Consider the following 143,169-nt stretch of genomic DNA (forward strand, 5'->3'; position numbering starts at 1 on the left):
AATAGGGAGGGAGATTGAAGGACGGAGAAAGAGGAGGGGATAGTGGAGAGGGAGACGTGGAGAGAGACAGAGAAAGAACAACAAAATAATAACAGTGGAGAGATTATTAGAGAGATTAGAGTTTGTTTCATCCCAATACAAAAATAAGTGATTCAGAAGCAGGTCTGCTATTGGAACCTGTGAGAGGGTCTGCAGAGGGGCTCTCCCCCTGCTTCAGCAGTATGTAAGGAGTAGTATCAGAATAGTTGCCCCCCGGGGGAAGGCAACCACAACTGCTCAGGGTAACAAAAACTCTGACAAAGGCTGAGGATGAAATAAATAAACAAGGATATAGGGTGAAGGTTGTTTCTGGGGTCAACAACAATAGAGAGGGGATAAATTGAAAAGACAGCACAAACAGATTGGGACTCAGGTAGGTGGGGGATAGGCTAGAAGCCTGTTTACCCAATCCACCCCGTTGATCAGTACGAAGGCCATCTGGGGCTGCCCTCCCTCGTCTAGGGGGCCCGACGATGCAGCTCATCTTCTCCTCGCTGGTGCTGCTCCCCAGCCCTAGGCAAAGCATGTGCGGAAGAAATACAGATAGGAGAGAGGTAGTTAAGATATAAACAAAATAATGTTAGTTAAAGATTAGAAACCAACTGATGTGTGCACAGAACATTTAACATTATGTTGAACCAATAAATAGAATCCAGCTCAAATTGCCAGGGTTGAATTCCAAGCCCGCTATGGAATTCTATATATCATTTTGGGTGAATATAACTCCCTAATAAGGATTTAGTATTTATGAATGTATAATAACAGACTACACCTCTCAAAACATATTTTGTTAATATTGTAGTTATACTAATTAAATGTAATATATGAAGCAGTTTTGGAAATTATTATTAATTTGAGCCTTCATGCTCAGCTAGCTAGTTATCATGTTGTGTGATCATGGATGAGTCATTTGAACGTAGATAGATAGATAGATAGATAGCTAGCTAACGCCTCAACCTCACCGCATTGAACGCCAATGTCACATTTGCCGATAGTGTTGTTTTTGGCTCGGTCTGGGTCTGCGGTTTGGCTTTCACTTTCACCCTGATTTCTTCGCATTTTAGGGATCGAATCTTGATTTGAGGTACTCGTTCTCTTCTTTTATTCTGCATATTTCGGCCGCAGTTCCTCAATAGTTGTTTCGAAAAGTTTCGTTGTCTCAGTGACTGCAGTCTTCAATACACTCTCCATAACAGAGGCGAACTGGATTTGAAAACCGTCTTTCAACATGTTTGCGGCAGCCATCTTCAACCAACACTCATATACATGTGCATTCGATTATTATTTCGAATATAATGTACAAGATTGATCAGAACATGGCTTCTTCCTCTATGGACTCGGCACACGGTGCTTTGTGTGGTGGTGGTTTGGATAAATCGATTCAGTCTAGATTTCCGCAAATAATTTACACAATTTTATTAAAATAGCCAATTATATTTTTTAACCTTATTTACAGTAAACGTGAGAAAATGCAAAGTTTTTGTTCAAATAAATATATTTTCTCTCTAGAAAGGAGCGTTCCCATGATATTGTCCCACTATCAGATCCATGGGTTTGTTTTCGTGCTATTGTTTTGTGAAGACTTTAGCAAAAGATTTTTTATTACTAAACCAATATAGACCACAGGCTGTTGTTTCCAATGGGAACAAATGAGTCATGAAGTTGGCAGAACAAGCAGCAAGGAGGTGGGCAGAGCCAAACACGAGTTAGCGAGATCCTATTGGCGCGTTCTAACATTAATCTGCATATTTCCGATAGGCAACGCCTTCCTGAAGTCGCGTGTGCAATAACTTAATTCGCCTTGGCGTCCTTCTAAACAACGCGATTTTTTAATCTTTCGCAAAGGGTAAAGTCTACAAAACGTAGTCCACTCTGATCATAACAGATTTTCTTTTTTGGTTAGAGAAAACTTTATTGAGATCAAATGTTTCATCGATGAGAAAATGTGCAGAATGTCGGCCAAAATCCATCTCGTTCCATCTTCTCCCACTGCTGGCCAGTGGGCTTCCTCTCACTACCATATTTAGTAGTGCGTGAACTGCTAAGCGGATGCTTCACGTTTGTACATCCGGTGAAATATCTGTCTCATTGTACTATCTGTGACTTTAGTGTTGGCTCTGTAACTATCTAACTGCCATAAGCTTGCGTTCTCTCAATACCTATTGTATTATTCGAATAACCTCATACAGTAAATGCTACATATTATATCTTGAAATTATTACCGTCATTGAGAGCGACAACTTCCAACAGTAGCTAGCTTTGCTAGCCTGCTAACGTTAGCTAGCCCCTAGCCTTTTGCTGAACTGGATCGTAACACTGACCCACCTGAACAAAATAAGCTAAACGTTACGAACTCTTAACTTAGCTAGATACACATATATAGTTTGCCTTCATGTCTGAAGCCATCGTAACCTTCCAGTCTAAGCTCTCTGGAGTCATGGAGACGGTATTCAAGGCTGCCATGTACGAGATCACCAGGCTGGTGGAGGATAGCTTCCTGAAGGAGGTGTCCCGGAACCGGGAGCAGATCGAGTCACTGAAGAAGCGGTTGCAGTGGTCAGAGAACAGACGCAGAGAGGGAGGCCAGAGGGGAAATTGTGGGGACTATGGAAGAGCTGACGAGGAAGCCGAGGAGACAAGCTCTGGAACCTCACAGACAGGTGAGGAGAGAGACATCTAAACACATATCTACACTGAGTTTACAAAACATTAGGAACACCTGCTCTTTCCATGACAGACAAACCAGGTGAAAGCTATTACCCCTAATTAATGTCACTTGTTAAATCCACTTTAATCAGTGTAGATGAAGGGGGTGAGACAGGTTAAATAAGGATTTTAAAGCATTGAGACATGGATTGTGTATGTGTGCCATTCAGAGGGTGAATAGGGTATAGTAGTAGGGGTATAGTAGTAGGTGCCAGGCGCACCGGTTTGAGTGTGTCAAGAACTGCAACGCTGCTGGGTTTTTCATGCTCAACAGTGTCCCGTGTGTATCTGGAATACATTTCAATGAACAGGTGTGCCTTCTTAAAAGTTAAATTGTGGAATTTCTTTCCTTAATGCGTTTGAGCCAATCAGTTGTGTTGTGACAAGGTGGGTGGGGGTATACAGAAGATAGCCCTATTTGGTAAAAGACCAAGTCCATATTATGGCAAGAACAGCTCAAATAATCAAAGAGAAATGACAGTCCATCATTACTTTAAGACAGGGTTCTTCAATTCGTCACTGGAGGGCCGAAACACTTCTGTTTTTATTTCTACCTGGTAGTTAATTGCACTCACCTGGTGTCCCAGGTCTGAATTAGCCCTGATTAGAAGGGAGAGGATGAAAAACAGAGGTGTTTCGCCCTCCAGGACCGGAATTGAAGAACCCTGCTTTAAGACATGAAGGTCAGTTAATACTGAACATTAAAATAACTTTGAAAGTTTCTTAAAAGTGCAGTCGCAAAAAGTACTATGACGAAATTGGCTCTCTAGAGGACCGCCACATGAATTGAAGATCCTCTGCTGCAGAGGATAAGTTCATTAGAGTTACCAGCCTCAGAAATTGCAGCAAAATAAATGCTTCACAGAGTTCAAGTAACAGACACATCTCAACATCAACTGTTCAGAGGAGACGTGTGAATCAGGCCTTCATGGTCGAATTGCTGCAAAGAAACCACTAATAAAGGACACCATTAATAAGAAGAGACTTGCTTGGGCCAAGAAACACGAGCAATAGACATTAGACTGCTGGAAATGTGTCCTTTGGTCTGGAGTCGAAATTGGAGAGTTTTGGTTCCAACCGCTGTGTCTTTGTGAGATGCGGTGTGGGTGAACGGATGATCTCCGCATGTGTGTAGTTCCCACCGTAAAACATGGAGTAGGAGGTGTTATGGTGTGGGGGTGCTTTGCTGGTGACACTGTCTTTGATTTATTTAGAATTCAAGGCACACTTAACCAGCATGGCTACAACAGCATTCTGCAGTGATACGCCATCCCATCTGGTTTGGGCTTTGTGGGACTATGATTTGTTTTTCAACAGGACAATGACCCAACACACCTCCAGGCTGTGTAAGGGCTATTTGACCAAGAAGGAGAGTGATGGAGTGCTGCATTAGATGACCTGGCATTCACAATCCCCCGACCTCAAGCAAATTTAATTGGTTTGGGATGAGTCGACCGCAGAGTGAAGGAAAAGCAGCCAACAAGTACTCAGCTTATGTGGGAACTCCTTCAAGACTGTTGGAAAAGCATTCCAGGTGAAGCTGGTTGAGCTAATGCCAAGAGTGTGCAAAGCTGTCATCAAGGCAAAGGGTGGCTATTTGAAGAATCTCAAATATAAAATATATTTTGATTTCTTTAACACTTTTTTTGGTTACTACATGATTCCATGTGTTATTTCATAGTTTTGATGTCTTTACTATTATTCTACAATTTAGAAAATAAAGAAAAACTGTTGACTGAGTAGGTGTTAAGAGCTTTTGAACGGTAGTATATATATACTACCGTTCAAAAGTTTGGGGTCACTTAGAAATGTCCTTGATTTCGAAAGAAAATCAATTTTTTTATGTCCATAAAAATAACATCAAATTGATCAGAAATACAGTGTAGACATTGTTAATGTTGTAAATGGCTATTGTAGCTGGAAACGGCTGATTATTAATGGAATATCTACATAGGTGTACAAAGGCCCATTATCAACAACCATCAGTCCTGTGTTCCAATGGCACGTTGTGTTTTCTAATCCAAGTTTATCATTTGAAAAGTCTAATTGATCATTAGAAAACCCTTTTGCAATTATGTTAGCACAGCTGAAAACTGTTGTGCTGATTTAAAGAAGCAATAAAACTGGCCTTCTTGAGACTAGTTGAGTATCTGGAGCATCAGCAATTGTGGGTTTGATTACAGGCTCAAAATGGTCAGAAACAAATAACTTTCTTCTGAAACACATCAGTCTATTCTTGTTCTGAGAAATGAAGGCGAGAAATTGCCAAGAAACTGAAGATCTCGTACAACGCTGTGTACTACTCCCTTCACATAACAGCGCAAACTGGCTCTAACCAGAATAGAAAGAGGAGTGGGAGGCCCCGGTGCACAACTGAGCAAGAGGACAAATACATTAGTGTCTAGTTTGAGAAACAGACGCCTCACAGGTCCTCAACTGGCAGCTTCATTAAATAGTACCCGCAAAACACCAGTCTCAATGTCAACAGTGAAGAGGCCACTCCGGGATGCTGACCTTCTAGGCAGAGGTGCAAAGAAAAAGCTATATTTCTGACTGGCCAATAAAAATAAAATATTAAGATGGGCAAAAGAACACAGACACTGGACAGAGGAAGATTGGAAAAAAGTGTTATGGACAGACAAATCAAAGTTTGAGGTGTTCGGATCACAAAGAACATTTGTGAGACGCAGACCAAATGAAAAGATGCTGGAGGAGTGCTTGATGCCATCTGTCAAGCATGGTGGAGGCAATGTGATGGTCTGGGGGGTGCTTTGGTGGTGGTAAATTGGGAGATTTGTACAGGGTAAAAGGGATCTTGAAGAAGGAAGGCTATCACTCCATTTTGCAACGCCATGCCATACCCTGTGGGACGGCTCTTCATTGGAGCCAATTTCCTCCTACAACAGGACAATGACCCAAAGCACAGCTCCAAACTATGCAAGAACTATTTAGGGAAGAAGCAGTCAGCTGGTATTCTGTCTATAATGGAGTGGCCAGCACAGTCACCGGATCTCAACCCTATTGAGCTGTTGTGGGAGCAGCTTGACCGTATGGTACGTAAGAAGTGCCCATCAAGCCAATCCAACTTGTGGGAGGTGCTTCAGGAAGCATGGGGTGAAATCTCTTCAGATTACCTCAACAAATTGACAACTAGAATGCCAAAGGTCTGCAAGGCTGTAATTGCTGCAAATGGAGGATTCTTTGACGAAAGCAAAGTTTGAAGGACACAATTATTATTTCAATTAGAAATCATTATTTCTAACCTTGTCAATGACTACATTTCCTATTCATATTGCTATATTTCCTATTCAAACTCATTTCATGTATGTTTTCATGGAAAACAAGGACATTTCTAAGTGACCCCAAACTTTTGAACGGTAGTGTGTGTGTATATACACTGCTCAAAAAAAATAAAGGGAACACTTAAACAACACAATGTAACTCCAAGTCAATCACACTTCTGTGAAATCAAACTGTCCACTTAGGAAGCAACACTGATTGACAATACATTTCACATGCTGTTGTGCAAATGGAATAGACAACAGGTGGAAGTTATAGGCAATTAGCAAGACACCCCCAATAAAGGACTGGTTTTGCAGGTGGTGACCACAGACCACTTCTCAGTTCCTATGCTTCCTGGCTGATGTTTTGGTCACTTTTGAATGCTGGCGGTGCTTTCACTCTAGTGGTAGCATGAGACAGAGTCTACAACCCACACAAGTGGCTCAGGTAGTGCAGCTCATCCAGGATGGCACATCAATGCGAGCTGTGGCAAGACGGTTTGCTGTGTCTGTCAGCTTAGTGTCCAGAGCATGGAGGCGCTACCAGGAGACAGGCCAGTACATCAGGAGACGTGGAGGAGGCCGTAGGAGGGCAACAACCCAGCAGCAGGACTGCCACCCCGCCTTTGTGCAAGGAGGAGCAGGAGGAGCACTGCCAGTGCCCTGCAAAATGATCTCCAGCAGGCCACAAATGTGCATGTGTCTGCTCAAACGGTCAGAAACAGACTCCATGAGGGTGGTATGAGGGCCCGACGTCCACAGGTGGGGGTTGTGCTTACAGCCCAACACCGTGCAGGACGTTTGGCATTTGCCAGAGAACACCAAGATTGGCAAATTCGCCAATCGCGCTCTTCACAGATGAAAGCAGGTTCACACTGAGCACGTGACAGACGTGACAGAGTCTGGAGCTGCCTGCAACATCCTCCAGCATGACCGGTTTGGCGGTGGGTCAGTCATGGTGTGGGGTAGCATTTCTTTGGGGGGCCGCACAGCCCTCCATGTGCTCGCCAGAGGTAGCCTGACTGCCATTAGGTACCGAGATGAGATCCTCAGACCCCTTGTGAGACCATATGCTGGTGCGGTTGGCCCTGGGTTCCTCCTAATGCAAGACAATGCTAGACCTCATGTGGCTGGAGGTGTCAGCAGTTCCTGCAAGAGGAAGGCATTGATGCTATGGACTGGCCCGCACGTTCCCAGACCTGAATCCAATTGAGCACATCTGGGACATCATGTCTCACTCCATCCACCAACGTCACGTTGCACCACAGACTGTCCAGGAGTTGGCGGATGCTTTAGTCCAGGTCTGGGAGGAGATCCCTCAGGAGACCATCCGCCACCTTACCAGGAGCATGCCCAGGCGTTGTAGGGAGGTCATACAGGCACGTGGAGGCCACACACACTACTGAGCCTCATTTTGACTTGTTTTAAGGACATTACATCAAAGTTGGATCAGCCTGTAATGTGGTTTTCCACTATAATTTTGAGTGTGACTCCAAATCCAGACCTCCATGGGTTGATACATTTGATTTCCATTTATCATTTTTGTGTGATTTTGTTGTCAGCACATTCAACTATGTAAAGAAAAAAGTATTTAATAAGATTATTTCATTCATTCAGATCTAGGATGTGTTATTTTAGTGTTCCCTTTATTTTTTTGAGCAGTGTATATACATACAGTCGTGGTCAAAAGTTTTGAGAATGACACACGTTTTGGTCTTCACAAAGTTTGCTGCTTCAGTGTTTTTAGATATTTTTGTCAGATGTTACCATGGTATACTGAAGTATAATTACAAGCATTCCATAAGTGTCAAAGGCTTTTATTGACAATTACATTAAGTTTATGCAAAGAGTCAATATTTGCAGTGTTGACCCTTCTTTTTCAAGACCTCTGCAATCCGCCCTGGCATGCTGTCAATTAACTTCTGGGCCACATCCTGACTGATGGCAGCCCATTCTTGCATAATCAATGCTTGGAGTTTGTCAGAATTTGTGGGTTTTTGTTTGTCCACCCGCCTCTTGAGGATCGACCATAAATTCTCAATGGGATTAAGGTCTGGGGAGTTTCCTGGCCATGGACCCAAAATTTCGATGTTTTGTTCCCAGAGCCACTTAGTTATCACTTTCGCCTTATGGCAAGGTGCTCCATCATGCTGGAAAAGGCATTGTTTGTCACCAAAAGGTTCTTGGATGGTTGGGAGAAGTTGCTCTCGGAGAATGTGTTGGTACCATTCTTTATTCATGGCTGTGTTCTTAGGCAAAATTGTGAGTGAGCCCACTCCCTTGGCTGAGAAGCAACCCCACACATGAATGGTCTCAGGATGCTTTACTGTTGGCATGACACAGGACTGATGGTAGCGCTCACCTTGTCTTCTCCGGACAAGCTTTTTTCCGGATGCCCCAAACATTCGGAAAGGGGATTCATCAGAGAAAATGACTTTACCCCAGTCCACAGCAGTCCAATCCCTGTACCTGTTGCAGAATATCAGTCTGTCCCTGATGTTTTTCCTGGAGAGAAGTGGCTTCCTCGCTGCCCTTCTTGACACCAGGCCATCCTCCAAAAGTCTTCGCCTCACTGTGCGTGCAGATGCACTCACACCTGTCTGCTGCCATTCCTGAGCAAGCTCTGCACTGGTGGTGCCCCGATCCCGTAGCTGAATCAACTTTAGGAGACGGTCCTGGCACTTGCTGGACTTTCTTGGGCGCCCTGAAGCATTCTTCACAACAATTGAACCTCTCTCCTTGAAGTTCTTGATGATCCGATAAATGGTTGATTTAGGTGCAATCTTACTAGCAGCAATATCCTTGCCTGTGAAGCCCTTTTTGTGCAAAGCAATGATGACGGCACGTGTTTCCTTGCAGTTAACCATGCTTAACAGAGGAAGAACAATGATTTCAAGCACCACCCTCCTTTAAAAGCTTCCAGTCTGTTATTCTAACTCAATCAGCATGACAGTGATCTCCAGCCGTGTCCTCGTCAACACTCTCACCTGTTTTAACGAGAAAATCACTGACATGATGTCAGCTGGTCCTTTTGTGGCAGGGCTGAAATGCAGTGGAAATGTTTTTTGGGATTAAGTTCATTTTCATGGCAAAGAGGGACTTTGCAATGAATTGCAATTCATCTGATCACTCTTAATAACATTCTGGAGTAAATGCAAATTGCCATCATAAAAACTGAGGCAGCATACTTTGTGAAAATTAATATTTGTTTAATTCTCAAGACTTTGTGTGCTTGTATATATATGTATGTATATATATATATATATGGAATCACTCTGAAGTGGGAGTGCTGTAATGTATACCTTCCATACGTTGGTGATCAATGAGTATTGGTTTAAGAAAAGAGTTGAAGTCATGGGTGGTGTCATATTAATAAGATGCTTCCTTTCCTTCATCTGCACTGATGTGAGGATACTCCATCATCCACAATGTTACTTTAGCCTTTTATTTTACTCCAAATAAAATGTTATTATTAAAATGTTATTTTAGGTCCCGAGTGGCACAGTGGTCTAAGGCACTGCATTGCAGTGCTAGCTGTGCCACTAGAGATCCTGGTTCGAATCCAGGCTCTGTCGTAGCCGGCCGTGACCGGGAGACCCATGGGGCGGCGCACAATTGGCCCAGCGTCGTCCAGGGTAGGGGAGGGAATGGCCGGCAGGGATGTAGCTCAGTTGGTAGAGCATGGTGTTTGCAAAGCCAGGGTTGTGGGTTCGATTCCCACGGGGGGCCAGTATGAAAAATGTAATGTATGCACTCACTAACTGTAAGTCGCTATGGATAAGAGCGTCTGCTAAATGACTAAAATGTAAATGTAAATGTAAATGTAAATGTTTACCTGTGGCCAGGTGCGGAGAGGGGGTGTGGCCTGAAGCAGGAGAAGGTACCAGGGGAGGAGTGGACCAGCTGTGGGGGCGTGGCTGGGGAAACAGCCTTCCATGATCTGGAGGAGGCAGAGGCCACCAGTCCTAGGAGAACATCTGAGGTATCTAAGGGACTAAACACCTGTGGAGGGTGCAGTGTTACAGAACGTTCAGTTAGAAATATATTTTAAAGAACATATTAGAACAGATAGTCTGTCACTAAGAATAGGGCAGCCTCTTTCAAACCTCTCCTCATATTTGAACTGTTCCAGAACTAGCTCACCTGATTCAACTTGTCAACGAATCATCAAGCCCTTTACTACTTGAATCAGGTATTCTAGTTCAGGGCTATGACAAAGTTGTGAGATGTCTTAGGGTCCCTGAGGAGAGTTCTGAATAGAGAACCATCATGTCTGCTCTATTCAGTTACTGTAAGTTTATCCATCGTTTCGTCAGAATCGACTCATTAATTTGCTCTGGCAGTCCACAGAGGTCGGAGGTCAGAAGCTGGACAGCCTGCTGAAAGAGGAGCCTCTCCACAACAGTGAGCTACAGGAGAAATGGGAGTTCTGCCTGGATGGTGAGTTGAGGAGTTTACAACAAACATAACACAGACAATAGCCTACCTTTAATAGCCTACCTTTAGGTTTATGAGAATGATAAGAGTAACTTATAGTATGCTGTGTCATTCCAAATGTATTCATTATTACACATGGCAAGTCATCTGGAAACTGTAAGTACACGTTTAGCATTACAGTTACTCTACTAAAGTTTCTAGTAATTGTAATGTCTTAAATATGAATGCTTCTAATGCCTCATGTCCCCTGTGTTTTCAGGGGCCGATGGTTCGGACGTCTCGGGGCCCAGTAAGAGTTTCAGTGAGCAGGAGCTGCAGCAGTGCCAGGATGACTGGGCATCCGGTCTAGACCAGGGGCCTGAACCACCGGGCCCAGAGGGAGACCCAGGGGACCCCACTGACCCTCTCTACCGCCCTCGTTACAGCATGGAGGAACTGGGGGGCGGCTTTGAGAAGTCTGGTTACGGCAGTGATGGTGGTGGAGGCCGTCGTCTAGACTTGGAAGGGCTGGATAGTCTTCCTGGTTCTCCGTCTCGTCTGGGGGCGCTGAGCTATGGAGCAGTGGGTCACTACCAGGTGAACCTGGGGGGGTCTGAGGGGGGAGACCATCACCATCGCTCCCACATGACTGACCCCCATCGGAGCCGGAGGGAGCGGTTAGGGTTGCCAACGCGGTCCCCCCATCTGGAGGTGGGAGACCTGAACTGCCTGTTGATCAACGAGGAGGGGTACCTGCAGGACTCCAGTGTCTTGTACCCCGAACATGGTGTCCCAGAGGCGGGTAACAGAGCTGACCACAGGGGGATAACCTCCATCCACTCTGGAAGCTCAGCCCACAACGACGACTTTGGACACTCTCTAAACCTCAGAGATCGTTCACAAGAGCAGTTAACAGGAAGAGTGGGAGGAGGGGGGAGACGTCACGCCTGCAATCAGTGCACCATGACCTTCCCAGACTCTGGCTCCCTCAAGGCCCACAAGCAAACACACAAAACAGAGAGAGGGTCGAGTACAGGGTCTGGGTCTGGGCCTCCGTACTCTGCACCCAGTGTGGTAAAACCTTCACCCAGGCCTGCAACCTCAAGGTCCACCAGCGGGTCCACCAGGCCAAGGGACTCCACCTCTGCAGCCACTGTGGCAAGGGCTTCACCTCCTTCTCCGACCTGAAGAGGCACAAGTGCAGCCAGACGACAGACAAGCCCTACTGCTGCTCCATCTGTGGGAACAAGTTCAGTCGGCTCTGGAACCTGAAGGTGCATCAGCGTATTCACACGCAGGAGAAACCCCACCGCTGCACTATGTGTGACAAGAGATTCACGCGGCAGACATTTTGAAAGTGCACCTGCGCACCCACACTGGGGAGAGACCGTACTGCTGTGCTGTTTGTGGACTCAGCTTCAAAAGACTGGCCCATCTGAAGTCACACCAGCGCAAACACAGGCCGGAACTCCTGGACTGATTTTTTTATTGCTACATTTTTTTTGTCATATAGCAGACACTCTAAAAACAGAGTGACTTACAATTAGTGCATTCATCTTAGGATAGCTAGGTTTATTATTATTTTATTTGACATTGAGAACATTTCTTGTGATCAGTTGTTTATTAATAAGGACATGTTTGCTGTGATCTAGTGTACTATAAAAGAGACGTCTCTCCTATTCTTAACACTTTGCCCAGTCATATTCAATGTCAGAACTACTTTTCTAGGGGTTCTGATGCTTCTAGCCTTGATCTGTATTTTTATAACATATCTACAATATTTCACTTTTTAATGTGTATAGTATTTCCTACTATGTGTTGTCTAATGAATTCTGTAACCACTCCCTCTTCATATTGATTGGTTGATTGGAAAATGCTGTTCAAAAGAGGACATTGTATTATCATATCTTTGTACTCCCTGATGAAGGCCATGCAGCCGAAACGCGTCAGAGTTTGTAATCTTTGTTTCCATTGAACATGTCATACAAATAAATATATTTTAGTTAATTATATTCAGATTGCCTTTATCCTCCTTTCTTTATGATGAAAATATGAACGGTTGGAAATCTGTGTGTTGAATAAGAATTTACGCCATACATGGACGGTCTATGAATTGTCTTTCATAATGATCATGCCAACCTACCATGATTGTGTTCAAGTGCTTTTGAAGTCTGACCAATTCATCAACCAATAAGATTTTAGCTTGCTTGATTGCTAGTTAACATTGCTAATAATAAAATTAGCTTGTGACATGTTGATAGGATGGTTCAGCATAAACAACAAAATAATAATTAACCAATCAACAACAAGTGAATATAGTCCTGTCAGAGCCAACAGTCTCAGTTCAAAACCTTAATCCTACCAGAACCTTTGGTTGAGAGTGTGAGTCCTTAAATGGAAGTGCAAGTCCAAATAAATGTTTGTAAACAAAAGGAACCCCCCCCCCACCCCTAGATATTTTCACTAGGGCCAGGACAACACCAGTATCGTGATATTTTTCCATGCCAAAAATGAAAACACGAAGCAGACTTAACTCTTTGGTCCTTTAAAAAACCTGCTGTATGTAAAATACTGTGTGATATAGCCTGGAAGATAAATAAATGTGACTCTGGATGACAACATAATGATGTTTGTTTAGGAAGTTAACTTTGCTATAGTGTTTTGTTTCCTTATCACCACACTAGTGTTATTCCGGTTCTAATTTTCACCAAAGCAGTGGACTGTGATAGAAAAGAGGCCTAAAAATCCCTCTTAGCACACAGCAAACAATGCTTGCTCTCTCTCACAATGGGCTTGCAGTCAATTCGAGATGGCACCTGTGGGTTGGACATGCCTCCCGACCACACCCATATCTGCAACCTTAAAGGCCGACTGCATAATAGGCCTTTATAATCCCAACACAGTGTAATAACATGGCCAAGACTAAGTACATTCAGCAACACATTATTTTCATCATTTCATTTATTTTAGGGGCAACGTTTAATTTCATTTCACATTGTGCTTTCTTGGTAAAGCATGTTACAAGCTAGCTTGCTTAACATTGACAATATGGTCAAACTACCTATACTGAAAAAATATATAAACCCAACATGTAAAGTGTTGGTCCCATGTTTCATGAGCTGAAATGAAAGATCCCAGAAATGTTCCATATGCACAAAAAGCTGACTTTAACATTTGTTTACATCCTTGTTAGTGATCATTTCTCCTTTTCCAAGGTAATCCATCCACCTGTGAGGTGTGGCATATGAAGAAGCTGATTAAACGGCATGATCATTACACAGGTGCACCTTGTGCTGGGGACAATAAAGGGCCACTCTAAAATGTGCAGTTTTGTCACACAACACAATGCCACAGATGTCTCAAGTTTTGAGGGAGTGTGAAATTGGCATGCTGACTGCAGGAATGTCCACCAGAGCTGTTGCCTGAGAAGTTAATGTTCATTTTTCTACCATAAGCCACATCTAATGTGTTTTAGAGAATTTAGCAGAACATCCAACTGGCCTGACAGCCAAAGACCATGTGTATGGCATTGTGTGGGCTAGCAGTTTGCTGATGTCAACATTGTGAACAGAGTGCCCCATGGTGGCGGTGGGGTTATGGTATGGGCAGGCATAAGCTACAAACAACGAACACAATTGCATTTTATCGATGGCAATTTGAATGCACAAAAATACGGTGACAAGATCCTGAGGCCCATTGTGAGGCCCATAAAAAAATATATATATATATCTGTATTCCCAGTCATGTGACATCCATAGATTAGGGCCTAATGAAGTTATTTCAATTGACTGATTTCCTCATATGAACTGTAACTCAGTAAAATCTTTGAAATTGTTGCATGTTGTGTTTACATTTTTTTCCAAATTGATACATTTGTAATTGTCAAACATTTATTTGTTCTCATCTTTTGGTTGAAAGGGTGAAGGGTCAGTGGTGAAACATGCAACTCGGGTAACAACATTTTTTGTTTTTGGTTTCCCACTCTTAATTATGACTTAGAGGGTTATTCAAGTGAAAATTCCCAGTCTTTAAAGCAACTAGTTCAAACCTGCAGAACATAAAAACCATGACGTGAGACGTGAACTCAGTACACCTCAATTTGAACTTGTTTTTAGGCTTCTAACTTTCCTAATGAATAACAAATGATAAATAACCAGAATTTATGTTTTAAAAACAATTAATCAACTGTTAATTCAAGTCTCAATTCAAAATCAAAATTTTATTTCGTGGCATTTTTCTTTCAATCAACAAAATCTTTGATATGTGTTATCAATCAATACATAAAAACATAAAAGAACAAGTCCTTCCCAATCACTGTGAGAATAGATTGGGATCCCTGCGTCATTAAAACTAACACTGCTGGGTTTTGAATTCACAGCGAAGAGAGAGGGAGCACTAGTGGGCAGTAATATTTGATATGTGAATATACAGTATATTATATATACATCACATGCGACTCATAATGAGACTAAGCAGTTAGCCTATTAAAATGTTTATCTGACTCCATAAAGATAATTAAAATATACACACGACTATGGTTGAGTTACAGTAATAGGCAATGAAGAACGGTCTGAGAATGGAATTCTAAATGCAAGTGTATTTAATTAATGGATTCAGCATAAAGCTTAAGCTACAAGGCAATACTGACATAAAAAAAAACTGTAGTAAAAAAAAAAAACTGTTATTTTGGACGCAGTATTTGCCGCATACTGCAGTTATACTGCACCCTGACTGCAATCTTTTTTCGTTAGGGCACTGCTGCAACATGACCATAAACGTTGCACCTGAAACAGCGCGGTGGATTCTGCACAAAAGCTCTAACAGGATAACTGATATAACCTAACTTTCTGTCGCCAATTGGATATAAACCTAGTTTTGGACACGCTATTCCCTATCTAGTCCACGCCACTACCTTAGACCTGGGCCCGCATAAGGCTGAGTGTGTGGCGGGATAAATCGCTTCCGTGTAGATTTCCTGTAAATCGTTTACACAATAAATAGCCTACTACGGTAATTATCTGTATCTGAATGTTATTATAATAGCCGAATTATATTTCGAATCTTATTTACAGTAAACTTACAAAGGTTTTGTTCAAAGAAAGGTCGTCTTTTCTCTTCAGTACGATAAGGATCGTTCCAATTTAGAATGTCCCACTACCCGATCCGTAGGTTTGTTTCCGGAAGTCTTATGTTTTGGTGTTGGCTCTGTAACTAGCTAGCAAGCCAACTATCATCTCTCATTAACGCTGGTATTTATATATGTTTTTATATTTATTAGAATAGCCTCATATACAGTAACTGCTACATCTTATATCACGAAATGCTACAAAAAAATATATTACTAGGGCAGTCACTGAGTCAGACAACAACTTCCAATAGTAGCTAGCTTTGCTAGCCTGCTAACACAGACACAAGGTTTAGTTGGCAGTATCTTTGCTGCTAACGTTAGCTTACTATCATTTTACTAGACTCGATCGCAGGACTGATTCGCCTGTACAAAAGTAGCTACACGTTACGAACGCTTAACTGTAGCTAGTTACACATAGACAGTTTGCCATGATGTCCGAAGCCACCGTAACCTTCCAGTCTCAGCTCTCCGGAGTCATGGAGACGGTATTCAAGACTGCCATGTACGAGATCACAAGGCTGGTGGAGGATAGCTTCCTGAAGGAGGTGTCCCGGAGCCGGGAGCAGGTTGAGTCGCTGAAGAAGCGGCTGCAGTGGTCAGAGAACAGACGCAGGGAGAGGGACAGAGACGGAGGCCGGACAGCGAAGTGTGCGGACTGTGGAAGAGCTGCCGAGGAGAGAAACTCTGGAACCTCACAGACAGGTATACTGCCCTACCAAACAAAAGGCAGTAACTGCTCATAGCATGGAACTGAGAAAAATGGCTTTTATTTACCTTGGTTTCCACAGTAACCTTATGCAGTTACTGCTAACATGACCCCCATTTTCTCCAAAACACAATACAATAGAGGCAGGATACTTGTCCACATGATTAAGCATGTGTTTAATGTAGCAAAAATGACACTAACTCATTTTCGACCAAATGAGCAGGTACTGCCTTTTTGCTTAGTATAGAGAGATACATCTAATGACAGTCACTCTCTCTCAATTCACTTTCAATTTAAGGGGCTTTATTGGCATGGGAAACATGTATTTACATTGCCAAAGCAAGTGAAATTGATAATAAAAATGAACAGTAAACATTACTCACAAAAGTTCCAAAATAATAAAGACATTTCAAGTGCCATATGTCTATATACAGTATTGTAATGATGTGCAAATAGTTAAAGTACAAAAGGGGAAATAAATAAACATAAATATAGGTTGTATTTACAATGGGGTTTGTTATTCACTGGTTGCCCCTTTTCTTGTGGCAACAGGTCACAAATCTTGCTGCTGTGATTGCACACTGTGGTATTTCACCCAATACAGTGGGGGAGAACAAGTATTTGATACACTGCCGATTTTGCAGGTTTTCCTACTTACAAAGCATGTAGAGGTCTGTAATTTTTATCATAGGTACACTTCAACCATGAGAGACGGAATCTAAAACAAAAATCCAGAAAATCACATTGTATGATTTTTTAAGTAATTAATTTGCATTTTATTGCATGACATAAGTATTTGATCACCTACCAACCAGTAAGAATTCCGGCTCTCACAGACCTGTTAGTTTTTCTTTAAGAAGCCCTCCTGTTCTCCACTCATTACCTGTATTAACTGCACCTGTTTGAACTCGTTACCTGTATAAAAGACACCTGTCCACACACTCAATCAAACAGACTCCAACCTCTCCACAATGGCCAAGACCAGAGAGCTGTGTAAGGACATCAGGGATACAATTGTAGACCTGCACAAGGCTGGGATGGGCTACAGGACAATAGGCAAGCAGCTTGGTGAGAAGGCAACAACTGTTGGCGCAATTATTAGAAAATGGAAGAAGTTCAAGATGACGGTCAATCAGCCTCGGTCTGGGGCTCCATGCAAGATCTCACCTCGTGGGGCATCAATGATCATGAGGAAGGTGAGGGATCAGCCCAGACCTACACGGCAGGACCTGGTCAATGACCTGAAGAGAGCTGGGACCACAGTTTCAAAGAAAACCATTAGTAACACACTACGCCGTCATGGATTAAATTCCTGCAGCGCACGCAAGTTCCCCCTGCTCAAGCCAGCGCATGTCCAGGCCCGTCTGAAGTTTGCCAATGACCATCTGGATGATCCAGAGGAGGAATGGGAGAAGGTAATGTGGTCTGATGAGACAAAAATAGAGCTTTTTGGTCTAAACTCCACTCGCCGTGTTTGGAGGAAGAAGAAGGATGAGTACAACCCCAAGAACACCATTCCAACCGTGAAGCATGGAGGTGGAAACATCATTCTTTGGGGATGCTTTTCTGCAAAGGGGACAGGACGACTGCACCGTATTGAGGGGGAGGATGGATGGGGCCATGTATCGCAAGATCTTGGCCAACAACCTCCTTCCCCTCAGTAAGAGCATTGAAGATGGGTCGTGGCTGGGTCTTCCAGCATGACAACGACCCGAAACACACAGCCAGGGCAACTAAGGAGTGGCTCCGTAAGAAGCATCTCAAGGTCCTGGAGTGGCCTAGCCAGTGTCCAGACCTGAACCCAATAGAACATCTTTGGAGGGAGCTGAAAGTCCGTATTGCCCAGCGAGACAGCCCCGAAACCTGAAGGATCTGGAGAAGGTCTGTATGGAGGGTGGCCCAAAATCCCTGCTGCATGTGTGTGCAAACCTGGTCAAGACTTACAGGAAACATATGATCTCTGTAATTGCAAACAAAGGTTTCTGTACCAAATATTAAGTTCTGCTTTTCTGATGTATCAAATACTTATGTCATGCAATAAAAATGCAAATTAATTACTTAAAAAATCATACAATGTGATTTTCTGGATTTTTGTTTTAGATTCCGTCTCTCACAGTTGAAGTGTACCTATGATAAAAATTACAGACCTCTACATGCTTTGTAAGTAGGAAAACCTGCAAATTGGCAGTGTATCAAATACTTGTTCTCCCCACTGTAGATATGGGAGTTGATCAAAATTGGATTTGTTTTCGAATTCCTTTGTGGGTCTGTGTAATCTAAGGGAAATATGTGTCTCCAATATGGTCATACATTTGGCAGGAAGTTAGGAAGTGCAGCTCAGTTTCCACCTCATTCTGTGTGCAAGGCTATGCTCACTGAGTCTGTACATAGTCAAAGATTTCCTTCATTTTGGGTCAGTCACAGTGGTCAGGTATTCTGCCACGCTGTACTCTCTGTTTAGGGCCAAATACCTTTCTAGTTTGCTCAGTTTTTTTGTACATTCTTTCCAATATGTAGAGTAATTATCTTTTTTTTCTCTCATGGTTTGGTTGGGTCTAATTGTGTTGTTGTTGTCCTGGGGCTCTGTGGGGTCTGTGTTGGACTCTTCTCCAGGTTCATTTCTCTGTAGGCGATGGCTTTGTTAAGGAAGGTTTGGGAATCGCTTCCTTTTAGGTGGTTGTAGAATTTAACAGCTCTTTTCTGGATTTTGATAATTAGCGGGTATCGGCCTAATTCTGCTTTGCATGCATTATTTGGTGTTTTACGTTGTACACTGAGGATATTTTTGCAGAATTCTGCTTGCAGAGTCTCAATTTGGTGTTTGTCCCATTTTGTGAATTCTTCTCACAACCATAAAGGGCAATGGGTTCTATAACTGATTCAAATCTTTTTGCCAGATCTTTATTGGTATGTCTAATTTTATGTTCCTTTTGATGGCATAGAAGGCCCTTCTTGCCTTGTCTCTCAGATCGTTCACAGATTTGTGGAAGTTACCTGTGGCGCTGATGTTTAGGCCCGAGGTATGTATAGTTTTTTGTGTGCACTAGGGCAACGGTGTCTAGATGGAATTTGGATTTGTGGTCCTGGCAACTGGACCTTTTTTGGAACACCATTATTTTTGTCTTACTGAGATTTACTGTCAGGGCCCAGGTCTGACAGAATCTGTGCGGAAGATCTAGGTGCTGCTGTAGGCCCTCCTTGGTTGGGGACAGAAGCACCAGATCATCCACAAACAGTAGATATTTGACTTCAGATTCTAGTAGGCTGGGTGCTGCAGACTGTTCTAGTGCCCTCGCCAATTCGTTGATATATATATATGTTTAAGAGGGTGGGGCTTAAGCTGCATCCCTGTCTCACCCCCCGGGCCCTGTGGAAAGAAATGTGTGTTTTTTGCCAATTTTAACCGCACACTTGTTGTTTGTGTACATGGATTTTATAATGTCGTATGTTTTTCCCCCAACCCCACTTTCCATCAATTTGTATAGCAGACCCTCATGCCAAATTGAGTCAAGCTTTTTTTTAAATCAAGAAAGCATGAGAAGCCTTTGCCTTGGTTTTAGGTTGTTTGTTTGTTTGTCAATTAGGGTGTGCAGGGTGAATATGTGGTCGGTCGTACGGTAATTTGGTAAAAAGACAATTTGACATTTGCTCAGTACATTGTTTTCGCTGAGGAAATGTACGAGTCTGCTGTTAATGATAATGCAGAGGATTTTCCCAAGGTTGCTGTTGACGCATATCCCACGGTAGTTATTGGGGTCAAATTTGTCTCCACTTTTGTGGATTGGGGTGATCAGTCCTTGGTTCCAAATATTGGGGAATATGCCAGAGCAGAGGATGATGGTAAAGAGTTTAAGAATAGCCAATTGGAATTTGTGGTCTGTATATTTTACAGACCATCAACCCCACAGGCCTTTTTGGGTTGGAGGGTTTGTAATTTGTCCTGTAGTTCATTCAACGTAATTTGAGAATCCAGAGGGTTCTAGTAGTCTATAATAGTTGATTCTAATATTTTTATTTGATCATGTATATGTTTTTGCTGTTTGTTCTTTGTGATAGGGCCAAAAAGATTGGAGAAGTGGTTGATCCATACATCTCCGTTTTGGATAGATAACTCTTCGTGTTGTTGTTTGTTTAGTTTTCCAATTTTCCCAGAAGTGGTTAGATTCTATGGATTATTTTTTGCATAAATTGTTTATTTTTATTTTTATTATTATAATTTTTTATACTGGCCCCCCGTGGGAATCGAACCCACAACCTGGCATTGCAAACGCAATGCTCTACAACTGAGCTACGCCTGCCGCCATCCTCCCCTACCTGGACGAGCTGGGCCAATTGGCGGCCATGGGTCCGGTCGGGCCGCGACAGAGCCTGGATTGAACCAGGATCTCTAGTGGACAGCTATTCTTCTCGGGATCTTCAATACATTGAGCTGATTTCTGACTTGCTGTTCTTTCTTTTTCCGTAGTGCATTTCTGTATTGTTTTAGTGATTCACCATAGTGAAGGCATAGGCTCAGGTTTTCTGGGTCTCTATGTTTTTGGGTGGATAGCTTTCTCAATTTCTTTTAGGTTTTTGCGTTCTTCATCAAACCATTTGTCATTGTTGTAAATTTTCTAAGGTTGTCTGCTTGATATTTTTTGATTTGATAGGGAAGCTGAGAGGTCAAATATACTGTTTAGGTTTTCTACTGCCAAGTTTACACCTTCACTATTACAGTGAAACATTTTGTCCAGGAAATTGTCTAGAAGGGATTGTTTTTGATGTTGCCAAATAAAATAAAATAAAAATAAAATATAGTGTTTGGGTAGATTTCCACACTACTTTCCTTCCATCAATAGCATGTCTTATTCAGTTCCTTTGGCTTTGATGCCTCATGATTGAGCATAGCTCTGTTCAAGTAGAGTGTGATTTTGCTGTGATCTGATAGGGGTATCAGTGTATTGACTGTGAACGCTCTAAGAGACTCTGGTTTGAGGTCAGTGATAAAGTAGTCTACAGTACTACTGCCAAGACATGAGCTATATGTGTACCTACCGTAGGAGTCCCCTGGAAGCCTACCATTGACTATGTACATACCCAGCGTCCGACAGAGCTGCAGGAGTTGTGACCCGTTTTTGTTGGTTATGTTGTCGTAGTTGTGTCTAGGGGGGCATATGGGGGAGGGAATGCTGTCACCTCCAGTTAGGTGTTTGTCCCCCTGTGTGCCTAGGGTGTCAGGTTCTTGTCCAGTTTTGGCATACAGGTCACCACAGGCTAGTATTTGTATTTATTAGGGATCCCCATTAGCAGCAGCTACTCTTCCTGGGATCCAAACATATTAAAGCACTTACATTACATATAAAACCAAATATAAAAGTACATCATATGACATTATTACACCACTACCTATCTACAATACAAAATGTTTAATACCACCATACAACAATATCACAATGTGTGCGTATGCATGTGTCTCTTCACAGTCCCCGTTGTTCCATAATTTTTTTTATCTGATTCTACTGCTTGCATCAGTTACCTGATGTGGAATAGAGTTCCTTGTAGTCATGGCTCTATGTAGTACTCTGCGCCTCCCGTAGTCTGTTCTGGACTTGGGGACTGTGAAGAGACCTCTGGTGGCATGTCTTGTGGGGTATGCATGAGTTTCCGAGCTGTGTGATAGTAGTTTAAACAGACAGCTCGGTACATTCAGCTTGTCAACCTCTTACAAAAAACAAGCAGTGATGAAGTCAATCTCTCTTCCACTCTGAGCCAGGTGAGACTGACATGCATGTCATTAATGTTAGCTCTCAGTGCATTTTTTAAGGGCCAGCCGTGGCCTGTTCTGAGCCAACTGCAATTTTCTCAAGTCCCTCTTTGTGGCACCTGACCACACTACAGTAGTCTAGGTGCCACAAAAACTAGGGCCTGTAGGACCTGCCTTGTTGATAGTGCTGTTAAGAAGGCAGAGCAGCGCTTACAATTATGGACATACAGTGGGGAAAAAAAGTATTTAGTCAGCCACCAATTGTGCAAGTTCTCCCACGTAAAAAGATGAGAGAGGCCTGTAATTTTCATCATAGGTACACATCAACTATGACAGACAAAATGAGGAGAAAAAAATTCAGAAAATCACATTGTAGGATTTTCAATGAATTTATTTGCAAATTATGGTGGAAAATAAGTATTTGGTCAATAACAAAAAGTTTCTCAATACTTTGTTATATACCCTTTGTTGGCAATGACACAGGTCAAACGTTTTCTATAAGTCTTCACAAGGTTTTCACACACTGTTGCTGGTATTTTGGCCCATTCCTCCATGCAGATCTCCTCTAGAGCAGTGATGTTTTTGGGGCTGTCGCTGGGCAACACGGACTTTCAACTCCCCTCCAAAGATTTTCTATGGGGTTGAGATCTGGAGACTGGCTAGGCCACTCCAGGACCTTGAAATGCTTCTTACAAAGCCACTCCTTCGTTGCCCGGGCGGTGTGTTTGTGAACATTGTCATGCTGAAAGACACAGCCACATTTCATCTTCAATGCCCTTGCTGATGGAAGGAGGTTTTCACTCAAAATCTCATGATACACTGGCCCCATTCATTCTTTCCTCACCCTTACATGGATCAGTTGTCCTGGTCCTTTGCAGAAAAACAGCCCCAAAGCATGATGTTTCCACCCCCATGCTTCACAGTAGGTATGGTGTTCTTTGGATGCAACTCAGCATTCTTTGTCCTCCAAACACGACGAGTTGAGTTTTTACCAAAAAGTTATATTTTGGTTTCATCTGACCATATGACATTCTCCCAATCCTCTTCTGGATCATCCAAATGCACTCTAGCAAACTTCAGACGGGCCTGGACAGTACTGGCTTAAGCAGGGGGACACATCTGGCACTGCAGGATTTGAGTCCCCTGGCGGCGAGTAGTGTGTTACTGATGGTAGGCTTTGTTACTTTGGTCCCAGCTCTCTGAGGTCATTCACTAGGTCCCCCCGTGTGGTTCTGGGATTTTTGCTCACCGTTCTTGTGATCATTTTTGACCCACGGGGTAGATCTTGCGTGGAGCCCCAGATCAAGGGGAGATTATCAGTGGTCTTGTATGTCTTCCATTTCCTAATAATTGCTCCCACAGTTGATTTCTTCAAACCAAGCTGCTTACCTATTGCAGATTCAGTCTTCCCAGCCTGGTGCAGGTCTACAATTTTGTTTCTGGTGTCCTTTGACAGCTCTTTGGTCTTGGCCATAGTGGAGTTTGGAGTGTGACTGTTTGAGGTTGTGGACAGGTGTCTTTTATACTGATAACAAGTTCAAACAGGTGCCATTAATACAGGTAACGAGTAGAGGACAGAGGAGCCTCTTAAGAAGAAGTTCGCAGGTCTGTGAGAGGCAGAAATATTGCTTGTTTGTAGGTGACCAAATACTTATTTTCCACCATAATTTGCAATAAATTCATTAAAATATCCACAATGTGATTTTCTGGATTCTTTTCTCAATTTGTCTTTCATAGTTGACGTGTACCTATGATGAAAATTACAGGCCTCTCTCATCTTTTTAAGTGGGAGAACTTGCGCAATTGGTGGCTGACTAAATACTTTTTTTCCCCACTCGTACTTCTCCCCATCTTAGCTACAATATGCTTTGACCATGACAGTCTACAATCCAGGGTTACTCCAAGCAGTTTAGTCTCCTCAACTTGCTCAATTTCCACATTATTCATTACGAGATGTAGTTGAGGTTTAGGGTTTAGTGAATGATTTGACCCAAATACAATGCTTTTAGTTTGGAAATATTCAGGATTAATTTATTCCTTGCCACCCATTCTGAAACTAACTGCAACTCTTTGTTAAGTGTTGCAGTTATTTCAGTTGCTGTAGTAGCTGATGTGTACAGTGTTGAGTCATCCACATACATAGACACACTGGCTTTACTCAAAGCGTTAGTAAAGATGAAAAAGCAAGGGGCTTAGACAGCTGCCCTGGGGAATTCCTGATTCTACCTGGATTATGTTTGAGAGGCTTCCATTAAAGAACACCCTCTGTGTTCTGTTAGACAAGTAACTCTTTATCCACATTATAGCAGGGGTGTAAAGCCATAACACAAGTTTTTCCAGCAGCAGACTATGATTGGTAATGTCAAAAGCCGCACTGAAGTCTAACAAAACAGCCCCCACAATATTTGTATCATCAATTTCTCTCAGCCAATCATCAGTCATTTGTGTAAGTGCTGTGCTTGTTGAATGTCCTTCTCTATAAGCATGCTGAAAGTTTTTTGTCAATTTCTTTAAGGAATTCAAAATTACAATGCTTATCTTTCATAATTTGGTCAGATATACTTGGATGTGTAGTGTCAGCAATTGTTGCTGGCATGTCATGCCTAAGTTTGCTAATCTTGCCAATTAAACAATTATTAAAGTAGTTGGCAATATCAGTTGGTTTTGTGATGAATGAGACATCTGATTCAATAAATGATGGAGCTGAGTTTGCCTTCTTTCCCAAATGTTCATTTAAGATGCTCCAAAGCTTTTTACTATCATTCTTTGTCATTAATCCTTGTGTTGTTTCTTCTTTTTATTCAGTTTAATCACATGATTTCTCAATTTGCAATACGTTTGCCAATCGGTTGTGCAGCCAGACTTATTTGCCATTCCTTTTGCCTCATCCCTCTCAACCATACAATTTTTCAATTCCTCATCAATCCACGGGGATTTAACAGTTTTTACAGTCATTTTCTTAATGGGTGCATGCTTTTTAGTAACTGGAATAAGCAATTTCATAAATGTGTCAAGTGCAGTGTCTGTTTGCTCCTCATTACCCACCATGGACCAACAAATATTCTTTACATCAACAACCTAGGAATCACTGGGTCTGGAAATGGGCCTGGGCCTGAAATGGATCTCTGTCACCTCCAGGTAGGTGTTTATCCCCCTGTGTGGGTTCTTGTCCAGTTCAGGCATTTAGGTCACCACTATTACATGTCCCTGGGCCTGGAAATTGTTGGTCTCCCCCTTCTAGGATGGAGAAGCTGTCATTGTTAAAGTATGGGGATTCTATTGGGGGGATATAGGTAGCATACATGAGTACATTTTTCTCTGAAATAATTTCCTTATTCATTTCTAGCCAGATGTAAAATGTTCCTGTTTTGACTAATTTAATAGAGTGAGTTAGGTCTGCTCTATACCAAATTAGCATACCCCCTGAGTCTGTATTTCCAATTTCTTTGAGGAAGTCTGGGTTCCTGCTCTTTAGGCCAAAGGCAGATGACCTCAGACCTTGTACAGTTGAAGTCGGAAGTTTACATACACCTTAGCCAAATACATTTAAACTCAGTTTTTCACAATTCCTGACATTTAATCCTAGTAAAAAGTCCCCGTCTTAGGTCAGCTAGGATCACCACTTTATTTTAAGAATGTGAAATGTCAGAATAATAGTAGAGAGTGATTTATTTCAGCTTTTATTTCTTTCATCACATTCCCAGTGGGTCAGAAGTTTACATACACTCAATTAGTATTTGGTAGCATTGCCTATAAATTGTTTAACTTGGGTCAAACGTTTCGGGTAGCCTTCCACAAGCTTCCCACAATAAGTTGGGTGAATTTTGGCCCATTCCTCCTGACAGAGCTGGTGTAACTGAGTCAGGTTTGTAGGCCTCCTTGCTCGCACGCGCTTTTTCATTTCTGCCCACTAATGTTCTATAGGATTGAGGTCAGGGCTTTGTGATGGCCACTCCAATACCTTAACTTTGTTGTCCTTAAGCCATTTTGCCACAACTTTGGAAGTATACTTGGGGTCATTGTCCATTTGGAAGACCCATTTGCGACCAGGCTTTAACTTCCTGACTGATGTCTTGAGATGTTGCTTCAATATATCCACATAATTTTCCTTCCTCATGATGCCATCTATTTTGTGAAGTGCACCAGTCCCTCCTGCAGCAAAGCACCCCCACAGCATGATGCTGCCACCCCGTGCTTCACGGTTGGGATGGTGTTCTTCAGCTTGCAAGCATCCCCCCTTTTTCCTCCAAACATAACAATGGTCATTATGGCCAAACAGTTCTATTTTTGTTTCATCAGACCAGGGAACATTTCTCCAAAAAGAAAGATTTTGTCCCCATGCAGTTGCAAACCGTAGTCTGGCCTTTTTATGGCGGTTTTGGAGCAGTGTCTTCTTCCTAACTGAGCGGCCTTTCAGATTATGTCGATATAGGACTCGTTTTACTGTGGATATAGATACATATGTTTCCTCCAGCATCTTCACAAGGTCCTTTGCTGTTGGTATGGGTTAACTCTCTAGGAGACAGAACGTGTCTCCTCTGAAGCGGTATGACGGCTGTGGTCCCATGGTGTTTATACTTGCGTACTATTGTTTGTACAGATGAACGTAGTACCTTCAGGTGTTTGGAAATTGCTCCCAAGGATGAACCAGACTTGTGGAGGTATACAAATCTTTTCTGAGGTCTTGGCTGATTTATTTTCATGATGTCAAGCAGAGGCACTGAGTTTGAAGGTAGGCCTTGAAATACATCCACAGGTACACCTCCAATTGACTCAAATGATGTCAATTAGCCTATCAGAAGCTTCTAAAGCTATGACATCATTTTATGGAATTTTCCAAGCTGTTTAAAGGCACAGTCAACTTAGTGTATTGTAAACTTCTGACCCACTGGAATTGTGATACAGTGAATTATAAGTGAAATAATCTGTCTGTAAACATTTGTTGGAAAAATGACTTGTGTCATGCACAAACTAAATGTCCCAACCGACTTGCCAATAGTTTGTTAACAAGAAATTTGTTCAGTGGTTGAAAAACAGGTTTTAATGACTCCAACCTAAGTGTATGTAAACTTCCGACTTCAACTGTATATTCCAGGATGAGATGGTAAAGCTTTGTGTTCCATAGTGTCTAGTGTTGTTTTTGTGTGGTTTAGGCCCGGACCATCACAGTAGGTGTGAGCAGAGAATGTTGAGCATCTGATTCATACCTCTTAGGTCGCAGGATGGTGATTGGGTGGGTGTAATAGTGTTGGGCCTGTTGCTCTGCTCACGTTCTGTGTCTCTCGCTCTCTCTCTCTCATGTCCATTGCTCGTGTTTCTTGGCTCAAGCAGGTCTCTTCTTCTTATTGGTGTCCTTTAGTAGTGGTTTCTTTGCAGCAATTTGACCATGAAGGCCTGATTCACACAGTCCCCTCTGAACAGTTGATGCTGAGATGTGTCTGTTACTTGAACTCTGTGAAGCATTTATTTGGGCTGCAATTTCTGAGGCTGGTAACTCTAATGAACTTATCCTCTGCAGCAGAGGTAACTGTGGGTCTTCCATTCCTGTGGCGGTCCTCATGAGGGCCAATTTTTCATCATGGTCCTCTGTAGCTCAGCTGGTAGAGCACGGCGCTTGTAACGCCAAGTTAGTGGGTTCGATCCCCGGGACCACCCATACACAAAAAATAAATGTATGCACGCATGACTAAGTCGCTTTGGATAAAAGCGTCTGCTAAATGGCATATTATTTATTATTATCATAGCGCTTGATGGTTTTTGCGACTGCACTTGAAGAAACTTTCAAAGTTCTTGAAATGTTCAGCATTGACTGACCTTCATGTCTTAAAGTAATGATGAACTGTCGTTTCTCTTTGCTTATTTGAACTGTTCTTGACATAATATGGACTTGGTCATTTACCAAATAGGGCTATCTTCTGTACACCCCCCCTACCTTGTCACAACACAACTGATTGGCTCAAACGCATTAAGAAGGAAAGACATTCCACAAGAACAATTAACAGGCACACCTGTTAATTGAAATGCATTCCAGGTGACTACCTCATGAAGCTGGTTGAGAGAATGCCAAGAGTGTGCAAAGCTGTCATCAAGGCAAAGGGTGGCTATTTGAAGAATCTCAAATATAAAATATATATTGATTTGTTTAACACCTTTGGTTACTACATTATTCCATATGTGTTATTTCATAGTTTTGATGTCTTCACTATTATTCTACAATGTAGAAAATAGTTTTAAAAAATAAGAAAAACCCTTTTATGAGTAGGTGTGTCCACATTTTTGACTGGTAGTGTAAGTATTCAGACCCTTTGCTATGAGACTCTAAATTGAGCTCCGGTGCATCCTGTTTCCATTGATCATCCTTGATGTTTCTACAACTTGATTGGAGTCCACCTGTGGTAAATTAAATTAATTGGACATGATTTGGAAAGGCACACACCTGTCTATGTAAGGTCCCACAGTTGACAGTGCATGTCAGAGCAAAAACTAGCCATGAGGTTGAAGGAATTGTTTGTAGAGCTCCGAGACAGAATTGTGTCGAGGCACAGATCTGGGGAAGGGAACCAAAATATTTCTGCAGCATTGAAGGTCCCCATGAACACAGTGGCCTCCATCATTCTTAAATGGAAGAAGTTTGGAACCACCAAGACTCTTCCTGAGAGCTGGCCGCCTGGCCAAACTGAGCAATCGGGGGAGAAGGGCTTGGTCAGGAGGGACCAAGAACCCGATGGTCACTCTGACAGAGCTCCAGTTCCTCTGTGAAGATGGGAAAACCTTCAAGAAGGACAACCATCTCTGCAGCACTCCACCAATCAGGCCTTTATGGTAGTGGCCAGACAGAAGCCACTTCTCAGTAAAAGGCACATTACAGCCCGCTGGGTTTGCCAAAAGGCACCTAAAGGACTCTGACCATGAGAAACAAGATTCTCTGGTCTGATGAAACCAAGATTGAACTCTTTGGAGTGAATGCCATGCGTCACGTCTGGAGGAAACCTGGCACCATCCCTACGGTGAAGCATGGTGGTGGCAGTATCATGCTGTGGGGATGGTTTTCAGCGGCAGGGACTGGGAGACTAGTCAAGATTGGGGGAAAGATGAACGGAGCCAAGTACAGAGATCCTTGATGAAAACCTGTGATCAGGACCTCAGACTGGGGCGAAGGTTCACCTTCCAACAGAACAATGACCGTAGGCACACAGCCAAGACAACGCAGGAGTGGCTTCGGACAAGTCTCTGAATGTCCTTGAGTGGCCCAGCCAGAGCCCGGACTTGAACCCGATCTAACATCTCCGAAGAGACCTGAAAATAGCTGTGCATCGACGCTCCCCATCACACCTGACAGAGCTTGAGAGGATCTGCAGAGAAGAATGGGGGAAACTCCCCAAATACAGGTGTACCAAGCTTGTAGCATCATACCCAAGAAGACTCTAGGCTGAAATCGCTGCCAAAGGTGCTTCAACAAAGTACTTAGTACAGGGTCTGAATACTTATGTAAATGTGATATTTTAGTTTTTTATTTTCCAATAAATTTGCAAACATTTCTAAACCTGATGTTGCTTTGTCATTATGGGGTGTTGTGTGTAGATTTAATCTATTTTAGAATAAAGCTGTAACGTAGCAAAATGTGGAAAAAGTCAAGGGATCTGAATACTTTCCGAATGGAGGAATCACTCTGAAGTGCGGCTGCTGTAATGTGTACCTTCCAGATTTTGGTGAACACTGATCAGTTGAATTGGTGGTAAGATGCTTTATTTCCTTCATCTGCACTGATACGAGGAGACTACATTATTCACAATTCAGCTTTCACCTTTCCTTAAGATTAATTTTTCTCTTTGTTTACCTGTGGCCAGATGCAGAGAGGGAGCTTGGCCTGAAGCAGGAGAAGGTTCCAGGGGAGGAGTGGAGCAGCTGTGGGGGCCGTGGCAGAGGAAACAGCCTCAGCATGATCTGGAGGAGGCCGAGGCCACCAGCCCTAGGAGTATTACCTCTGAGGTAGCTAGGGGACTGACTAAACACCAGTGTTACAGAACCTTCAGATAAAAATGTATTGTGTAGAACAGATTAGAACTTATTGTCTGTCAGGAGGAATAGGGGACCGTCATGTCCACTCTATTCATTCACTGTCAGTTTATCCATCATTTAGTCTGAATCGACTCATTAATTTCCTCTGGCAGTCCACAGAGGTCAGAGGTCAGAAGCAGGACAGCCTGCTGAAGAGGAGGCTCTCCCCAACACTGAACTACGGGAGAGATGGGCCGGCTGCCTGGACGGTGAGTTGAGGAGTTTACAACAAACATAACAGACCATCTTTATGATGATGAGAATGAAAAGGAAAGTAGCTTCTAATATGTTGTCATTGGTATCATAACAAATCAACTTGAAACTTTAAGTTCACATTTAGCATTAGTTACTCTACTACAGTTTCTACTATTACCAATGCCTCTAATGCTAATGCTTCTAATACCTCATGGCTCCTGTGTTCTTCAGGGGCCGATGGTTTGGACGTCTCGGGGCCCAGTAAGAGTTTCAGTGAGCAGGAGCTGCAGCAGTGCCAGGATGACTGGGGATCCGGTCTAGACCAGGGGCCTGAACCACCGGGTCCCGAGGGAGACCCAGGGGACCCCACTGACCCTCTCTACCGCCCTCGTTACAGCATGGAGGAACTGGGGGGCGGCTTTGAGAAGTCTGGTTACGGCGGTGGTGGTGGTGGCGACCATATTCTAGACATGGAAGGGCTGGATAGGCTTCCTGGTTCCTCGTCTCGTCTGGGGGCGCTGAGCTACGGAGCTGCGGGTCACTACCAGGTGAACCTGGTGGGGTCTGAGGGGGGAGACCATCACCATTGCTCCCACATGACTGGCCCCCATCAGAGCATGAGGGAGCGGGTGGGGTCAACAACGCGGTCCCCCCATCTGGAGGTGGGAGACCTGAACTGCCTGTTGATCAACGAGGAGGGGTACCCTGAACACGGTGTTCCGGACATGGGTAGCAGAGCTGGCCAAAGGGGTCTAACCTCCATCCACTCTGGAAGCTCAGCCCACAACAACAAAACAGAGAGCCTGTATGGTGCCGCTGATGACTTTGGACACTCTCTAAACCTCAGAGATCGTTCACAAGAGCAGGTAACCGGAGGAGGGGGGGCGTCACGCCTGCAATCAATGCACAATGACCTTCCCAGACTCTGGTTCCCTCAAGGCCCACAAGGAGAAACACAAAACTGGGAGATGGTCGAGTTTAGGGCCAGGGCGTCTGTACTCCCGCACCCAGTGCGGTAAGACCTTCACCCAGGCCTGCAACCTCCAAGGTCCACCAGGCCGAGGACTCCACCTCTGCAGAGATTGCGGCAAGGGCTTCACCTCCTTCTCCGACCTGAAGAGGCACAAATGCAGCCAGACGACAGACAAGCCCTACTGCTGCTCCCTCTGCGGGAACAAGTTCAGTCGGCTCTGGAACCTCAAGCTGCATCAGCGCATTCACACGCAGGAGAAACCCCACCGCTGCACCATGTGTGACAAGAGCTTCACACGGGCAGACATTTTGAAGGTGCACAAGCGCACCCACACTGGGGAGAGACCGTACTGCTGTGCTGTGTGTGGACTCCGCTTCAAACAACTGAACCATCTGAAGTCACACCAGCACAAACACAGGCCAATCTCGTGGACTGAATGGTGGTCTAGAAAACAACTATTTTTGTTTAGTTTTAATTTGACATTGAGAACATTTATTTTTTTGGGTGATCAATTGTTTATTAATAAGGACATTGAAAATATGAACTGTTGGAAATCTAACCCTGTGTTGAATAAGAATGTATGCCTTAAATTATAGACTGTCTATGAATTGTCTGTCATAATGACCATGCCAACCTACCAAACATTTGAATATGGGGCATTCATGTGCTTGTGGGATATCGTAAGTCTGCCATGATTGTGTTCAAGTGCTTTTGAAGTCCGAACAAATCTTCAACCAATAAACATTTAGCTAGTTAACGTTGCTAATAAAGTTAGCTTGCTTAACATTGACAATATGTCAAACTAGCTACATTATCCTAATTGATAGACTTTTCTGTAAAGAATTTGATTTTTTTGTCATGTTTTGGTTGAAAAGGTGAAAGGTAAAACGTCACAACTTGGGTAACAATATTTTTTCAGCGTTTTTCTACTTCTAATTACGACCTGGAGGGTCATTCAAGTCCAGCGCAGATTTTTACATAAAAATAAAAACATTTTAATGCATCTATACCGAACAAAAATATAAACAACAATTTCATTGATTTTACTGAGTTACAGTTCATATGAAGATATCAGGTAAGTTATATAAATTCATTAAGCCCTAGTATATGGATTTCACAACTGGGAATACAGATATGCATCTGTTGGTCACAGATACCTTCAAAAAAAATGGGCCTCACAATGGTCCTCAGGATCTCGTCTTGGTATTTTTGTGCATTCAAATTTCCTTAGATAAAATGCAATTGTGTTCGTTGTCTGTAGCTTATGCCTGCCCATACCGTAACCCCACCATGGGGCACTCTGTTTGACAAAACTCCACATTTAATCAGCTTCTTGATATGCCACACCTGTCAGGTTGATGGATTATCTTGGCAAAGGAGAAATGTTCACTAACAGGGATGTAAACAAATTTGTTCACAATATGAGAAATGCGCTTTTTGTGCGTATGGAACATTTCTGGGTTATTTTATTTCAGCTCATGAAACATGGGACCAACACTATACATGTTGAGTTTATATTTTTGTTCAGTGTAGTTCAAAACCGCAGAACATAAAAACCATGACGTGAGACGTAAACACAGTACACCTACATTCAAACTTGTTTAGGCTTATAACTTTCCTAATGAATAACAAATGACGAATAACCAGAATTGATGTTTTAAATACAAATAACCAACTCAATTCAAGTCAACAACTTGTAAAAACATTTTTACACTTAGCGACGTCATTCTCTTGCAGCATGATTCTTCCACACAACAAAATCAGCCCCAAATGTTTAGACAACAAAAGCTTTGACTCTTGTAATCAATACATAAAATAACAAGTCCTTCCAAAGCACTGTGAGAATAGATTGGGATCCCTGCTTCGATAAAACTAACATGGCTGGGTTTTGAATTCACAGCAAATAGAAAGCCGATATGAGGGAATAGTTATTTCTATACACCCCTATTCCCTATACAGTGAGGGAAATAAGGATTTGATCCCCTGCTGATTTTGTACATTTGTCCACTGACAAAATGTTTTATCAGTCTATAATTTTAATGGTAGGTTTATTTGAACAGTGAGAGACAGAATAACAACAACAAAATCCAGAAAAAGCATGTCAAAAATGTTAAATTGATTTGCATTTTAATGAGGGAAATAAGTATTTGACCCCATCTCAATCAGAAAGATTTCTGGCTCCCAGGTGTCTTTTATACAGGTAACGAGCTGAGATTAGGAGCACACTCTTAAAGGGAGTGTTACTAATCTCAGCTTGTTACCTGTATAAAAGACACCTGTCCACAGAAGCAATCAATCAGATAGATTCCAAACTCTCCACCATGGCCAAGACCAAAGAGCTCTCCAAGGATGTCAGGGACAAGATTGTAGACCTACACAAGGCTGGAATGGGCTACAAGACCATCGCCAAGCAGCTTGGTGAGAAGGTGACAACAGTTGGTGAGATTATTCGCAAATGGAAGAAACACCAAATAACTGTCAATCTCCCTTGGCCTGGGGCTCCATGCAAGATCTCACCTCGTGGAGTTGCAATGATCATGAGAACGGTGAGGAATCAGCCCAGAACTACACGGGAGGATCTTGTCAATGATCTCAAGGCAGCTGGGACCATAGTCACCAAGAAAACAATTGGTAACACACTACGCCGTGAAGGACTGAAATCCTGCAGCGCCCGCAAGGTCCCCCTGCTCAAGAAAGCACATATACAGGCATGTCTGAAGTTTGCCAATGAACATCTGAATGATTCAGAGGAGAACTGGGTGAAAGTGTTGTGGTAGATGAGACCAAAATCGAGCTCTTTGGCATCAACTCAACTCGCCGTGTTTGGAGGAGGAGGAATGCTGCCTATGACCCCAAGAACACCATCCCCACCGTCAAACATGGAGGTGGAAACGTATGCTTTGGGGGTGTTTTTTCTGCTAAGGGGACAGGACAACTTCACCGCATCAAATGGACAATGGACGGGGCCATGTACCGTCAAATCTTGGGTGAGAACCTCCTTCCCTCAGCTAGGGCATTGAAAATGGGTTGTGGATGGGTATTCCAGCATGACAATGGCCCGAAACACACAGCAACAAAGGAGTGGCTCAAGAAGAAGCACATTAAGGTCCTGGAGTGGCCTGCCAGTCTCCAGACCTTAATCCCATAGAAAATCTGTGGAGGTAGCTGAAGGTTCGAGTTGCCCAAGCGTCAGGCTCGAAACCTTAATGACTTGGAGAAGATCTGCAAGAGGAGTGGGACAAAATCCCTCCTGAGATGTGTGCAAACCTGGTGGCCAACTACAAGAAACGTCTGACCTCTGTGATTGCCAACAAGGGTTTTGCCACTAAGTCGTGTTTTGCAGAGGGTCAAATACTTATTTCCCTCATTAAAATGCAAATCAATTTATAACATTTTTGACATGCGTTTTTCTGGATTTTTTTGTTGTTATTCTGTCTCTCACTGTTCAAATAAACCTACCATTAAAATTATAGACTGATCATGTCTTTGTCAGTGGGCAAATGTACAAAATCAGCAGGGGATCAAATACTTTTTTCCCTCACTGGATAGTGTACTACTTTACAAGGGCCTGACACTATCTGGTCCAAAGTAGTGCACTATATAGGGAATAGGGTGCCATTTAAGACTCGTCCCCTCCCTATCTGTGTTTGTGTATGGTCTTCAGGTGTTTCTTCAGATGGCCAGTCTGTTTGAAACACTTGCCACCTCAGAGCAGGTGTAGGGCTTCTCCCCCTGTGTGGACCAGTTTGTGGCTCTTCAGATTATTGTAATCCAGAAATCCCTTCCCGCAGTATGAGCACCAGTGTCTCTTCTCCCCGTTGTGCCACATCAGGTGAACATTCAGCTCCACACGCCTCTTGAACCGCTTCACACAGAGGGAACAGGCAAATGGTTTCTCTCCAGTGTGAACGCGGATATGCGTCTCCAGGTCCGCCGGGTGATCAAGCGTTTGTCACAGATCGGGCAGACCGAACGGCGACGCGCGCCGCGTGGACCACCTGCTCGTGCTTGGTCAGGCCGAGCGGTAGACGAAGGTCTTGTCACACTGCGGACACTGGTGGCCCCGCTGGTCGCCGTGGACGCGGGCGTGGCGGTTGAGGCCCTTGAGGTTGGGGAAGTCCTTGCCGCAGGCGGAGCAGGCGACAGGGCGCTTCCCGTGTGGAGGGAGGCGTGGCTCTCTAAAGCAGCGCCGCTGCTCAGGACACGACCGCCAGTCTGCACACTGGTTCTTGGCGAGGCGTTTCCGTGGAGACTGGGGAGACTGTTGGTGCTGGAACGGTCCGGCGGTGACCACATCGGTTGTGATTGGCGGTACCGGCGCCCCTGCTTTAACGTCAGCATGCACTGGGGGACTTCTTGAATCCGGAGCGAGGCTGACTTTGACAATGAAGGGGATAGGTTGAGGTTGGAGGGGACCGTTTCAAATTTAAAGCCGCCACGGCCCCTGAGCAGGTCTTCCGTGGCGAGAGGTGGTGGAAGTAACTTTGAACTGGTGAGGCTGTGAGTGAGGAGCGGTGGCAGGAGAAGGGTTTGTGTCCGCCCTTGTAGCCTGGCGAGGACTGGTGCGGCGTGGGCTGGAGGTGGCGGTAGCGTGAGGGCTGGGGCTGTATGACAGGCGGCGCTGTGGGTTGGAAGGCAGAAACTGTGTCACCCAGACCTCTTAGCTCTGACCTCAGACCTCTCTGGGGAGGTCTTGGTGACCTTTGACCTACTCCTCTTAGCCTGGGCTAGGGCCAATAGTCTCTGAGCCTGCACCCAGGTCATGTTTCTCTTCTTGGATTTGGACACGCCTCCTCCTCCACCAATAGGTGACTGTCTAGTCGGGGAGGTCACATCAGTGTTAGCTCCTCCCTCTTCCTCACTGATGACTTGGTTACTACTTCCTTGTCCAGTAGACTTGTCGTCAGCCGTCACACCGTTAGTGGTGTCCTCTACTACATCCTGGTCAACGTGTGATTCACTGGACTTTTCTCCTCCGTTCTGCATCACCTTTGAGTAGTCGTGGTCTAGAGGGGCGGTTCTATCTCCTCTGGGTTTCTTAGCAACCACGGGAGATGTCGCTGTCCTGGGGCGGGGCCTTAGCGGGGCGGAGACCAGAGAGGATCGCTTCGCGTGGACTTGACTTTGGCGGCCGCCTACCTGGACAACAATCTCCTCCTTAGTCTCTTTGGCGGGAGTCGTCTCCGTAGCGACAGACCTGGTTATCACAGCTTCCGTAGACATGGCAGGGAGGGGGGAAAGCCTCTCCCCCTCCTCATCTTCCTCCACCCTCGGCGGGTCGCGTACTAGGGGTACTACTGACAACTGAGCTAAAAACTGTGTCTTAGACATTTGACAGGGGCCAGAGGGTGAGGGTGTGGTTACAGCAGGGGCTGACGGCTGTACAGGGGCTTCATCAGACGTCTCTGGGACAGCAGGTGACTTCGGAGGTGGCACGGTGGAGGAGCGTTGCACATGCTCAGTGACCAATGACGCCTGCTTTTCAGGGGTGCCGGAAGGTTCTGTCAACTCAGTCGGAGACGGAGAGGACTGGACCGGTGGTGTTAACGATGTTGCCGTGCCAACACCCGACTGCTCCAAAACCGTGCGGGTTGCGGTTGTGTTGGTGGTGCGGCCGGTGGTCCATCGGGTACGGCTGTAGGCCCTAGCTGGTTGTGTTGAGGGCACTACTATTGGACGGCTACAGGTAGTACGTCTGTGTGAGACTGTGATGGTGGTGCTCGAGGAGGTCGGGGGTGGACGAGGGGGTACGAGGCTGGGCTGTGTATCCTGAAGAGGGGTACTGGGTAACCCGGAGAGGACAGGTGGCGGGCGCTCTGACGCTGCTGCTGTCGCCGTTACGGTAGACTGGACCGCTGTGGTCGTTTGGACAGTTTCTTTTGACAGAGTAGTTACCGTGGACTGGACCATTACAGTCGACAGGACAGTTGATGTAGACTGGATAGTGGCTGGTGATTGAGGAGATGCTGTCAGGTGTAATGTTGATGGAGACTCTGCTGCTGGTATTACCAGTGACTGCTGTTCTGCTCCAGGGGCCTGGTCCTGCCCTGCACTGCCCCTGGTAACCCTCCTGGGCTGGGATGGGCTGAGAGCCTGGGGGGCCTCCTGGGTGTCTGGATCTCCCTGGAGGAGGGCCGCTGCGGCTCCTGAGGTAGTCTGGGTGGTGGAAAAAGGCAACCACAACAACAGTTTGAGTATAAAGAAGTGGATGGACAGGTTAATAGGGTCAACAAAACGCTGACGAAGGCTGTTAGGCCGATGTACTTAAGTTTAAATAAATAAAAAGCATGCTAGCAACTGCAGTGTACAGGTTTTTCTTCTCTCTTGGGTCAACAACAATAGGTTGAGTATAGAGAGGTGGATGAATTGGCAAGACAGCACAAACAAATCGGTCCGTGCTATCCAGGTTCCTTAGGACGTCCCTACCCCATTGAAGTTGACATTTTAAATGGTTTGGTAGGGGTTTAGGGTAGGGACGTCCCAACGATCCGAGATTGCACTGACCCAAACAGATCGGGACTCAGGGTAGGTGGGCACGGTCTTACCCAGTCCACTTCCTGTTTCATCAGTGCTAAGGCCGTCTGTGCGTTTCCCTCCTCGTCGTGGGCCCCACGGTGCAGCTCCTTTCCCTGGTTCTCCTCGCGCTGTTGCTGCACCCCAGCCCAAGGCAACGCGTGCGCTGTCAGAACTGGGAATACCAGATCAGGGGAGAGAGTGGTTAGTATGGAAACCCAAAACACCATAGCTATAGACTACGCCTCTCAAAACCACATGTTCTTCTGTGTAATATTGTAGTCTATAGACCTTTGACGAAAATCCTAGAACTGTTAGCTAGAAATCTCAGCCCATAATCATAAGCCTAATGTGTCTACTACTACTAGGTGAAAGTGGCATGCATATCTGTCCAGTAGTTTAGAAATATACAGTACCAGTCAAAAGTTTGGACACCTACTCATTCAAGGGTTTTTCTGAATTTTTACTATTTTCAACATTGTAGAATAATAGTGAAGACATCAAAACTATGAAATAACACATATGGAATCATGTAGTAACCAAAAAAAAAGTGTTAAACTAATCAAAATATACTTTATATTTGGACTCTTCAAAAAAGCCACCCTTTGCCTTGATAACAGCTTTGCACACTTGGCATTCTCTCAACCAGCTTCACCTGGAATGCTTTTTCAACAGTCTTGAAGGAGTTCCCACATATGCTGAGCACTTGTTCGCTGCTTTTCCTTCACTCTGCGATCCAACTCATCCCAAACCATCTCAATTGGGTTGAGGTCGGGTAAAACTGCACATTTTAGAGTGGCCTTTTATTGTCCCCAGCACAAAGTGCACCTATGTAATGATCATGCTGTTTAATCAGTTTCTTGATATGCCACACCTGCCAGGTGGGTGGATTATCTTGGCAAAGGAGAAATGCTCACTAACAGAGATGTAAACAAATTTGTGCACAAAATGAGAGAAATACACTTTTTGTGCATATGGAACATTTATTCATATATGAAACATGGGCCTATCAAATTTCAGAAATTATAAAAGGATAAATAAAAATTAGGCTTAAGTATTTCTTCCTAACCAGAAACGTTGTTCGACTGTCTGCCTGTCATACATTCTTATTTCTTTATACCATGGCATTGTTGAATACTCGTTTCTGATTGGCTTGAAGGGCGTTCTAGAGCTTGTATTATTTCCCTATAATGCATGGTATATTGACATAGTAGAATTCAATGGCTATAGTTCATCGTTACATGTTTTGTTTGAGCTGCTGTTGAAAGCAAAAGTCAAGTGAAAACATTATTTGTATTTTTTATTCGATTTTCATAATAGCAAGCTAGGCCTGATAGTTATCAAAACGTCACGGCAGGGTGAAGCCTACACAAAACACAGCCTTTAGTTTAAGTTTTTATGGAATCTCCTATGGGAAAAATGAATGGTGGAAAATGGTTGGAACCATTTCCCTATTTGACCGCTAGGTTTTATGGGTACTATGACACCTCTATAGGATCTCACTAGCTGGTGATTGGCTCTGCACTCCTCCTCGCTTGTTCTGCCCACCATGATTAATTTGCTCCCATTGGAAATGACAGGCTCAGGTCTGTCTTGGGTTGAGTTATAAAAATCTTTGATAAAGCTAGCCAAGTCCAACAACACAAAAACGGACTATACAGCTAGAATTAGCGAATGGAGTTACACACGGACAGTACTAAACAAGTTAAATGTCTCACCTTTGATTAAATGTTTTCCACACACACATAGCTACGTTAAGCCTACTTGGCGAATAGGCTGACGCCACAGGGCTTTATCGCAAGCTCTATTTCCATATGTGGGAGCATTGAGAAAATGAAAGGGAATCAGAAGGGGGTACCCTAGTCTGTTGCGCAACAGAATGCTTTCAACCGAAATGTGTCTTCGGCATTTAACCCAACCCCATTGAATCAGAGAGCTGCAGTGGCAGGCTTAAATCGACATCCACGTCAACGGCGCCTTGCTCAATGGCAGAAAGGTAGATTTTTACCACTTTGCCGGTTCGGCGATTCGAACCAACGACCTTTCGGTTCCTGGCACAACGCTCTTAACCAATAGGCTACCTGCCGCCCCTTATCAATTGTATGGTCGGGATGTTTGACCTGGCTACATGTACATTGAAGAACACAGCAGTGGTCAATAGGAAATTAAGTTGGTTTCCCCCATCTATTTTTGGCCGTGGTTGAGGGCAATTCCTTATTATCGACTCGGAGTCACCTCCCCTGTTGCTTCTCGCCAAGTATCCAGGCCAAGTATTCCACATCCTCTGTAGTGTTTGGCTAGCTCCGCCTCCAATTTCTCCATACACTGACTAGGCTACATGTAAGCCCGCTTCTCCGTCTTTATAAATATAATTTTGTTTCCTTTTCTGCTTGTAACATATACTTGACATGTTGAGTTCTCCAGGGAAGCTAGTTCGCCTGATGTAGAGTGGGGCCGCGCATTCTGAATTAGTTTTACGTTCCAAATTAAATACAAATTCTATACAAATTAAAACGTATACATGAAGCAGTTTTGGAAAATATTCTCAGCTTTGAGCCTTCATACTCAGCTAAATAGCTAGGCTATCAGGATGTGTGATCATCTGAACGTATTTTAGCTAGCTAGTCCAGGAGTGTATTCATTCCGCCGATTCTGTTGCAAAATGTTTCGGAAGCAAACGGGGAGGGACCTACCTGAATTTGTCCAATAGAAACTCGTTTGTTGCAAAACCATCTGCAATTGTTTGGCGGAATGAATACACCCCTGTTTTCTACTCACCGCACTGAACGCCAATGTCACGTTTGCCGATAAGTGTGGTTCTTTGACTCGGTCTGGGCTCTGCGGTTTGGCTTTCCTTTCACTTTCACCAGTCGATCTCTTCGTTTTTTCGAGGGATAGAAGCCTCGATTTGAGGTACTCGTTCTCTTCTTTTATTCTGGATATTTCGGCTCGCAGTTCCTCAATAGTTGTTTCGAAAAGTTTCGTTGTCTCAGTGACTGCATTCTTCAATACACTCTCCATAACAAAGGCGAACTGGGTTTGAAAACAGTCTTTCGACATGTTGGCGGCAACCAGCTTCAACCCACACTTTCGATTATTATTTCCAATTTAATGTACAGGATTGATCAGAATTGGCGGCCTATGTCAGTGACATCATGGCTCCTCTTTCCGCTATGGAACGCTGCGGTATAATATTAACTGGAGACTGCGTCCAAAGATGTCTGACCGTTGTTTGAGGTAATCTACCCACGTTCGCATACGCCGATTCATTGACCGTTTATATCCGGGTTGGCGGGTTGCATCCGGTTTATACGGACCAACATCACATGCGCACTAGCACTCAGTGCGCCGAGGGAGCAGCGCGAGCATAAAAACGACTGCAGGCTGACTGATCTACATATCACCTTGCATCATAAATACAGACTAATTATTTGTAGATCATTCAGTCAATTTAGCCATGATAAATTGCTGTTTTGATCCTCTCGAACACTGCCAATAACTTCGTCTGTGAGTGATTGGGGGAAAAATCGTCCTCAGCAACGATTATTTGAATAATTCAATGGGTGTTTTGTGTACAAAGGCAATGGAACTCTGCGCACAGTGCTTTGTGTGACGCACTGAGTGTTGGCCGGGGTAAACTGCTTCCGTGTAGATTTCCTGTTCATTTACTGAAGGATCGATCTAGCTTCGTTACAGCACTACATTACAGTGATAGTGTAGAAATTAATACATTTTTCAAAGTGCGTGGACTATTGTCGCGTTCAAAACAACTGGGAACTCGGAAATAAACGAGCTCCGACTGGCCTCCTGTAGCTCAGTTGGTAGAGCATGGCGCTTGCAACGCCAGGATTGTGGGTTCGATTCCCACGGGGGGCCAGTATGAAAAATGTATGCACTCACTAACTGTAAAATCGCTCTGGATAGGAGCGTCTGCTAAATGACGAAAATATAAATGGGAAAAATCGATTTGAACGGTCATCCAACTCGGAATTCAACTCGGTCCTCTTTCTAGAGCTCCAACCTGAAGATCACTGACGTCATGATTTACCTCCCATTTTTCCAGTTCCCATTTCACATAATCCACATACATGCTTATGGGCATGTGGCAGCAGTGTGTAGGAGGGAGGTTCCTAGGTGTGAGAAGTGTGCAGAAGGGCATGAGACAAAGGAATGTGTAGCATTGGGGAAAGTGTGGAGCATATGTGTTAATTGTAGGGGTGCCCATGGGGCTGGGGATCCGAAATGTCCGGTGCGAGAGAGGCAGGTTGAGGTTTCCAGGGTTAGAGTAGTGCAGAAGTTGTCATATGCTGAGGCAGGGAATACAATAGAGGAAGATGGGTCAAGGGGGAGGGATCCTGAGAGGAATGGTGTGAGTAGTAGATCTGTACCAGTACAGAGGGATAAACCAACAAGTGATATACAGTTGAAGTCGGAAGTTTACATACACCTTAGCCAAATACATTTAAACTCAGTTGTTCACAATTCCTGACATTTAATCCTAGTAAACATTCCCTATCTTAGGTCAGTTAGGATCACCACTTTATTTTAAGATTGTGAAATGTCCGAATAATAGTAGAGAGAATGATTGATTTCAGCTTTTATTTATTTCATCACATTCCCAGTGGGTCAGAAGTTTACATACAGTCAATTAGTATTTGGTAGCATTACCTTTAAATTGTTTAACTTGGGTCAAACGTTTTGGGTAGCCTTCCACAAGCTTCCCACAATAAGTTGGGTGAATTTTGGCCCGTTCCTCCTGACAGAGCTGGTGTAACTGAGTCAGATTTGTAGGCCTCCTTGCTCGCACACGCTTTTTCAGTTCTGCCCACACATTTTCTATAGGGTTGAGGTCAGGGCTTTGTGATGGCCACTCCAATACCTTGACTTTGTTGTCCTTAAGCCATTTTGCCACAACTTTGGAAGTATGCTTGGGGTCATTGTCCATTTGGAAGACCCATTTGCGACCAAGCTATAACTTCCTGACTGATGTCTTGAGATGTTGCTTCAATATATCCACATAATTTTCCTTCCTCATGATGCCATGTATTTTGTGAAGTGCACCAGTCCCTCCTGCAGCAAAGCACCCCCACAGCATGATACTGCCACCACTGTGCTTCACAGTTGGGATGGTGTTCTTCAGCTTGCAAGCCACCCCCTTGGCCAAACAGTTCTATTTTTGTTTTATCAGACCAGGGACATTTCTCCAAAAAGTCTTTTTTATGGCAGTTTTGGAGTAGTGGCTTTTTTCCTTGCTGAGCAGCCTTTCAGGTTGTCGATATAGAGTCATTTTACTGTGGATATAGATCATTTTGTACCTGTTTACTCCAGCATCTTCACAAGGTCCTTTGCTGTTGTTCTGGGATTGATTTTGCACCAAAAGCGTTCATCTCTAGGAGACAGAACGTGTCTCCTTCCTGAGCGATATGACGGCTACTTGGTCCCATGGTGTTTATACTTGCGTACTATTGTTTGTACAGATGAACGTGGTAACTTCAGGCATTTGGAAATTGCTCCCAAGGATGAACCAGACTTGTGGAGGTCTACAATTATTTTTCTGAGGTCTTGGCTGATTTCTTTTGATTTTCCCATGATGTCAAGCAAAGAGGCACTGAGTTTGAAGGTAGGCCTTGAAATACATCCACAGGTACACCTCCAATTGACTCAAATGATGTCAATTAGCTTCTAAAGCCATGACATCATTTTCTGGAATTTTCCAAGCTGTTTAAAGGCACAGTCAACTTAGTGTATGTAAACTTCTGACCCACTGGAATTGTGATACAGTGAATTATAAGTGAAATAATCTGTCTGTAAACAATTGTTGGAACATTTACATGTGTCAAGTCGGTTAGACTTGCCAAAACTATAGTTTGTTAACAAGAAATATGTGGAGTGGTTGAAAAACAAGTTTTAATGACTCCAACCTAAGTGTATGTAAACTTCCGACTTCAACTGTATGTTTTAGTAAGATTGGATTTTTAGCATTCATAGCAATGGTTATCAACTGTACTGCAGGGATGGAACGTAAGTTGCAGAAAATAGAGGTTGTGGTGGCAGCTGCAGAGAGGTATTTGGGTGTGCGAGACTTGACATCAGAAGAGTTACAGGGTATGTTAAGTGGTGGTGTCCCATCCTTTCAGGCTGTTGGCCTGAAGTAGGAATAAATTATTTTAAATAGTGGAGTATTGTAGTTATTATTATATATATATAAAAAACAAATTGTGAGTGTAGTGTTAGATGGTAGGGTATTTGTTGTATTTTTTAAAAGCAAAGTATAAGGGAGTTATACTCCAGTCTAGTAGGTGGCGGTAATGCAACATTTATTGGATGCCAACCGCCGTTAAACCTCATCGAAGACTCCAGTGAGGAGCTTTCCAATGTAGATTGTCCCACTACCCGACCCGTTGGTTTGTTTACGGAAGTTTTTGTGGATTTTCTTTGTGTTGCCTGGCTAGCTAAGTAGCAAGCCAACTACCATAGCCTTAATTTCTCTCAATACCCCTGGTATTTATATTTGTTCGAATAGCCTCATATACAGTAAATGCTACAGCTTATATCTCAAAATGATTAAAAATTGCAATAGGACAGTTATTGATAGAGACAAAAGAGGTTTAGTTACTAGTATCTTTGCTGCTAACGTTAGCTAATTAGCTAGCTTTCTATCCTTTTGATAGACTGGATCGTAACACTGACCCACCTGAAAAAAAGTAGGTAAACTTTACGAACTCTTAACTGTAGCTAGCTACTCAGACAGTTTGCCATGATGTCCGAAGCCATCGTAACCTTCCAGGCCCAGCTCTCGGGAGTCATGGAGACGGTCCTAAAGTCAGCCTATATGAGATCACCAGGCTGGTAGAGGATAGTTTCCTGGAGGAGGTGTCCCGCAGCCGGGAGCAGGTCGAGTCGCTGAAGAAGCGTCTGCAGTGGTCGGAGAACAGACGCAGGAGAGGGACGGCAAGGGAGACCGGAGGGGGAAATGTGCGGACTGTGGGAGAGCTGGCGGGAAGCCGAGGAGAGAAGCTCTGGAACCTCACAGACAGGTGAGGAGAGAGAGAGACCTCTAAAGACAATATATCTACACTGAACAAAATATAAACGCAACATGTAACAATTTCAAAGATTTTACTGAGTTACAGTTCATATAAGGAAATCAGTCAATTTAAATAAATTCATTAGGCCCTAATCTATGTATTTCAAATGACCGGGAATACAGATATGCATCTTTTGGTCACAGATACCATTTAAAAAATGGTAGGGGCTTGGATCAGAAAACCAGTCAGTATCTGGTGTGACCACCTTTACCTCATGCAGTGCGACACCCACCTTCTCATAAAGTTGATCAGCTGTTGATTGTTGCCTGTGGAATGTTGTCCCACTCCTCTTCAATGGCTGTGCGAATTTGCTGGATATTGGCAGGAACAGGAACACTGTTGTACCACGTTGATCCAGAGCATCTCAAACATGCTCAATGGGTGACATGCATGGTGAGTATGCAGGCCATGGAAGAACTGGGACATTTTCAGCTTCCAGTAATTGTGTACAGATCCTTGCGACATGGGGCTGTTCATTATCATGCTGTAACATGAGGTGATGGCGGCAGATGAATGGCACAACAATGGGCCTCAGGATCTCGTCACAGTATCTCTGTGCATTCAAATTGCCATCGATAAAATGCAATTGTGTTCGTTATCCGTAGCTTATGCCTGCCCATACCATAACCCCACCGCGAGCACGCAGATGAGCTTCCCTGAGACAGTTTCTGACAGTTTGTGCAGAAATCCTTCGGTTGTGCAAACCCACAGTTTCATCAGCTGTCAGGGTGGCTGGTCTCAGATGATTCTGCAGGTGAAGAAGCCGGATGCGGAGGTCCTGGGCTGGCGTGGTGACACATGGTCTGCGGTTGTGAGGGCGGTTGAACTTACTGTCACATTCTCTAAAACAACATTGAAGGTGGCTTATGGTAGAGAAATGAACATAACATTATCTGGCAATAGCTCTGGTGGACTATTCCTGCAGTCAGAATTTCAATTGCACACTCCCTCAAAACTTGAGACATCTGTGGCATTGTGTTGTGTGACACAACTGCACATTTTAGAGTGGCCTTTTATTGTCCCCAACACAAGGTGCACCTGTGTAATGATCATACTGTTTAATCAGCTTCTTGATATGCCACACCTGTCAGTTGGATGGATTATCTTGGCAAAAAAGATATGCTCACTAACAGGGATGTAAACAAAGTTGTGCACACAATTTGAGAGAAATAAGCTTTTTGTGGGTATGGACAATTTCACCTGGTCATGGAAGGATCAGGTGTTCCTAATGTTTTGAAAACTCAGTGGGGGCTGCTGTAATGTGTACCTTCCATACTTTGGTGATCACTGATCAGACAGATGAATTGGTGGTGGCATTTGAATAAGATGATTTATTTCCTTCATCTGCACTGATGCGAGGAGACTGCATAATGAACAATGTTGCTTTCTGTTCCTTTTCTTCTTCTTCGTGTGTTTTTCCGGCAGACTAGATTACTGCCTTTCGCAGCACATTTTGATCACAAAACAAGGGACAAGAGGAAGGGGAATATCTTACGTTAAATCTAACCTATACACCATCTCCAGAAACCCACCACCAATCCCACTACTTTGGCCCTAAAAGATCCTACACCTTGAGCCCTGTAGCTCAGTTGGTGAGCATGGTGCTTCAAGCCGGGTTGTGGGTTCGTTTCCCCGGGGGGCGTTGAAAATGTATGCACTCACTAACTGTAAATCGCTCTGGATAAGAGCGTCTGCTAAATGACTAAAATGTACACGTCAGTTGATCATCATGGCTATAAATGCAAGAAATTCCACCGTACTAAAACTCATCCTCTCTGGATCTCTCTCTTCAAGCTTACTCACTCTCCCAGTCAGAATCACTAACCCTTGGGCTATCCTCTACTCTCTTCACTGCCTCAGTATAGGAAACATTCTGCCCCACTCGAACTCTGGAATCTCAACTGTTCTCTCTTACAGGGCACTTGGGATCCCCAGCGCAGCCCCCCCACCCCACCCCACACAGTTAACACAGTGCTTTCTCTGTCCTTTCTGTACTCTGGCTATACCCTCCTGCACACTTCCACATCGTAGCATCTCCCCTTCTACACACTGGGCTGCAACATGTCCAGATCCTTGACACTTAAAGACGTAGTGTGTTCGAACATAGGCCCTCACAGAATATAAAATATAACCTAACCTGACCTTATCAGGTAGAAACTCTGTTTCAAAGCTCAACAAGACAGACAGGGTATTATCAGTCTCGCCATTGCCACCGGGTCTACGACTCACCAAACGGCCGCGTCACAAACACTAGGAGTATTCCTTTTCATCTGATCCACCTCTACACTCAACGCGACCCCACTGATCACTCCTTTGAGTGCGGTGCCCTGCTCGGAGAGTAAAGTGTGACACAAGTTGAGCCCGAGAGTGTGATGCGAGTTTCGTCCCTGCCTTTGGGTGGAGGATGCACAAAAACTCAAAACAATTCAACTTCTCAAAACTTTCACAGATGTAACCGCTCCCAGTTTGTCCTTTACCCAACCTGAAACAACACGGTCGGCCAAAAGCAGGAATCCACTTTTTTGTAAAATCTCGCTCCTACTGGTCCAAAATCATCTCTAAAAAGGACTCCCATGGCAACCACTGGGTGTGTACCACACCTGTCGCCACAGGTACTCTGGTTTGGCCCAACTCAGAGCGGTACTTCACCCTGGTCTGGCTCACTTCAGAGCGGTACTTTCTCCCCCTGGTCTGGCTCAACTTCAGAGCGGTACTTCAACCCTGGTCTGGCTCAACTTCAGGCGGTGATTTCACCCTGGTCTGGCTCAACTTCAGGGAGCGGTACTTCCACCCTGGTCTGGCTCAACTCGAGCGGTACTTCTCCCCTGGTCTGGCTAACTCGAGCGGTACTTCACCCTGGTCTGGCTCAACTTCAGGGCGGTATTTCACCCTGGTCTGGCTCAACTTCAGAGCGGTACTTCACCCTGGTCTGGCTCAACTTCAGGGCGGTATTTCACCCTGGTCTGGCTCACTTCAGAGCGGTACTTCACCCTGGTCTGGCTCAACTTCAGAGCGCTCAATACTGCTAACCGGCTCAAGGTTCTCAAAAGAGCAATTACATTTATAGGTAATTTGAATGGGTTTGTATTCAGGAGACGTAGGTCTGTACCTGATGCCATTTTTCGACTGTGATCTGCTCAGTCTGTCGTTTCAATCTTGGCCCTTTTTCTTTTACTCCAAATAAAATCTTCTCTTTGTTTACCTGTGGCTAGATGCGGAGAGGGGGTGTGGCCTGAAGCAGGAGAAGGTACCAGGGGAGGAGTGGAGCAGCTGTGGGAGCGTGGCCGGGGAAACAGCCTTCCATGATGTGAAGGAGGCAGAGTCCACCAGTCCTAGGAGAACCTCTGAGGTAGGTAAGGGACTGACTAAACACCTGTGTTACAGAAAGTTAGTTTAGAACTATATTGTCCAGAACAGATTAGAACTGATTGTCTGTCAGGAGGAATAGGGGACCGTCATGTCCGCTCTATTCATTCACTGTCAGTTTATCCATCATTTAGTCAGAATCAACTCATTAATTTCCTCTTCCAGTCCACAGAGGTCGGAGATCAGAAGCTGGATAGCCTGCTGAAAGAGGAGGCTCTCCACAACACTGAGCTACGGGAGAGATGGGGTGTCTGCCTGGACGGTGAGTTCAGGAGTTTACAACAAACATAACAGACCATTTCTATGATGATGAGAACTATTGCCAATGCCGCTAATGCTTCTAACACCTCATGTCTCCTGTGTTCTTCAGGGGCCGACGGTTCGGACGTCTCGGGGCCCAGGAAGAGTTTCAGTGAGCAAAAGCTGCAGCAGTGCCAGGATGACTGGGGGTCTGTTCTAGACCAGGGGCCTAAACCTCCGGGCCCCGAGGGAGACCCAGGGGGACCCCACCAACCCTCTCTACCGCCCTTGTTACAGCATGAAGGAACTGAGGCGGCTTTGAGAAGTCTGGTTGCGACGGTGGTGGTGGTGGCGGCCATCTTCTAGACATAGAAGGGCTGGATAGGCTTCCTGGTTCTCCGACTCGTCTGGGGGGCGCTGAGCTATGGAGCTGTGGGTCACTACCAGGTGAACCTGGGGTCTGAGGGGAGACCATCACCATCACTCCCACATGACTGACCCACATCGGGGCCGGAGGGAGCAGGTGGGATCGCTAACGCCATCCTCCCACCCGGAGGTGGGAGACCTGAACTGCCTGTTGATCAACGAGGAGGGGTACCTGCAGGACTCCAGTGTCTTGTACCCCAAACACGGTATGCCAGAAGCGGGTAGCAGAGCCGGCCACAGGGTGCTAACCTCCATCCACTCTGGAAGCTCAGCCAACAACAACAACACAGAGTGCCTGTATGGCGCCGCTGATGACTTTGGACACTCTCTAAATCTCAGAGATCGTTCACAAGAGCAGGTAAAAGGAGGAGGAGGAGGGGGGAGGCGTCACGCCTGCAATCAATCCCACAAGCAGAAACACGAAACGGGAAGAGGGTTGAGTGCAGGGTCAGGGTCTGGGCATCCATACTCCCGCACCCAGTGCGGTAAGACCTTCACCCAGGCATGCAACCTCAAGGTCCACCAGGCCGAGGGACTCCACCTCTGCAGCCACTGTGGCAAGGGCTTCACCTCCTTCTCCGACCTGAAGAGGCACAAGTGCAGCCAGACGACAGACAAGCCTTACTGCTGCTCCATCTGTGGGAACAAGTTCAGTCGGCTCTGGAACCTCAAGCTGCATCAGCGCATTCACACGCAGGAGAAACCCCACCGCTGCACTATGTGTGACAAGAGCTTTGCTCGGGCGGACAATTTGAAGGTGCACCAGCGCATCCACACTGGGGAGAGACCGTACTGCTGTGCTGTCTGTGGACTCCGCTTCAAACAGTTGGACCATTTGAAGTCACACCAGCGCAAACACAGGCCGGATCTCGTGGACTGAATCTGTTAAAAATATATATATTCAGTGTATATATATCACATTTTATTAGAATATTTTTAATTTTGTTTTTTAATAAGGACATTGAAAATATGAACTGTTGGAAATCTAACCATGTGTTGAATGAGAATGTATTCCTTACATGATGGACTGTCTGAATTGTCCGTCATAATGATCATGCCAACCTAGCTGACGGCTCTATCAATCGCTCCAGAAGAAAGGTTAGTGGGCGTGTCTTTTGGCCGGAGTCATGTGGCTGGGTAGTCAGACTAAAGCCAACCTTTAGAATAAGTATAATATTTTCTGTTCATCCAGCTTGCCTTCTCCCCCAGTCACTCACCATACTGTAACCATACATGTTATTCCTGTATATAATATCTTATGTTACCTGAATGGAAAATGTTACCTGAATTGCCATAATTTTATGGTTGGTCTTTTTGTACAATAAATATTTTGCTCCCCACATATTCAGTTAATATATAATTCCTTAATTCCATTGGTAAAAAGGTTTTTAACAATTTTTATAGCTTACAACTATCTTTTTTACCTTAGATGAGGTGAAGTTAATAATTCTCTCTCCCACACTTCTGTAGGATTTGGCGCAAACAAAGGGTTTCACTTGTACTAGAACGCCAAGGTAACCTGTATAAATGACTATTGCCCCGTAGCACGCACATCTGTAGCCATGAACTGCTTTGAAAGGCCTGCCATGGCTCACATCAACACCATCATCCCAGACACCCTGGACCCACTCCAATTTGCATACCGCCCCAACAGATCCACAGATGACGCAATCTCTATTGCACTCCACACTGCCCTGTCCCACCTGGACAAGAGGAACACCTATGTGAGAATGCTGTTCATTGACTACAGTTCAGCGTTCAACACCATAGTGCCCTCCAAGGTCATCACTAAATTAAGGACCCTGGGACTGAAAACCTCCCTCTGAAACTGGATCCTGGAGTTCCTGGCGGGGCGCCCCCAGGTGGTGAGGATAGGCAACAACATCTACCACACTGACCTACAACAAGGGGGCTCCTCAGGGGTGCGTGCGTAGTCCCCTGTACTCCCTGTTCACCCACGACTGTGTGGCCGCACACGACTCTACGACGAGGAGGAGACAGCGTATAGGGAGGAGGTCAGAGACCTGGCAGTGTGGTCCCAATAAAACAACACCTCAGCAAGACAAAGGAGCTGATCGTGGACTACAGGAAATGGAGGGCCGAGCATGCCCCCATCCACATCGACGGGGCTGTAGTTGACCGTGTCGAGAGCTTCAAGTTCTTCGGTGTCCACATCACTAAGGATGTTTCATGGTCCACACACACCAACACAGTCGTGAAGAGCGCATGACAACATCTCTTCCCCCTCAGGACGTTCTACAGCTGCACCATTGAGAGCACCTTGACTGGCAGCATCGCCACTTGGTATGGCAACTGCTTGACATCCAACCACAAAGCGCTACAGCGGGTAGTGTGTACTTCCCAGTATGTCACTGGGGCCGAGTTCCCTGCCATCCAATACATCTATACCAGGCAGTGTCAGAGGAAGGCCCTAAACATTGTTAAAGGCTCCAGCCACCCAAGTCATTTAGACTGTACTTTCTGCTACAGCATGGCAAGTTGTACCGATGCATCAGCTTCTACCCCCCAAGCCATAAAAGTGTTAAATAGTTAAGTTAACCAAATAGCTACCCAGACTATCTGCATTGACCCTTTTTGCACTAACTTTGACTCATCACATACGCTGCTACTGTTTTATTTTCTGTCCTGTTAAATCACTTTATTCCTGTACATATCTACCTCAACTACTTCATATACCTGCACGTCGACTTGGTACTGGAATGGTACCCCGTGTATATAGCCAAGTTATCGTTACTCATTGTGTATCTATTATTACTTTTATTATTACGTGTTTTACTTTTCTATTATTTCTCTATTTTCTTTCTCTCTGTGTTGTTGGGAAGGGCCCGTAAGAATGCAAGTGACTGTAAGGCTACACCTGTTGTTTACGATGCATGTGAGGAATACAATTTGATTAGATTTTACAAAAAACATTTGATTTAACTAGCAACACCTTTCTGAAACATTTCCTCACCATGCACGTTGATCTCACAGGGCCACCAATCCATACAGCACAACCGTGACATACAGTGGCTTGCGAAGGTATTCACCCCCCTTGGCATTTTTTCTATTTTGTTGCCTTACAACCTGGAATTCAAATGGATTTGTTTGGGGGTTGTATCATTTGATTTACACAACATGCCTACCACTTTGAAGATGCTAAATAATTTTTTTTGAGAAACAAACAGGAAATAAGACAAAAAAACACAACTTGAGCGTGCATAACTATTCAACCCCCCAAAGTCAATACTTTGTAGAGTCACCTTTTGCAGCAATTACAGCTACAAGTTTCTTGGTATAATAATATAAATGCCATTTTAGCAGACGCTTTATCCAAAGCGACTACAGTCGTGGCTAGTATGGGTGGGGGATCGAAACTACTTGCGTTAAGCAGCTGAGCCAGAGGACTACAGAGGTATCTTTCTATAAGCTTGGCACATCTAGCCATGGGATTTTTGCACATTCTTCAAGGCAAACTGCTCCAGCTCCTTCAAGTTGGATGGGTTCCGCTGGTGTACAGCAATCTTTAAGTCATATCACAGATTCTCAATTGGATTGAGGTCTGGGCTTTGACTAGGCCATTCCAAGACATTGAAATGTTTCCCCATAAACCACTCGAGTGTTGCTTTAGCAGTATGCTTAGGGTCATCGTCCTGCTGGAAGGTGAACCTCCATCCCAGTCTCAAATCTCTGGAAGAATTTCCCTGTATTTAGCGCCATCCATCATTCCTTCAATTCTGACCCAATTCTTTCCCAGTCCCTGCCGATCAAAAACATCCCCACAGCATGATGCTGCCACCACCATGCTTCAGTATGGGGATGGTGTTCTCGGGGTGATGAGAGGTGTTGGGTTTGCGCCAGACATGGTGTTTTCCTTGATGGCCAAAAAGCTCAATTTTAGTCACATCTGACCAGAGTACCTTCTTCCATATGTTTGGGGAGTCTCCCACATGCCTTTTGGCGAACACTAAACATGTTTGCTTCTTTTTTACTTTAAGCGATGGCTTTTTTCTGGCCACTCTTCTGTAAAGCCCAGCTCTGTGGAGTGTACTGTTTAATGTGGTCCTATGGACAGATACTCCAATCTCCGCTGTGGAGCTTTGCAGCTCTTTCAGGGTTATCTTTGGTCTCTTTGTTGCCTCTCTGATTAATGCCCTCCATGCCTGGTCTGTAAGTTTTGGTGGGTGGCCCTCTCTTGGCAGGTTTGTTGTGATGCCATATTCTTTCCATTTTTTAATAATGGATTTAATGGTGCTCCGTGGGATGTTCAAAGTTTCTGATATTTTTTTTATAACCCAACCCTGATCTGTACTTCACCACAACTTTGTCCCTGACCTGTTTGGAGCGCTCCTTGGTCTTCATGGTGCCGCTTGCTTGGTGGTGCCCCTTGGTGTTGCAGACTCTGGGGCTTTTCAGAACAGGTGTATATATACTGAGATCATGTGACACTTAAATAAAGTCCACCTGTGTGCAATCTAACTAATTATGTGACTTCTGAAGGTAATTGGTTGTACCAGATCTTATTTAGGGGCTTCATAGCAAAGGGGGTGAATACATATGCATGCACCACTTTTCCGTTATTTATTTTTTAGAATTTTTTGAAACAAGTTATGTTTTTCATTTCACTTCACCAATATGGACTATTTTGTGTATGTCCATTACATGAAATCCAAATAAAAGTCCATTTAAATTACAGGTTGTAATGCAACAAAGTAGGAAAAACGCCAAGGGGGATGAATACTTTTGGTTGTCACTAGTTACCACAGCCACGAAGTCAGAAGGCCCGCCTACTCGACCAATCAGATGAGGGAGTGTGATGACACATGCGAACCGGCCTGTGTCATCACTATCGATCCATCAATGATTTTGTTATTTATTAGCTATAATAAAACCAACCTTTCTAAATGCAACGTGGTAATTGGATGTCTTATTCAAACTCAGCTTGCAAGCAAGCTCATAACGTTCGCCCTAACTCATAGTGGCGTGTTTTAACCCAAAATAGGGTTACTGCATTATCTGCATTGTTTTTAAAATGGCATGTAGACAAACAAATGGACACATCTTTTTTAGCCCACACGTAATCCACAAGTAAAACGTACACAGTTTCACAGAAATGCTCAGATAAATGTAAATGTTTGAAATTGGCAGATTTATGGCAGATTTAAGATGAACACTTTAACCCTGTGACTGTATTTGGCACATAGGCACTTACTATAGTAATTTCTTTATTTACGTATCACAGCCTTGCAGTCCACCTTTTTTTGACATTTTGTACCAGTTTACATCTTTTGAGAAAGGCATGGTCTTCAAGCTACCGAAGATGGCAAAACATTTAATTATAATAATAATTGATTGGGCTTACATAGCACTTTTCTAGACACACAAAGCTCTTTACAGTTTAAGGGGAAACTCACCATCCTAACCTACATACTTGTAATTTTATTTATTTTATTGGCCCATCCACCTCCCTCTTCGGAGGACAAAATTAACTGCTTTACATTAGTTTTTTATTTTAGTTTTTTACAGATATTTTGTTAAATATACATTATTCATACACTTTACATACATGGTCCTGATAGGAATAAAGTTTGATAAACACATTACACCTACAATGGTACTCATCATGACGTACCCTTGCAATAAGTGCCATTGGATCTTTAGCGACCACAGAGTTAGGACACCCGTTTAAAGTCCCATCTTCAATTTTATTGAGGAACATTCCATTGCTAGTTAGTAATTCAACATTATTAAAATGAAATGCATGTTGTAAAAGTGTATGGTATAAATTACAATGATCTGTCTTTGAACTTACTGCCATTTCAGCAGCATATTTCTCTTTGGCTTTAGTTTGTCTGTCTTTCACCTGGTGCCATTCAGACGTCTTTTGTGGCCACATCTTGAAACGGAACACCATTGAATGGGAGACTTTTATACTCCCAACTGAGTTTTTTTCCCCTGCCAAAGGCTGTGCATCTGTTGAAGGTCAAGAATATGATATTTTGCTATAAGAATGAAACTAACAACGTTGCTCTATCAAATAGAATAACTCCTCTGTGCATGGAATGGAATCCCTTATGCTAGCTAGCTAGCTCATTTTAGATGAGAGTAGCAAATGTTGCCGATTCTTGTTCCCGAATGTATTTAGTTATTATTTGGTCCTCAAACTTGAACTCGAGATTTTCTATTTCGAAAATGAGTCGTTTCCCGCGAACCAGAATACGCGTCATCAGTAGGCGGGCCTTCTGACTTTGTGGCTGTGGTAACTATAATATTATTTCGAATATAATGAACAGGATTGATCAAAATGGCTTCGGTTTTCACTAGTTAATTTATGGTTAGGGTTAGGCATAATATAAGCAGTGTGGTTGAGGTTAGGGTTAAGGTTAGGTTTAAAATAAAATGTTAATAAGATAAATAGTAGAAATAGGCGGGGTTTCTGAGTGTGGCTGTGGTAACTAGCTTCTTGTTGAGATGTGTGTGTTGAGTAAGGATGCATATGTGGGAGACCCGTTTGAGGTGTAAAAAATGGTGAAGTAGGCCTGTGCGCTGGGAAAAGTGGAGTCTGTCAGAGTGACCAGGAGTGGTCTTATTTTGATTAACTGTATTTATGAAGTACAGAAGACGATTGCAGTGGGCCTCAAATGAATCCGGACAACATACATTTTGTGCTTTAACCTTCGGAGTAGACCACACCCCAAAGGAGTCATCTCAGCGATGACGACAGATGTTCAGGCTGAATAGAATTCCTGGTGTGGTTGGTGTCCAGCATCTGACCTGCTGGGTGAATAGAGAAAAATTATAAAGTCTGTCGGTCCTGTTGTTTTTTGATAAAGAGCACCTACACCTACACATGTGAAGCTTGGTTATGTAAGATGCGCTGTAAGAGCTTTCGTGCCCAAACCACTGCAGTCTAAGAATTGTAAAGGATTTGGCCATGTTTCAACGGTGTGTAGAAGGACGACGGTGTTGCAATTGTGGTAAGGGTGAACGAGATTGAGGTGGCAAAAGTTAGAGCAATCAGTCGAATCTCCTATGCGAAGGCGATTAAAATAATTGAGAACAACTGATGCTAGTGGAGATATGGTAGTGGATGCCCCACAGCACATAGTAAATGTTTGCTGCCAGTCAAAAGATACTGTGTTAAAAAGGTTGATTTTGTGGCTTCATTGCCAGTTATAAACCGTACCCTAAAGTCTCAGAGAAGTCTAAGAAACTGGACATTATTGTGGCTGCTGCAGAAAAGTTTTTTTGGCTTAAGGATTTCACATCTTTATTATAATTTTTTATGTTTAGTAGTTTGTTACGCTTTTGGGGAATCCTGTTTCCATCCCGCACAGTAGGTGGCGGGATGCACAATAAATTGTGCGATCACTAATTTACCATAGAAGAAGAATACATTTTTATGTGTGTGTGAGAGTTGAAGATGGCCGCCGCTAACATGGCGAAAGACGGTTTTCAAACCCAGTTCGCCTCTGTTATGGAGAAGGTGCTGAAGACAGCAGTCATTGAGACAACGACACTTTTCGAAACAACTATTGAGGAACTGCGAGCTGAAATATCCAGAATAAAAGAAGAGAACGAGGACCTCAAATCGAGTCTTCGATCCCCTGAAAATGCGAAGAAATCGACTGGTGAAAGTGAAAGCCAAACCGCGGAGACTGGTTCTAGTCAAACAACCTCACATATCGGCAAACGTGACATTGGCGTTCAATGTGGTGAGTAGAAAACGGTTTTATTCGTTCCACCAGTTTTCGTTTTGAGTTTAAAATGAGTTTCTATTGTACAAATTCAGGTAGGTCCCTCCCGTTTCGTTTGCTCCCTTTTAAGAAACGTTTTGCAACAGAATCGGTGGAATGAATACACCCCTGGACAAGCTAGCTAAGCTACGTTAAAGTGATCACACATTCTGATAGCTAGCTATTTAGCTGAACATATGAAGACTCACAGTTTGTATAGACTACAATATTAAACAGAACATGTTTGAGAGGTGTAGCCTATATTATGCATTCAAATTACTGATAACCTTAATAATGCTAAGCACGTTGCAACACGGGATGTTGTTCTGTCATGTCATCAGCTGGTTTGTAATCTTAAACTCTAAATTTCTAGGTTGCCTTATCTCCTAACCACTGTCTCTGCTAATTTGGTATTTCCAGTTCTGACAGTGCAAGCTTTGCCGCGGGCTGGGGAGCAGCACCTGCGCTCAGAGGACCAGGGGACAGGGCTGCACCATGGGGCCTATGATGAGGAGGGCAACCCACAGATGGCCTTTGTACTGATCAAACAGGAGGTGGACTGGGTAAGACTGGGCTTCTAGCCTGAGTCCCAGATCTGTGTGTGCTGTCTTGCCAATTAACCTACCTCTATACTCAACCTGTTGTTGTCGACCCCAGAGAAAATAAAAACCTTCAACCCCAGAGAAAATAAAAACCTTCACACTGCGCTCCCTAGGATCACTTGTGTATTTAAGCATACATATTGACCTCACAGCCATCGTCTGAGTTTTTGTTGACCCTATTAAACTGTCCATCCACTTCTTTATACTCAAACTGTTGTTGTTGCCATTGTGCCCATCCCCCCAGGAGGCAGACTATTCTGATGACTACTCCCCTGGGTACATACTGCTGAAGCAGGAGGGGGGAGAGCCCCCGACACTGGTCCGCAGACAACCTCTCAGAGAGTTACCAGGCAGAGGTAGGAACTAGGGAGACCTGCTTCTGAATCACACGTTATTACAATGTATTAAAGAGTATTGGGAAGAGAAACAAACTCTAATATCTCTAATCTCTCCACTGTTATTCTCTCTGTCTTTTGTTCTTTCTCTGTCTCTCTCCACGTCTCCCTCTTTCCACTATCCCCTCCACCTTTCTCCGTCCTGTCAATCTCCCTCTCTCTGTAGCCCTGGTCCCTCCTGGAGCTGTCAGGGCCCTGGTCAACCGTTACACCCAGGAAAGGCCTCCCACCACCCAGCCTACCGCAGGAGCCGCAGCGGCCCTCCTCCAGGGAGATCCGGAGGCCCCCCAGGCTCTCAGCCCATCCCAGCCCAGGACCAGAGGGGTTACCAGGGGCAGTGCAGGGCAGGACCAAGCCCCTGGAACAGAACAGCAGTCACTGGTAATACCAGTGGCAGAGTCTCCATCAACATTACACCTGACAGCATCTCCTCAATTACCAGGCACTATCCAGTCTACATCAACTGTCCTGTCGACTGTAATGGTCCAGTCCACGGTAACTACTCTGTCAAAAGAAACTGTCCAAACGACCACAGCGGTCCAGTCTACCGTAACGGCGACAGCAGCAGCGTCAGAGCGCCCGCCACCTGTCCTCTCCGGGTTACCCAGTACCCCTTTTCAGGATACACAGCCCAGCCTCGTACCCCCTCGTCCACCCCGACCTCCTCGAGCACCACCATCACAGTCTCACACAGACGTACTACCTGTAGCTCGTCCAATAGTAGTGCCCTCAACACAACCAGCTAGGCCTACAGCCGTACCCGATGGACCACCGGCCGCACCACCAACACAACCGCAACCGCCTACAGTTTTGGAGCAGTCGGGTGTTGCCACGGCAACTCTGCCAACACCGGTCCAGTCCGCTCCGTTGCTGACTTTGTCTGAAGAACTTGCCGGCCCCCCTGAGAAGCAGGCGTCGTTGGTCACTGAGCATATGCAACGCTCCTCCACCGTGCCACCTCCGAAGTCACCTGCTGTCCCAGAGACATCTGATGAAGCCTCTGTACAGCCGTCAGCCCCTGCTGTAACCACACCCTCACCCTCTGGCCCCTGTCAAATGTCTAAGACACAGTTTATAGCTCAGTTGTCAGTAGTACCCCAAGTACGCACCCCGCCGAGGGTGGAGGAAGATGAGGAGGGGGAGAGGCTTTCCCCCCTCCCTGCCATGTCTACGGAAGCTGTGATAACCAGGTCTGTCGCTACGGAGACGACCCCCGCCGGCGAGAAAAAGGAGGAGATTGTTGTCCAGTTAGGCGCCGGCAGAAAGTCAAGTCGACGTGAAGCGATCCTCTCCGGTCTCCGCCGCCGCTTGAGGCCCCGCCCACAGGACAGCACGCCATCTCCCGTGGTTGCTAAGAAACCCAGAGGAGATAGAACCGCCCCTCTAGACCACGACTACTCAAAGGTGATGCAGAACGGAGGAGAAAAGTCCAGTGAATCACACCTTGACCAGGATGTAGTAGAGGACACCGCTAACGGTGTGACGGCCGACGACGAGTCTACTGGACAAGGAAGTAGTAACCAAGTCATCAGTGAGGAAGAGGGAGGAGCTAACACTGATGTGACCTCCCCGACTAGACAGTCACCTATTGGTGGAGGAGGAGGCGTGTCCAAATCCAAGAAGAGAAACATGACCTGGGTGCAGGCTCAGAGAGGTTTGGCCCTAGCCCAGGCTAAGAGGAGTAGGTCAAAGGTCACCAAGGCATCACAGCGAGGTCAGAGATCAGAGCTTAGAGGTCTGGTCACACAGACACCGTTTCTGCCTTCCACCGCACAGCGCCGCCGGTCGTACAGCCCCAGCCCTCATGCTGCGTCTACCTCCAGCCTCAGCCCACGCCGCACCAGCCCACGTTGCACCAGCCCTCACGGTTCCCCACACCAGGCTACGGGGGCGAACGTGAACCCTTCTCCTGCCACCCCTCCTCACCAGTTCAAGGTCACTTCCACCACCCCTCGTCGCGGAAGACCTCGTTCGGCGGCCGTGGCGGCTTTAAATTTGAAACTGTCTCCCTCCACCCCTCAACCTATCCCCTTCATTGTCACCGTCAGCCCTCGCTCTGGATTCAAAAAGTCCCCCCAGTGCACGCTGACGTTCCAGCAGGCGCAGCGGTATCGCAAGTCACAACCGACATGGTCGCCGCCAGGACCGTACCTGCTACAACAGTCTCCCCAGTCTCCACGGAAACGTTTTGCCAAGAACCAGTGCGCAGACTGCGGTCGCGTCCTGAGCAGCGCCGCCGCTTTAGAGAGCCATGCTTCCATCCACACGGGGAAGCGCCCTTTCGCCTGCTCCGCCTGCGGCAAGGACTTCCCCAACCTCAAGGGCCTCAACCGCCACGCCCGCGTCCACGGCGACCAGCGGGGCCACCAGTGTCCGAAGTGTGACAAGACCTTCGTCTACGGCTTCGGCCTGACCAAGCACGAGCAGATGGTCCACAGCGGCGTGCGCCCATTCGTCTGCCCGATCTGTGACAAACGCTTCGTCATCCGGCGCGACATGGAGACCCATCTCCGCGTTCATACTGGAGAGAAACCGTTTGCCTGTTCCCTCTGTGTGAAGCGGTTCAAGAGGCGTGTGGAGCTGAATGTTCACCTGAGGTGGCACAACGGGGAGAAGAGACACTGGTGCTCGTACTGCGGGAAGGGATTTCTGGATTACAATAATCTGAAGAGGCACAAACTGGTCCACACCGGAGAGAAACCCTACACCTGCTCTGAGTGTGGCAAGCACTTCAAACAGACTGGCCATCTGAAGAAACACCTGAAGACCGTACACAAAGACAGAAAGAGGGCAGGGGACGAGTCTTAAATGGGACCCTATTCCCTATATAGTGCACTACTTTGGACTAGAAATATATAGCACTATATAGGGAATAGGGTGTCAGATGGTGATGAGGGAATAGTTCACTCTGTTTGCTGTGAATTCAAAACCCAGCTGTGTTAGTTTAATTGAAGCAGGGATGTATTGATTATCAGCGCTTTGGTTCTGTAAACATTTGAGGTCGCTATTGTTGTTTTGAAGAATCATGCCCCGAATGTAGCAAAATGTAAAAAAGAAAATAAATGTTGAATTGAGTTGGTTAGTTGTTTTTAAAACAAATTCTGGTTGTCATTTGTTATTCATTCTATTTATTAGGAAAATTAGAAGCCTAAAAACAAGTTTAAATGTAGGTGTACTGCGTTCACGTCTCACATCATACTTTTTATGTTCTGTGGGTTTTAAGTAGTTCCTTTAAAAATGTGTTTTTATTTTGTTTTATTTGTATGTAAAAATCTGGGCTGGACTGGGAAGTTTTACTTGAACAACCCTCTAAGTCGTAATTACAAGTGGGAAATAGATTTCTGTTTTTGCCGAGTTGTTACGTTTCACCACTGACCTTATACCATTTCAACCAAAACATGACAACAAATCAATTTTTGACAATTACAAACATATCAATGTGGATAATGTAGCTAGTGGGGGGGGGGCAGGACCCAGTTTGGGAAACTATAAGGCATACATTTTTATTCAACACATGGTTAGGGTTCCAACAGTTCATCTTTCCAATGTCCTTATTAATAAACAATAGCTCACAAAAAAATTGTTCTCAATGTCAAATAAAAATCGAGACATGGGGTTCCCAAACATTTTCACTTGGCGACCCCCTTCCAGGATTGGGGAACACCCCGCGGTGCGCACCAGGTCTATTTCTGGGCACTAGCACTGTTCCTGACACTAACTGTTCACACCGCTCTTGTTGGTGGAGAGAGTTTTGCAGGTTTAATGCTTATTTCCTGCAATTCTACAGATTTTGTCATGGGGTGCAAAGGAAATTTTGCTGTTTTAAAGCAAATTTTCTTGCAATTCTATACATTTAGCCATGTCTGTGTATTCATGTGATATTTGAGTGACAAAACATTTTCTACAATATCTATGGGCTAAATAACCTATACTGAACAAAAATGTAAATGCAACACTTAAAGTGTTGGTCCCATGTTTCATGAGCTGAAATAAAAGATACCAGAAATGTTCAATACGCACCAAAAGCTTATTTTTCTCAAATGTTGTACACAAATTTGTTTATTATTATTATTATATATATATATATATATATATATATACAGTGGGGAGAACAAGTATTTGATACACTGCCGATTTTGCAGGTTTTCCTACTTACAAAGCATGTAGAGGTCTGTAATTTTTATCATAGGTACACAAACTGTGAGAGACGGAATCTAAAACAAAAATCCAGAAAATCACATTGTATGATTTTTAAGTAATTAATTTGCATTTTATTGCATGACATAAGTATTTGATACATCAGAAAAGCAGAACTTACTATTTGGTACAGAAACCTTTGTTTGCAATTACAGAGATCATACGTTTCCTGTAGGTCTTGACCAGGTTTGCACACACTGCAGCAGGGATTTTGGCCCACTCCTCCATACAGACTTTCTCCAGATCCTTCAGGTTTCGGGGCTGTGGCTGGGCAATACGGACTTTCAGCTCCCTCCAAAGATCTTCTATTGGGTTCAGGTCTGGAGACTGGCTAGGCCACTCCAGGACCTTGAGATGCTTCTTATGGAGCCACTCCTTAGTTGCCCTGGCTGTGTGTTTCGGGTCGTTGTCATGCTGGAAGACCCAGCCACGACCCATCTTCAATGCTCTTACTGGGGGAAGGAGGTTGTTGGCCAAGATCTCGCGATACATGGCCCCATCCATCCTCCCCTCAATACGGTGCAGTCGTCCTGTCCCCTATGCAGAAAAGCATCCCCAAAGAATGATGTTTCCACCTCCATGCTTCACGGTTGGGATGGTGTTCTTGGGGTTGTACTCTTCCTTCTTCTTTCTCCAAACACGGCGAGTGGAGTTTAGACCAAAAAACTATATTTGTGTCTCATCAGACCACATGACCTTCTCCCATTCCTCCTCTGGATCATCCAGATGGTCATTGGCAAACTTCAGACGGGCCTGGACATGCGCTGGCTTGAGCAGGGGGACCTTGCGTGCGCTGCAGGATTTTAATCCATGACGGCGTAGTGTGTTACTAATGGTTTTCTTTGAGACTGTGGTCCCAGCTCTCTTCAGGTGATTGACCAGGTCCTGCCGTGTAGTTCTGGGCTGATCCCTCACCTTCCTCATGATCATTGATGCCCCACGAGGTGAGATCTTGCATGGAGCCCTAGACCGAGAGTGATTGACCGTCATCTTGAACTTCTTCCATTTTCTAATAATGGCGCCAACAGTTGTTGCCTTCTCACCAAGCTGCTTGCCTATTGTCCTGTAGCCCATCCCAGCCTTGTGCAGGTCTACAATTTTATCCCTGATGTCCTTACACAGCTCTCTGGTCTTGGCCATTGTGGAGAGGTTGGAGTCTGTTAGATTGAGTGTGTGGACAGGTCTTTTATACAGGTAATGAGTTCAAACAGGTGCAGTTAATACAGGTAATGAGTGGAGAAAAGGAGGGCTTCTTAAAGAAAAACTAACAGGTCTGTGAGAGCCGGAATTCTTACTGGTTGTTAGGTGATCAAATACTTATGGCATGCAATAAAATGCAAATTAATTACTTAAAAATCATACAATGTGATTTTCTGGATTTTTGTTTTAGATTCCGTCACTCACAGTTGAAGTGTACCTACGATAAAAATTACAGACCTCTACATGCTTTGTAAGTAGGAAAACCTGCAAAATCGGTAGTGTATCAAATACTTGTTCTCCCCACTGTATATATATATATATATATACACACACACACATCCCTGTTAGTGAGCATTTCTCCTTTGCCAAGTAAATCCATCCACCTGACAGGTGTGGCATATCAAGAAGCTGATTAAACAGCATGATCATTACACAGGTACACCTTCTGTTGGGGACAATAAAAGGCCACTCTAAAATGTGCCGTTTTGTCACACACAATGCCACAGATGTCTCAAGTTGAGGGAGTGTGCAATTGACATGCTGACTGCAGGAATGTCCACTAGAGCTGTTGCCAGAGAATTGAATGTTAATTTCTCTACCATAAGCCGAGGCGGTGATAAAGGTAACGTCCTCAACATAGGAATGACCAATATCAATATTCAGACTATGGTGTCACTGCAGAAGAATAAAAAGGAAGGTTCTAAGTAACATCATACCAACGTTTGCAGTATGTTGACCACAGCCCCATATTGCACCTAGCAAAGGACTTCCACCTCCGGCTTCTTCACCTGCGGGGTTGTCGGAGACCAGCCACCCGGACAGCTGTTGAAACTGAGGAGTATTTCTGTCTGTAATAAAGCCCTTTTGTGGGGAAAAACTAATTATGTTTGGCTGGGCCTGGCTCCCCAGTGGGTGGGCCTATGCCCTCCCAGGCCAACCCATGGCTGTGCCCCTGCCCAGTCATGTGAAATCTATAGATTAACAGATTTTCTTATATGAACTGTAACTCAGTAAAATTGTTGCGTTTATATTTTTGTTCAGTATGAAAATAAATAAACATTAGCTGACATGGGCTAGTTGAGCTGGACATTTCGGACAAGTTATAAATAGCTCTAAGGTAGGCAATGACTAACATGACAAGAGGAACTGATGATGCACAACCCAATTTAGAAATTGCAGCTTGTGCATTCTACTATTACAACTTTCAAGAGTACATTTACAGCTGGACTGAGTATACAGTGGGGAGAAGAAGTATTTGATACACTGCCGATTTTGCAGGTTTTCCTACTTACAAAGCATGTAGAGGTCTGTAATTTTTACCATATGTACACTTCAACTGTGAGAGACGGAATCTAAAACAAAAATCCAGAAAATCACATTGTATGATTTTTAAGTAATTAATTTGCATTTTATTGCATGACATAAGTATTTGATACATCAGAAAAGCAGAACTTAATATTTGGTACAGAAACCTTTGTTTGCAATTACAGAGATCATACGTTTCCTGTAGATCTTGACCAGGTTTGCACACACTGCAGCAGGGATTTTGGCCCACTCCTCCATACAGACCTTCTCCAGATCCTTCAGGTTTCGGGGCTGTCGCTGGGCAATACGGACTTTCAGCTCCCTCCAAGAATTTATATTGGGTTCAGGTCTGGAGACTGGCTAGGCCACTCCAGGACCTTGAGATGCTTCTTACGGAGCCACTCCTTAGTTGCCCTAGCTGTGTGTTTCGGGTCGTTGTCATGCTTGAAGACCCAGCCCCGACCCATCTTCAATGCTCTTACTGAGGGAAGGAGGTTGTTGGCCAAGATCTCGCGATACATGGCCCCATCCATCCTCCCCTCAATACGGTGCAGTCGTCCTGTCCCCTTTGCAGAAAAGCATCCCCAAAGAATGATGTTTCCACCTCCATGCTTCACGGTTGGGATGGTGTTCTTGGGGTTGTACTCATCCTTCTTCTTCCTCCAAACACGGCGAGTGGAGTTTAGACCAAAAAGCTATATTTTTGTCTCATCAGACCACATGACCTTCTCCCATTCCTCCTCTGGATCATCCAGATGGTCATTGGCAAACTTCAGACGGGCCTGGACATGCGCTGGCTTGAGCAGGGGGACCTTGCGTGCGCTGCAGGATTTTAATCCATGACGGCGTAGTGTGTTACTAATGGTTTTCTTTGAGACTGTGGTCCCAGCTCTCTTCAGGTCATTGACCAGGTCCTGCCGTGTAGTTCTGGGCTGATCCCTCACCTTCCTCATGATCATTGATGCCCCACGAGGTGAGATCTTGCATGGAGCCCCAGACCGAGGGTGATTGACCGTCATCTTGAACTTCTTCCATTTTCTAATAATTGCGCCAACAGTTGTTGCCTTCTCACCAAGCTGCTTGCCTATTGTCCTGTAGCCCATCCCAGCCTTGTGCAGGTCTACAATTTTATCCCTGATGTCCTTACACAGCTCTCTGGTCTTGGCCATTGTGTAGAGGTTGGAGTCTGTTTGATTGAGTGTGTGGACAGGTGTCTTTTATACAGGTAACGAGTTCAAACAGGTGCAGTTAATACAGGTAATGAGTGGAGAACAGGAGGGCTTCTTAAAGAAAAACTAACAGGTCTGTGAGAGCCGGAATTCTTACTGGTTGGTAGGTGATCAAATACTTATGTCATGCAATAAAATGCAAATAAATTACTTAAAAATCATACAATGTGATTTTCTGGATTTTTTTTTTAGATTCCGTCTCTCACAGTTTAAGTGTACCTATGATAAAAATTACAGACCTCTACATGCTTTGTAAGTAGGAAAACCTGCAAAATCGGTAGTGTATCAAATACTTGTTCTCCCCACTGTATATACAGTGAGCTCCATAATTCATTGGACAGTGACCATTGTTTTGTTATTTTGGTTCTGTACTCTAGCACTTTGAGTTTGAAAGGATACAATGACAATGAGCGTGAAGTGCAGACTGTCAGCTTTAATTTGAGGGTATTTTCATACATATCGGATGAATCGTTTAGAAATGACAGCACCTTTTGTACATGGTCCCCCCATTTTAAGGTACTACAAGTATTTGTTAAATTGGCTTCACAGATGTGTGTCGTTAGGCAGGTGTATTCATTTGTGTCGTTAGTGAATGCAGGAGAGCTGTTGATGAATAGTAATGATTCTAGACGTTGCTATTGCCTTTGGAGGTTGTTATTGGGGTGTGACAACATGAGGAAGACAGCAGTGTCGATGCAAATGAAGTTGGCCGTCATAAGGCTCAGAAATGAAAATCAATCATTCAGGAACATTGCAAAAACCCTGGCCATGCCCAAGTCAACAGTTTTGTTCATCATTAACAAGAAAAAAACAACCGGTGAACTCAATTATGTCAAAAGACCCGGTAGACAGAGGAAGACCACTGTAGTGGATGACCGGAGAATACTCTCTATGGTGAAGAAAAAACCCCTGATAACAGCCCAACAGATCAAAAACACTCTCCTGGATGCAGGTGTAGATGTGTCAAAGTCTACCATACGCAGAAGACTACACCAGCAGGACTACAGAGGGTACACTACAAGATGCAAACCACTGATAAGCCTGAAGAACAGAAAGGCAAGATTACAGTTTGCTAAAAAGCACCTAAAAGAACCCCAAGAGTTCTGGAAAAAAATATTGTGGACAGATGAGACAAAGATTAACATGTACCAGAGTGATGGAAAGACAAAAGTGTGGAGAAAAAAAGAAATGCCCATGATCCAAAGCATACCACCTCATCCATGAAACATGGTGGAGGGGGTGTTATGGCTTGGGCCTGTATGGCTGCCAGTGGAACAGGCTCACTTGTCTTCATCGATGATGTGACTGCAGACAGAAGTAGAACAATGAATTCTGAAGTCTACAGAAATATTTTATCTGCTCAGATAAAACCAAATGCCTCCAAACTCATTGGACGGCACTTAATCACGCAACAAGACAATGACCCTAAACATACTGCTAGAGCAACAAAGGGGGTTTTTGATGGCCAAAAAGTGGAAAAACCTTGACTGGCCGAGTCAATCACCAGATCTGAATCCAATTGAACATGCATTTTACATGCTGAAGAGGAGACTTAAGGCAATAAGTCCCCGAAACAAGCAGGAACTGAAGATGGCTGCAGTACAGGCCTGGCAGAGCATCACCAGGGAAGATACCCAGCGTCTGGTGATGGCGATGCATCGCAGACTTCAAGCAGTCATTGCATGCAAAGGATATGCGACCAAATATTAACAATGATTACTTTATTCTACATTATGTTAAACTGTCCAATGATTTTTGATGCCCGAAAATGGGGGGGACCATGTACAAAAGCTTCTATAATTCGTAAACGGTTCATCCGATATGTATGAAAATACCCTCAAATTAAAGCTGACAGTCTGCACTTCACCCTCATTGTCATTGTATCCTTTCAAACTCAAAGTGCTAGAGTACAGAACCAAAATAACAAAAGAATGGTCACTGTCCAGTGAATTATGGAGCTCACTGTATACTTATTTTTTTTTTGGGGGGGGGGGGGACCCCACGCCCCACAGTTTGGAAACCACTGTTCTAGACCACCGCTCAGGCCTGGAAATCCGGCCTGTGTTTGTGCTGGTGTGACTTCAGATGGACCAGTCTTTTGAAGTTGAGTCCACACACAGCACAGCAGTACGGTCTCTCCCCAGTGTGGATGCGCAGGTGTACCTTCAAAATGTCCACCCGCGTGAAGCTCTTGTCACACATAGTGCAGCGGTGGGGTTTCTCCTGCGTGTGAATGCGCTGATGCAGCTTGAGGTTCCAGAGCCGACTGAACTTGTTCCCACAGATGGAGCAGCAGTAGGGCTTGTCTGTCGTCTGGCTGCACTTGTGCCTCTTCAGGTCGGAGAAGGAGGTGAAGCCCTTGCAGCAGTGGCTGCAGAGGTGGAGTCCCTCGGCCTGGTGGACTCGCTGGTGGACCTTGAGGTTGCAGGCCTGGGTGAAGGTTTTACCACACTGGGTGCAGGAGTACGGAGGCCCAGACCCAGACCCTGTACTCGACCCTCTCTCTGTTTTGTGTGTTTGCTTGTGGGCCTTGAGGGAGCCAGAGTCTGGGAAGGTCATGGTGCACTGATTGCAGGCGTGACATCTCCCCCCTCCTCCCACTCTTCCTGTTACCTTGTCTTGTGAACGATCTCTGAGGTTTAGAGAGTGTCCAAAGTCATCAGCGGCACCATACAGGCTCTCTGTGTTGTTGTGGGCTGAGCTTCCAGAGTGGATGGAGGTTAGACCCCTGTGGCCGGCTCTGTTACCCAAGTCCGGCACACCATGTTCGGGGTGCAAGACACTGGAGTCCTGCAGGTACCCCTCCTCGTTGATCAACAGGCAGTTCAGGTCTCGCACCTCCTGGTGGGGGGACCTCGTTAGCGACCCCATCCGCTCCCTCATGCTCTGATGGGGGCCAGTCATGTGGGAGCGATGGTGATGGTCTCCCCCCTCAGACCCCCCCAGGTTCACCTGGTAGTGACCCACAGCTCCGTAGCTCAGCGCCCCCAGACGAGACGAGGAACCAGGAAGACTATCCAGCCCTTCCAAGTCTAGACGATGGCCTCCACCACCACCATCACTGCCGTAACCAGACTTCTCAAAGCCGCCCCCCAGTTCCTCCATGCTGTAACGAGGGCGGTAGAGAGGGTCAGTGGGGTCCCCTGGGTCTCCCTCTGGGCCCGGTGGTTCAGGCCCCTGGTCTAGACCGGATCCCCAGTCATCCTGGCACTGCTGCAGCTCCTGCTCACTGAAACTCTTACTGGGCCCAGAGACGTCCGAACCGTTGGCCTCTGAAGAACATGAGGCATTAATGTTTAAGGCAGGGGTGTCAAACTCATTCCATAGAGGGCCTAGTGTCTGCTGGTTTTTGTTTTTTCCTTTCAATTAAGACCTAGACAACTAGGTGAGGGGAGATCCTTACTAATTATTGACATTAATTCATCAATCAAGTACAAGGAAGGAGCGAAACCCACAGACACTCGACACTCTGAGGAACAAGTCTGACACATGATTTAAGGCATTGAAAATAGTAGAAACTGTAACTGTAAAGCTAAATGTGTACTTACAGTTTCCAGATGACTTGCCATGTGTAATAATGAATACATTTGAAATCACACAGCATACTATAAGTTACTCTTCTTATCATCATAAAGGTAGGCTATTGTCGGTGTTATGTTTGTTGTAAACTCCTCAACTCACCATCCAGGCAGAACTCCCATCTCTCCTGTAGCTCAGTGTTGTGGAGAGCCTCCTCTTTCAGCAGGCTATCCAGCTTCTGACCTCCGACCTCTGTGGACTGCCAGAGCAAATTAATGAGTCGATTCTGACTAAATGATGGATAAACTGACAGTGAATGAATAGAGCGGACATGACTGTCCCCTATTCTTCCTGACAGACAATCAGTTCTAATCTGTTCTGTACAATATAGTTATATCTGAAGGTTCTGTAATACTGGTGTTTAGTCAGGCTCCTACCTCAGAGGTTCTCCTAGTGCTGGTGGCCTCTGCCTCCTCCAGATCATGTGAGGTTGTTTCCCCGGCCACGCCCCCACAGCTGCTCCACTCCTCCCCTGGTACCTTCTCCTGCTTCAGGCCACACCCCCTCTCTGCACCTGGCCACAGGTAAACAAAGAGAACATTATATTTGGAGTAAAAGGAAAGGCTAAAGTAACATTGTGGATGATGGAGTCTCGACTCAGATGAAGGAAAGAAAACATCTTAATAAGATGCCACCATGACTTCAACTCTTTTCTTAAACCACTACTGTCTGATCAGTGATCACCAGTATGAAAGGTACACATTACAGCAGCCGCACTTCAGAGTGATTCCTCCATGTATACAGTACCAGTCAAAAGTTTGGACACGCCTACTCATTCAAGGTTTTTTCTTCATTTTTACTATTTTCTACATTGTAGGATAATAGTGAAAACATCAAAACTATAAAATAACATGTAGTAACCAAAGAAAGTGTTAAACAAATCAAAATATATTTTATATTTTTCAAAGTAGCCACCCTTTGCCTTGATGACAGCTTTGCACACTCTTGGGATTCTCTCAACCAGCTTCATTAGGAATGCTTTTCCAACAGTCTTGAAGGAGTTCCCACATATGATGAGCACTTGTTGGCCAACTTATCCCAAACCATCTCAACTGGGTTGAGGTCGGGTGATTGTGGAGGCCAGGTCATCTGATGCAGCACTCCATCACTCTCCTTCTTGGTCAAATAGCCCTTACACAGCCTGGAGGTGTGTTCTGGGTCATTGTCCTGTTGAAAAACAAATGATAGTTCCACTAAGCGCAAACCAGATGGGATGGCATATCGCTGCAGAATGCTGTGGTAGCCATGCTGGTTAAGTGTGCCTTGAATTCTAGATAAATCACTGACAGTGTCACCAGCAAAGCACCCCCACACCATCACACCTCCTCCTCCATGCTTCACGGTGGGAGATCATCCGTTCACCTACTCTGCATCTCATAAAGACACGGCGGTTGGACCCAAAAATCTGAAATTTGGACTCATCAGACTAAAGGACAGATTTCTACCGGTCTAATGTCCATTGCTCGTGTTTCTTGGCCCAAGCAAGTCTCTTCTTATTATTGGTGTCCTTTAGTAGTGGTTTCTTTTCAGCAATTCGACCATGAAGGCCTGATTCACACAGTCTCTTCTGAACAGTTGATGTTGAGATGTCTGTTACTTGAACTCTGTGAAGCATTTATTTGGGCTGCAATCTGAGGTGCAGTTAACTCTAATGAACTTATCTTCTGCAGCAGAGGAAACTCTGGGTCTTACTTTCCTGTGGCGGTCCTCATGAGAGCCAGTTTCATCATAGCTCTTGATGGTTTTTGCGACTGCACTTGAAGAAACTTTCAAAGTTCTTGAAATGTTCCGTATTGACTGACCTTCAAGTCTTAAAGTAATGATGGACCGTCGTTTCTCTTTGCTTATTTGAGCTGTTCTCTCCATAATATTCTCTCCATAATATGGACTTGGTCATTTACCAAATAGGGCTATCTTCTGTATACACCCCTACCTTGTCACAACACAACTGATTGGCTCAAACGCATTAAGGAAAGAAATTCCACAAATTAACAAGGCACACCTGTTAATTGAAATGCATTCCAGGTGACTACCTCATGAAACTGGTTGAGAGAATGCCAAGTGTGCAAAGCTGTCATCAAGGCAAAGGGTGGCTACTTTGAAGAATCTCAAATATAAAATATATTTTCATTTGTTTAACACTTGTTTGGTTACTACATGATTCCATAAGTGTTATTTCATAGTTTTGATGTCTTCACTATTATTCTACAATGTAGAAAATAGTACAAATGAAGAAAAACCCTGGAATGAGTAGGTGTGTCCAAACTTTTGACTGGTAGTGTACAGTTGAAGTCAGACATTTACATACACTTAGGTTGGAGTCATTAAAACAAGTTTTTCAACCACTCCACAAATGTCTTGTTAATAAACTATAGTTTTGGCAAGTCGGTTAGGACATTTACTTTTTGCATGACACAAGTAATTTTTCCAACAACTATTTACAGACAGATTATTTCACTTATAATTCACTGTATCACAATTCCAGTGGGTCAGAAGTTTACATACACTAAGTTGACTGTGTCTTTAAACAGCTTGGAAAATTCCAGAAAATGATGTAATGGCTTTAGAAGCTTCTGATAGGCTAATTGACATAATTTAAGTCAATTGGAGGTGTACCTGTGGATGTATTTCAAGGCCTACCTTCAAACTCAGTGCCTCTTTGCTTGACATCATGGGAAAATCAAAAGAAATCAGCCCAAAAAAATTGTTGACCTACACAAGTCTGGTTCATCCTTGGGAGCAATTTCCAAATGCCTGAAGGTACCACATTCATCTGTATAAACAATAGTACGCAAGTATAAACACCATGGGACCACGCAGCCGTCATACCACTCAGGAAGGAGACGCGTTCTGTCTCCTAGAGATGAACGTACTTTGGTGCAAAGTGCAAATCAATCCCAGAACAACAGCAAAGGACCTTGTGAAGATGCTGGAGGAAACAGGTACAAATGTATCTATATCCACAGTAAAACGAGTCCTATATCGACATAACCTAAAAGGCCGCTCAGCAAGGAAGAAGCCACTGCTCCAAAACCGCCATAAAAAAGCCATACTACGGTTTGCAACTGCACATAGGGACAAAGATCGTACTTTTTGGAGAAATGTCCTCTGGTCTGATGAAACAAAAATAAAACTGTTTGGCCATAATGACCATCGTTATGTTTGGAGGAAAAAGGGGGACGCTTGCAAGCTGAAGAACACCATCCCAACCATGAAGCACGGGGGTGGCAGCATCATGGTGGTCCTCTGCTCAGCTGGTAGAGCACGGCGCTTGTAACACCAAAGTAGTGGGTTCGATCCCCGGGACCACCCATACACAAAAAATTATGTATGCACGCATTACTGTAAGTCGCTTTGGATAAAAGCGTCTGCTAAATGGCATATTATATTATTATTATTATTATTATTATTATTATTATTATTATTATTATTATCATGCTGTGGGGGTGCTTTACTGCAGGAGGGACTGGTGCACTTCACAAAATAGATGGCGTCATGAGGAAGGAAAATTATTGAAGCAACATCTCAAGACATCAGTCAGGAAGTTAAAGCTTGGTCGCAAATGGGTCTTCCAAATGGACAATGACCCCAAGCATACTTCCAAAGTTGTGGCAAAATGGTTTAAGGACAACAAAGTCAAGGTATTGGAGTGGCCATCACAAAGCCCTGACCTCAAACCTATAGAACATTTGTTGGCATAACTGAAAAAGCGTGTGCGATCAAAGAGGTCTACAAACCTGACTCAGCTACACCAGCTCTGTCAAGAGGAATGGGCCAAAATTCACCCAACTTATTGTGGGAAGCTTGTGGAAGGCTACCCGAAACGTTTGACCCAAGTTAAACAATTTAAAGGCAATGCTACCAAATACTAATTGACTGTATGTAAACTTCTGACCCACTGGGAATGTGATGAAAGAAATAAAAGCTGAAATAAATAATTCTCTCTACTATTATTCTGACATTTCACATTCTTAAAATAAAGTGGTGATCCTAACTGACCTAAGACAGGGAATTTTTACTAGGATTAAATGTCAGGAATTGTAAAAAACGGAGTTGAAATGTATTTGGCTAAGGTGTATGTAAACTTCCGACTTCAACTGTATATATATATATTTGTCTTTAGATGTCTCTCTCCTCACCAGTCTGTGAAGTTCCAGAGCTTCTCTCTTCACCTTCCTCGCCAGCGCTCCCAAAGTCCGCACACTTCCCCCTCTGGCCTCCCTCTCTGTCCCTCTCCCGGAGTCTGTTCTCTGACCACTGCAGCCGCTTCTTCAGCGACTCGATCTGCTCCCGGCTCCGGGACACCTCCTCCAGGAAACTGTCCTCCACCAGCCTGGTGATCTCGTACATGGCTGACTTAAGGACCGTCTCCATGACTCCGGAGAGCTGAGACTGGAAAGTTATGATGGTTGCGGACATCATGGCAAACTGTCTACGAGTAGCTAGTTAAGAGATCGTAACGTTTAGCTACTTTTGTTCAGGTGGGTCAGTGTTACGATCCAGTCTATCAAAAGGATAGAAAGCTAGCTAGCTAACGTTAGCAGCAAAGATACTGGTAACTAAACCACTTTTGTCTGTGTTAGCAGGCTAGATACTGACAGTACTTCTGTTGGAAGTTGTGGTCTCTACCTAATGCATTTTTTTATCATTTCGCGATATAAGATATAGCATTTACTGTATATGAGAGTATTCGAATAAATATAAATACCAGAGGTATTGAGAGAAAGCAAGGCTATGGTAGTTGGCTCGGTGAGAGAAAGCAAGGCTATGGTAGTTGGCTCCGTACTTACTTTGCAAGCAAGTCAACACAAAAACTGTCCACAAAAACAATGGAACTTCCGGAAACAAACCAACGGGTCGAGTAGTGGGACAATCTACATCGAACGTTCCCTTACTGGAGCAAAAAGACGACATTTATTGCTTACAAATTTACAGGAAATGTACACGGAAGCAATTTATCCCGCACACCACTCAGTACATCACACAAAGCACTGTACTCCTAATCCATAAAGGAAGAAGAAGTCATGTCACCAACATAGGCCAATTCTGATCAATCCTGTACATTATTTTGGAAATAATAATCGATTGTAGATTCATATGAAAGTGTGGGTTGAAGATGGCTGTTGCCAACATATCAAAATATATTTTTCACACCCGGGGCTTTTTTAGGGATTGAAGACATTTGGGGCATAGCCCAAAGCCAGTAAGGGGGTCCGGGTGCATCCTCCACCTGCAAAAAAAAAAGTAATATCACCTTCCCACCTGCCACAGCAGACACTGCCAGTATTCGAATACAGTTAGTACTGTGGGTCTCTCTAATCTGGAACACTCTCTACTCTGTAACAAAAGTTTGGGGTCACTAAGAAATGTCCTTGTTTTCGAAAGAAAAGCAATTATTTTGTCCATTAAAATAACATAAAATTGATCAGAAATACAGTGTAGACATTGTTAATGTTGTAAATGGCTATTGTAGCTGGAAACGGCTGATTTTTAATGGAATATCTACATAGGCGTACAGAGGCCCGTTATCAGCAACCATCAGTCCTGTGTTCCAATGGCACGTTGTGTTTGCTATTCCAAGCTAATCATTTTAAAAGGCTAATTGATCATTAGAAAACCCTTTACAATTATGTTAGCACAGCTGAAAACTGTTGTGCTGATTAAAGGACAAATACAATAGAGTGTCTAGTGTGAGTAACAGACGCATCACAGGTGCTCAACTAAATAGTACCCACAAAACACCAGTCACAACGTCAACAGTGAAGAGGCCACTCCGGGATGCTGACCTTCTATGCAGAGTTGCAAAGAAAAAGCCATATCTCAGACTGGCCAATAAAAATAAAAGATTAAGATGGGCAAAAGAACACAGACACTGGACAGAGGAAGATTGGAAAAAAGTGTTATGGACAGATGAATCGAAGTTTGAGGTTTTCGGATCACAAAGAGGAACATTTGTGAGACGCAGACCAAATGAAAAGATGCTGGCGGAGTGCTTGATGCCATCTGTCAAGCATGGTGGATGCAATGTGATGGTCTGGGGGTGCTTTGGTGGTGGTAAAGTGGGAGATTTGTACAGGGTAAAAGGGATCTTGAAGAAGGAAGGCTATCCCTCCATTTTGCAACGCCATGCCATACCCTGTGGACGGCGCTTGATTGGAGCCAAATTCCTCCTACAACAGGACAATGACCCAAAGCACAGCTCCAAACTATGCAAGAACTATTTAGGGTAGAAACAGTCAGCTGATATTCTGTCTATAATGGAGTGGCCAGCACAGTCACCGGATCTCAACCCTATTGAGCTGTTGTGGGAGCAGCTTGACCATATGGTACGTAAGAAGTGCCCATCAAGCCAATCCAACTTGTGGGAGGTGCTTCAGGAAGCATGGGGTGAAATCTCTTCAGATTACCTCAACAAATTGACAACTAGAATGCCAAAAGTCTGCAAGGCTATAATTGCTGCAAATGGAGGATTCTTTGACGAAACTGATTAAAGGATCCCACAGTACCCAAACACACACTCTCTCTCTCACTCTCACACTCACTCACTCACTCACTCACTCACTCACTCACTCACTCACTCACTCACTCAGAGACACCACAGTAAGCTTTGAGTGATACAGTCTACTGTGCTCACCCCTCCTCTACCTCTCTCCATCCCCTTCTCTGTGTCAGCTGTTGCTGTCTCTCTTGTCTACCCTCTGTTGCTGTCTCTCTTGTCTACCCTCTTCTGTTGATTTTAGCATAATCTGTTGCTGTCTCTTAGTATAATCTGTTGCTGTCTCTTAGTATAATCTGTTGCTGTCTCTTAGTATTATCTGTTGCTGTCTCTCTTGTCAGCCCTCTTCTGTTGCTCTTAGTATTATCTGTTGCTGTCTCTTAGTAGTATCTGTTGCTGTCTCTTAGTATTATCTGTTGCTGTCTCTTAGTATTATCTGTTGCTGTCTCTCTTGTCTACCCTCTTCGGTTGCTGTCTTAGTATTATCTGTTGCTGTCTCTTTTGTGTACCCTCTTCTGTTGCTGTCTTAGTATTATCTGTTGCTGTCTCTCTTGTCTACCCTCTTCTGTTGCTCTTAGTATTATCTGTTGCTGTCTCTTAGTATTATCTGTTGCTGTCTCTCTTGTCAGCCCTCTTCTGTTGCTCTTAGTAGTATCTGTTGCTGTCTCTTAGAATTATCTGTTGCTGTCTCTCTTGTCTACCCTCTTCTGTTGCTGTCTTTATTTTATTTATTTATTTATTTATTTTTTTTTGGGGGGGTAGATCAGTTTAATATTGCAGATAGATTGTAACTTCCATCAATGTAATTGTCTGCATCACTTCCAATCCTCCATGTTTTTTATATATTCCCCTTTATTACATTCCAACCCCACCACCCTTTCCCTACTTGGGGTAAACTAGTGAACAACAATGCTTAGGCCTCTACTTCCAGCTTATACTTACTATCTAAATTTTATGGACACAGTCAATTTTACAATAATTTTTTTTTCTCCTGAACATCTTCTACTCTCAACCTCTCCGATCATTTTCATGATGTCCATCCGGTTTGCTTCTATATGCCATATCTTTCTTACTGTGCTCTTTCCCAAAAGCTCCAAACATACAACCTACATACTTATTATGGACACAGTATGCTTACATTATTAGTTATCTTGTTATTATTTTGTTGCTAGTTGTTATTAGTCCCATCCTTCAGCTCCATTCAACACCTCCCATCTATCTCTTAACACCATCCATATAGGATTTCTATTTGCCATATATATTTCAACTGTACTGTGATGTTTTACAAAAATTCTGAACCTTTCTATTCTCATTGTTTCTACAGATTCTGAATTAAAAATAAACATTTTTGCTAAAAGTATTATTATATTATTGATCGATTGACTATGACTTTTCAGATCACCCAGTAATGCTATCTGCAAGGTTAGCTCCAGGTAAATATTGCAATCCTTTAGCCATTCCTGGACCTGTGTCCAAAAACAAGCTACAAATGGACAGTACCAAAACAAATGATCTAATGATTCTGTCTCTTCGCAGCAAAATCTGCAGAGCTGGGAAGATTGTATCCCCCATATAAATAACATTATATTGGTAGCAAGAATGTATATAATAATTTCAATTGAAAGATTCTAATTTTTGAATCCGGTGTCATTTTGCGTATCAGTTCATAAACACTATGCCATGGGATCGGTACGTCAAAAATCTCTTCCCAACTATTTTGCAATCTATATGGGACGGCTGTCAATCCTTTGGTCCTTAAATGAAACTGATATACTTTTTTATTTATCACAGTTTTCCTTAACCAATTATGTTCTTTAATGCAAGGCCGACAGACAAGTTCCTTACTTTCTCCCCCTTCCACTTTCCTCTTCCATTTTTGCGGTAAGGCTGCAATTATTTGGTTGTAATTTTGGGTAGAGCAGACATTTCCATATGTTTTTGTTAGCTGCATGTGCGACATAACTCCGCCAGTCCTACCAATGATATCATTTACGAAGATTATACCTTTTTTTATAAATTTTGTTTAAAAAAAAAAGTTTTTTTGTCAATTAGTATATTTGAGTTTAACCACAATATGTGTTGCTTTATTTGTTCTGTCGTTTCTGGAGGATTAAATTGAAATTGCAACCAACTTTCTATGCTTGTTTTAGAAATAGTGATATTTGGGAGAAGATTTCCTTTTCAAATAGCTGAAAGTGAGTGGTTGTAATCTGAATAAAGGGAAAAAGGACATTCTTGAACATTGGGTGAGACAATCTTACTAATTTGCTAGAGAACCAGTTCGGATTTAAGTATAACTTTTGTATGACTGAAGCTTTTAGTGATAGGTCTAATGCTTTAATATTTAATAATTTCTGTCCTCCGAATTCATATTCATTATATAAATAGGCCCGTTTAATTTTGTCTGGCTTGCTGTTCCAAATAAAAGGGAATATTTTTTTCTCATATAATTTAAAAAACTGTTAGCTAGGCGTAGGCAAGACCATAAGCAAATAGGTAAAATAATACTAAAGAGTTAATCAGGGTGATTTTTCCACAAATTGACAGGTATTTACCTTTCCATGGTAGCAAGATCTTATCTATTTTTGCTAACTTTCTATTATAATTTATTGAAGTGAGATCATTTATTTCCTTTGGGATATGTATTCCAAGTATATCCACATCACCATCAGACCATTTTATTGGTAAACTACATTGTAATGTAACATTTTTATTTTTTAATGATCCAATACGTAAGACAGTACATTTGTCATAATTTGGTTGTAATCCAGAGAGGTTAGAAAATGTATCTAGATCCTCTATGAGGCTGTGGAGGGATTCTAGTTGTGGATTTAAAAGAAAACATGAATCATCAGCGTACAATGACACCTTTGTTTTTAAGCCCTGGATTTCTAATCCTCTGATATTATTGTTGGATCTGATTTTAATAGCTAACATCTCGATGGCCACAATAAATAGATATGCCGATACTGGACAACCTTGTTTCACTCCTCTTGACAGTTTAAAACTTTCGGAGAAATTGCCATTATTTACTATTTTACACCTAGGGTTACTATACATGATTTTGACCCATTTCATAAGAGATTCTCCAAAATTGAAATGCTCCAGGCATTTATATATAAACCCCAGTCGTACTTTATCAAATGCCTTTTCGAAGTCTGCTATGAATAGCAGGCCTGGTATCCCAGATTTTCCAAAATGTTCTATTGTTTCCAATACTTGCCTTATATTATCTCCAATATATCTTCCATGTAAAAAACCTGTCTGATTAGAATGAATAATATCCAACAATACCTTTTTAATTCTATGCGCTATACATTTTGCTAGAATTCTTGCATCACAACACTGAAGTGTAAGGGGCCTCCAATTTTTTTCATGGACTGGATCTTTATATTTTCCACTTGTATCCTGTTTCAGTAATAATGAGATCAGACCTTCTCTTGAGTGTCAGATAATCTACCATTTACATAGGAGTGGTTAAAACATGCTAATAACGGTCCTCTTAGTATATCAAAAAGGTTTGGTATACCTCGACTGGTATGCCATCCAACCCTGGAGTTTTCCCGGACTTAAAGTCTTTAATTGCATCCAGAAGTTCCTCCTCTGTAATTTCACCTTCACATGAGTCTTTCTGTATGGCTGTTAATTTTACATTATCAATAGAAAAACATCTCTACAATTAGCTTCAGTTAGAGGAGATGGAGGCGACTGAAACGAAAACATATGCTTAAAGTACTTTGTTTCCTCCTTCAAAATATCATTTGGTGAATCATGGATGACCGTCAATTGTAACCAGTTTCATTAAATTATTTTTGGTAGCATTCCTATGTTGAAGATTAAAAAATAATTTTGTGCATTTTTCCTCATATTCCATCCAGTTTGTTTTATTTTTATAATATATTACACTTGACCTTTCTTGAATAAGTTTCTCCATTTCTTTTTGTTTTTCCTCTAATTTATTCTGAGCCTCTATGTTACAGTTTTTATTGCCATCTATCTGTTCTGTTAGACTTTCTATTTCATTTGTTAGTATAAACTATTTTGACCTAAATTGCTTTTGTTTTTGAGATGAGTACTGAATTGCATAGCCTCTAAAGGCACATTTAAAGGTGTCCCATACAATCTGTTGATCTTAGTATTATCTGTTGCTGTCTCTTAGTATTATCTGTTGCTGTCTCTGTGTCTTGTCTGGTGTCTCTCTCTCTCCATCCTATCCTATTCTTCTGTTGCTGTCTCTGTGTCTTGTCTGGTGTCTCTCTCCAACATATCCTATTATTCTGTTGCTGTCTCTGTGTCTTGTCTGGTGTCTCTCTCCATCATATCATATTCTTCTGTTGCTGTCTCTGTGTCTTGTCTGGTGTCTCTCTCCATCATATCCTACACTTCTGTTGCTGTCTCTGTGTCTTGTCTGGTGTCTCTCTCCATCATATCCTATTCTTCTGTTGCTGTCTCTGTGTCTTGTCTTGTGTCTCTCTGCATCATATCCTATTATTCTGTTGCTGTCTCTGTGTCTTGTCTGGTGTCTCTCTCCATCATATCATATTCTTCTGTTGCTGTCTCTGTGTCTTGTCTGGTGTCTCTCTCCATCATATCCTATTCTTCTGTTGCTGTGTCTGTGTCTTGTCTGGTGTCTCTCTCCATCCTATCCTACTCTTCTGTTGCTGTCTCTCTGTCTTGTCTGGTGTCTCTCTCCATCATATCCTATTATTATGTTGCTGTCTCTCTGTCTTGTCTGGTGTCTCTCTTTAGTTTTTCAATCCAAAACGGTCAAGGAGCTACTGGGGTAGCTTAACTTGTTTTGGGCCTGTTTCTGGGTCACCTAAATCATCCTCTTACCTACCCTTTGCCCTGGCTGCTGCTGTTCTAAGTGCTCCTTGGCTCATCTGAAAGGGAGCAAGGTAGACGTGCAACATGTCATTAGTTCGTTTTAAAGGGCGACTGCACTTCCTGATTTGGCCTTGTTTTAGATTTGTTTAATTAAGAAATGCTAGTGGCCATGAGTGATTTCAAACGTAAGCTCGTTTCGAGTTATGGTTTGATGTGGGTGTCTCTGTCACGCCCTGACTCTGGGGACTCTTATTTGTTGAGTCAGGGTGTGACTTTCTATGTTGTGATGTTCTATGTTGTATTTTCTAGGTTTAGATCTAGTACGTCTAGATCTATGTTGGCCGGTGTGGTTCCCAATCAGAGGCAGCTGTCGCTCGTTGTCTCTGATTGGGGACCATACTTAGGCAGCCTATTGGCACTAGTGGGTTGTGGGATCTTGTTCCGTGTGAGGTATGTTGTTTGTGTACCTTGGACTTCACGTTTCGTTTGTTGTTTTGTCATTGTTTATTCGGTTCAAATAAACATGTATGCATATCACGCTGCGCCTTGGTCTGACCCATTCATCAACGATCGTGACAGAAGATCCCACCAAACGAGGACCAAGCAGCGTGTCCAGGAGCAGACAGCCTGGACATGGGAGGAGATCCTGGAAGGAAAGGGTTCCTGGACATGGGAGGAGATTCAGGCCGGGATGGATCGCCATCCTTGGGAGGAGACAGTGTAGGCGAGGTATAGAGAGGAGCAGCGGCAACGCAGAAGGCGCCGTCCGAGAAAGAAGCCTGAGAGACAGCCCCAATATTTTTTTTGGGCGGGGCTAAAAGGTTGGTTGGCGGAGCCTAGTGTTAGAGCAGAGCCAACTCCCCATACTCATGCGAGGAGGCGTGTGACTGGGCAGGCTCCATGTTATGCGGAGCTACGTACTGTGTCGCCAGTGTGCCGGCACAGCCCTGTATGTCCTGTGCTAGCACCACGCACGTGCCGTGCGAAGATGGGCATCCAGCCAGGACGGGGTGTGCCGGCTCAACGCTCCTGGTCTCCAGTACGCCTCCTCGGTCCCGCATATTCTGCGCCGGTTCTACGTACTGTATCGCCAGTACGCGTGCACAGCCCAGTGCGTCCTGTGCCAGCGCCCCGCACGTGTAGTGCGAAAGTGGGTAGCCAGCCAGGACGGGTTGTGCCAGCTCTCCGCTCCAGACCTCCAGTCCGCCTTCGCAGTCCGGTCCGGCCCGTTCCTGCTCCTCGCACCAAGCCAGTGGTGCGCGTCACCAGGCCGGTCCGGCCTGTTCCTGTCCCTCGCACCAAGCCAGTGGTGCGCGTCGCCAGCCCGGTCCGGCCTGTTCCTGTCCCTCGCACCAAGCCAGTGGTGCGCGTCGCCAGCCCGGCCCGGCCTGTTCCTGTCCCTCGCACCAAGCCAGTGGTGCGCGTCGCCAGCCCGGCCCGGCCTGTTCCTGTCCCTCGCACCAAGCCAGTGGTGCGCGTCACCAGCCCGGCCCGTCCTGTTCCTGCCCCTCGCACCAAGCCAGTGGTGCATGTTCCTAGTCCGGTTCGGCCCGTGCCTGCTCCTCTCACCAGACCAGTGGTGAGTGTGTCCAGTCCGGCACGACCCGTGCCCGTTCCACCGGTGCCTGGTCCGGCACCAGTCAGCAGCTCCAGTCCGGAGTCAGAGCAGTCTGCTCTACCAGTGCCTGATCCAGCTCCGGTAAGCTGCTCCAGTCCAGAGCCAAAGCAGTCCGCTCCACCGGTGCCTGATCCAGCTCCGGTCAGCTGCTCCACTCCAGAGCCAGAGCAGTCCGCTCCACCGGTGCCTGAGCCAGCTCCGGTCAGCTGCTCCACTCCGGAGCCAGAGCAGTCCACACCACCGGGGTCCAGTCCAGCTCCGGTCAGCGGCTCCACTCCAGAGCCAGAGCAGTCCACTCCACCGGGGTCCAGTCCAGCTCCGGTCAGCGGCTCCACTCCGGAGCCAGAGCAGTCCGCTCCACCGGGGTCCAGTCCAGATCCGGTCAGCGGCTCCAGTCCGGAGCCTGAGTAGTCCGCTCCACCGGTGCCCGGTCCAGCACCGGTCAGCGGCTCCAGTCCAGACCCAGACGTCAGCCCCTCTCCAGGTTCGGGGTCTCCCACACCAGGGTCCAGACAGACCTTGGAGTATAGTGGGAGGAAGGAGAGGGGAAGCAGCGCGCCAAGGTCCAGTCCAGACCAGGGGCGCAACAGGGAGGCGAAGAATAGGTAGTGGTCACGCCCGGAGCCGGATCCGCCTCCAAGGCGGAATGCCCACCCGGCCCCTACCCTGTTAAGTTAAGGTTGTGCGGTCGGAGTCCGCACCTCTGTTGCTGTCTCTGTGTCTTGTCTGGTGTCTCTCTCCATCATATCATATTCTTCTGTTGCTGTCTCTGTGTCTTGTCTGGTGTCTCTCTCCATCATATCCTATTCTTCTGTTGCTGTGTCTGTGTCTTGTCTGGTGTCTCTCTCCATCCTATCCTACTCTTCTGTTGCTGTCTCTCTGTCTTGTCTGGTGTCTCTCTCCATCATATCCTATTATTATGTTGCTGTCTCTCTGTCTTGTCTGGTGTCTCTCTTTAGTTTTTCAATCCAAAACGGTCAAGGAGCTACTGGGGTAGCTTAACTTGTTTTGGGCCTGTTTCTGGGTCACCTAAATCATCCTCTTACCTACCCTTTGCCCTGGCTGCTGCTGTTCTAAGTGCTCCTTGGCTCATCTGAAAGGGAGCAAGGTAGACGTGCAACATGTCATTAGTTCGTTTTAAAGGGCGACTGCACTTCCTGATTTGGCCTTGTTTTAGATTTGTTTAATTAAGAAATGCTAGTGGCCATGAGTGATTTCAAACGTAAGCTCGTTTCGAGTTATGGTTTGATGTGGGTGTCTCTGTCACGCCCTGACTCTGGGGACTCTTATTTGTTGAGTCAGGGTGTGACTTTCTATGTTGTGATGTTCTATGTTGTATTTTCTAGGTTTAGATCTAGTACGTCTAGATCTATGTTGGCCGGTGTGGTTCCCAATCAGAGGCAGCTGTCGCTCGTTGTCTCTGATTGGGGACCATACTTAGGCAGCCCATTGGCACTAGTGGGTTGTGGGATCTTGTTCCGTGTGAGGTATGTTGTTTGTGTACCTTGGACTTCACGTTTCGTTTGTTGTTTTGTCATTGTTTATTCGGTTCAAATAAACATGTATGCATATCACGCTGCGCCTTGGTCTGACCCGTTCATCAACGATCGTGACAGTCTCGTGTGTGTGTTCGCAGGTGGGAAGTGTTAACCAAATTATTTCACCGATTAGCTTCAGCCGGTTGGTGTGCGACCTGACTCTGACTTTGGATATCCTATCTCCTTGGCTAGTGAGGGACCATCAATAAATTACACAATGTAAATGAGACAATAAATGCATTAAATGCTTTCAATATTTGTATATGAATTTCTACAATTTATAGTTGATTTAAGGTTTTTAAGCTTTTGGAATTTGAAGATATTGTCCTATGTAATTTACCGATTGTCCCTAACTAGCCTCATAGGGATATCCAAAGTCAACCCAAATTTACCACGGGCATTACAATTGGGTTGCGTGCAGCTGCACTCTGAATTGATGATTACTTGTGTGCTGCCAGCATAGCCTGAAGGTCGGGAGGGGCAGTTCCTCTTGCTGTTCCGTAGGTAAGCACCATGGTCTTGTAGTGGATGCTAGCTTCGACTGGAAGCCATTGGAGTGTGCGGAGGAGCGGGGTGACATGAGAGAAGGTTGAAAACCAGGTGGGCTGCAGCGTTCTGGATAAGTTGCAATGGTTTGATGGCACAAGCGTGGAGCCCAGCCAACAGCGAGTTGCAGTAGTCCAGACGGGAGAGGACAAGTGCCTGGATTAGGACCTGCACCGCTTCCTGTGTGAGGTAGGGTCGTACTCTACGGATGTTGTAGAGCATTAACCTGCATGAGCGGGTCACTGCTTTGATGTTGGCAGAGAACGACAGGGTGGTGTCCAGGGTCACGCCAAGGTTCTTTACACTCTGGGAGGGCGACACTGTGGAGTTGTCAACTGTGATGGAGAGGTCTTTGAGCAGGCAGGCCTTCCTCGGGAGGAAGAGCAGTTCCGTCTTGTCAAGGTTGAGCTTGAGGTGGTGGGCCAACATCCAAGCTGAGATATCTGCCAAGCACGCGGAGATGCGTGTCGCCACCTGGGTGTCAGAAGGGGGAAGGAGAAAAGTAGTTGTGTCATCCGCATAGCAAGTTTATTTGTCATATACACATGGAGTACACAGTGCAATGAAATGCTTACTTGCAGGTTAACCTCTCGACAATGCAATCTCGACAATGCAACAACAAAAGAACAAGTATGTAGCTAATTGAATAAAAATTGTAATACAAATAAAAGCTCAATAAAATAATCTCACAAGTTTTTTTTTTTTTTTTTAATATGGAATATATGAAAATAACAGACATGAGCCAATCATGTTTGCTTGTAGAATGGAACAGGTTATAAGACTGATTCATTTCATTTAGTCAGTTATACCACCTCAACATTGCTAATTTTAAACAGGGGTTAAATACTCTATGTTGTAGTAAGGTTCAGCTTCAGTCCACAGGGGGGCACTGTGTCACTGTCAGAAGATATGTGCTTCAGTCAGAAAAACGTTCTCTTCCTCGGTCTCAGCTAGCTAGCCAGCCAGTAGCTCCCGAACTAGCCAGCCAAACTAGCTACAGAAACAAAACCCATAAAATACACTAGCTGGAAATACACACTTTTCCTAATATCATGACTTATATCAACATATTTAGCTTGCCCATTCACTAAATATACTGTTAAATAACTCTGACTGACACCCAATAGCTTAAGGATGCTGAGCGCTAACGATAGCTTATTAGCATTAGCCAACCCTAAAAGCTGATGTATGCTTGATCCGAAAATGCGATCTGGAGATATGTGGAGGCCAAATCAAGCTCCTTAAGGGCTCTGTATGGTCAATCAGACGTCTGCAGTGGCCATACAGCATTTACTGCGATATGACCTCTGTAGAAGTCAGGGCATTCACACTTCTTGCGCTTGGCAGAGCAGAGCTGCCCGTCAAGGAAGTGAGTTTGTGTTCATACAGTTAAACGCATTGGGCCAGTAACTGAAAGGTTGCTGGTTCGAATCCCAGAGCTGACTAGGTGAAAAGTCTGTCTGTGCCCTTGAGCAAGACACTTAACCCTAATTGCTCCTGTAAGTCACTCTGGATAAGAGCTTCTTCAAAATGACTAAAATGTTAAGCTTTTGTTGTGTAAACATTTGGGTTCGCTTTTGTTGTTTGGAAGAATTATGCTGCGAGAGAATGATGTCGCAAAGTGTAAAAAAGAAAAGACAAGAAAAATGTTGAATTCATAATCAAATCAAATTTTATTCGTCACATGCTTCGTAAACAAAAGGTGTAGACTAACAGTGAAATGCTGACTTATGGGCCGTTCCCAACAATGCAGAGAGAAAGAAAATAGACAAATAATAGAAAAGTAAAACACATATTAATAAAAGTAATAATAAATACACAATGAGTAATGATAACTTGGCTATATACACGGGGTACCAGTACCGAGTTGAAGTGCAGGGGTACGAGATAATTGAGGTATATATGTACATATAACTAGGAATAAAGTGACAGATGGTAAACCGTAGCAGCAGCATATGTGATCAGTAAAAAAAGTTAGTGCAAAAAGGGTCAATGTAGATAGTTAAATAGTTAACCAAATAGCTACCCGCACTAACTATTTAACAATCCTATGGCTTGGGGGTAGAAGCTGTTCAGGGTCCTGTTGGTTCCAGACTTGATGCATCGGTACCGCTTGCCACGCTTGGGTGGCTGGAGTCTTTGACAATGTTTAGGGCCTTTCTCTGACACCGCCTGGTATAGAGGTCCTGGATGTCAGGGAGCTCTGCCCCAGTGATGTACTGGGCCATCCGCACTACCCTCTGTAGCGCCTTGCGGTTGGATTCCAAATCAGTTGCCATACCAAGCGGTGATGCAGCCAGTCAAGATGCTCTCAATGGTGCAGCTGTAGAACTTTTTGTGTTGATTGTGTTGGTGTGTTTGGACCATGATAGATCCTTAGTGATGTGGACACCGAGGAACTTGAAGCTCTCGACCCGCTCCACTACAGCCCCATCAATGTGAATGGGGGCGTGCTCGGCCCTCCGTTTCCTGTAGTCTACAATCAGCTCCTTTGTCTTGCCCAAGTTGAGGGAGAGGTTGTTGTCCTGGCACCACACTGCCAGGTCTCTGACCTCCTCCCTATAAGCTGATCAGGCCTACAACCGTTGTGTCGTCAGCAAAGTTAATGATGGTGTTGGAGTCGTGTGAGGCCACACATCTTGGGTGAACAGGGAGTAAAGGAGGGAACTAAGCACGCACCCCTGAGGGGCCCCTGTGTTGAAAGTCAGCGTGGAGGATGTGTTGTTGCCTACCCTCACCACCTGGGGGTGTCCCGTGACGAAGTCTAGGATCTAGTTGCAGAGGGAGGTGTTCAGTCCAAGGTTCAGTCCCAGGGTCCTTAGCTTAGTGATGAGCATGGAGGGCACTATGGTGTTGAAAGCTGAGCTGTAGCCCATGAACAGCATTCTCATGTACTGTAGGTGTTCCTTTCCTCCAAGAGTGAAAGCACAGTGTGGAGTGCAATAGAGATTGCATCATCTGTGGATCTGTTGGGGCTGTATGCGAATTGGAGTGGGTCCAGGGTGTCTGGGATGATGGTGTTGATGTGAACCATGACCAGCCTTTCAAAGCATTTTATGGCTACAGATGTGAGTACTACAGGGCGATAGTCATTTAGACAGGTTACCTTGGCATTCCTGAGCAAAGGGAATTTGAATTGAGACTTGAATAATTGTATTTAAAACATACATTCTGGTTATTTGTCGTAATTTGTTTTTAATTATATTTATTAGGAAAATTAGAAGCCTAAAAACAAGTTTAAATGTAGGTGTACTGTGTTCACGTCTCACGTCTTGGTTTTTATGTTCTGCGGGTTTAAACTAGTTGCTTTAAAATGTGTTTTATTTTGTTTTATTTGTATGTAAAAATCTGGGCTGGACTGGGAAGTTTCACTTGAACAACTCTCTAAATCCTTATTAGAAGTGGGAAATTGATTTTTTTGTTGTTGCCGAGGTGTGACGTTTCACCACTGACCTTTCACCCTTTCAACCAAAACATGACAACAAATCATTTTTTGACAATTACAAACTTATCAATGTGGATAATCTAGCTAGTTTGACCATATTGTCAATGTTAAGAAAACTAGCTAACTTTATTATTAGCATCATTAGCAGGCAATCAAGCTAACAAAAATATAATTGGTTAAAGAATTGGTCCGGGGCTTCAAATCCACTTGAACACAATCATGTCAGACTTCCGACTTCCAAAGAGCACATGAATGCCCCATCATTCAAATGTTTGGTAGGTTGGGATGATCATTATGACAGACAATTCATAGACAGTCCATAATGTAAGACATTAATTCTTATTCAACACATTGATAGATTTCCAACAGTTCATATTTTCAGTGTCCTTATTAATGAACAATTTATCAAAAAAATAGTTTTCTAGACCACTGCTCAGGCCAGGAGATCCACCCTATGTTTGCGATGGTGCCACTTCAGATGGTTCAGTTGTTTGAAGCTGAGTCCACACACAGCACAGCAGTACGGTCTCTCCCCAGTGTGGGTGCGCTGGTGCACCTTCAAATTGTCCGCCCGAGCGAAGCTCTTGTCACACATAGTGCAGCGGTGGGGTTTCTCCTGCGTGTGAATGCGCCTGTGCAGCTTGAGGTTCCAGAGCCGACTGAATTTGTTCCCACAGATGGAGCAGCAGTAGGGCTTGTCTGTCGTCTGGCTGCACTTGTGCCTCTTCAGGTCGGAGAAGGAGGTGAAGCCCTTGCCACAGTGTCTGCAGAGGTGGAGTCCCTCGGCCTGGTGGACACGCTGGTGGACCTTGAGGTTGCAGGCCTGGATGAAGGTTTTACCACACTGGGTGCAGGAGTATGGAGGCCCAGACCCTCTACCAGTTTTGTGTGTTTGCTTGTGGGCCTCGAGGGAGCCAGAGTCTGGGAAGGTCAAGGTGCACTGATTACAGGCGTGACGCTTCCCCCCTCCTCCCGTTCCTCCACCTCCTGTTAATTGCTCTTGTGAACAATCTCTGAGGTTTAGAGAGTGTCCAAAGTCGTCAGCGGCACCATACAGGCTCTCTGTGTTGTTGTTGTGGGCTGAGCTTCCAGAGTGGATGGAGGTTAGACCCCTGTGGCCGGCTCTGTTACCCGACTCTGGGACACCATGTTCGGGGGACAAGACACTGGAGTCCTGCAGGTACCCCTCCTCGTTGATCAACAGGCAGTTCAGGTCTCCCACCTCCGGGTGGGGGGACCGCGTTGGCGACCCCACACGGTCCCTCCGGCTCCGATCGGGGCCAGGCATGTGGGAGCGATGGTGATGGTCTCCCCCCTCAGACCCCCCTAGGTTCACCTGGTAGTGACCCACTGCTCCATAGCTCAGCCTCCCCAGACGAGACGGAGAACCAGGAAGCCTATCCAGCCCTTCCAAGTCTAGACGATGGCCTCCATCACCACCACCGCCGTAACCAGACTTCTCAAAGCCGCCCCCCAGTTCCTCCATGCTGTAACGAGGGCGGTAGAGAGGGTCAGTGGGGTCCCCTGGGTCTCCCTCTGGGCCCGGTGGTTCAGGCCCCTGGTCTAGACCAGGTCCCCAGTCATCCTGGCACTGCTGCAGCTCCTGCTCACTGAAACTCTTACTGGGCCCTGAGACGTCCGAACCATTGGCCCCTGAAAACACAGGGGACATGAGGCATTAGAAGCATTCATATTTAAGACATTAGAATTACTAGAAACTTTAGTAGAGTAACTGTAATGCTAAATGTGTATTTACAGTTTCCAGATGACTTGCCATGTGTAATAATGAATACATTTGGAATGACACAGCATACTATAAGTTACTCTTCTTATCATTCTCATAAACCTAAAGGTAGGCTATTAAAGGTAGGCTATTGTCTGTGTTATGTTTGTTGTAAACTCCTCAACTCACCGTCCAGGCAGAACTCCCATTTCTCCTGTAGCTCAGTGTTGTGGAGAGGCTCCTCTTTCAGCAGACTGTCCAGCTTCTGACCTGCGACCTCTGTGGACTGGAAGAGCAAATGAATGAGTCGATTCTGACGAAACGATGGATAAACTTACAGTAACTGAATAGAGCAGACATGATGGTTCTCTATTCAGAACTCTCCTCTGGGACCCCAAGACATCTCACAACTTTGTCATAGCCCTGAACTAGCATACCTGATTAAAGTAGTGAAGAGCTTGTTGATTCGTTGACAAGTTGAATCAGGTGAGCTAGTTCTGGAATGGTTCAAATATGAGGAGAGGTTTGAAAGAGTCTGCCCTATTCTTCCTGACAGACTATCTGTTCTAATATGTTCTTTCAAATATATTTATACCTGAACGTTCTGTAATACTGCACCCTCCACCCTCCACAGGTGTTTAGTCCCCTAGATACCTCAGAGGTTCTCCTAGGACTGGTGGCCTCTGCCTCCTCCAGATCATGAAAGGCTGTTTCCCCGGCCACGCCCCCACAGCTGCTCCACTCCTCCCCTGGTACCTTCTCCTGCTTCAGGCCACGCCCTCTCTCCGCACCTAGCCACAGGTAAACAAAGATAATATTTTATTTGAAGTAAAATAAATGGCTAAAATAACATTGTGGATAATGGAGTCTCCTCGCATCAGTGCAGATGAAGGAAAGGAGGCCACTTATTGAGATACCACCCATAACTCCTTTCTTAAACCAATACTGTCTGATCACCAAAGTATGGAAGGTACACATTACATCAGCCACACTTCAGAGTGATTCCTCCATATTGTCTTTAGATGTCTCTCTCTCTCTCCTCACCTGTCTGTGAGGTTCCAGAGCTTCTCTCTTCACCTTCCTCATCAGCTCTCCCACAGTCTGCACATTTCCCCCTCCGGTCTCCCTCTCTGTCCGTCTCCCTTCGTCTGTTCTCCGACCACTGCAGCCTCTTCTTCAGCGACTCGACCTGCTCTCGGCTCCTGGACACCTCCTCCAGGAAGCCGTCCTCCACCAGCCTGGTGATCTCGTATATGGCTGACTTCAGGACCGTCTCCATGACTCCCGAGAGCTGGGTCCGGAATGTGAGGACAAGGGTCTCCGACATACTGCTTGCGTGTGTGTCTTTTTCACAGATCATTTCACAGTGGGATCTGCATCAAGCATCTGTGCTTGTGGGAGCAAGTCAGGACTGTGTTTGTGTGTGATCCTAAAGTGAATCTCTTCAGAGAGCCCTATTATTCACAGTGGGTAGAAATATGCCATGTCCATCACTGACACATCGCTGATTTGTTTCTCTGTCCAATAAGAGTGACATCTCCTCCCAGCTAGCTAACAACCAAGTGGCGAAGACAGTCCAGCGTAGAAGAGTGCAACAAAGGTTCAATAAAATGGTCAAATTGCAAGGTTCACAAGGTAACAGTTGTCACACCAAGCTGGGGTTGTATCCAGCTTGCTCAAGAAAAATAGCTAGCTAGCTAACATGCTACTACTAGCCGTGTTACTAGTCAATAAAGGGATATTTTGCAACATAAGGTATTATTGATTAAAATCGTTATTACCGAAAGGCTGAAATCACTTGATGAGCATGGTGTTTGGTCGTTTTTTCCAGATAACGCACGGTCTGGTGGGCGGGATAAATCGCTTCCGTGTAGATTTCCTGTAAATAATTTACACAATAAATAGTCTACTAATCAGTATCCGAATTTTATAATAATCGCCTAATTATATTTTGAACCTTATTTACAGTAAACGTGAGAACATACAAAGGTTTTGTTAAAATAAATGTCATATTTTCTCTCCAGTAAGGAGCGTTCCAATGTAGATTGTCCCACTACCTGATCCGTAGGTTTGTTTCCGGAAGTCCTATTGATTTTGTGGGTGCTTTTTGTGTTGGCTCTTTAGCTAGTTAGCTAACTACCCCAACCTTGCTTTCTCTCAATACCTCTGGCATTTATATTTATTCGAATAGCCTCATATACAGTAAATGATACAATTTAAATCTCGAAATGATTAAAAGTGTTATTACGACCGTCATCGAGAGAGACAACTTCCAACAGCAGCTAGCTTTGCTAGCCTGCTAACGTTAGCTAACTGTTCCTAGCCTTTTGCAAGACTGGATCGTAACACTGACCCACTTAAACAAAAGTAGCTACACGTTACGAACTCTTAACTGTAGCTAGCTACTCATAGACAGTTTGCCATGATGTCTGAAGCCATCGTAACCTTCCAGTCTCAGCTCTCCGGAGTCATGGAGACGGTATTCAAGGCTGCCATGTACGAGATCACCAGGCTGGTGGAGGATAGCTTCCTGAAGGAGGTGTCCCGTAGCCGGGAGCAGGTCGAGTCACTGAAGAAGCGGCTGCTGTGGTCAGAGAACAGACGCAGGGAGAGGGACAGAGAGGGAGGCCGTACGGGGAAGTGTGCGGACTGTGGGAGAACTGACGAAGAAGCCGAGGAGAGAAGCTCTGGAACCTCACAGACAGGTGAAGCGAGAGAGAAATCTCAAGACAGTGCCTTCAGGAAATATTCATAGCCCTTGACTGATTCCACATTTTGCTGTGTTACAGCCTGAATTAATCAAAATTGATTAAATTTATATTTTTCTCACCCATCTACACACAATACCCCATAATGACAAAATGGTTGCAAATACAGAAATATCACATTTACATAAGCAGTCACACCCCTGAGTCAATACTTTGTAGAAGCACCTTTGGCAGCGATTACAGCTGTGAGTCTTTCTGGGTAAGCCTCTAAGAGCTTTCCACACCTGGATTGTGCAACATTTGCCCATTATTATTTAAAATGGTACTTCAAGCTCTGTCAAATTGGTTGTTGATCATTGCTAGACAATCATTTTCAGGTGTATATAAGATTTTCAAGTAGATTTAAATCAAAACTGTAACTCGGCCACAGGGACATTCACTGTCTTCTTGGTAAACAAGAAGCCAAATAAGAGCCAAATAAACTCTAGTGTTTATTTGGCCTTGTGTTTTAGGTTATTGTCCTAATGAAAGGTGAATTCATCTCCCAGTGTCTGGTGGAAAGCAGACTGAACCAGATTTTCTTCTAGGATCTTCTAGGATTTTGCCTGTGCTTAGCTCTGTTTTAGTTTTTATCCTGAAAAACTCCCCAGTCCTTAACAATTACAAGTATACCCATAGCATGATGCCACTATGCTTGAAAATATGGAGAGTGGTACTCAGTAATGTGTTGTATTGGATTTGCCACAAACATAACACTTTGTATTCAGGACAAAAAGTGAATTGCTTTGCCAATTTCTTTTGCAGCATTACTTTAATGCCTTGTTGCAAACAGGATGCATGTTTTGGAATATATTTATTCTGTACAGTGTCTTGTTGCAAACAGGATGCATGTTTTAGAATATTTGTATTCTGTACAGGCTTCCTTCTTTTCACTCTGTCAATTAGGTTAGTATTGTGGAGTAACCCCAATGTTATTGATCCATCCTCAGTTTTCTCCTAACACAGCCATTACACTCTGTAACTGTTTTAAAGTCACCATTGGCCTCATGGTGAATTCCCTGAGCGGTTTCCTTCCTCTCAGGCAACTAGGTTAGGAAGGACACATGTGTAATCCAAAGTGTAATTAATTACTTCACCATGCTCCACGGGATATTCAATGTCTGCTTTGTTTATTTTTTACCCATCTATCAATAGGTGCTCTCCTTTGTGAGGCATTGGAAAACCTCCCTGGTCTTTGTGGTTGAATCTGTGTTTGAAATTCACTGCTCGACTGAGGGATCTTACAGATAATTTTATGTGTGGGGTATGGAGAGGAGGTAGTCATTTAAAAAAGAATGTTAACACTATTATTGCACGCAGAGTGAGTCCATGCAACTTCTTATGTGACTTGTTAAGCACATTTGTACTCCAGAACTTATTTAGGCGAAGGGGTTGAATACTTATTGACTCAAGACATTTCAGCATTTCATTTTGTATTAATTTGTAAACATTTCGAAAAACATAATTTCACTTTAACATTATGGGGTATTGTGTGTAGGCCAGTGACAAAAAAAACTATATTTAATCTGTTCAGGCTGCAACACAACAAAATGTGGAAAAAGTCAAGGGGTGTGAATACTTTCTGAAGGCACTGTATACAGTATATATTGGTTATTGAACTACAGTAAGTTAAATGGATTTACACCCGATAACAGAATTACGGTAACGGAATTACATAATGGGTCGCTGATCTGAACTAAACAGAAATGCATAATGATGGATATGAAAGTCATGCTCTTCATGGGGATGTATCCTGAATAGGAACACAAAGGTAGACATATACAATATCATCCATTGTGTGTGTATATATATGGTATTATTCTACACACTGGCTATTATTCTAATGAGCTCCACCCCCAAACAAAACCACATTTGACGAGAGAGAGAGAGAGAGAGAGAGAGAGAGAGAGAGAGAGAGAGAGAGAGAGAGAGAGAGAGAGAGAGAGAGAGAGAGAGAGAGAGAGAGAGAGAGAGAGAGAGAGAGAGAGAGAGAGAGAGAGAGAGAGAGAGAGAGAGAGAGAGAGAGAGAGAGAGAGAGAGAGAGAGAGAGAGAGAGAGAGAGAGAGAGGGGAGAGAGAGAGAGAGAGAGAGAGAGAGAGAGAGAGAGAGAGAGAGAGAGAGAGAGAGAGAGAGAGAGAGAGAGAGAGAGAGAGAGAGAGAGAGAGAGAGAGAGAGAGAGAGAGAGAGAGAGAGAGAGAGAGAGAGAGACACACACACAGAGTATGCCAGTGGAAGGGAGGACAGTAGCAGGTTACCCAACTGTGCTTTGTGACTATTATGATTTCCCAATGTAGCCAATTCAATTGGAGTATAAGTCATACTGATTTGGTAACAGAATTACGAGTTTTAATCACTTAATAATTCAGAAACAAATGTATATCAGTAAAAACACTACAACTAATTGCTAGGTCTACCTTTACTTGTTACTTCTGTCAGAAATTAGAAAATATCTTAAAGATATATGGGTTTTTGGTTACTGAATTACAAAGCAATGTAATATTTTATTATTATTATTGTTACCCCTTTTTCTCCCCAATTTCGTGCTATCCAATTGATAGTTACAGTCTTGTCCCATCGCTGCAATTCCGATACGGACTCGGGAGAGGTGAAGGTCGAGAGCCATGCGTCCTCCGAAACACGACCCTGCCAAGCCGCACTGCTTCTTGACACACTGCTCACTTAACCCGGAAGCCAGCCGCACCAATGTGTCCTAGGAAACACCGTACAACTGGCGTGCATGTGCCCGGCCGGCCCGCCCGCCACAGGAGTCACTAAAGCACGATGGGACAAGGACATCCCGGCCGGCCAAACCCTCCCCTAACCCGGACGACGCTGGGCCAATTGTGCGTCGCCTCTTGGGTCTCCCGGTCGCGGCCGGCTGCGACACAGCCCGGGATCGAACTCGGATCTGTAGTGACGCCTCAAGCACTGCGATGCAGTGCCTTAGACCGCTGTGCCACTCGGGAGGCCAAGGCAATGTTTCTTACAGAAGGCAAATAATTTCTCCAAAACTAAATATGTGTTTATTAGTTCGCAGGGGTCTTTACTTCAACATTATTATGTTTTGATGTGTTTCTAATACCTTATAAGACTTTTTCTGTTAAATGTTTTCTAAGACCCCTTTTTGACCATAAATCAAAGCCATTACTTAGGCCTAATTTGGTTGAAAAATGTATCTATGCATTCCTAAAAATATAGACTTACCTTTCATTTGACAGCCAATTTCATATGCTCCTATTAACTTCACATATTGGTGCTCATGGTTCCTTTTACATGGAAATGACCATATGGAGGAATCACTCTGATGTGGGGCTGCTGTAATGTGTACCTTCCATACGTTGGTGATCAATGAGTATTGGTTTAAGAAAAGAGTTGAAGTCATGGGTGGTGTCATCTTAATAAGATGCTTCCTTTCCTTCATCTGCACTGATGTGAGGAGACTCCATCATCCACAATGTTACTTTAGCCTTTCCTTTAACTTCAAATAAAATGTTATTTTTGTTTACCTGTGGCCAGGTGCGGAGACGGGGAGTGGCCTGAAGCAGGAGAAGGTACCAGGGGAGGAGTGGACCAGCTGTGGGGGCGTGGCCGGGGAAACAGGCTTCCATGATCTGGAGGAGGCAGAGGCCACCAGTCCTAGGAGAACCTCTGAGGTATCTAAGGGACTAAACAACTGTGGAGGGTGCAGTGTTACAGAACGTTCAGTTAGAAATATATTTTAAAGAACATATTAGAACAGATAGTCTGTCACTAAGAATAGGGCAGCCTCTTTCAAACCTCTCCTCATATTTGAACTGTTCCAGAACTAGCACACCTGATTCAACTTGTCAACGAATCATCAAGGTATGCTAGTTCAGGGCTACAGCAACATTGTGAGATGTCTTGGGGTCCCTAAGGAGAGTTCTGAATAGGGAACCATCATGTCAGCTCTATTCAGTTACTGTAAGTTTATCCATCATTTAGTCAGAATTGACTCATTCATTTCCTCTTCCAGTCCACAGAGGTCGGAGGTCAGAAGCTGGATAGCCTGCTGAAAGAGGAGGCTCTCCACAACACTGAGCTACAGGAGAGATGGGAGTTCTGCCTGGACGGTGAGTTGAGGATTTTACAACAAACAAAACACAGACAATAGCCTACCTTTAATAGCCTACCTTTAGGTTTATGAGAATGATAAGAAGAGTAACTTATAGTATGCTGTGTCATTCCAAATGTATTCATTATTACACATGGCAAGTCATTTGGAAACTGTAAATACACATTTAGCATTACAGTTACTCTACTAAAGTTTCTAGTAATTGTAATGTCTTAAATATGAATGATTCTAATGCCTCATGTCCCGTGTGTTTTCAGGGGCCGATGGTTCGGACGTCTCGGGGCCCAGTAAGAGTTTCAGTGAGCAGGAGCTGCAGCAGTGCCAGGATGACTGGGGATCCGGTCTAGACCAGGGGCCTGAACCACCGGGCCCAGAGGGAGACCCAGGGGACCCCACTGACCCTCTCTACCGCCCTCGTTACAGCATGGAGGAACTGGGGGGCAGCTTTGAGAAGTCTGGTTACGGCGGTGATGGTGGTGGCGACCATATTCTAGACATGGAAGGGCTAGATAGGCTTCCTGGTTCTCCGTCTCGTCTGGGGGCGCTGACCTATGTGAGTCACTTCCAGGTGAACCTGGGGGGGTCTGAGGGGGGAGACCATCACCATCGCTCCCACATGCCTGGCCCCCATCGGAGCCGGAGGGAGCGGGTGGGCTCGCCAACGCGGTCTCCCCATCCGGAGGTGGGAGACCTGAACTGCCTGTTGATCAACGAAGAGGGTTACCTGCAGGACTCCAGTGTCTTGTACCCCGAACACGGTGTCCCAGAGTCGGGTAACAGAGCTGACCACAGGGGGCTAACCTCCATCCACTCTGGAAGCTCAGCCCACAACAACAACACAGAGAGCCTGTATGGTGCCGCTGACAACTTTGGACACTCTCTAAATCTCAGAGATCGTTCACAAGAGCAGTTAACAGGAAGAGGGGGAGGAGGGGGGAGACGTCACGCCTGCAATCAGTGCACCATGACCTTCCCAGACTCTGGCTCCCTCAAGGCCCACAAGCAAACACACAAAACAGGGAGAGGGTCGAGTACAGGGTCAGGGTCTGGGCCTCCGTACTCCTGCACCCAGTGTGGTAAAACCTTCACCCAGGCCTGCAACCTCAAGGTCCACCAGCGTGTCCACCAGGCCGAGGGACTCCACCTCTGCAGCCACTGTGGCAAGGGCTTCACCTCCTTCTCCGACCTGAAGAGGCACAAGTGCAGCCAGACGACTGACAAGCCCTACTGCTGCTCCATCTGTGGGAACAAGTTCAGTCGGCTCTGGAACCTCAAGCTGCATCAGCGCATTCACACGCAGGAGAAACCCCACCGCTGCACTATGTGTGACAAGAGTTTCACTCGGGCGGACATTTTGAAAGTGCACCTGCGCATCCACACCGGGGAGAGACCGTACTGCTGCGCTGTGTGTGGACTCCGCTTCAAACGACTGGACCATTTGAAGTTGCACCAGCGCAAACACAGGCTGGATCTCCTGAACTGATTTATTTAAATGTTTTATTTGACATTTTAGTCATTTACCAGATGCTTTTATCCAGAGTGACTTACTATTAGTGCATTCATCTTAGGATAGCTTGGTTTATTATTATTTTATTTGACATTGAGATAAAATGTTTTTGTGATCAATTGTTTATTAATAAGGACATTGAAAAAATGAACTGTTGGAAATCTAACTGTGTTGAATAAGAATGTATTCCTTAGATTATGGACTGTCTATGAATTGTCTGTCATAATGATCATGCCAACCTACCAAACATTAGAATAATACTGCATTCATGACAGGTCAGAAACTGGGAACCTCTGAGTTAAAATTAAGTTATTTGCGTAGAGCTTCCTATTGGTTGATTTTTATACTTTCCAAGTGGGAAACTCAGGTATCATCTTTCTACAACGAGTTCCAAGTCGTACATTTCTGAGTTTCCTAGTTCCGATCTGTCATGAATGCAACATAGTCTCATATTTTCTGTTCATCCAGCTTGCCTTCTCCCCCAGTCACTAACCATACTGTAACCATACATGTTATTCCTGTATATAATATATTATGTTACCTTAATGGAAATAAACATTTTACCTGAATTGTCATAATTGTATTTTTTGTACAATAAATATTTGGCTCCCCATGTAGTCAGTGAATAGATCATTCCTTAAAGACATGCTACTGAACTTTGGCGACTACTAAGTATTTTTAAAAACCTCCCGCTTTGGGCTGGATGTGTCCATCTGTAGTTCATATATGCAAAATCTATTATCGGAATTACTGTCTTACTTGAATTAGACACGAAATCCCTAGTTTGAAAGTGACTGTTTTTATGGAAGCATTTTACCTACGTTTCTCCCTACGTGTGCCAGCCAGCTAGCAATTCGAGTTTAGCCAATGAGCTTCAGTCCCCCTACCATTACTCAAACAGCTAGCAAGATGCACTCACAGCAGAGCGAGAGAGAAGGAAAGCAATGACATGGTGACCTATATATGCACATATGTGATGTAGTACGCAATTATCGGGGACCACTTTTGGCTCTTGAGGGCTACTTTCAGAACTTCTGGATAAAAAGTGTACAAAAGTACCGGATAATCTCTTTAATTCCTTTGGTAAATATGTTTTTAACATTTTGTTTTGCTTACAACTATATTTTCACCATAGATAGACGAAGTGAAGTAATTCTCTACCTCACATATGTAGAATTTGGCGCAAACGAAAGGTTTCACTTGTACTATTAACGCGTTTCTTGAAACGTTCCCTTACCGTGCGCACGTTGATCACACAGGGCCACCGTAGAGCAGAAGGGTGACTTGCGATTGAAAACAATCGCATTTCCGGAATCTGTCCTCGATTAGCATGTGTTTTCTATTTCTTCAATTAAAACGAATATCTGGAAACAACTACCCCATGTTCATGAAGTAAAGTCAGCCTTTTGGTAATAACGTTTTTAATCACTAGTACTTTATGTTGCAAAATATCCCATTATTGACTTGTAACAAGGCTAGTTCCAGTAGTATGTTAGCTAGCAATTTTTTTTAGCAAGTTGGATACGAACCCATCTTTGTCTGATACGTTGTCTGTTACCTTGTCGAATTTTACGATGTGACCGTTTTATTGAACGTTTGTTGCACTCTTCTACGCTGGACGGTCTTCACCACTTGGTTGTTAGTTAGCTAGCTAGCTGGAGGAGCTGTCACTCTTATTGGTCAGAGAAACAGATCAGTGATGAGTCAGTGATGGACATGGCATATTTCTACCCACTTATTCTGAATAATAGGGCTCTTTGAAGAGATTCACTTTAGGATCACACACAAACACAGTCCTGACTTGCTCCCACAAAGACAGATGCTTGGTGCAGATCCCACTGTGAATTGATCTGTGAAAAAGACACACACAAGCAGTATGTCGGAGAATCTCGTCCTCACCTTCCAGGCCCAGCTCTCGGGAGTCATGGAGACGGTCCTAAAGTCAGCCATGTATGAGATCACCAGACTGGTGGAGGACGGCTTCCTGGAGGAGGTAAGACGTGGTCAACAGGAAGTGACACGGAGCCACCAGGAAGTGGAGTCTCTGCGGACGCTGCTGCAGCAGGCAGAGAGTCAGCTGAAGAATGGCAGCCAGATGGCCAGGTGTGCAGACTGTGGCAGGACAGATGTCTACAATGAGGAAACAGACGACAGACCTCCAGGAATGCAGGACAGTAAGTGGGGGCTTCCTTTGAGTCATAAAATACTTTTAGGTATAACCAAGGGTTAAATGGTGACTGTGTAGGTGTCTCCAAAATGAGTTAGTTCTCTCTATGACAGTTTATAAATAGCTATGCTCATCTACCACTGTTCTTTCCCAGCCTAAGGTTGGTCCAAACCACCGCAATATAACTAATTAGCCTATTGAGACATGATACTTTGAGTTCAGGGGGTGTGTGTTATGCTGTTGTCTCATTGGTAGTGCTTTCATTAGTGGCACACCGTCCGTTTACTCCAAACGCTCTGTGACATAAGGTAAAAGCTCTCGAGTTCCATTTAGTTTTCAAACGGAAGTTGTAGTTAATTCTTTTTTAGTAGGGCAGCAGAGAGCCATGCCATGAACTACAACTTCTGTTTTGCTACGGTGTGCCACTAATGAATACAACGGCACACTAGTTGAATGTCTCTCCTGGGCCTGGTTCAGCAGGACACAATGTTGGCCAGCGTTCAGATAGAAATATATGATATAGAACAAACATACCTCTATGGTATATAGAATTAGGAATCACGTCAGTTCAAGTCATTTAGTCATTTCTATCTGCAACGTTCTACAAAGTGTTCTTACTGAACATGGCCCTGTAGTTTCACTGGTTGTCACCTGTCTCCCCAGGTGTGCTTCTGCTGAGTGGGTGTGACCTGAAGCAGGAGGAGGAGCCAGAGGTCAGGTGGAGAAGCTGTGGACAGGAAACAGTGGAGTCGTCACAGGTAGCAGCTAAACCAACTCCTCCCACTCCTCCAGCTCCCAGTCCTTCGCTGGTAGGCAGTGTTAAGGAGGAGGAGGAAGGGGAGGAGGACATGGAGCCGTGGAGAATGAAGGTGGACATACAGCCGTCTGCAGCTCACACCTACACAGAGGAGCAGCGGGACTCACACACACTCGGTCAGAGTACAGGAGACTCTATTGGGTTTCTCTCTGCGGACCCAGAGGCCCAACATGTCACCCAGACACCCAGACCAGCAGGACCATCTCAGAACCAGAGCAGAGGACCCAGCAATGACGGTGACGGAACAAGGAGTAGAGCCTCACCGGTGTGGATAAGCCATAGGATATTAGACACAGATACTGACGTTCACAGACGAGCTCAGTCGAACCTGCGACTGGTAAGAGAGCCTCTGTCGTCCTCTGAATCTGCAGAGGCAAAGCAGCAAGCTAGAGATTTAGCTCCCCCAGCCAATCCCAGCACAGCGGGGGCCTCTGTCTCCTCTTCCTCATCATCAGGCTCTCATGTCTTCAGCTCTCTAAACTACAGGATTCCTTCCAAATATAAGCCCAGCCCTCAAGCTCTGCCGCGCATGAGAGTATATAGGGACGCTGCCAAGCGGGGCGGCTACATCATGTACAACAGGGGCACCGCCCAGGGAGGGCTCACTCCCTCCCAAACCCCAACCCAACAACAAGGGAACAACCACCACCAGCATCACCACCCTGGGAGGATGGCCCTCCGCTGCCCAGTGTGTGGTAAGGTCTTCCCCCATCCCAGCAGCCTGAAGGCCCACGAGCAGACCCACACAGGGGAGAGGCCGTTCGTCTGCGCCCTGTGTGGCCGGAGCTTCACCAAGCTGAGCAACCTGAAGGCCCACAGGCGCGTTCACACTGGGGAGAGACCCTACAGCTGCTCGGACTGCGGCAAACGCTTCACACAGAAGTGCAACCTCAAGAGGCACCAGAGGATTCACATGGAGAACGATATATAATGTGGGCGGGGAGGAATGTGTGTGTGGGTGGGTGGTTGCGTGGGCAGGGAGGAGTGTGTGTGTGTGGGGGGGAGGAGTGTGGGTGTGGGGAGGAGTGTGTGTGGGTGGGTGTGGGGAGGAGTGTGTGTGTGCCAGGGGAGTGGGTTGTTAATTTGACCCATGTTATTGCATAAGAAGTATATTGTTTGTTATTCCTTTATATCAATACTGTTGATATTAAATTAGACATGATGTAGGATAGATAAGCTGTGTTTTTTCCCCCCATGGTGTTGTCTACCGTTTTTATAATAATTTATAGTAATTTACATTTCAACTATAAGTGAAAAGAAGGTTCTCTAGACCTTGTTAACAGATGAATGTTCTACCATAGATGGCTAGTGTGGTAGCTAATAAAACGGTTGTGTCTGTTCAAATCAGAGCACATGACAATGCTCTATCCAAGTTCTTCTGAGTGTCCCAAATCAAACGTTGGCCTATACAACATGTAATCGAATATGTATACCCTATAAAATTGAACATAAAAAAATTAACCTTGGTCAATGAACAATGGCTGCGGAGTGAGTAAGGTCAATATTGCTAGTGAATGGAGATTTTTTTGTATGGTGTTTGGTCGTGGCACAGTAGATTGAAATAAGTGGATTGAAATAAATGTTTTTTTTCTTTATGCAAGATTTGTATGAGAACATACAGGATGGTTGCATTGTGAAATCAAAATCATAGCTGCACTGTTCCCACTGGAAGTATAACCTACAAGAGATGGATACGATAGTTTTATTTTATAAATAAATAGGGTGACTGAAGAAATTATCTTTAACTAGTTAATTTGTTTTTGACTAAACTTGATATAGGCCTAGGATTTGTTTGTGGCTTTTAAGTCAAAATTAAAGCAGTCAAGTGTGTCACTTTTTGTCCGATTTCTCTCATTTATGTGATTCATTACTGTGTCAGGTACAGTGGGGGAAAAATATATTTAGTCAGCCACCAATTGTGCAAGTTCTCCCACTTAAAAAGATGAGAGAGGCCTGTAATTTTCATCATAGGTACACGTCATCTATGACAGACAAATTGAGAATTTTTTTCTCCAGAAAATCACATTGTAGAATTTTTTATGAATTTATTTGCAAATTATGGTGGAAAATAAGTATTTGGTCACCTACAAACAAGCAAGATTTCTGTCTCTCACAGACCTGTAACTTCTTCTTTAAGAGGCTCCTCTGTCCTCCACTCGTTACATGTATTAATGGCACCTGTTTGAACTTGTTATCAGTATAAAAGACACCTGTCCACAACCTCAAACAGTCACACTCCAAACTCCACTATGGCCAAGACCAAAGAGCTGTCAAAGGACACCAGAAACAAAATTGTAGACCTGCACCAGGCTGGGAAGACTGAATCTGCAATAGGTAAGCAGCTTGGTTTGAAGAAATCAACTGTGGGAGCAATTATTAGGAAATGGAAGACATACAAGACCACTGATAATCTCCCTCGATCTGGGGCTCCACGCAAGATCTCACCCCGTGGGGTCAAAATGATCACAAGAACGGTGAGCAAAAATCCCAGAACCACACGGGGGGACCTAGTGAATGACCTGCAGAGAGCTGGGACCAAAGTAACAAAGCCTACCATCAGTAACACACTACGCCACCAGTAACACACTCTCCTGCAGTGCAGACGTGTCCCCCTGCTTAAGCCAGTACATGTCCAGGCCCGTCTGAAGTTTGCTAGAGTGCATTTGGATGATCCAGAAGAGGATTGGGAGAATGTCATATGGTCAGATGAAACCAAAATAGAACTTTTTGGTAAAAACTCAAATCGTCGTGTTTGGAGGACAAAAAATGCTGTGTTGCACCCAAATAATTACCATACCTACTGTGAAGCATGGGGGTGGAAACATCATGCTTTGGGGCTGTTTTTCTGCAAAGGGACCAGGACGACTGATCCGTGTAAAGGAAAGAATGAATGGGGCCATGTATCGTGAGATTTTGAGTGAAAACCTCCTTCCATCAGCAAGGGCATTGAAGATGAAACGTGGCTGGGTCTTTCAGCATGACAATGATCCCAAACACCGCCCGGGCAACGAAGGAGTGGCTTCGTAAGAAGCATTCAAGGTCCTGGAGTGGCCTAGCCAGTCTCCAGATCTCAACCCCATAGAAAATCTTTGGAGGGAGTTGAAAGTCCGTGTTGCCCAGCGACAGCCCCAAAACATCACTGCTCTAGAGGAGATCTGCATGGAGGAATGGGCCAAAATACCAGCAACAGTGTGTGAAAACCTTGTGAAGACTTACAGAAAACATTTGACCTGTGTCATTGCCAACAAAGGGTATATAACAAAGTATTGAGAAACTTTTGTTATTGACCAAATACTTATTTTCCACCATAATTTGCAAATAAATTAATAAAAAATCCTACAATGTGATTTTCTGGATTTATTTTTCTCATTTTGTCTGTCATAGTTGACGTGTACCTATGATGAAAATTACAGGCCTCTCTCATCTTTTTAAGTGGGAGAACTTGCACAATTGGTGGCTGACTAAATACTTTTTTTCTCCACTGTATATTCTTCCCTGGTATATTTGTGTGTGGTATACTGTTATTCTACTTGTCTGGTCAAAAGTAGTGCACTAGGGGATAGGGTACTATTTCGCTGACCAGGGCCCATAGGGCTCTGGTCAAAAGTAGTGCACTAATTAGGTGAGAGGGCACCATTTTGGACACATACAAAGACCATTATAAGCGGGCATATAAAGAGTCTACTACATATACATTTAATACAGGCTTTATACAAATGTTCTGTAGAAATAGCCTCTAAAATATATGGAAACAGACCATAGATGTATCAGATTTTGTTTTCTTGGAAAGCTGTGAGTGCTATTATATCATACAATATCAGAACTTGTTGCATTTACAACTTGTCTAAGTCCTATCATCAACTGATTTGAGCCAGTGTATGGCTGTGGATTGACTGCATTGTTTGAATGAAATGTTGGCATATTGGCAGTTAATTTGAAAAAATTTATGGAATCATTCCTCTAAAACTGTCTGGCTAGCTACTGTCCTGTAGGTTTTCACTCCAACCCTAATCTAGTACACCTGATTCTAATAATTAGCTGGTTGATTAACTGAATCAGTTTAGTTACAACTGGGGTTGAAACGAAAACCTACAGGAAGGAAGGAATAGCTCTCCAGGAACAGGGTTGGCCAGCCCTGGCATAGATACATAAAGGGGAATGCCCATTACTCATATTTAAGTGATAATGCCCGAGAAGCCATATATTGGCACCTGTGCCGGTGTTTGGAGGATATTGTAGTGTATTGACAATATGATGGTGTTAAAGGTTTTTAGATGGAACTGAAAGAATGTTGGTTGTTCAGGCCAGAGGGGGGATGTTTTATGATGTTATTTGAAATGTGCCGCTTGGAGGGTGACGCCCGAGGGGAGACTGGTGATTGGCCAGAAGAGGGGGTAACCCTTATTTTGGTATTGTCTATATAAGAAGGGTTTTAGACAATAAACCCCAGAGCAGCCCCTAGAATGGGAGGACACTGCTCTCCAGACCTCGCGAGTCTGTCACCCATGCTGAAGCTTGTGATCTGAATAAACCTTATGATCAATGTTCAGTATGAGCAGACTCCTTTTGTTGACAGCAATAATGACCACCATTCATCATATACGACATAATGGCGCCCAACGTGGGGCTGGGTTTGCGTCTCTTCCTTGTTTCAGTCAACCGCCGGCCTAACTCTCTCTGAAGCATGGCCGGAAAAAGGGTGAGTGTTCTTACCGCTTCGGAGTTTGTTAGATTGGATATGACTTGTGTACACTGAAGAGATGTTCCATTTCGACCTGGCCTCGGTGGCGTTGTTGCTGGTCGACTGGAGTCTGCTAAAATGTTATTTCATTGGTAACTATAGACAATGATAATTTAGAGTGATAAGTTTATATTTCATTGGTAACGGATGGCAATTAGGATTTAGAGCATAAATTTATATTTCATTGGTAACTATGGGCAATGACAAATTTAGGAAAACGGTAGGAGACATTTATATTTCATTGGTAACTATGAGCAATGATAAGGTTATATGTCATTGGTAACGGGTGACAATGGTTGGTAAATTCAGATATGCGCATTCTTTAGGGCACTGGACCGCTTGAAGACCCCGAGGGGGCCATTTTAGATAATGGGCTGGCAAACCCGTGTGTACGTTAGAAGGTATATTCGGTGAGTTTTTGAAGAGAACTCGGGTTGGTGGAATTTATCTGATTGTGATCCGGATTTGACTCTCATTCGACGGGGTGTTTGATTAGGTCTGATTTCTCGGTGTAATTGTCATTCATTCTCGGCAACAAAAACGGTAGGAGAAATAGGTTTAAAATAATTAGGCCAGTGCAGGGTGGGGGATTGTGTAGTAAGCCGCAGTTAGCTAGAGGCTAATGCTAATGTCGGCTAAATGGGAGTGTGTTCCATGCTACATGGTACATCGTGGCTAAGGCTAAGGCTAATTGTGTTGTGTGCTACATGCTAACGTATCCTTAGAGATTCCATTGCGATGGATTAAAGTCTCTTAAATGTGTCTCTGTGTTTAAGTCAGGTTATATGTTTTGTGAGCGCTGTTAAATGTTGTTTGACTATAAGGGGAAAAGGGAAGTTACAGCTGGGCTGTTATTCTGTCTGTTTGGGGAGAGAGAATAGAAAATCTTCCTTCCACGGTGAGAAGGGATTTTTGAATGGTTGTGCGCATGCGTTTAATTTTGCGATACTACCCTACAGAAAGGGGGAGTTTATGACACAAGATTAAGACACGTGTTGATTTTACGGGGCTAAAAACTACGAAATGAGGTTGGGCTAAGCCTACAAAACAAAATGGTGGGTACAGGTCATAGGTCCCATTTGGCGTTACCCTGCAAGAGGGAAAATAGACAGACAGAGGAGAAATTTTAACATGATGATTCTGGTTTAAACTGCGATTGGTTAAAGATGAAACTTGTTTTGTAACCTATTGAATTTATAAATTAGATATATGGTAGCGGATTATAATAAATTTAATTAAATAATTAAATAACGGATTAAAATAAAAAAAAATGTTTTTGAGCGATCTATTTAATTCTGAGTTTAGTCTTAGAGTGAATAATGTAGAACGAATGAATATTGAATGGTTGGAAATACTCAGTGATGGCATTAACTACTAAAATGTGATTCTGTGTCTCTGTTTTTTCCTGTCATATGAGTGGAGCGCTACGATACGACAGGAGAGAGAAGGGGTTAACGTGTGGCTGACGTGTGCGTCACGTGACAAGGTGTGACGAGGCAGACGAGAGGATCAGATCAGGCTAGTACACAAAATCATCCTAACAAAATATGTGATGTTATGACGATTTCACATAGGCTTGGCAAATACAATTTCATTAAAAATTGCATTTTGGAAGCTCTGTGTATCACTGGGGTTTGATTACAGATGTGTTGGGAATCAAGGATGGATTGAGGATTGTTCTGTAAATTTAAGATAACTTATCTGATAGAGCAAGGGGTTATGGGAATGGTAGTATTGAAGGGTTAGAGGCTTTGTTTTTGGGGGATTGCTTTGAAGTTGACTAACTTCATTTACTTGCATTTGATGGGTTGGGGTAAGATAGCCAACACTAATGGGATATAGGATATAGGAATAAAAATTGGTTTTAATTATTCGTGATTTTTATTTGGATTTATTTGGAGTTGTTAGGGTTATATTAATAATTTAAGGGGGTAAGCCTTAGGCTATACAGTCTAGAATAACATAGTTCACAATAAAGGAATTTAAAAGGGTTGATATAGGGGAAAATTGACTAAAATAGTAATTATTTAACTAAGGTAGTGTTAGGAGAGACTAATGGCAGATGTTAGTACACCTTTCTCACATACGGATTCAGCAGAAAGACATCATCCAGCAGGGTGATTATGGCATCAGAGATGAAGATGAATACAAGCAGAAACAACGATAAAGATGAATCCAAAACTCCAGAAGGAAGAAAAACCGAGATGTCTGGGAAGTTAAAGAAGATGAGTGATGATGAAGAGGTTATGCATGGGTGGATATGACTCTGTGATCAGAAGGAAGTTGGCAAGAGAGAAACGAAGGAGACCAGAGATTCGAGTTCTGAGGAAGAAAGCGATGAAGATTTGGAGATTAAAGGTGTTTTATGTTCAAGAGGATTTTATCCTCCAATGACTGGCAAAGAAGAAATAGGAGATATAGACCGAGGCGTATCAGGCCTGGAGGAAGAGACGACTTTGGGAGAGGTAAGGGAGCTAGAGGAACAGCTCGAGACGCTGAAGATACAGAAGAGACAAGGAGAAAACCTGCGGAGAACATTTTTAATCCCAAGAATTGGAGGAGAAGAAGAATACATTGAGGCAAAGATGCTGAAGAAAAGCAAGAAGATGATGGAAGACGATATTTGGAGGACAGAACTTAAAATATAAGCTTTTGAAGAATCCTGATATGTCAACAACAAAGAACAGGACGAAGAAACTCTGAGAAGTCAATCATACAACTGGTGGAGAAGAGAAGCTTGTGTGATGAAGAATCAGGGTGAACCAAATCAACAATCACGGTTACAGCTTCAACTGAACAATATCAAATGCAATTATACCAGCCAAGGGGGGATCAGATGTTCCATATCGACCGCCAGTTTCTGGACAGACACAGAATTGGAGGAGGAGGAAGAACAGAGAACATTTTTAAGGAAGATACAGGGGCAATTCAAGATCACCTGTTAGTGCCTAGAAGAGACGAAGGGGTTATGTTCGCTGAGAGAATTGATTAGAGAAGAAGAGAAAATAGCTAACAGTTGAAACCACCGACCAGAGGACTATGAGAAATAATGGTGAATAGTGTAAAAACTTATCTGTGTTCAGCCTAAAGAGGTTAAACATCTCACTAATTGATAACTAATTAGGATAGGGATTTGAGGTAGTAAAACAGTTAATTACTCTTAAGGTACTAATATTAGAAGATGCTGTTATGGCAGTGTTGGGAAGAGATGCATGGTTTGAATGGAATTGTACAATAAGATGTACACTAGACTGTCTATTAAGACAATCTGTCTGAAAAGTTAAAAGGGGTGACTGTTTATTCTGGGTTACATTCTTACACTAAGAGATTTCAGGCTAGGCTAAAAGGTGTTTAGACGTTTGCCAAGTCTGTGTGTAATGAGTCAGAAGCAGGTGGGGAACTTTCCCAATCACATATTCCAAAAATTTGGTGGTAAGGGATTTTGTGAAAATCAGGGGAAAAGGTTTTAAATGTTATGAGAGAAAGGATTAGATTAAAATAAGTTAGGGGTAGGCTAGGTTGAAGGGACTCTAAGACAGTAAGCCAAGTTTCAAAGTTAGTAGTAAGAGAGAGAACAATGGTTAAGGACACTGTAGAGTAGGAAGATCAAGGTAATTATAGGGGTATTTTGTGTAATCAAAAGTTTGAAAGTCAGGGATTTAGAGATAGGACTGAGATTTGGGGAAAAAGTGACACTAGTGGTGATAGATGGAAGTACAAGTAAAGAGTTCAAAGTCTTAGGGGAAAACTAGGAGTAAATAAGGACATTAACACTTCAGTCTATTAGAACAACAGGGAGAAGCAATTTAACTCTTTCAACATGGACAGTTATTAAAGCCATAAATATATCGCATTTGATTATAAGGGAACCAATACAGCACCAATTTTAGGGGGAAAAATACTTATTAGGGTTTAGGATGGGGACGTTTCTCCCATATGGAGAGATAATTATGGAGAATAAGTATTGTTATCAGGACCAGGAGTAAAAGGAGGTATAGTTTAGAAGAGGGTTAGGAGTGACTGTTCACTTATGTTGCGTAACGTTACAGAGAAAGGTCAGGGAGAATATTTGTATACTTATCTAGTGCAAGCATTAGAAGTTGTTCCGGTTAGGAATTATTGGTTAAAGGGCTATGTAATTCATAAAGTAACGCTTATAATGGAAGAGTTAAGGTTTGTGGCCTCCACAGTCACCAAAGGAGTTCAGGAAGAGTAGATTACCGTCACTCCAACAGTAGATAATACACCGAGGATAATGGGAACCTTTGCACTAGAAGTAATTAGGGTTGATACAGCAACTAAATCAACTACTTTAATGGTAACTTTGGAAGGGATTAATGATACGATGTAGGGAGTATGGCATCGACAACAACTGTTCTGAAATTAAAGGGGGTTAGCAAGAAGGACTCAGGGGTTATGTTACGGATGGAGAGGGCTGTCAATGATAGTACGAATAGGGTTAAAATAGGAGAACAGATAGTAGTAGAGAGAATATAGATTCATCATGGAGGACAGGATGAGGTCTTTGATTTTGATGACAGACAGGGAGAGGTATCTGATCAGTACCGCTCGTTCTTCTGTTGTGGAAATTAGAGATAGATTAACTCATTCTGTAAGATCAGTGAGGAATCTTGAGGTCCATGTCTGTTGAGGATTCCAGCACCAGACATGTTAGACGGTCGCGCGGCCTCTATCAGGTGTGGTTCAGTCTTATGATTTGTCATGACTGTGGTATCAGCAACAGTCATTGACAGATAGAATAATGTCGTTGTCAGAACAGTGGTTTAAGTCTAGGGTTAGGTGGAATTGGGTTAAGTGAATTAATATGGGAATTGTTAAATGGGAAAGGAAAAGCAGGTAACAACAGAATCCTGAAGTATTCAGGTGAAACATTGAGGGCTAAAAGTTGTTTTATTCTAATAAAACATATGAGGTAAGGGGTGTGTTTATGGGAAGTTCAGATTGGGATGTTATATGATAACTTTGGATAAGCATGACCTTAAGGGTAGTAATGAGAAATATGTTACTTTTTAGGTAGCAGGTAGTAAGAAAAGCAGGACTTTGATGGTTAAACGATTAGCTTTTGACTGACAATGTGACTATGGAGAATTTTAGAGATATTTGGTGGGTTTGTGATGATAAAATATATATTCTTACATTATGGATGGAAAGGATTTTGTTACATGTCAACGTTGAAGCTTCCATATGAGGTTTTACCATTATAAAAGGGATAGCATTGGACACAGCTAAATCTAGGGTTAAAAGGGTGACATGGCGACATGTCATAGTCTTCAAGCCTATCATTGAAGGATAAGGTCAGGGAGAAGGGGGGACTTTATTCATGGTATGGTGTAACATTTGGGAAGATCATATTGATAAATATTAGTTATACTTTGAGTCCAGATAGTTCAGAAAAGATCACTGGGGTTATAGATGCATTATAAGGGATGTGTTTGGGAGATCTGAGAATTTTTGGTTGCAAGATCAATTAGGCCAGTAGGGGCAGTGATGGGTCAGATTTTAGTTTCAGCTTTGATAACACTGTGATGTTTGTAATTTGTTACTGATCTTTGAGAAAGTTATGATATTGAGATAGGTTGGAGAATGATGCCTGGAGACAACACTCAGATGCCGGTGTTGACTGTTCCTGATCTGGATAAAGATGGACCAGTGGAACTGATGGATAAATATCATTTTTGATAATTTGATCATTTTTCAATTTTTTTTTTTTTTTTTCAATATTTGGGTGATGTTGGTATGATTTATGAATCAAAGGGGGGAATAGGTTTATGTGATTCATGCATCATTTATATATCAGTTTATATTCTTAGTTGATATTGATGTTTAATTTGAAAGTGTTTGTTTTGCAAAAGATACTGTTTGGTCGTTTTTCTTTTCATTCCAGAAGCATTTGGGAGAACATGTGGAGATTGAAATACTCAAACAAAGACAATATGAAGGGACAATATGACTGGAGGAGATGAAACAAGGAGGGTGTGGCTGATTCCATCATCAACAAGTCCATTGGAAGAGGACACTACAGGGAGATGAAGTGTAGTGGACTACATTCCAGTGTTTGCAATGAAATATAGACATGTGTAATACATAATTGTGTCATATTTTTAGGTATAAATTTTTGTAGAATGATGTTTGATGTTATTGACTACATGTAAGGATCTTAGATGTTTTTGTTTATTTCGTGAATGTTTAGGGACAGAGAGGCTAGGAAGGGAGAGTTTCATTGTCCGGTCCTATGGGTTGACCAGCCGTACAATGGATGTTTATGGATAGGATTTTGTTTGCATGTTTGCAGGGGCTTACATGTGTATTTAATTACATCATAGTTTCAAATGCATTTACATGGTTAATGAGGTTATCTGGAGTACCGACGGTGGTTGCCTGGGGCAGAGGGACCGTGAGAGAATTTTACTGTCTTGATTGATATGGATGGATGGCTGCCAGGCAGTTTTTCGCTCTTACACTCCATAGAGATTTCTTCATATGTCATAGTAATGGATTCATACTTCAAAAACAGTTGTTCATATTTCATAGTAATGTATTTACACTCCATAGAGATTTCTTCATATGTCATAGTAATGTATTCACACTTCATAAACAGGTATTTCATAGAAAGGTATTTACGCTCTAGAGAAGAATGTTTTGGTTTAATGTTAAAGATACTCAATGAGATAAATTGTTACTTGTTATAATCTTATTCTGTTTGGTTTCGAGACGTTTAGGTTGTCTCGAAAGGGGGGAATGTAGTGTATTGACAATATGATGGTGTTAAAGGTTTTTAGATGGAACTGAAAGAATGTTGGTTGTTCAGGCCAGAGGGGGGATGTTTTATGATGTTATTTGAAATGTGCCGCTTGGAGGGTGACGCCCGAGGGGAGACTGGTGATTGGCCAGAAGAGGGGGTAACCCTTATTTTGGTATTGTCTATATAAGAAGGGTTTTAGACAATAAACCCCAGAGCAGCCCCTAGAATGGGAGGACACTGCTCTCCAGACCTCGCGAGTCTGTCACCCATGCTGAAGCTTGTGATCTGAATAAACCTTATGATCAATGTTCAGTATGAGCAGACTCCTTTTGTTGACAGCAATAATGACCACCATTCATCATATACGACAATATATTGGCACCTGTGCCGGTGTTTGGAGGATATATTGGCACCTGTGCCAATATATCCTCCAAACACCGGCACAGGTGCCAATATATGGCTTCTCGGGCATTATCACTTAAATATGAGTAATGGGTATTCCCCTTTATTTATCTATGCCAGGACATTATCACTTTTATACAACGGGTTACCAACATATTAAAATAATGATTGATATATTTTCTTAATTTTTTTGGATTAATTTCTTCATATTATTTCATCCTTCCACAAGATATAGTCCCGACACAAATCTAGGGTTGCTACCCAAGCCAGCTGGTCGTTCGTTGTATTGGTTCGGTTGCTAGAGACGTGACCCAGTCGTTCAGTCTTTTTGTTCTGTATCTATAGACGGGACCCAGTCATTCAGTCTTTTTGTTCTGTATCTATAGACGCGACCCAGTCGTTCAGTCTTTTTGTTCTGTATCTATAGACGTGACCCAGTCATTGTCTTTTTGTTCTGTATCTATAGACGCGACCCAGTCGTTCAGTCTTTTTGTTCTATATCTATAGACGCGACCCAGTCGTTCAGTCTTTTTGTTCTGTATCTATAGACGCCACCCAGTCATTCAGTCTTTTTGTTCTGTATCTATGGACGCGACCCAGTTGTTCAGTCTTTTTGTTCTGTATCTATAGACGCGACCCAGTCGTTCAGTATTTTTGTTCTGTATCTATAGACGCGACCCAGTCGTTCAGTCTTTTTGTTCTGTATCTATGGACGCGACCCAGTCGTTCAGTCTTTTTGTTCTGTATCTATGGACGCGACCCAGTCGTTCGTTCTAAATGTTTCATTGCCATACTGGCTGGCAACGTTCGTATCCCTTCCTTGCTAGCTACCCAACTACGGCTAACGTACAGTCACGTCAAACTGTGCAGCCAGAATAACAACAGTAGCTGCATTTGCATTTGTTTAAGCTGTTTTCTAGAGACATTTTATTTGGATACATCCATAACAATGAGCTAATGAGGTGTGATTTGGCCTGGCATAGAAAATGTGCTCTCTCGTCAGGACACTGTTGTCCAGAGGAGCTAGCCAACAACACAGCTAACACAATCACTTTCAAGGGAAGCTGGAAAGACTGCAAACTAGCTGCACTTCCTGTCTGTCTCGTCCCGAATCCCTACACGTTCATTGCTATGGGACAGCTGGAGATCGAATTTGAATATTGAAACAATGTTGCAAATGTCAGAGACAGACAGCAAGGTTTATACAAATCTCCGCTGTTGAAATGTGAGATAATGTCAAGATGCTTTTTATAGTGAAGATCAAGTTAATAAACAGCCTGGCTGGGCTGATGAGAGTGGATTGCGCAGTCAGTTACAACCTACAGTTGTATAATGACCACTAGATGCTTCTATAAAACTGATAATAAACTTTATTGTGACTATATCACATGTATAATATGTCAATACAAGTTTAAGGAGTGTGTGTGTGTGTATGTTTGAGAGTACACAATGCTGTTATGTTATTATTAAGAAAAAAACACCTTCTCACAAATCCATTCGAATTTCGAGTCACACCCAAAGTCATTCCATGCATGTAGAGGGATATTTTGTACACCTCCATATATCATAGCACAGTCCTTCTCTCCAGCAGCAGAATCAGGTTTTGACCACCACCAGTACCTACAAGGTAAACACCAGTGATACAGTTAAACCTTGTGGTAAAAACATAACCCTGGAAAATATCCAGATGTTTTTCCACTTTAATTGTTCAGAGACTTTTTATAAGAGTAGTTATACATTTTATGCTTTGGTCAGTGGTGTGCTGTCCACCCATTTCCAAGTTCCCTGTGTCTCTCTGTCAGGCAGACCAATCCAGATCCATTGATCAAATGTAGTGAGAAATACCTTTGTTGAAAAAGATACAACAAAAATAGTATATAATGAAGATTGATCATATCCATCTATCACTCCTTCCTTCCCTCCCTCTCTCTCTCCCCCTCTCCCTCTGTATCTCTGTCTATGTTGCTCTCGTTCTCTCTGTCTCGCTCTCAAAAATTCTTATTGCTTTATTGGCATGACAATAAAATGTACATATTGCCAAAGCATACTTTGGAAATGGAATGATTAATTGACAATATTAACATCATAAAAACATAATCTAGATTGTAAACGAAACATGACAATCAGTAGAAACAATAACCAAGGGTGGGGGGATGGGGTTGTATTAGAAATGGCAATCAGCAAGAAAATAAACATACAATGGACAATAGCGTTAACAATAACAACACAATGGCATTGCAGACAAGTGCAGGTTGGTTGGTTGATCTTATGGCAGGCAGCAATGTAGTGCACTGCCAACCCACAGTTCTCTGCGTCCTCCCCCAACAGAACGGGAAGCTTCTTGTCATCTGAGGTCTTGGAAGCTTTTAATTGTGGTTTCAAATTGATTTAATAACATATGTTTTCCCTCAAATACTCTCTCTCTCTCTCTCTCTCTCTCTCTCTCTCTCTCTCTCTCTCTCTCTCTCCTTCTTTGTTTTCTCTCTCTTACCTGTTCATCTTCGCTGTTTATGATCACCAGGTCTGCTCCTCTCTTCAGACAGTCCTGTCTGGCGTAATACCAAGTGTTCACCTCAGTAGAGATGTAGTAACAGCTGCAGCCAAACATCTGCCATCCTTCCGTACAGGTTTTCGCTGTTAACGGAACTTTGACAACACAACATATTGCAATACAATCAGTCAATTTCATTCTGTTAGAAATATTATTATTTAGTGCGATGCTACGAATATGGAGTTTTTGCCCCCGCCCCTGTCCTACCCCTCTGAAAGCTTTTTTCTCAAATCTAAGGATCCGAATCACGTTCTGCTCATATGTTATTTTACACGCACATTCACGTTTTTCTCTTTACTCACCCTCTTCTGAACCCTCAACCAATTTGATCATATGATGATGTAGCCTATATTTCTGATCAGTTGCGATTTGAATAAAAGTTCCAAAAATATACACTACCGGTCAAAAGTTTTTGAAAACCTACTCATTCAAGGGTTTTTCTTTATTTTTACTATTTTCTACATTGTAGAATAATAGTGAAGACATCAAAACTATGAAATAACACATATGGAATCATGTAGTAACCAACAAAAGTGTTAAACAAATCAAATAGCCACCCTTTGCCTTGATGGCAGCTTTGCACACTCTTGGCATTCTCTCAACCAGCTTCACCTGGAATGCTTTTCCAACAGTCTTGAAGGAGTTCCCAAATGCTGAGCACTTGTCGGCTGCTTTTCCTTCACTCTGCGGTCCGACTCATCCCAAATCATCTCAATTTGGTTGAGGTCGGGGGATTGTGGAGGCCAGGTCATCTGATGCATCACTCCATCACTCTCCTTCTTGGTCAAATAGCCCTTACACAGCCTGGAGGTGTGTTGGGTCATTGTCCTGTTGAAAAACAAACGATAGTCCCACTAAGCGCAAACCAGATGGGATGACGTATCGCTGCAGAATGCTGTGGCAGCCATGCTGGTTAAGTGTGCCTTGAATTCTAAATAAATCACAGACAGTGTCACCAGCAAAGCACCCCCACACCATAACACCTCCTCCTCCATGCTTTACGGTGGGAAATACACACGTGGAGATCATCCGTTCACCCACATCGCGTCTCACAAAGACACGGAAGTTGGAACCAAAAATCTCAAATTTGGACTCCAAACGGCAAATTCTTAAGATTGTCTTTGTCTGTCTATGGCTATTTGAACTTGATAATAATATAATAATATGCCATTTAGCAGACGCTTTTATCCAAAGCGACTTACAGTCATGCGTGCATACATTTTTTGTGTATGGGTGGTCCCGGGGATCGAACCCACTTTGGCGTTACAAGCGCCGTGTAATTGATCTGAAATGGATAAAGCAATGGTTGCTTTCGAAACCATTTCCTACTTGTTACCCAGAAATAAATGATAAGCATAATTGTACTTGTCAAACTTACAGGAGACTGACAAGCTAATGATCCCAGCCAGTAGGAGAACACACAGCAGCCCCAGAGACACTGCAGCAACTAGGAAGGGTCTATTCCATGAGCTATCAGAACCTGACCAGAGAAGGACTTTATATTAACTACAATAATATGAACTGTCTGGATATAACGTAAGGGATAAAAGGATGGAACATGTGTGTGTGTGTGTGTGTGTGTGTGTGTGTGTGTGTGTCTTACCTGAGAGTCCAGGTTGAAGTGTGCTTCTTGGGATCACTTCATTCCCAGTCTGGTAGTAAGGAGAAGTATCTGGAGTTTCACACATGGACTCTTCAAAGACATACAGCGGGGAGAACAAGTATTTGATACACTGCCGATTTTGCAGGTTTTCCTACTTACAAAGCATGTAGAGGTCTGTAATTTTTATCATAGGTACACTTCAACTGTGAGAGACGGAATCTAAAACAAAAATCCAGAAAATCACATTGTATGATTTTTAAGTAATGAATTTGCATTTTATTGCATGACATAAGTATTTGATACATCAGAAAAGCAGAACTTAATATTTGGTAGAGAAACCTTTGTTTGCAATTACAGAGATCATATGTTTCCTGTAGGTCTTGACCAGGTTTGCACACACTGCAGCAGGGATTTTGGCCCACTCCTCCATACAGACCTTCTCCAGATCCTTCAGGTTTCGGGGCTGTCGCTGGGCAATACAGACTTTCAGCTCCCTCCAAATATTTTCTATTGGGTTCAGGTCTGGAGACTGGCTAGGCCACTCCAGGACCTTGAGATGCTTCTTACGGAGCCACTCCTTAGTTGCCCTGGCTGTGTGTTTTGGGTCGTTGTCATGCTGGAAGACCAAGCCACGACCCATCTTCAATGCTCTTACTGAGGGAAGGAGGTTGTTTGCCAAGATCTCGCGATACATGGCCCCATCCATCCTCCCCTCAATATGGTGCAGTCGTCCTGTCCCCTTTACAGAAAAGCATCCCCAAAGAATGATGTTTCCACCTCCATGCTTCACGGTTGGGATGGTGTTCTTGGGGTTGTACTCATCCTTCTTCTTCCTCCAAACACGGCGAGTGGAGTTTAGACCAAAAAGCTCTATTTTTGTCTCATCAGACCACATGACCTTCTCCCATTCCTCCTCTGGATCATCCAGATGGTCATTGGCAAACTTCAGACGGGCCTGGACATGCGCTGGCTTGTGTGTTACTAACGGTTTTCTTTGAGACTGTGGTCCCAGCTCTCTTCAGGTCATTGACCAGGTCCTGCCGTGTAGTTCTGGGCTGATCCCTCACCTTCCTCATGATCATTGATGCCCCACGAGGTGAGATCTTGCATGGAGCCCCAGACCGAGGGTGATTGACCGTCATCTTGAACTTCTTCCATTTTCTAATAATTGCGCCAACAGTTGTTGCCTTCTCACCAAGCTGCATGCCTAATGTCCTGTAGCCCATCCCAGCCTTGTGCAGGTCTACAATTTTATCCCTGATGTCCTTGCACAGCTCTCTGGTCTTGGCCATTGTGGACACGTGTATTTTATACAGGTAACGAGTTCAAACAGGTGCAGTTAATACAGGTAATGAGTGGAGAACAGGAGGGCTTCTTAAAGAAAAACTAACAGGTCTGTGAGAGCCGGAATTCTTACTGGGTGGTAGGTGATCAAATACTTACGTCATGCAATAAAATGCAAATTAATTACTTAAAAATCATACAATGTGATTTTCTGGATTTTTGTTTTAGATTCCATCACTCACAGTTGAAGTGTACCTATGATAGAAATTACAGACCTCTACATGCTTTGTAAGTAGGAAAACCTGCAAAATCGGCAGTGTATCAAATACTTGTTCTCCCCACTGTAGTTACGGTTGTCAACTCCAAACGGTTCCCCTAAAACATCTTCATTGGTATAAACAATGTCCCCAGACATCTCCATGGTTACCACTGTCTCTGTATGCTATTTGTGACGATGGACAGGGAACTATCATACCAGGAATATCTATAGAGGGAAAATGGAAAACAAAGGGTAGCTGTTGACATATTAATATCATACATAACAGCCGCATGCAAATTCAGGGCGTTTCCAGAACTCCTTTAACAAACAGATTCTTGTTGGATAGGACAGAGTCAATGAAGACTTCAACTGGATACATGGTCATGGAAACAGATCAGACACGGAATTACAAAAATGTTTATAAGTTTATTATAAGACTATAAAATGGTTATTACAAGTGCATCGACTCAAGAGTGGATAAGCATGAAAGGCTGTATACAAATTCCTAAATTCAGGAGCTTACTTAAAGGGATTGTTCACCCAAATTACAAAATGATACATTGGTTTCCTTACCCTGTAATCAGTATATGTACAAGGTATAACAGCAATCTATGCTTTGGTTTCCAATTGCTAACCAATTGCTAACGTTTTTGCATATGTGGCACAAATCCCATTCAAGTCATGGTCAAACATTAGCATTTGGAAACAGTGCCAGGAATAATAAACCAAAGCATGGGTGGCTGTCCTACCTTGTCCATAGACTGCTTATAGGGTAAGGAAACCAATATGTCATTTTGCAATTTGAGTGAACTATCCCTTTAATGCACTTAAGTTGCAGGTTTTTATTTAGGTTAGGTACACAATGGATAGATTCAATGGATAGATATCACACAGCACTCAGTTCGTTTAGCTGAACACAGCAAACCTGGCAACCAGGCAACTACAATAACTACAGAAAGTAAAGCTCAATGTCAAATATTAGCCTTCCCCTTCAAATGCACAGACAGCTTATAATACATCTAAACAATTCAATAACCGCTTGTGCATTATACTTTGTTGGCCTCCAAGCTGTCACACAAAGGAAACAAACAACCACAGTCTTTACTGTACTCTTAGTTGATCAAAATCCAACAATTCACTAAAAACTCAACCTTTACAGTTAACAGCGTGGCAGCTTGGAGTCCAGCAGTGACCTCTCCCTGATCCGGCTTGCACCCAGAGCACACCATGTGCTCTTCTTTTGTAGGAAGGGACACGTCTGCTCAATCACTTCGTTAACCTGAAAGTAACCAGACAAACGGAATCTATCCAGAAGCATATTCAATAGCAACACAGGACTATCTTCACCCTGTTACACTCCCCCTTTCCTTTCAGGTCCTGCAGATTTGTTTACTCTGTACATCAACATGTTCAGCAGGTCCAGGACTACAAACATGGGTCATTATAATGTCCATACAATTGATTTTACACTACAAGCTTGCTCCAAGTGGATATTGAGTGTGGGTAGGTTTAACCAGTGAGGATGGAATGACGACAGAAACCACCGGGGCTCTCTTCTCTCTTAATGAATCTGATTGGTCGAGGAGTTTTTGATCGTTGATTATCTTTTGGGACCCATATAAGGGATCGACAGCCAAATATGAGCATGTGATATTGTGCTTATATGTAACTCGACAACAAAGACTGACTGTCAAAGATAATAAAGTAACTTGATTGGTGATACAGTAAACTCCTGATCCAGTGTATGTAATGATGGTTTGGTACTGTTGAGAATCTTTGCACTAAATCGAAGCATGCAAATATCTGTAGCAAATAAGAATAATATATTTGAGTAACATCACTGCCAATCTTCTCAACTTTGACTGTTAGAGCCTTATTTCCTGCATGAACCTCCTTCAAAATAGTCAACAGGTCTACCATCTCTTCTGTCTGTTCCTACAGTGGGGGTTCGATATTACTGACACCCTTGATAAAGGGTGTCAGCCTGGCCAATCGGGGGAGAAGGGCGTTGGTCAGGGAGGTGACCAGGAACTCGATGGTCACTCTGACAGAGCTCCAGAGTTCCTCTGTGGAGATGGGAGAACCTTCCAGAAGGACAACCATCTCTGCAGCACTCCACCAATCAGGCCTTTATGGTAGAGTGGCCAGACGGAAGCCACTCTTAAGTAAAAGGCACATGACAGCCCGCTTGGAGTTTGACAAAAGAAACTTAAAGGACTCTCAGACCATGAGAAACAAGATTGTCTGGTCTGATGAAACCAAGATTGAACTATTTGGCCTGAATGCCAAGCGTCACGTCTAGAGGAAACCTGGCACCATCCCTACGGTGAAGCATGGTGGTGGCAGCATTATGCGGTGTGGATGTTTTTCAGCGGCAGGGACTGGGAGACTAGTTAGGATCGAGGGAAAGATTAACGTTGCAAAGTACAGAGAGATCCTTGATGAAAACCAGCTCCAGAGCGCTCAGGACCTCAGACTGGGGCGAAGGTTCACCTTTCAACAGGACATAGACCCTAAGCACACAACCAAGACAACGCAGTAAAGGGTCTGAATACTTATGTAAATGTTATATTTCCGTTTTTTATTTTTAATACATTTGCTAAATCTTCTAAAAACCTGTTTTTGCTTTGTCATTATGGGGTATTGTGTGTAGATTGATGAGGGGGAAAAACCAATTTAATACATTTTAGACCTTGGGAGTTAGAGGCACACACTTTGAGACTCTCTAGCCGCAGCAGAGGTTACCCCAGGTTATAAACTGTCTGTTCACACCTCTACCCCTCACCACGCTGTTTGGTTGGTAGGGGAGGTTGCTAGGAGGGTGGACGCCTGATAGCCCTTCTGAGAGGGCAAGCTCCTCAGTCTCTCACTGCAGCCCCAGGAGTCAACAGAAAGTTGACAAACCTCCTGGCTGTTCCAACAGAGAGGGCGTCACCGGTGGACCTCTCCCTCATGGGCCTTGCTCAACCTTACTCTGGACATTCCTCTACGAGTGTTTAGTTGCTCAGTAACCAACATAACCAATTTTGCAGAGTCAGCGATCTTCTGCTATAATTGATGCCCAGTGTGTATTACTATGTAACTACATGTCTATACCCACCTTCGATGTGAATGTATCTTTGTTACATCCTGGTGTAGTATATCATGTTACATAGTCCATTTATCCAGTCCTGTGTACTTCAGCCAGGCAGTACAGTCTTGGCCCATTGTTTGCAAAGGCCTGAAGATAACCGCCATGTTTGTGTGTTATGCAACCCAAGATGGCTGCCCACATGGCCTTACTATTGTTTACATGCTAGCCTAGCATTGGTAGCTTAGCATGCTACTTCTAGATGCAATTGTTTACACTGCTGTGCTGTATGCTATGCTAGCCCTACTAGCCAATGCTATTAGCTGTACTCTGTATAGCAACCCACAGCCTTTGACATACTAGCCTGGTGTGCTAACTGTTGATGCCTATGCTAGTCTGCCTAGTTCCTATTGTGTGTTAGGTTAGCCTAGCCCCCTGTACATAGTGTGTTTATAACCTGTGCTATGCTTAGCCTGTTAGGCCTTTGCTAATTACTTAGCGCTACATGTACATTACTACCTATGTACATTCCTGCTATATTGCTACCGTAGCACTGCATTGCTATAGCCTTACTGCTATATAACACATTGTAATACCCTATCCTACTATCTGTATTGATCCTTTTGCACTAACTCTTTTGACTCATCACATACGCTGCTGTTACTGTTTATTATCTATCCTGTTGCCTAGTCACTTTATCCATACCTATATGTACATATCTACCTCAATGACCTCGTACCTCCCCACATCGACTCAGTACTGGTACCCCATGTACACGGCCAAGTTATCGTTACTCATTGTGTATTTATTCCTCATGTTATTATTTTTCTATTATTTCTCTTTTTTTCTCTCTGCATTGTTGGGAAGGGCCCATCAGTCAGCATTTCACTGTTCGCCTACACCTGTTGTTTATGAAGCATGTGAAAAACAAAATATGATTTTTGATTTCGTTTGTGTATTTCTCTCTCTGTTCTAGAAACCACTATCACTTAGACTTTCACTAGTCCACTTCCTGTCTGCTGTGTGTGTGTGTCTTGTAGTAAAAAAAAACGTGTGAACTGTGTATCTGTCTCTATCGATCCAGTATCCCTGCACATATGGAACTGGAACTGACCCTGTGTATAGTATAGTATATTCTATTAGTCTATTTACTAGTATAGTCTATTTACTTTATCGTGTTCTTCTTCTTTCTTATTTTTATATCTGGTGTGTTTTTGTTCTACCTTGTTATTTTAGTATTACATTGTTATTGATTACTGAATTGTTGGGGTTAGAGCTATAAAGAAAGGCATTTCACTGTACTTGTGCATGTGACATTAAAAACTTGAAGCTACTTGTAATTTCCATCCTCTAGCCAGGGCGCTGGGACAGTTGTATCTCTATCAGAGACCATCACATGTTGGCGCTCTTTTTCACAGTTCGTTTCACACGCACTGACTACGTTTTACACGTTTGTATAGGCTAATAAACAGTTTTTCCCATGTTTAGGTAGCCTAAAGGAAAACAGTCACATTTTGAAGAAAGACATGCTTAGGGAAACAAGAGTAAGCATTTAGGGGTAATGATGAACCCAGACACTTCCACCGTGTTTTCGGATAGGCCTATATCAACCAAAATACAGAATGATTTGATTGAAGCTGTTTCTAATGTAAGGACAGACAAATGGACTTCATTTACAAGTAAAGGTAGGCCTAAATGCATTTTACTTTGCAATTTGCGGGTATAGGCTACTGTTGGCATTGTGCATGATGACTTGTTGTTTTTGCTGCACATTTCACGCCAGATCGATCTGTGTGTTCTCCAACGTTTTTAGGGTGATCTGGTGTTGTGATGTGCGATGCTGCTTTTTCATGTTTGATGAGACCTCGCATGCAACCCATAATAAAGACTATGCAATCTGACTCCATAAAGATGAATAGCAAAGTGCAACCGAGACTCTTAAAGCGCTACAGGAATAGACTATCAAGTAAGGTCTGAGAATTGTCTATCAAAGGCAAATAGGTTTAATATCTTTGTAAAATGAATGATTACATTATAAGGCAATACTGTAGCAGAGTGACATTGAGTGATCCTGGGACCGCCTCTTTGCCTCAATAGTAAGTCTCCTGGTACACCCAACCTGAAAGAAGAGACAATTCAGAGAAAAAAACAACAGAATTAGTTTGATTTCATCTTGCCACACTGCAAATCTCCATGATACAAAAGGATATAATTCGGCACTCCCAATCCTACATGTCATTGTCATGTTATTATACAATAATTGACAGTGACGGCCAATTGTCGGCATTAGCTTAACAACTTGTTGTGGTCCATAGTCCCTGAGCACTTACCTCCTGGGTTCCGTCGCATGATGTATTTCCTAACCTCATCATAGATGAAGATGAGCAGGGTGTAGGGAAAGGCACACACCCACCAGAAAGGCCTGAGGAATAACAGAAGGAAATAGAGAAGAAAAATAGAAGGAAAGAGGGAAGGAAAAGAAAAGAAAATATTAAATTGAGCGTAAATCTGGGAGCTGCGTTTTCTCTCTCGGTTAGGCAGTAAACCCCATTACACTTCAGCTAGCTAGTGAACCCCAACTGATCCTGTGAGGCCGCAGTAGTCTCCGCCCTTTATCATATCCACCCATTTTACCACTCATCTTTTAAAACAGGCGGTGACCTTTGTTCCAAGCTGGTATACAGAAGAGTTTAAGATAATCTGAAGGGTCTACTGCTCACTTGAGTGGGTACATTCTGATGGCGACATCCATTCCAGGGCAGTAGGACAGGAAGAGAGCCAGGGCGGATTCCGAACAAAGTCCGAAGATGAGAACACGGTTCCTTTAGGTGGGAGGAAAAATAAAATATATTTCATGAATTTAAACCAACAGGGTGGATATTGATTTTGAAGTGAGTTGCAGGGCTGTATGAACATGTGTGTGTGTTGTGTGTGTGTGTGTGTGTACCAGACTTAGACCAAGACCACGGAGATCGATGTGTGTACTTACTTCATTAGTCCCTGCTGAAAGAAGGAGTTCTTCCTGGTCTTACAGACGACCAAAACGGCCCACTGTGCAATCACGACAGCGACGAAGTACGCTGTGTGGCAGGTAAACTCAATAATCTTTCTGCTCTCATATGTCTGAAGGATGGGGAGAGAGAGAGCGAGAGAGCGAGAGAGAGAGGGGGGGGGGGAGAGAGAGAGAGAGAGAGAGAGAGAGAGAGAGAGAGAGAGAGAGAGAGAGAGAGAGAGAGAGAGAGAGAGAGATAGAGAGAGAGAGAGAGAGAGAGAGAGAGAGAGATGAGGGCAGATAGAGGAACAAAGAGGAAGAGGAGAAAGAGGGGAGGTGTTTATTACATTTTTAATGAATGTGTGGTGAGCCTGTGAGCCAGTGACAGCAGCGGCATCCACAAGTGTACAAATGGTAGTTCTGGAGGAATAGTAGCAAGCTGTCTACGAAGCCCAAAGCACGGAGAGGACGTTGGGGGTTGTGAGTTGTGCTGCCGAGGCTACGGACCTGTCTGTGTCTGCCTCTCTGGCAGTGACTGAAAGGTTCCCTCTTTCTCAAGACCATTGATTCTTCCTCCGCTGACTATCCAAAATGCAAGCTGTGCATCAACCCTGATGCATAATCCCAGCCATGACTTCTGAACTTTGTTTTTTAATACTATATCACATTTATTGATTTATTTCGTTTTCTTGAATTTCCTGATGGAATAAACTAACTGGACTAAACTACATTTGAAAAAAATTGGAGAGAGATTGAAAAAGCTCTAATGGAGAACTCATCACACAAGAAGGTACTCAAAACAAGGCTAATGCTAATCCCTTCATAGAAATATAATGAATAGAACGGGCTAGGAAGCTATAACCCTGACAATTTGACCGGTATACTCATGCCAGCTCACCCATTATGCCATCATTGACTTGAATGGAGACGCCCTTTCTATTCATTCTATTTCTATGGATCCGTTAGTAAGGCGTCAGCAAAAGGCAGAGCGGCATTTGTGTACTCACCCACTGCTGGCCGTAGCTGTCCTCCAAGTCGTTGATAAACTGGTTTTCCCAGTCCAAACGGATACCTAGCAGATCCATGGGATAGAACCCGTTCTCAGCCATGATTACAAAGTATGTGAAGAAGCCAGCTGCGGCCAACATCACTCCTGTGAAGAGGAAGAAGGAGGAGAGTATTAGGTAACACTTCATTTAGATAGTCCCATCTGTAGATGCTCTACAGACTATCTACAGACTAACATCAGTAACATTTCAACTAACTATCTACTAACCCTAGCGCTAACCCTAACTTTACCTTACCCTTACCCTAACCGTAGCAAGCAGTTGCTTATCAACAGATAGTCTGTTAGTATGATGTTTTGTTGATAATACAGACGGACTATCCTAATAAAGTGTGACATCGATCAGATTGTAAATGTGCTATGAAACAGACTGGTCAACATACAACTCAAAAAGACCCGTTAAAAGGGCAGGCAAAACAGAAGCAGGGTCAAATTAACGCCTTACCAAATTGACCGTAGGCCACACTAATGAGTCTCTCGTTCACCAGTCGGTCGGTTTTGGGGTTCCGTGGCTGTCTCTTCATGATGTCGTTCTCAGCTTGTTCATAGGCCAGGGAGATAGCGGGGATCTTGAAGGTAACGATGGGAAAGATCACCCAAATTAGAAACACATCGTTGCTAACTTCGATGTTAGTGAAAATACCTTCTGAACAACCTCTGAAATGATCACGGACATTGTTTGTGGTGATGCACCAGAACACATGATCAGATTGTTCACAAAGGAGGAGTATCCACATCTGAAAGACCCACCATGTCAGTTCCCAGGTCGATGCAGAGGATGGTGACGGTCCCTAGAGCCAGCGGAATGTTGGCGAGGAGCAAGAAGAGGAAGGGGGTCATCTCTGGAATTTTACTGGACAGGGTGTAGGTGATGGACTTCTTCAAGTTGTCAAAGATCAGACGACCTGAGGGGAAATAGAGGGTGGAAGGGATAGTCAGGGTGATGACAGAAGGATGGAAAGACACAGCAGATTGATAGTCATCGGCAGAGCTCCTCATACCCTCTTCAACACCAGTCACGATGGAGGCAAAGTTGTCATCCAGGAGGATCATGTCTGCAGCCTGCTTAGAGACGTCAGATCCAGCGATACCCATAGCAACACCGATGTCAGCCTTCCTCAGAGCAGGAGAATCGTTCACACCATCACCTGTCACAGCCACAATGGCACCCTGTGGATAAGTAAGAGAGGTGTTTAAAGGTCTTAGCAACGAAAGATGCAATGATCCCGACTGACACATAAGCATGGATTCATTAACTAAATAGTACCTGACGCTGGCAACCCTCCACAATAATCAGCTTCTGCTGAGGAGAAGTTCTGGCAAACACAATCTCAGTGTGATGCTTCAGGATGTCATCCAACTCTTCGGTGGTCATGTCCTTCAGCTGTCCACCATGGACAACACAGGCCTTGGCATCTCTGCATGGCACAAAGATGGAAAGTTAAAATATAAGCTAAATATAACTGGCTTGTATTTTTCCCAAAACTGCAAAATATAGGTTTCTGTCACTCAGCTTTAAGTGTAGAAAGTATGATGACATACACCGAAATTATCCCAAACAAACTGCAACATACCTTGGGTTGACCTCAGAAACTGGGATTTTCAGACGAGCAGCAATTTCCTCAACAGTCTCGTTGCCCTCAGAGATGATGCCCACACCCTTGGCAATGGCCTTCGCAGTGATGGGATGATCCCCAGTAACCATGATAACCTAAGCGTAGGAAGGGAAGTTGAGTGGTCTGATCAAAGTGGCTGTTATGTGTGATGGCCTAAGAGTGTTGAGTTTAATATGATATTGCCATACCTTGATTCCAGCACACCTGCACTTGCTCACAGCGTCAGGCACGGCAGCACGAGGAGGGTCAATCATGGACATGAGGCCAACGAAGCACAGATTCTCAGTGGGGAAGTTCATCTCTTCACAGTCAAAGTCAAAGCCTTCGGCAAACTGGTCATCAGGGAGCTGGAAATGGCAGAAACCTGAAAAGGACACAGAGTCAGAAACACGCTAGAACAAATCCTGCATGTTCAAGACTGTACATTAGCTCCCAAACGTTTGAATGAATATGTTTCCATATTGGTGTGTGCCCTCTTACCCAGCACTCTCTCTCCCAGCCCTCCTAGAGCTTCGTAGGCGTTCTGAAATGATGCTTTTATCTCGTCATCCAGAAGATGTTCTTTGCCTTGGAGCAAGATGGTGGAGCAGCTGTCCAGGATCCTCTCAGGGGCTCCCTTCATCACCAGCAGATGCTTGGACTCGCCGGCCGTGTTGTTCTCATGAACGGAGAGCTAAGGGAAGAAATGTATTGTTTTTTGATGAGATGACACCATGAAGAGGGTTTACTTTATTTAAAATAAAATAACTCAGCAGGTTACCAGTAAGCCTGGTAAAGTAAAGTTCCGGCAGCGTATTGGATGTAGATACCCAGTGGCAGTTACAAGCTGATTGAGAAAAGCCATCCATGATTTTAAATCCATGACACCACCTTTTAGATCACAGTTTAACCCGTTGTTAACCCACACATTTTACTTCTTCAGTTTGTCAGTTTTTATTGTTATATTTTGTTTTTTTATCCTCTTATGTTTGTTGTAAATATTTCAGTTTTTACTTCAATTGTTTTTGTCCATTGTTTTTTTCCTGTGAAGCGCATTGTATTCCATGTCTGAAATGTGCTGTGTAAATAAAGCTTGATTTGATTTGATTGACCAGATACTATGTATAAAGAGCACGTGTGGTTACCTGGTATTTGTTGGTGGAGTTGAAGGGGATCTCAACGACTTTGCGGTGCTTTTCTCTCATGTCTTTGACAGACCCACAGCACAGCTCGATACACTTCAGCAGGGCAGTCTCTGAGGCGTCACCACATACATCTCTTTTGAGGATAGGTACGTTGCTCTGTTCTGCCAGGAAGACGGCGCGGTTGCACAGGCCAGCGACTCTAGCCAGTGCAGCCCAGGTGGAGGAGCTTTTGTCGAAAGAGGTACCGCTCTGGTTCTCTGTGGTGTCAGCGTCATGGATCTGGTTGTCGAACCACATGTGAGCCACGGTCATTCTGTTCTGGGTTAGGGTGCCAGTCTTGTCAGAGCAGATTGTGGAGGTGGACCCCAGGGTCTCCACAGCTTCGAGATTCTTCACCAGGCAGTTCTTCTTGGCCATACGCTTGGCAGTCAGAGTTAGACACACCTAAGATGGAAATCCATAGCAGAGGGTTAAAGAATAAAAAATGAGACAAAATATGTTTTGTTGTTATTTTTCATGAAGATGTTGTTAAACATTACTTTTCATCAGCACTCACAGTTACAGTAGCCAGGAGACCCTCTGGCACATTAGCAACGATGATTCCAATGAGGAAGATGATGGATGGCAGCCAACCATAGCCCAGAATAACAGAGAGGATTAAGAAAGTCACGCCGAAGAAGACGGACACACCGGTGATGATTTCGATGAAGTGATCAATTTCAATCCCGAGAGGCGTCTGCCCACTTTCCAGACTCATGGCCAAGGCGGCGATACGACCCATGATAGTGTGGTCACCAGTGTTGATGACGATACCTCTGGCAGTTCCTGGAAGGACCAAACATGGAGAATATGGTTTGGAACAGGGTTCCCCAACTGGCGACCCGCTGGCCGAATTTGGAATGCGGGAGGTTTTATTTGGCCTCCCCATGTTTTCTGAGCACAAAATATATATACAGTACCAGTCAAAAGTTTGGACACACCTACCCTCTCCAGGGTTTTTCTTAATTTTTACTATTTTCTACATTGTAGAATAATAGTGAATACATCAAATCTAAGATATAACACATATGGAATCATGTAGTAACCAAAAAAGTATAAAACACTGTGGAGGCCAGGTCATCTGGTGCAGCACTCCATCACTCTCCTTCTTGGTCAAATAGCCCTTACACAGCCTGGAGGTGTGTTGGGTCATTGTCCTGTTGAAAAACAAATGATAGTCCCACTAAGCGCAAACCAGATGGGATGGCGTATCGCTGCAGAATGCTGTGGTAGCCATGCTGTTTGAGTGTGACTTGAATTCTAAATAAATCACTGATATTGTCACCAGCAAAGCACCTCCACACCATCACACCTCCTCCTCCATGCTTCACGGTTGTAACCACACATGCGGAGATCATCCATTCACCCACACCGCGTCTCACAAAGCCACAGCAGTTGGCACCAAAAATCTCAAATTTGGACTCCAGACCAAAGGACAAATTTCCACCGGTCTAATGTCCATTGCTCGTGTTTCTTGGCTCAAGCAAGTCTCTTCTTCTTATAGGTGTCCTTTAGTAGTGGTTTCTTTGCAGCAATTCGACCATGAAGGCCTGATTCACATAGTCACCTCTGAACAGTTGATGTTGAGATGTGTCTGTTACTTGAACTCTGTGAAGTATTTATTTGGCCTGCAATTTCTGAGCATGGTAACTCTAAAGAACTTATCCTCTGCAGCAGAGGTAACTCTGGGTCTTCCATTCCTGTGGCGGTCCTCTAGAGAGCCAGTTTCATCATAGTGCTTGATGGTTTTTGCAACTGCACTTGAAGAAACTTTCTAAGTTCTTGAAATGTTCCTTATTGACTGACGCATTAAGAAGGAAAGATATTCCACAAATTAACTTTTAAGAAGGCACACCTGTTAATTGAAATGCATTCCAGGTGACTACCTCATGAAGCTGGTTGAGAGAATGCCAAGAGTGTGCAAAGCTGTCATCAAGGCAAAGGGTGGCTATTTGAAAAATCTCAAATATAAAATATATCTTGAGTTGTTTAACACTTTTTTGGTTACTACATGATTCCATATGTGTTATTCTACTCTGTCAAAAACAGTAAAAATAAAGAAAAACCTTGAATGAGTAGTTGTGTCCAAACTTTTGACTGGTAGTGTATATATATATATATATATATATATAAATAAAATAAATAAATAATAATAATATGTATATATATACAGTACCAGTCAAAAGTTTTCATTGTTGGACTTTAAAAATGTAAAAACCTTCAGGAAATCAGCTCCAAGTGATTTAAATTTGGGAAATGTGTTCACAACTATTCTCACACATAATAAAGAGACACGTGATCATATACAAATGTAAGCAAGGTTTGAAATTATGATGTTTTAGTCAAATATTATATGTTTGGGCTTCTTGCAGCCAATTATGTTCCGGCCCCCAGACCATCTGCTCAAGAAAATAATTGATGATTTGATGATTCCTGGTTTAGAATCACAAAGAGGCCGAATCAGACAAATGAACACGTTTAATATGCCTGCCTTTCCTACACACTTCTCAGTAGTTGGTATTCAGACTTACCTTATGGAGGGGCTTAACAAGGTTTTCGGGCAAGGTTCCCTTGCGTGCATTTAATACATTTAATTCAACCTCAGAAAACACACCCACTTGGTGGCCTACCATTTTAATCAGGGAGGTTTTGTTCACTCGTTTTTCTGTTCATTTATCTAAAGCAGGGTTCTTCAATTCCGGTCCTGGAGGGCCGAAACACTTCTGTTTTTTATTTCTACCTGGTAGTTAATTGCACTCACCTGGTGTCCCAGGTCTGAATTAGCCCCTGATTAGAAGGAGAGGATGAAAAACAGAGGTGTTTCGGCCCTCCAGGACCGGAATTGAAGAACCCTGATCTAAAGCAATCTCTTTCAATACTGTGCACCTTTAATTTGAATTTGATCGCCACAAGACTTGAATGTAGAGAATGTGTTCAGAATATAGAAAGATAGCCATGAAAACATATGCATATTTGTCTCTGTTTCAGAACTCAAGGGTCAATTTTAAAACACTGATTTTACACATTATTTATGTTTAGGGAAAATCATGAATCCTACTTCATGTAAAAAATAAAGCCTTTATGTACAAAAAAAGGAGTTTTGATTAATTTTGAAAGTTGCCACATTCAGTTAATCAATGGTGAGGTTGAAAGTAGTCTAGCCTACAATCGTTTTATAATTATAGTATGGAGAATAGTATACAATAGTATGATATAATAAACGTACTCTAATTTCCCGCACTAATCATGGAACTGTGCAAAGTGTTGCGCCGTGTGTCAAGATCAAAGTATCGGTTTGAGCTCCATAATGATTTAACAAGCCTATATGCCCCCGATTTATTTTTACTACAATTTGTATTTGGCCTTCATTAAATAGCATTCACTATTACTTGACCCTCAGCCACAGCCACAAAGACGTGACAGCGTTTACAGAGGAACGAGATAAAGCTAGGCTAAATCAAACGATGTAATGGAATGATACGAATGTAAGGAAGGGAACGAACACTAAATTGGCAGTTAAATATAGTGGCTAATAAGGAAAAAGGAAACGTTGGGGCATATGATTAAAACGTTCTAGAGAGCACAGTGGCTACATTTGGCGCAACTCTTTACCTTGTCATCTCATTTGGCGTGTCTCCAAATTTGATCCCTGCAAGTTATAAGGCCATACAATAAAAATTCTGCATAACCGCACATATTTCATACTTCACTCATTTACCTAGCTCGTATCAATAAGCTCTTATCAATTTATAAATGACAGTGTATGGAGAATGCTGTTACTTCTATTGGGGGGAAATAAAGTAGATGCTTTTCCCACTTAGAACCGGCAGGTTTGCTCGAACTTATTCATGGGTCCTCGACGGTAACGGTGGTGAAATTATTACGGGACAAAATCAAGGTCAGACACACCTCAATTTCTGGCGTTTCCCCATGCTTTAGAATACAAATAGCGAGGAGAGTGCATAAAAAAAGAATAAAGTTCCATTTATGCGCATGGAACTCCGGTCTGAATCCCATCCTAAAAGAGCGAATTGATACATTTTAAGTAATTTTAACTAATAACTTTTCAATAATTACAGCTAGTTACAGAAGGTATTTACCTTCAACACAGTTGGTAGAGAAGAAGGCGATATTCCTGGTTTCCAGGGGGTTGTCATTGCTAAAATCGGGACTACGAGTTTGGGGCTCAGATTCACCAGTGAGTGAGGAGTTGTCCACCTGAGTGGGAAAATAGAATTGCATCAATACAACAATGAATGAATGACATTTACGTGTGTGACACGACTTCATGTATTTTTATGTATCCACCTTGCAGCCGCTGGCAGAGATGATACGCAAATCAGCTGGGATCCTGTCTCCTCCTTTCACCTCCACTATATCGCCAACCACCACTTCTTCAGTGTTGATGTTCTTCCTCTCACCATCACGGACAACCAGGGCTTGCTACAAGGCAGATGACAGGATTAACATCTGTAGAGGTAACTATATGATCAAGTTCTTCTCAGAGGTGTTTGAAAATGCAGTCTAACCTGTGGGACCAGGTTCTTGAAGGAGTCCATGATCTTTGAGCTCTTGGCCTCTTGGTAGTATGAGAAACAACCAGTGATAATGACGACAACAGCGAGCACAAGACCCAGGTACAACTGTTAGGCAGAAAGATTATGAGAATATTGCGTTATCGTTACCCTTTCCATCACTGGAGGCTTTGTGTTTTTTTGTCAAGTCTCAAATTATCTCTGAATTCTATGATTGTATGATTCTCACATTAGCATTGGTCGGCTCTTCCTCTGAGGTGACCTGGATAATGTGTGCCATGAAGCAGAGCACAGCTCCGATCCACAGCAGCATGCAGAACCCGCCAAAGAGCTGCTTGCAGAACTTCACCCACTCAGGGGTAGTGCGGGGAGGAGTCAGGGTGTTGGGGCCGTCGCGAAGAAGGATATCCTTAGCCCGAACCGAGGATAGACCCTGGGTGGAGGAGGGATGAGAGAGAAAGAGAGAGGGAAAATGGAAAAGAGGACAGACAGATAGAAGAGCAACACAGAGTAAGTGAAGGGATGTCACACAATCGGAAAATATATATTTGACTCCAAACTCTGTGTAAACTTTCGGAAGATATAGATACGTTTCATATGAAAAGATTCAGTGGTAGATAGTGATTTCATCATGACACTGAAAGCAGATGAAGTTCTACCTATGCTATGACCTTGTGCCGTAACCTCCACGACCTCAGTACTCTTCCAATTTCAGTCAGCTGTAATCCTTAGGAGCAACTGATCCAAGTGGTTCTCAATGTTACAAACGGAGGCACACATGCACACACATACATATTCACTCACCCTGGCTAAGTCTGTGCCGTATTTCCTGTTAAGTTCATCAAAGGTCAACTTGTGGTCATCCTAAATCAGAGAGAGAGAGAGAGAGAGAGAGAGAGAGAGAGAGAGAGAGAGAGAGAGAGAGAGAGAGAGAGAGAGAGAGAGAGAGAGAGAGAGAGAAGAGAGAGAGAGAGAGCTTGTTGAACTAGGTAGTTCTCTAATCTTTCCCCCTTGGCAGAAGTAAACAGAACATATAGTTATGAAACACATTCCTCCAATAATTTGAACTGATTCTAGGTATGACAAGGTCATGCAGCACAGATTTAAATCTAAACCATAGAAGAGTCATTCGTTTCTGTATGATGGATGGAATCGCTCTGAATCATGACTGAATCCATTACTGAATTTTACATTCCTGCCCTGAAAAAGTACTGCACAGTGCACATATCCGTTTTCTATTCCGCTACAGGCAAGAAAGCAGTTTCCAAAGATAGGCTAATGTTTCTTTAAAGTTTAAACGTAGGCTATTGGGGTTTTAGAACTGCCCACCAAGACTCACTGCAGAGTAATAGTATGTAAATGAAAATGCAAATGAGTGGCCAAATGCAAATCTAGAAGCCAAAGAGCTTTATACACGCTTGATAGGTTGTATGCTGCACCTTTTCTTGTCCACAGAGACTAATAGGCTTACGCTGTAAAGGGGTTGCCATGCATTTGACAGTAATTTACAGGCAGCTAGTGGTGAGTAAGTTACTGAATGTCATATTGCCTACTGTTATGTAAATAAAGTATCAGAGCAAGTACTGTGTAATGACAGTAAATTATCGTAGATTTTACTGTATTATACTGTTAATATAAAAATAAAAATAAAGTTTTATTTTCACATACACTGGATAGGTTTGATGAAATGTGTTGTTTTACAGTTATATATACAGTTAAAGTAAAAAATGTGTTAAAAAAAAGTTAATACTACTGACTGTAATTGGAATGAATGAATGGATGAATGAAATTAATTGAGGGGAGAATGGGTTTGTATTTCACAATGTTTTACTCTAATGACATGGGATTGGTACAAGCAGGTTAGCTGCTAGGTAGTGCTTACACATTACAGCATATGAATGAATATTTGGTGTTTTATATCATTTGCACTTCTAGAGGCCTTAACAAAGGCTTCCAAACTGTCAGCAACAACAGGGCAAAACAGACCAAAAAGACATGGCAAAACGCTCAACCGTTAAAGGTTGAAGACTTACTGCCACTCCAATATGTTCCCTATCCATTTGAAATTGATGGGGCACTACTACCACAGACCAGTTAAATTGGTACAACATTCTCACTAACGGGTGCAACAAATATAGCCTCTTACAAGGCAAGCCTCAAAATATGGTCATGAGCCAGAAGCAACAATACCATGCACCCACTAGTGGTCAAAAGGTTTTTGGGGCTCCAAAAAAACGTTATGGTACTGTATTCTGTGGGATGGAATTACAGTACCATTCAAAATACAGCAATTATTTCCCCGCCCAAATTACCGTATAACATTACTGCATTGCTGTATTATTTACTATAGTATTTTGGTTTATTATCTTTGACATAGAAGGGGAGGCTTTCTCCTTCAGGAAACCTACTGAAGAAATACTAAAAGAGAACATTTTCCATAACCTGTAGGTAGGTAGGATAGGGGTCTGAACGGATAATTTCTTACATATGGGTGGCACACATTGAAATATGGGGGAATGGAATGGGCAGGGTATATGCAAATAAAATACTGTAGTAGTTAATATAGTTTAAAAAGTGTAGTGTTTTTGCAGACTGTAGTGTTTTTGCTGACATTACTGTAGTATTTACTACAGTGTTTCTTTAACCAATAATACTGTCATATTTACTATAGCATTCTACAGTAAGTATACTACAACATTCTATAGTAAGTACTACACATGATTGAGGGATACTACAGTGTATAGTATAGTATTCTACAGGTTACTATAGAATTATATAGTTAGTACTGTAGTATTCTATAGTAAACCGTAGTCTTTTTTAATGTGGGAAAAAAACTTTTTTTGTTTACTGTGCACCTTTGTCTTTTCTTATTGAAAATACAGACATTTTTGAAGCTATGTCACTGTATCTATTTTAAACAAATTGCATATGGATTAACGTGCATTGTCCATGTCAACTAAATTAGATGAATAGATTGAATAAATGAATAAATAATCGGTTTTTCCTCACCAGGTCAACTTCCTTTTTCAGGTCGTCCATGTCCGTCTTCTCCTTGGCTTTCTTCACCTGCTTTTCACTCTTCTTCTTTCCATCGTCCTCTGACGTTGCCGCCTGTTTATAATCATCTTTCCCCTTCTGTATGTCAAAAGGTACGTTAATGAAGAGGAGGTGTAAACTATCAATGTGCCTCTTTGCTAATCAGGTGTAGAAATTCAATTTAGAAATGTATAAAATCCCCTTAAGAAGCAGCTATTAACATAAAATATAGAGCTAAACGTTTCTTGCATGTATGAACTGCAAAAAAAAACATGTTTTTAGTTAAGTTGAAAGAAAACAAAATAAGTCAATCCAAATCCTGATAATTAAAATTGCAATGCAGACTTACTACAAGCCCCATCCTTGCACCGCTGTCTCAATCCCAGTGGTTTTGTAAAGATCATTTATTTCCTCCTTATCCTGAGAGACTCCACCTGTTGCACGTCTACACCTGTCTCTCTCCCTCTTTCTCCACGTTTCGAGGCAACCAAGAGCTCCCTGGGTAGCTAACTGAGGTTTGAATATTTATATGGTTTACCTGGCCAAGGGGAGGTGCACAGGAGGAATGAGTCAGATGAGTGGAGAGGGGGCTGAGGATGGGAGGGGTTGGGGAGAAGGAGTTGGATCTGTGGCAATCTTCACCTGTACAGCTAGGTCATTTTGACCGCGAGCCCCCATAAAGAAAGCATCCCTGTCGGAAGTTTACAGTACTCACAATAAACAAATGGGTTTAAAATAACCCAACCAGTAACCCAACCATTTGCCTCTATAGCACCTACAATACCATGTGTAGGTAGTTGGAAGTTTACAGTACTCACAATAAACAAATGGGTTAAAAATAACCCAACCAGTCATCCAACTATGGGTCACTATAGCGGCCACATGTAGATATTTGTGTAGCAATCCGTATTTGTGGAACAATCTTCAAAATGTTCTTAATTCTAATGGTTTTGTGCCTCTAGGTCAATTCAGAAAGCTGATTGAGGACTTTATTACTGATGAATGTGTTGGTTTTTTATGACAGTGTTTTTCTTTCTGCTTGAATTTTGTATTTATATTTTTTGATTTCTGTAATTTAGGGCTCATCTGTAAAAGAGACCTTGGTCTCAGTTTGACTCCATGATAACATAATGAAATAAATAAAATAAAATAAATAAATAAAGGTAGTCGTAAGTTTACAGAACTCTCACTAAAAACAAATGGGTTAAAAATAACCCAACCAGTAAACGGTAAAGGATGAGGACAATGAATGAATGGAGAACATGGTCTTTCTCTCTGCCGTACTTTGTGACTTACTGGTTGAATAGAACACCATCCTGCCCCTTTGAAGCTGAATACAGAGTGATGTCATGAAAAGCTGATGAAGGGGAAATCTGCAGTTGCTACATCCATTTTTGTACTTATAAATTATTGATATGTACCTATTGATTCTTGAAGTGATTACCCTTGAAACATGCCAGGAGAGGTTGTGGTTTGGTAGGCAGGGTGGAAGGCTGTGGGTGTCTGTTTAGTAAACCTCTGGCTGTTTGTGGTTGTGGGACCATGTCTATGTTCCCTTAGTGAGGTGATCCACTGTTGCATGAATTAATAAATAAGGACCAATAACAGATCAGACCCATGTTTATTGGAACACATTGTTTTTGTCCCTTGCATAGAACCGGGAATATAGACAAAAGGTCATATTGATTTTGATTTGATAAGGATCCCAATTAGCCGACGCCAATGGCAACAGCTAGTCTTACTGGGGTCCGACACATAACAAAAAATACATTACAGTTAACCAGCCCTGGGATAACGATAGTTTTAACTATGCTTTGTGGAAAGTAACAATTTTTTTTGGGGGAAGAAATTGTTACTTTGGAGGCGACTGCAACTGTTTGAATACAGATCCCCAGAAAGTACTACTTATGAAACCTATTTGAATATCTGTAACGGGGGAGAACCGTCAACCTATTTTGAACACATCCGTGTTGGTCTGCCTGTGCCAGGTGTATGTGATTGTTAATTAAGGGTGTGGCCTTGTGTATAAAAACCTTCCTGTTTGTGTCATTCAGGGGATCCCCTTATGATGTGCTTGTCGGCGTGCCTTTGGAGGACGGGAGTGGGGATGGTGGTTTTAATTAAGTAAGTATGAGAAATAGGAATTATTTTTAGGCGTTGGCGTCCACATTTTTAGGCGTTGGCGACCATATTCCACCTAGACCTTCTCTCCTTTTTCCTGTGCTCCGTGAGTGTTACAATACATTATTGTCTGAGTATATGAATGAAACGTATAAACCTAGTGATATTTGTCTGTGGGAAATCTGATATTGTCATCTGTTGAGGTCTGTCTTGTAGGACAGTTGTACAGAGCTTCTGGAATGGATGTATCGGAATGATATAGGCCTATGGAGATGTCATTCTTGTGATGCTGGAAATGAAAATAAATTGTTTCATCCTGATATTGTCAGGTTCCCATGGTCCACTCCTTGATGTAAAGAACCTGTTATGTTTAGATGAGTACTGAGGACCTCAAGTATTTAAAAGGTGGTGTAGTACTGCTACTGAAATGGTATATATTTGCGTAAATCCCTCACGTTACACACAGATCTCAGGAAGTGACTACTTTTCTGAAGCTATTGGATTTGCTGCCTTCAACTAATGGCAGGGCTGTATCTGGAGCTGCATGTTGAAGATAGAAATATAATGAATAGAGCACATACAACCTCCTGTACTATTCCAATCTATCTGACAGTCATATTGGAGCTACACAATACATTTCTATCTGAACATTCTGTATATTTCCATTCTCCTGAATGTCCATTGCCCCAAGTTTACATAATTAAATCAAATGATATTTAACCAATGATATTTTGTACAGATAAGTATTAATAAGTTAAATGCTTAACTACTGTATGACTCTGTCAACATGCCCCTGAAAAAGTTGAAAGCTGCAATTAATTTTATGATGCCTGAAAATACTGTAGAGTAATTCAAAGTTGTAGTGGAAGGAGAGAAGGTGATAGTTGCAGGCACTGAGGCCCAGCGTGATGACTCAATACATTTTTTTATGACATTGTTTGGATGGCTGCCCATCTGTGGGCTATCACAGGGGTCAAACACACTTTATCTGTGGCTTTCTCCGGGGCAGGACGTTCCTACAGAACCCTGGGAGCACGGACGCCGTTGGAGTTGTGAAGACTGATACAATTTTAATGACTAAATTAATATTACTGTGTGAATTAAATTGTCATGTTTGGATTGTTTCAAGAGTTCATAAAGAGCTATGAATTTTGATATGTTTTATTATACTGTAAGTGTTATGGATTTATTGTTACAAGGTGACTTATTTTGTTCGAATGGCGGATAGTTCAAAGAGGAGCAAAACATGATGGCGTCATTTAAATTGAGTTGATTAGATTCTGGGTGTTCCTGTCTTGTTTTTACTAGCAAATTGCACATAAATGCTAATTCAGGTTTGGGGGTGAGTTCATACTTTGACATTTTATTTTTATTTTTTAAATCATTTTGAACTGAAGACACATTATTGTCTGTTTTGAGCATGTGAATGAAACCTATAAACTCCTGAAACCCAGCAAAACAAAATAATTCAGTTGAAGTCGGAAGTTTACATACACCTTAGCCAAATACATTTTAACTCAGTTTTTCACAATTCCTGACATTTAATCATAGTAAAAAGTCCCTGTCTTAGGTCAGTTAGGATCACCACTTTATTTTAAGAATGTGAAATGTCAGAATAATAGTAGAGAGAATTATTTATTTCAGCTTTTATTTCTTTCATCACATTCCCAGTGGGTCAGAAGTTTACATACAGTCAATTAGTATTTGGTAGCATTACCTTTAAATTGTTTAACTTGGGTCAAACGTTTTGGGTAGCCTTCCACAAGCTGCCCACAATAAAGTTGGGTGAATTTTGGCCCATTCCTCCTGACATAGCTGGTGTAACTGAGTCAGGTTTGTAGGCCTCCTTGCTCGCACACGCTTTTTCAGTTCTGCCCACAAATTTTCCATAGGATTGAGGTCAGGGCTTTGTGATGGCCACTCCAATACCTTTACTTTTTTGTCCATAAGCCATTTTGCCACGACTTTGGAAGTATGCTTGGGGTCATTGTCCATTTGGAAGACCCAATTGCGACCAAGCTTTAACTTCCTGACTGATGTCTTGAGATGTTGCTTCAATATATCCACATCATTTTCCTTCCTCATGATGCCATCTATTTTGTGAAGTGCACCAGTCCCTCCTGCAGCAAAGCACCCCCACAGCATGATGCTGCCACCCCCGTGCTTCACGGATGGGATCGTGTTCTTCGGCTTGCAAGCAACCCACTTTTTCCTCCAAACATAACGATGGTCATTATGGCCAAACAGTTCTATTTTTGTTTCATCAGAACAGAGGACATTTCTCCAAAAAGTACAATCTTTGTTCCCATGTGCAGCTGTAAATTGTAATCTGGCTTGTTAATGGTGGTTTTGGAGCAGTGGCTCTTCCTTGCTGAGCGGCCTTTCAGGTTATGTCGATATAGGACTAGTTTTACTGTGGATATAGATACTTATGTACCTTGTTTCCTCCAGCATCTTCACAAGGTCATTTGCTGTTGTTCTGGGATTGATTTGCACTTTTCGCACCAAAGTACGTTCATCTCTAGGAGACAGAACGCGTCTCCTTCCTGAGCGGTATGACGGCTGCATGGTCCCATGGTGTTTATACTTGCGTACTATTGTTTGTACAGATGAATGTGGTCACTTCAGGTGTTTGGAAATTGCTCCCAATGATGAACCAGACTTGTGGAGGTCTACAATTGTTTTTCTGAGGTCTTGGCTGATTTCTTTTGATATTCCCATGATGTCAAGCAAAGAGGCACTGAGTTTGAAGGTAGGCCTTGAAAGACATCCAAAGGTACACCGCCTTGCAAAAGTATTCATCCCCCTTGGCGTTTTTCCATTTTGTTGCATTACAACCTGTAATTTAAATTGATTTTTATTTGGATTTCATGTAATGGACATACACAAAATAGTCCAAATTGGTGAAGTGAAATGAAATAAATAACTTGTTTAAAAAAATTCAAAAAAATAAATAACGGAAAAGTGGTGCATGCATACGTATTCACCCCCTTTGCTATGAAGCCCCGAAATAAGATCTGGTGCAACCAATTACCTTCAGAAGTCACATAATTAAATAAATAAAGACTCCCCAAACATATGGAAGAAGGTACTCTGGACACTACAATTGAGACAAAAATTGAGCTTTTTGGCCATCAAGGAAAACGCTATGTCTGGCGCAAACCCAACACCTCTCATCACCCCGAGAACACCAACCCCACAGTGAAGCATGGTGGTGGCAGCATCATGCTGTGGGGACTGGGAAACTGATCAGAATTGATGGAATGATTGATGGCGCTAAATCCAGGGAAATTCTTGAGGGAAACCTGTTTCAGTCTTCCAGAGATTTGAGACTGGGACGGAGGTTCACCTTCCAACAGGACAATGACCCTATGCATACTGCTAAACCAACACTTGAGTGGTTAAAGGGTAACATTTAAATGTCTTGGAATGGTCTAGTCAAAGCCCAGACCTCAATCCAGTTGAGAATCTGTGGTATGACTTAAAGATTGCTGTACACCAGCGGAACCCATCCAACTTGAAGGAGCTAGAGCAATTTTGCCTTGAAGAATGGGCAAAAATCCCAGTGGCTAGATATGCCAAGCTTATAGAGACATACCCCAAGAGACTTGCAGCTGTAATTGCTGCAAAAGGTGGCTCTACAAAGTATTGACATTGGGGCGGGGTGAATAGTTATGCACGCTCAAGTTTTCTGTATTTTTGTCTTATTTCTTGTTTGTTTCACAAAAAAAAGTATTTTGCATCTTCAAAGTGGTAGTTATGTTGTGTAAATCAAATGATACAACCCCCCCAAAAATCAATTTATATTCCAAGTTGTAAGGCAACAAAATAGGAAAAAAGCCAAGGGGGGTGAATACTTTCGCAAGCCACTGTAGCTGACTAGTGGTGGTTATTCAACAGCCTGATGGTCTGAGGGTAGAAACCTATTAGCTCATACAAACACATTTGTATAACAGATTCACTACATGGAACAACAGTCCCCCCGCCCAAAAAAAAAAAAAAAAAAAATCTAAAGGAAGTTTGTTCTGAAGTGTCTGTCCTATATCTGAGCGATATAAGAAGGATCAGGAAACATTCGTTTTTATTTTTACATGTATTTAACCCCTTATTTTTGGCACTAAAGTCTCCATATATATAGTTACATAAAAAAAAAATTCAACTGGTACCAGGGACCTTCAGAAGAGTCTTGTGAGGCCTGTGGGCGTCATAGAGCAAAACAACCGACATGTTCGTGAGAGTCTCACCTTTCCACAGATGGGCCCATAAAGCCCAAACTGTTCAGATGCTACAGACAGAAGTTAGCAGATCGGCTGTACAGACGTCAGATGAGTCCCAAGACCCTTGTGGGGGTCGTTCGTGAGAGTCTCATCTTTACATAGTGGTCATAATAGTTTGTAGGCCAAACCGTTCGGATGCTACAGACAATTTATTGAGAAGAAACATTTTCGGGATGTCTCGTGTTCTGTCAAACACAGCTCTAGCGCTGTCACCTTTCACCGCAGATGCGGAAGTGCAACATCGGCGGATGTGTTGGATTAAGTCATCCAATGCAAAACAAACTGATCACTCGAGCTTAAACTGACACATATTTATGGGGATGTTTTTATTATTATGCTAATTAGACTTCAGCGGGGGTTTGGACATCGACTCTAGTTAACACTGTGGCTTGTATGGCCTCAGAGATACGGACCAAGAACTGATGTCCGCTAGAGAGAACTCAAATGTATTGCTGGGTCTCAGGTGGATAAACCTAGTGATATTTGTTTGAGATCCGATTTATTGAAGTCTGTCTTATAGGACAGTTGTACAGAGCTTCTGGAGCTGATGCATAGGAATGATGTAGGCCTACAGGGATTTGGGCCTGTCTTGTGACACTGAAAATTGAAGTTGTTGTTGCATCCTGATACTTTTGTCTGATTCCCATGCTCCACCTCTTGATGTTTAGATTAGTCCGGAGGACCTTTCCTCACGTATTGAAACAGTGATGTAGTATGGCTAGAGGAATTATATATTTATGTGTAAATCCCTCACGTTACACACAGATCTCAAAAGTGACTAGGTTTAAAACATCTTTGAGTACAGATCTCAGGACGTGACTAACTTTCTGAAACTATTGGCTGCCTTCAACTAATGGCAGGGCTGTACCTGGATCTGCATGTTGAAGATAGAAATAGAATGAATAGAGCACACACAACCTGTACTATTCCAATCTATCTGACCGTCATATTGGAGCTACACAATACATTTCTATCTGAACATTCTGTATATGTCCATTCTCCTGAATGTCCATTGCCCCAGGTGTCCATAATGAAGTCAAACAAT

General features: G+C 43.5%; 8 protein-coding genes across 9 annotated transcripts; 5 read left to right on the forward strand and 3 right to left on the reverse strand.

Moving 5' to 3' along the window:
• The first annotated feature begins 2,431 nt into the window (after positions 1-2,431).
• Positions 2,432-11,797, forward strand: LOC123486292 (hypermethylated in cancer 1 protein-like). The gene is made up of 5 exons (XM_045217546.1): positions 2,432-2,699; positions 9,872-10,008; positions 10,370-10,466; positions 10,723-11,516; positions 11,558-11,797. Exons 1-5 carry the CDS (start codon positions 2,432-2,434, stop codon positions 11,795-11,797), a joined length of 1,536 nt encoding a protein of 511 aa, XP_045073481.1.
• Positions 11,798-15,338: 3,541 nt separating this feature from the next.
• On the forward strand, positions 15,339-48,818 carry LOC123486291. The gene is made up of 4 exons (XM_045217544.1): positions 15,339-16,272; positions 48,059-48,195; positions 48,378-48,474; positions 48,583-48,818. The coding sequence occupies exons 1-4, from the start codon at positions 15,999-16,001 to the stop codon at positions 48,816-48,818; spliced, it is 744 nt and encodes a 247-aa protein (XP_045073479.1). The 5' UTR covers positions 15,339-15,998.
• A 7,156-nt stretch (positions 48,819-55,974) lies between these two features.
• On the forward strand, positions 55,975-60,686 carry LOC121560673. Its single transcript, XM_041873594.2, has 4 exons — positions 55,975-56,593; positions 57,035-57,177; positions 57,461-57,572; positions 57,778-60,686. The coding sequence occupies exons 1-4, from the start codon at positions 56,302-56,304 to the stop codon at positions 60,417-60,419; spliced, it is 3,189 nt and encodes a 1,062-aa protein (XP_041729528.2). The 5' UTR covers positions 55,975-56,301; the 3' UTR covers positions 60,420-60,686.
• Positions 60,687-67,515: 6,829 nt separating this feature from the next.
• Positions 67,516-73,931, reverse strand: LOC121560339 (zinc finger protein 180-like). The gene is made up of 4 exons (XM_041873351.2): positions 73,261-73,931; positions 69,499-69,635; positions 69,224-69,320; positions 67,516-68,814 (listed from the first exon to the last, which is right to left on the reverse strand). The coding sequence occupies exons 1-4, from the start codon at positions 73,541-73,543 to the stop codon at positions 67,583-67,585; spliced, it is 1,749 nt and encodes a 582-aa protein (XP_041729285.2). The 5' UTR covers positions 73,544-73,931; the 3' UTR covers positions 67,516-67,582.
• Positions 73,932-87,698: 13,767 nt separating this feature from the next.
• LOC121560334 (zinc finger protein 205) lies at positions 87,699-91,283 on the reverse strand. Its single transcript, XM_045217545.1, has 4 exons — positions 90,359-91,283; positions 89,969-90,105; positions 89,504-89,600; positions 87,699-89,244 (listed from the first exon to the last, which is right to left on the reverse strand). The coding sequence occupies exons 1-4, from the start codon at positions 90,672-90,674 to the stop codon at positions 88,025-88,027; spliced, it is 1,770 nt and encodes a 589-aa protein (XP_045073480.1). The 5' UTR covers positions 90,675-91,283; the 3' UTR covers positions 87,699-88,024.
• A 94-nt stretch (positions 91,284-91,377) lies between these two features.
• On the forward strand, positions 91,378-98,230 carry LOC121560335 (GDNF-inducible zinc finger protein 1-like). The gene is made up of 4 exons (XM_041873346.2): positions 91,378-92,019; positions 95,578-95,714; positions 96,056-96,152; positions 96,412-98,230. Exons 1-4 carry the CDS (start codon positions 91,737-91,739, stop codon positions 97,635-97,637), a joined length of 1,743 nt encoding a protein of 580 aa, XP_041729280.1. The 5' UTR covers positions 91,378-91,736; the 3' UTR covers positions 97,638-98,230.
• Positions 98,231-98,939: 709 nt separating this feature from the next.
• On the forward strand, positions 98,940-101,606 carry LOC121560338 (gastrula zinc finger protein 5-1). 2 transcript variants are annotated; one of them, XM_041873350.2, is made up of 3 exons: positions 98,940-99,070; positions 99,568-99,835; positions 100,492-101,606. In XM_041873350.2, the coding sequence occupies exons 2-3, from the start codon at positions 99,586-99,588 to the stop codon at positions 101,574-101,576; spliced, it is 1,335 nt and encodes a 444-aa protein (XP_041729284.1). In that variant the 5' UTR covers positions 98,940-99,070; positions 99,568-99,585; the 3' UTR covers positions 101,577-101,606. The 2 variants fall into 2 exon arrangements, with proteins under 2 accessions (XP_041729284.1, XP_041729283.1); XM_041873349.2 differs by having other exon boundaries at positions 98,940-99,835.
• Positions 101,607-123,322: 21,716 nt separating this feature from the next.
• On the reverse strand, positions 123,323-136,238 carry LOC121560329 (sodium/potassium-transporting ATPase subunit alpha-1). The gene is made up of 21 exons (XM_041873339.2): positions 136,076-136,238; positions 135,700-135,825; positions 133,495-133,554; positions 132,920-133,123; positions 132,685-132,798; positions 132,464-132,598; positions 132,256-132,373; positions 128,673-128,941; positions 128,117-128,560; positions 127,473-127,665; positions 127,181-127,356; positions 126,951-127,087; positions 126,644-126,794; positions 126,378-126,546; positions 126,127-126,281; positions 125,822-125,945; positions 125,318-125,463; positions 124,308-124,441; positions 124,039-124,140; positions 123,649-123,740; positions 123,323-123,437 (listed from the first exon to the last, which is right to left on the reverse strand). Exons 1-21 carry the CDS (start codon positions 136,085-136,087, stop codon positions 123,409-123,411), a joined length of 3,090 nt encoding a protein of 1,029 aa, XP_041729273.1. The 5' UTR covers positions 136,088-136,238; the 3' UTR covers positions 123,323-123,408.
• Positions 136,239-143,169: the final 6,931 nt, after the last annotated feature.

This window comes from Coregonus clupeaformis, unplaced genomic scaffold (genome assembly GCF_020615455.1).
Source record: "Coregonus clupeaformis isolate EN_2021a unplaced genomic scaffold, ASM2061545v1 scaf1104, whole genome shotgun sequence".
Taxonomy (NCBI): Eukaryota; Metazoa; Chordata; class Actinopteri; order Salmoniformes; family Salmonidae; genus Coregonus; species Coregonus clupeaformis.

Bases quoted from the DNA above. Each gene is read 5' to 3' on its own strand.
- LOC121560329 (XM_041873339.2), bottom strand. The intron at 132,599-132,684 runs GTTAGACTGCAT...TCTGCCTTGTAG, and splicing joins TCAAGAACCTGGTCCCACAG to CAAGCCCTGGTTGTCCGTGA. The intron at 132,374-132,463 runs GTGGATACATAA...TTTCCCACTCAG, and splicing joins TCTCTGCCAGCGGCTGCAAG to GTGGACAACTCCTCACTCAC.
- LOC123486291 (XM_045217544.1), top strand. From the start codon at position 15,999: ATGATGTCCGAAGCCACCGTAACCTTCCAGTCTCAGCTCTCCGGAGTC. The intron at 16,273-48,058 runs GTATACTGCCCT...ACCTGTGGCTAG, and splicing joins CTCTGGAACCTCACAGACAG to ATGCGGAGAGGGGGTGTGGC. The intron at 48,196-48,377 runs GTAGGTAAGGGA...TTCCTCTTCCAG, and splicing joins GTCCTAGGAGAACCTCTGAG to TCCACAGAGGTCGGAGATCA.
- LOC121560339 (XM_041873351.2), bottom strand. From the start codon at position 73,543: ATGATGTCCGCAACCATCATAACTTTCCAGTCTCAGCTCTCCGGAGTC. The intron at 69,636-73,260 runs GTGAGGAGAGAG...ACCTGTGGCCAG, and splicing joins CTCTGGAACTTCACAGACTG to GTGCAGAGAGGGGGTGTGGC. The intron at 69,321-69,498 runs GTAGGAGCCTGA...TTGCTCTGGCAG, and splicing joins GCACTAGGAGAACCTCTGAG to TCCACAGAGGTCGGAGGTCA.
- LOC121560673 (XM_041873594.2), top strand. From the start codon at position 56,302: ATGGCCGCCGCTAACATGGCGAAAGACGGTTTTCAAACCCAGTTCGCC. The intron at 56,594-57,034 runs GTGAGTAGAAAA...TGGTATTTCCAG, and splicing joins TGACATTGGCGTTCAATGTG to TTCTGACAGTGCAAGCTTTG. The intron at 57,573-57,777 runs GTAGGAACTAGG...CTCTCTCTGTAG, and splicing joins CAGAGAGTTACCAGGCAGAG to CCCTGGTCCCTCCTGGAGCT.
- LOC121560335 (XM_041873346.2), top strand. From the start codon at position 91,737: ATGATGTCTGAAGCCATCGTAACCTTCCAGTCTCAGCTCTCCGGAGTC. The intron at 95,715-96,055 runs GTATCTAAGGGA...TTCCTCTTCCAG, and splicing joins GTCCTAGGAGAACCTCTGAG to TCCACAGAGGTCGGAGGTCA. The intron at 96,153-96,411 runs GTGAGTTGAGGA...GTGTGTTTTCAG, and splicing joins ATGGGAGTTCTGCCTGGACG to GGGCCGATGGTTCGGACGTC.
- LOC121560334 (XM_045217545.1), bottom strand. From the start codon at position 90,674: ATGATCTGTGAAAAAGACACACACGCAAGCAGTATGTCGGAGACCCTT. The intron at 90,106-90,358 runs GTGAGGAGAGAG...ACCTGTGGCTAG, and splicing joins CTCTGGAACCTCACAGACAG to GTGCGGAGAGAGGGCGTGGC. The intron at 89,601-89,968 runs GTATCTAGGGGA...TTGCTCTTCCAG, and splicing joins GTCCTAGGAGAACCTCTGAG to TCCACAGAGGTCGCAGGTCA.
- LOC121560338 (XM_041873349.2), top strand. From the start codon at position 99,538: ATGTCGGAGAATCTCGTCCTCACCTTCCAGGCCCAGCTCTCGGGAGTC. The intron at 99,836-100,491 runs GTAAGTGGGGGC...CTGTCTCCCCAG, and splicing joins ACCTCCAGGAATGCAGGACA to GTGTGCTTCTGCTGAGTGGG.
- LOC123486292 (XM_045217546.1), top strand. From the start codon at position 2,432: ATGTCTGAAGCCATCGTAACCTTCCAGTCTAAGCTCTCTGGAGTCATG. The intron at 2,700-9,871 runs GTGAGGAGAGAG...ACCTGTGGCCAG, and splicing joins CTCTGGAACCTCACAGACAG to GTGCGGAGAGGGGGTGTGGC. The intron at 11,517-11,557 runs GTAAAACCTTCA...AAGGTCCACCAG, and splicing joins CGTACTCTGCACCCAGTGTG to CGGGTCCACCAGGCCAAGGG.